Below are 132000 nucleotides of genomic sequence, written 5' to 3' on the forward strand. Positions count from 1 at the left end.
CCAGCGTTACCCTGCAAGGCACCACCCCTTGTGATTTTCCAAGCAGAAAGGCACTGCTGCGGCTCTGGCGCAGCGTTGCAGGGCTTCACGGGATTACTTATTCACTGTGTTCCTGGAACAGCTCCAGGCTGCCCGTCTCTGCCTCCAGTGTACAAATTCATCAAGTATCCACAAGGCTCACAATCCCCAGAGGCAAGAGGAGACAGTAGGAAGCTGATTCGTATTGCACGTGACACTGTCTCTGAAGGACCCGCGGGGCTCTGGAAGGACCGAACTGATATCCTCCCTTCTTCTACCTCCCTAACGTTTAATCAGGGTAATTAAGGCAGCAGACCGGTCTGGATGGATTTCATTGCTGGGGCCATTGGAGGTAAATACATAAAGTAGTGCTTGTGGATGAAAGCAGATCGCTGTGTTTCCTTCTTGTTCAGGTAACAGGCAGGTCTCAATGCTACAGCTGAGAGTCTTTCGATGGGGGCTGCTTGTTAAAAGTGCGTTGTTCTTCATTAAGTGGAAAATGTCATCCGAGCAGGCTCACAGAGCTACTGGAGAGGCAGCGCTGCAATTTGGTCGGCTGAGGTCATTGCCCTGCGATCTTCTCCAGTCTAACTGCAGCGGGACAGGGCAAAACTCTGATAGGAAGAGACAAAGTGGAATATGTTGCGTGCAGATACAAACTGGTGAGTAATGCCAGGACAGCAAAACCTCATGTGTCTGGTGCCTGGGGGTCCTGGCAGGCTGTCGGGGTCATGGATCTGGGGGGTTGAGGACGTGATTTGTGAGATGGGAAGGGTGGAAGCATGGCTTTTCGCAGTGAAGAAGGTCTGAATGAATGACCTTTGCATTATCTTAGGTTAAGATGTATTTGCAGTTGTGACGGTAATTTCAGTGCAGGCGTGCTACGTAGCAGGCTTTGATCTGGGAGAAAGTAGGTTAGCTGTATATAAAAAAAGTAAGAGGAGAAAAGTGTGATTTCATTCTAGACATTTTTAGAGCATGTACTGCTCAAACCCAGCTTTGTTTTAAACAACAAGATGTAGCCTCTGGTCTCATTTCTTTTCTGAAATCTTGTCAGATTTAGTGGAGTATCAAATACCAAGACAAGATCCTTGGGGTCGCAGCTGCCAGAAAGGCCAGGTAAACCTGCCGGATGGCTGAGACACCCAGCCCAAGCCTGCATGTCAGATCTCACTTTGAGATCTGCTGAAATTTGGCAGTTTCCCTCACCAGGAGCAGCCTGTGGTCCCAGTGCAGATGTGCATTTCCTGGGAAGGACCACGACGAGTTTTACCCTGCAGCCCCTTATTGCTCATCACCCAAAATGTGCAAGTGAGGCAAGGTTGGTGTCTCAGCAGCATCAGCCCTGGAGGTGCCTGTTGCTTGGGCTATTGGCCTTCCCCTGGGTGCTGGGGGACCCTGCTTGGGAAGGACCCTTCATGGGAGAGGGGGACATAACCAACCCTTCCATGACAGCTTGCTGAGGCTGGTAAAAGGACATCCATCCCAGAAGGATTCACCAAACCTCCTCTGAGACATCCTATTAATGACTGGGCTCATCTCAGCAAGGCAGCGACGGTTGCATTTGCTGCTTGGACTCCTTTGCTTTTGCTGGCACAGTTGTAGCCGAGCCACTTGAGGATAAACTTCTTTTGCAAGGGAATGTGGATAGTTGAAAACACAGTTTCAAAGTGGCCATTCACCTTGGCCTTCTGCCCCTGCTCCTGCAGGAGGCCATGATTTGTGTGAAGCCTCCCTGTCCAGGCACCAGCATCATGTGCCGCCTGGCCATGCAGCAAGCATCTCTCGTGGGTGCCCTGGAAATGGGCTCAGCCTGGGAGGATGCAGGCTGGGGAGCTCCAGCTGGGATCAGAAATGTCTTTGCTTGTTTTAATGTACTTCACTGACCCCAGGGTGTCAGAGAACAAAATTTTCCATTCTGTCATCTGTGTCCAGCTTGGGGCTTTTCTAAGAGGTATAATGCACTTTTCACTGGCAGACGGGAGTGTTTTCTGGCATGCTGTGCCCTGCTGGAAGCCTGCACATAGACATGTGTGAGGTAACTGGGCAGGGCTTCAGGGCCATGGTCCCTACCCCAACATGGGACAGCTTCCAGGGGTGGGATAGCTTTCCTGTGAGAACTGGGATTTTTTTGGTGCTGAGCTTATTTCATGGCTTGTGTTTGTTAGAGCTGAAGCAGTTTTCACATTCCCAAGGAGGCTACAAACCCAGCTGAAGTGCATCAAACAACTCAAGAGGCAACACAGATAGTAACAGTTTCTGTTTAGTAAATTACATTCTTGTGACCTTGATCTGTTTTCAGAGTGTTTTGGAGAAAGCATGGCTTAAGCACCTCTGAAAAACAGCAGAGATGCTGCCCTTTTGAATTCCATGTAATGATCCAGCCTGGCTCAGGCACCTGCCCAAATATTGTGCATCTCCTCTGAGGTATTGCTTCTGTGGCCATAGGACAAGCTCAGCATCTTCAGCCCAGGAAACAGTGACCTGCTGTGACTCCAGATGGAAAAAAAGTGAGAGAAACATGCTTAGTGACTGTGGAGACTTTCAATAACCACCAAATTGGGCTGACTGTTGTGGAAAGCAGCTCATCTGTAAGGATGTCCTTCCTGGCCAATAGAGCTGAGCAGGAGGTTGGACTAGAGACCTCCTGAGGTCCCTTCCAACTTGAATTTTCCTATGATCCCATGTGTGTTTTCCAGCCCTGCTACGTCAGCAGCCTGGGCCACGGCAGGGGATGGGTATTGATGATTAGGGCTATTGATGACTAGGGGATGGCTTGACTCTTATGCCAGGTGTAAAGATTTGGGAAGAGGAAGCTGAGGTTCACCCAGCGGTGGTAGAGCAGCAGGATCTGCAGCATGCCCGGGCTTCTCCACATCTTGCTGCAAGGTTACACACCAGTCACATGCAGTCCAAGGGCAGATACAATAGTCCACCTACGGAGGGAACATGCTGTCTCCTTGTCCTTACAGCTAAAGCAGCTTCTGCTGGCCACTGCCAGCATTGCGTTACTGGAAGGAGTTCAGCTTGTTTAGGGTATGGGGCACTTCTTATGTTCCCAACTCTTCACAAAACAAAGGTCTTTGGGAGTTGCTGTCTACCCACCCAGCGTATGGACCATGATCTCTGCTTCTCCCTGGGTCTCTCAGCCAAGGGTTTGCCAACAGCTCAGAGCTTTTGCAGCCTGGTGGGCTCCATATTGCTGCCACTTGCTCTCTGCCGATTGCCGTTGTGGTGGCCACCCTGCCAGGATCCTGTCTTATTTGAATTGCCTGGTCAAAGTGGCCTGACTTGTGAAGAGACTGTGAGTAATCCAGTTTTGTCCTGCACTCTGTGTGTGTGTAGGGGATGCTGCAACCTCTGCACAATACCTGAGAACATCTCAGATAAAGCAGGCATAAAAAATGGCTTACTAAACCCAACAAAGATCATTCAACTGTTTTTGCTATTTATTTTTGTCACAGCTGGTGCAGTGTTACTCAGCGGGAGTCCCACAGGAACCCTCTCCCATATGCATGCTATACATTGCTGGCCTTGTTCGATTCTGCTGTGCAAACTGGGCATGTGTAGGTCATGCTGTCTTTGTCCCAGGCTATTTATATTGCGTGACGTTGTTGTGCAGAGCCCTTCTTCCTCAGCCTTTGATGGACTTGGCTGAGCTCCTCAGCTCTGACAACTTAACTGCTCGGAGTGCTTTGGCTTTTAAGGAGCATGGTTCATGGCAGGCTGTGGTTGTTTGGAGGTTTGGGGAGCTCACGTCTCCACTTTTGTGGGAGCAGTGAAAAATTTACCTTTATGGTCTCCTCCCAAGTGGAGATGTTTGATCCTTGCTGGAACCAAGTTGAGTGGGCACTCTTAGGACTGAGAAGCAACGGGAAGTAGGCTGTTTTGGGGCAAACCTGCTTTATTTTGTTTATGTTGCTGCTGTCTCTGCACCTTAATGTGTGAACAGGGCAATTTCTCCAGAAGGGAGGACACTTCTTGTCAAACACTGACCCAAATCAGCCTTGGTACCTGATGTGCATGAGCCAAGGCTTCTACCTTCCTGAGCCAGTGGAGCAAGCCAGGGCTCAGCCTGTGCAAGGCACATGGTGCCCCTGCGTCGCTAGCGTCTGGTCAGCCCATGGCCGCTGCCTCTATGGTTCAGGAAGTCTGAAATCGATGCGATGCCAAATCCTCCCAGCTGGAACAGGGTGCTTGGGCCAGGGGACTGCACCTCTGAGGTCAGCACTGTCATGCTGACATTGACTTATGTGCTGCTCTTCCCTGGCTGGCGGGGTTCGTGTTTGCAGTCTGCCTCTGGCCGATGGCCGGGAATGTGGGACAGTGCAGGTGGCCCCGGGTGACTTTGTGCATTGTCACTCTCTGCTCGGACCACCGGCATTGCTCCTTTGAGCCATATTACTCTGCTTGTGTTCCCGCTCGCCGTCTCTCTTCCAGCCTGATCTCATTTTGGTTTTGAAATACAGAAGGTGGCTTCTTGGCCCATTTTTCATCTTCATTGCTATTTATCTGGTGGCAGATTTGATAGAGATTTTTGAAGAACAAACCTCATTTTTCTGCAGGCAAGATGCTGTTGGTTGTTTTCTTCTGAGTAATGCACTTCGGGATTGTCTCCTGGTGACTCACATCAGCAGCTGCTGCTTTTTTCCAAAATGTAGTACAGCTTTCCAGAGCTTCCAAGCAGCCATGTAATCACAGGTGAATATGCCTAGTGAAATGCCCACAGCAACTAATACATTTTTAAGTATCTTGTTTTTTATTTTTTTTAAAGAAGGACTCAATGAGAGACAGTTTCCAACCTGTGAGCCACCAGACGTGCACTGTATCTATGACTGCCTGGCTCCCTGAAGGGCTCATCCAGCACTTTTATGAACTTGACCTCTGTCTAAATCTCACATGGACACAGCTCTGTCACCCCCCAGCCTGATTTCCTCTCAGATGACTTGGCACTTGGTGTACTGGGAGGAAGTTAGCTGGTCAGCCCCTTTATCATCTGTTGTATCTGCCAACAGATGCATTTAGATCAGAGCGCAGGAATGCAGTGAGGTAAGGGCAGGGGTGGTAGGTGATCTATTTGTTGCTGCGACCAAGAGAAGTCCATGTTGGAGCTCTTTTGCTCTCCTTATCTGTCATTAAGGCAGTAAATTTGTCTCATAGGATTAATGCGTTTCCAACTCCAGTGGCTATTTTAAGGTCTCGAAATGAGCCTGGGTGTCAACAGACGATTGACAAACTCCCCAGCACGCTGGACATGCTGTCACTGCCGCAGGCAGGGAGTCGCAGTCAGCTGGCGTGCGGGGCGTGCTGCTGAGCGCGCTGGCTTTGCGCCCGCCCGGCGCTAATCCCTCGGTGCCCCTTAAATCTGCCGAGCCCTGAGCGGCGCAGGGCGGGTGGTCTCACCGCAGAGCAGTGCCGCCGGTTGTGCTGCGCCCCGGCGTCACACCGGCCTGCCAGGGCTCCAAGCAACCTTTGCTTTTGCTCCTTGCTCTGCTTTTGCAGCAGTGTTCGGTGGATGTAGGAGATCTACTTCAGAGGCTTAGTCCAGCGTGGTGCCGTGGACCTTAATGCCCAATGAATTCTGCACCCGGGGCTTTAGATGTGCTTTGTAAGGTGCAGCTGGGACATGTCCAGTCCCTGATGTGCAGGGGGCAGCAGCAGTACCTCTCCTGCTTTCAAGAAGGAATACAGATTGCTGAGAACCTGTAATGCCTGAGGACCACCCCTCTTTTATAGACATCCTCGTGACCGCTGCTTTTATTCCTTAATATTTCCAAGTCAAGCATGGAGAACCAAAATTGCTCCAGAGACCCCTGGTGTGAGTGGGGATGCTTTGCACCTCACATGAGGGCACTTGATCATAGTCCAAAGATGCTTTACTGCCTAAGCTGAGTGAGAGAACAGAGACAGTCCAATATTGTACAAGTCATCCCTTTAACCTTCCTGCAGCAGTGCTTTCTGTGTTTCCCCCAGTCCCAGCTTGCACCGTGGTGTTATTCCTCCCGATAAGTTTCCTGCTTGGATTCCTCCTCTGAGCGTGCCTTGGTCACGCAGAGGAATCTGTGCATTCTACTCTGTCATTCTTGGCTCAGATGTCATCTCTGGAGCTTGAGAGAGGTCTGGTGCCAAGCGTGGCAGGGCTCTGAAGCTGCATTTTTCTGCCATTCCCCTAACGCTTTCCCGCGATGGGGGAAAACAGCCTGTCACGATGTGCACTGTTAACCATCTCCAATACATTCTCTGTTTCAGGTGGTCTAAGCACAGCAGTGGGTTATCCGCTGGACACAGTGAAGGTACCTGTTGGAGCTTTATTTCTTGACTACAGACTGAAAACAAACAGGCCCTTTTGCTTTCCCCCTCCTTTTTAGAAATCTAGTCCCATGACAATGCTTTCGTCTTTGTTACATCAACATACTTCACTTTATTTGGCTGTGTTGCTTTTCTCTTTTTTAAAAAAAAAGTAAATTTTTTGGTGATGCTATTTTAGGGCTAATTATCTGGTTTGCTGCTATGGCATTTGCTGACTTATTTTTTTTTTTTTATCTGATATCTGCATTTCAAAGTTGCCCCTGTATTCCTAGGTGAGAATTCAGACTGAGGGGCATTACAATGGGATTTGGCACTGCATTCAGGAAACATACAGGACAGAAAAAGTAGGTACCTCTCATCAGAATTGCTGATACCAAGTATGGATGACTTGTTTCAGAGAAGCAGAACTGCCTCTGTCAGTTTGGGGAGGACAGGCAGCAGTTACGTGCAACCATTTGTTGGGAGAAGGGTCAGGATGAGATTTAGCTTTGCTGATGAGCTGTAAGATGGGAGTAAGTTTTCGCTCAGCAATGCATGGCCAGTGTTTTTGGGTAGCTGCTTTCCCATGCCACTCCCTCTTAAAAATGTTCTTTTTTTCCCCTCTGTTTTCAACTAGGTTTGGGGGTTTTACAAGGGTGTGTCTGCATCAGTCCTCTCAGTATCAGCGATTTCTTCTGTTTCATTTGGCATGTACAAAAACTTCCTTTGTAACATCTGCAAGCTGCGATACGGGGCTGCAGACGCAAAGCCGTCCAAGCTGGATGTTTCTCTTGCTGGAGGTGCTGCCGGTGCTGCAAGGGTAGGTAAACAGCCGAAAGGGAAAGCACAACAATAGAGCTTGTTCACAAACACAGGAAGCTGGAAAAGCTGGGAACGTTTTCTGTCTGGGAGGGCACAGGGGAGCCTGCAACAGGCCCGGTGGGTTTGTTTTCCCAGGGGGTCACGCTCTGCCCGCGCTGCCCCCTCGCTGGCAGCTCCATGGTGGCTGAGTCCTGCGGCAGCTCGTGCCAGATTTGGTTTAGAGCGTCAAAACACTTCAGAACACGCTATTAGGAATGACATGGACCTCGGCAGCAAATGCAGGAAAAGGAAGAAAACCAACCTGGGCAGCAAACTTTGCAAGTGGCTCTCATGGTATGCTCATGTAAGAAAGGCATAACTCAGTGTGTTAAAGCACAGGCCGGTGTTTGGACAGTGGCTGCATAAGCCTGGCACGGTATTGCTGCAGAAATGGGCAGTACACAGTGTTGCCTTGTCAGGACTCAAAACTCAGCGGGGCATCACTGAGAAGTGATGCTGCCTGGCAAACGTGCATGATCCCAGGAGAGGGAGGCGAGGCTGAATCCAGGAGCAGTTTCCCATAAACAGATGGATTTCTGTGAGCGTCTACAGGCACTGTGAACATGGCGGAGCTCACCCCGGCGCCCTGACGGCGTGCTGGGCAGAAATGCGTGCCCGGTCACAGGCAATCCTCTTACAGAGCAGTCCAGATGGTTGGGTTTCTAGGTGTTTTTTCTAGCAGGCAACGACTCTACTTAACACAGGCTAATTTTTTTTAAAGTCTTTATGGCCTTGGTTCCAAATACAGATACATACAAGAGCCCTGATGTATGCTACCCTGTAGCTGAGGACATCCCCTTTTCATGCCCATCTGGTTTAACAAGTTGTTACAGGTATTTAATATCCTCTGTTGATTTCTGCCTCACCTTCCACTCTGCACGGTGCAGCTCGCACGCATGTCCTCCTGCTGCTGGGTGGGATTCAGCACAGACAGAGGGCAGGAGGCTGGAACTTGCTGGCTTCAGGTAATCTTATGGCCTGAAAAGGTGGGAGACAAGGAATTTGCAGAAGGGGGATCAAAACACTGTTTAAATATGAAGGGTTAAAATACCATCCTCTGATGTTACAGGTTGTGCTGATGACCCCTAGTGAAGTGGCTAAGGTTCGCATGCAGACTCAGAGGAACCCACATCCTTCCGTTGCATCTCCCCAGCCTGTTTCCAAGCCAAAGTACCAAGGGTCTCTGCACTGTCTGAAGGTGATCGCCAAGGAGGAAGGTTTTGGGGGTCTCTACAAGGGCTGCTCTGCATTACTCTGCAGGGATTGCTCTTCTTCTGCAATTTATTTCCTTACCTATTCTGCTCTGTGTGACTGGCTTACACCAGCTGGGAAAAATAAACCAGGTAAGTATCGGAAAGTATCTGGCATTACCTGCAAAAATGGCTTATTTAGTACCACGCTGAGGGAAATCAGGCTCTCAGCAAACATCACCCAGTACCTATAAAACCTCACCCAGATCCAGGCCTCGTGTGGGGTTGCCGTGCATTTGCTTCCTGGCGCCACGGGGCCATTTGTGCCCTCCTGGCGCGGGTGCCAGCAGCCTGCGTGCGAGGGCTTCGTCGGCGCGACCTTGTCCCTCAGCAGCTACTCCTCTCCCTGCGGGAGGGGTGTTTATGGCACGCTCTGGTGCCTAGTATGTGGGTATGAAATCCTCTTAATGTGGAAATAGGATATGTAACTAGAAATGAAACATGGACAAACCTCCCAGAAGCCATCATGGAGCACAGATTAGGGTCAGTCCAGAGCTTGAAAATAAAGTCCAGGTGCAGAATGTGAAGACACTTAAGTTTCCTGGTTGTGATTTGGCTCCCAAAAACAACTATTCACTTTGAAAAAAGATCAAATAGGTGACATTCAGCAAAGAGCATCTTCCTGAGAATTACAAAGATAAGGAGACCCAGCTGAAGAGGGTGTGAGTGCTTTCAGGCTGCATCACATGTAGTTTGTGCGATGTTAAAATAGATGCTGTCTCTGCACGAGCCAGTATCATGTATTCAAAAATCGAGCATGCTGTGAAATCGAGAGGCCACACGGTTTGTGTGAGGTCGCTGGACACGCGCAACTGCAAGAGATGGACAAAATAACTGCTGAAAACCAGGAAAGTTAACAAAGTTAGTTGACAAATCTGAGATGCTTGTAGCTGTATGAGTGCAAGGCTCGAGTTAACTGCTCCTCCCTTCACTCTCTCTTGCAGGTTTCTTCGTTGTGCTGCTTTCTGGTGGTTTTGCTGGAGTCCTGGCCTGGGGATTAGCTACTCCCATGGATGTCATCAAATCACGGATGCAAACAGATGAATCGGACCAGCACAAGTACAAAGGCCTTGTCCACTGTGCTAGGGAAAGTGTGAGAAAGGAGGGTGCAAAAGTGCTTTTCAAAGGACTGGGTTTAAACTGCATTCGTGCCTTTCCTGTGAACATGGTGGTGTTTGTAACGTATGAAGCTGTACTGAGATTTACAGATCATTATACAAACAAAAAATAGCTTGTGCCATTCTGTTCAGAGGTTTGTTTTGTTTAGTTTGTTTTTTTGTAACACACATCCACAAACAACTATTGAACACCATCTCCTTTGACGGACAGCGTAAGAAGCATGGACATTTCAGCACAAAGCTGGATGACTGACGGCTTTGTTTTATTCTTATAGGACTACAAACTCATCAGGGAGTCTTGGACTTATATACAACCTCCCTTGTATCTTGTTAATGTATTTAGACTGTAGCCGCTGCTTAGGCCCTTGAAACATTTGCAAATATTTATGTTCTAAAAAGCTGGTAGTCTGATCAGAGATTTTGGTAAAGAATTCATTTTGTTTTCTACTGGCACAGAAAATGATCTTCACAACCAAGGCAAGAGCTGGGGGGAGTTTGTGTAAGATCTAAGACTATCCAGTGTGTGCTCTTTATGTGCAATGCCTGTATTGCATTCACTGAGTAACTTACATATTTGTGCTTCAGGCTGCAACTTTTCCTTCCCAGCTGTAATTTTCCCAGAGTACTCCACAACTACATTCCTTTGGCAGCAGCTGAAATATTAATCTCCTTGCTTTTTCCTGTTATTATTTAATGTGGCAGACGAGCTGTTTATAGAATCGCGCTAATGGCCTCATTGAAAGTGAAACCAGCAGTGGGTTCCCTTAAGCCACGTGATTTCTCTCTGTGCAACCCCGAGCCCTACAGCATCAGTCCTCTCCCGGAGGCTGACGGCACCGCGCCTCTCCGGAGCTTGGCACAGCTTTGGAGGCAATCTGTTCTCATCCTGGAAGGCGGGTTGGAATAGATGCAAAACCTCTTTCCTTCTCAAAGGAAAGGCTGCCATAAAATCTGTGCACTGGGGGGTTAGGCAAGTTAAAGTAGAATTGCAAAGTAAGTTGTAGAGTATAATTAAGATTTACAGCTTTTTAAAAGTGCATACCCTTCTCCCCTTAAACTATGCTGTTAGGTGCAGCCAAATGTTTTTTTGTCAAAGGTACATTTTGAAAGAATTTCTGACTTTCCTAACAATTGTTTCTTTTCCACAAAGGTATAAAGTTTCATCAACATGTCAGTTGAAAAAAATAACACCCACACTATTGCTTCAGAAGGAAAACCCCTAAACCCAGAAATACTTTAATTTGCTCATCACGCCTCAGGAGCGGCATATATGTTTTCTGTCTCCATTTTAATCCCTGGATGATGACATCTGGAGCAGACTGGATTCAGCCCCTGCCAGATTCTGCTGAAAGTGCATTTTTTGGAGGGAAAGAGGAAGACTATATTTTTAAAGGAGTGCTCATATTCAGGGTTGATGCCCTTCTGGTCCACAGCCACTTTTACCAGTTGATAGCATGGCTTTGACTACACTGACAGTAATTTTGCAGCAGACAGGACTTGTCAGCTACCCTGGGCATATAAAAAACAATCTCGTACTAGAACAACAAGTTTAAAAATTTCAGGTGCTACTAGAAAAGAATAAAGGGGACCTCTTCCACTCCAGACAAAGACCAGCAAAAAGCTCCAGAACTGTCCTCCTGAAATCTAAGCCTTCAGCTGGCTTTTTAAACATGTTCACAGCCATGCTATCAATCATCATAATTCTTCTCTCAAGAGTCTACCCAGCTCTTGCAGCAGATCCAAGAGCAGGGTTAAAAGACCAGGCAGGTGCAGAGTACGTCACTTTAAAGGGGAGTGAAACGAAAGACCCAACACTGAACCGGATTCTCTCCCAAAGAGGTGCTTACGGCTAATAGGCTCGTGCATTCAGATGACTAAAAATGTCTCCTCCTGTGGGTGTAACTGAAATACAGCTGGTTTCAAGGAACAGGAATTACAGATGAATTGTAAAAATGAGTGGGAACAACTGCAGAAGCCAGTGCGAGGGGCTGAGAACTGTAAGCCTCAGGGTATTCAGCACCATATAAAAGCAGGTTCTCATGTGACCTGAACAAAGGCTACACGAGAGGCAAGTTGTATTTCCAGGCAGCTTATTTCAGGAAGGTAACTGCTTTGCAATCCACCCTGTTCACAAGCCTTTACTGGAAAAAAATATATACACAGTGTATGGGTAACAACCTGCCTTAGAGCAAGAACTCACAGCTAATTCACACTGATACAAACTACCAACAGGTACAGGAATTGACTGTGTAAGTACGGTAAATACAGGCACATAAATATGAACCAATTTTTGTTTAATGACATGACACATTGTACATATTATGTACTTCACTACATACACACCAAACTGGGTGTTTGGCTTCTGGATTTCAGAACTTGACTGCTTTATTTTCTGATTTCTTTGTATTACCTTGACCTTCAGCTACTCTGATAATCACAGAACTATTTATTCTGATAAATTAGCTAGCTGAAGGCCAGTTAACAGAATGAAGACACCACATTTGCTGTGCTGATATTGGGTTTACGTTGCTATAGGGACTGCAGCTTGTTGTATAGATGATTTCTTTCGGTAACAAACTCGGTGGCCTTGAAAAAAAAGAAAATTTTCTTTAGAAGGCACATTCTGCTTCATGTTTTCATGTTGCTGATAATTCCTGTTTTCTCTGACAATGTTTATGAATATCCAAGGTAGGTTTCAGCACGCCCTTTCAGCAGGCCTCTTGGTGACTGTGGAAGAGCCATGTGAAGCATTCAGATTCCGTGCTTTTCAGACAACAGCAATTGTGGAGTATCATGTTTCCACTTAAGTACCAGTCTTTACACCAAACCTACTGAAGCGTCATTGTAACAGGTCACATTGACCTTCCCCTATTTCTGAGCTGGCTGCTGTACACAGGAAAATGCAACATCCAGTCTTGCTTGCGACCAGTTTATCTTTGGACAACTGACCCTTATTAGCTTGCTCTGGGAGCAATCTCAAGTCCACCTGGTAGGACTGGACAGAGGGGTTATAAGGCACCCTATTTCACTACTTGAAAGGCACTGGACATCAAAACAAGGACCAGCTCCATCAGATGACTAAATCAACACCTAAAAGGGTAGGAAGAGAGGTCAAAAATAGAGCAAGTGTAAATTAAGCCTTTTAAAAATAAGAGTAAAATCAAAGAAGTTTGATAGAAACTTTTATCTACATTTTTATTAGTGAGATGAACAAAATACGAGCAAATTGAGGAAAAATGTAATGAACATTGCCTGATAACTTTCTTAAGACATTTCACGCATGCTTTTGAAGACTGCCTTGTCTTGACTTTTAAATAACTCTGGGACATGAATTGTAATTACACCAGATTTACGAATTTGCCAAGACTCCTCTGAGAAACTGTATCATTTCAGAAGCATGTTTGTAAGAATTTGTCAAGAGTACTTGAGTAAGGTGCTTGCTCAGTAAACAAATACTAAATAACTAAATTAGTTCTTAGTTAATGAAATATATCTTGCAGGACAAATCTGCACATAATATTTTAAAGAACAAATTTGCATTATGAGTTTGTAAAAGCCCTTTAAAAGTCAATTTAAGTCTTATCTTTTATGTATAGCTTAAAGATGACAAAGAGTAGACTGCAAGAACAGGAAGGTCATCATTAAAGTCCAAAGTCACCAAGAATTAGTTTATTTACTACTGGATTTAAGAAGCTATTTTTTTTCCCTAAGAATTGCTCTACCATTTAAAAAAAAAAAAAAAGCTTTTCTACTGATTGTTAATACTTGTTAGCACTGAGATACTACATCTGTGGGTTGTCGCTGGTAAACATGAATACGTTAAAGTCAATGGCATTAGATGAGTGATGCCAGCTCATGTGAACTGTAAAGAAAAAGACAAAAGCTAAGCATTGCTATTTTCAGCACAAGTTTGAAACGCGTGCAATAGGACTAAACTTGCCTTGCATTTCAGTCTTTCCTTGATTCCTTGCACACACATGAACTAACAGGGGCAATTCATATACAGCTTGGCACACAGGCATTCCCATCTCGGACATGCAAGGTCATTGCTGGAGAGGACATGTACGCTGTTACAGAACCGCTACTGGTGGGAAGGCAGCGGCACCAGCTTCAGGCAGCACAAATAGCCCAGCACATTCTCATGTACTAACAGGCCGATCCAAGGTCTACTGAAGTCAGTGAGAAGTCTCACCCTTGAAACTTCTCCCTCAACCAAGTGTAATCAGCTGACTTCAAAGGTTTACAGTCAAATTAAGAGTGTGCTTTTTTGGTTTTTAATTTTCTTTCCTTTTTTTTTTTTTTTTAAAGAATGCTACAGTTGATGTATGTCCACTAGGCTCCACAGTACAGAACCTGTTAAAGTTTAAATCTTTCACACCTCATTCAAGTGCCTTCCTTATACTTTTAAATGATTTGCAAATACCACACATCAATACCCATCTGTGTTATCAAAGGTATTTTTATTTGATGTAGATAAGACTATGTCTGGGCTAGCAACTTCCTATTCTTTATCAATACAACACAGATCTAACAGTTTGCTTTCAGCACTGTACATAGTAAAACAAATTAGCTAATAATTTGAATTTTTGTTCCATAAATCATAGCAAAGACATTGAAGTTCTTTTTAAGAAAGGAGATATTTAATTATTACATGAGGTATTTTAAGAAAGTATATTTTCTCACTGGAATACATCTTAAAATAAGTAATCCTAGTTCAAATGACTCCGTGCAGTAAAACAGAACAGACAGCACTAGAAGTATCCCTGTGTCCAGCAGCGACTTCATTTTCACAGCATGATTTAACACTTGGTATTTTTTATAACTAGAAACTAAAATTTGCATTTCTATACTATCTTCCACCTGAGAATATGAAGAAAGTTTATAACCTTGTGATAACCTCCTCCCTCCAGAGGCAGTCAGACCTGTTAAATAGCCGCAGAAATGAAAGTACAGTGAGATTTCTGCAACTTGCCCCAGGTCAAAGAGGAAGATGATAGCAAAACCAGCCTGATATTCTTTCTCCCATGTTCAAGTCACAGATCTCCATTCTTTCTGTTTCGATCCCAGGCCTAAGTCACTGTGTAAACTACTTTGTAACATTCACTATCTTTTTGTGTGCAGCATGTTCCCAGTAGCCCAGAAGGACATGCAGTCCAGTAAACCAAGGTACACAGGACAAAAGAAAATGGAGCTACTAGTTATTAGTTTGAGATACGACCTCTTACCAACACATCTAAACCAATTTACAAGTTAGGCTTTAGCATCAAAATGGAAGTTTTATTTATATTTTCAACATAGAATACAATAAAATAGTGTTGTGCTGACAGACATGCTTTTCTGCAAGATTGGGCAATTCTGTCTTGTATATTCTGATTTTAAATAGATACAAGTCCTATTTTAAACTTTTCCTGTACTCTGACGTTCACTGTAATTAACTCATTAAAAGCAGTATTTATAAAGCATTGATTGCAGACTGTACATAACCAGGGAGTGATGACATACAACAGAATATAACTATTACTCAGTTTTGGTTTATCAAGTGGTAAGTTACATACGCATTTCTTCAAAATTCAAAAGCTAACTTCCGTGGAGTCATGAATTGCTTCACCATTTCATCTGTGACCTGCTTCCGTCTCTCTTGATGAGCTGCTATCAAGGGCTGCAATGTTTCAATAAGAACCTTCTTCAGCTCCCCTGTGAGCAATTCCCCGCTTGTGTATGCCTGTCAAGAAAGTGTTGATTGCTAAATATGGTGCTATATGGAAAAAGACTCAGTGACAAGTATTTCTTTAAAAGCCTGGCCCTAGCAAATACAGATTTGGATGTCTTAAAAATAAGCACATGCCTTAGAAGATCATGTGGTATCACTCTGAAAATGTAACTTGCAAAATTGCTTGTTGCCTTTCAAAAGATTAAAGCAGCTGGGCAATTTCATATGTGACAAGTTATATGGGCTGAATAAGCTACATTCACAAGAATTTAACTGGGAAATCCTGCAATTATTTGCAGGGAACTGCATATTTTTCTCCCCAGAATCCCAGTTCAAATAAACAGTCACCTTACGCTGTTTTTTTGCAATAAAAGGTATAAATTCTCGTATTTTTCTCTCATTGCATTTGGGTAAGAGATTAGATGTGATTAAAGAATCCTTTTTATAGCAAAACCACTCAGAATCTATGTTCACACTAGTAGTCATATTCACAGTTGGTAATCTGTTCAACTGCTCTGATACTGAAAATGCTTTAGCTAGAAGCACAGGCTAACAGCTGACTGGTTCAGCCCTGGTTAGAAACCATAGGTGGGGCCATTAGACTATGATTTGAAATGGCAATAAACATGATAATCTCACCTCCCCTTGTCATTAAGTCATTCATAATACCAAGTTAAGGTGCAACTGTTGCTGATGCTCACTCAGCAACAGCAAAATAAGTTAACAAGAATGAACTGGATTGTTGTAATTTCAGTGGTGGTTTTTTTGGGGGTAGTTTTTTTCTTTTGTTTGTTATAAAAACACTGATATTGTTTTCTCTGAGTATCCACTTCTGAAAGCCTCTCCCTCTGGCACCATAATTGAAACAGTTCCACTAATGTCACTATAAGCAGTGACTTCATGTTCTCTAATCTGGTTCTGAGGCAGCATTGCAGCAAGCTGCTGGCTTGAGCTCTGTAGCAGAGTTATGCTGATATTGTTGCAGTGGTTGGAGACTAATGGAAAACTGCTCAATATCTCAAATGTGCTCCAGATTTCCATAAGAAATTTACAACAGTTTGCATGGGGATTAGTAGCTATCCAACCCAGCTCTTGTGGGGGAAAGAGTAGGGGGTTGGAGAAGAAACTGTAGCTCTCGACCTTCTTCCAGCTGTTCCCAGTAGGACAAAGCTGATAAACCGATGTGACATGGGTACTATCAACTACAGATACTGCCTTCCAGAGAACGCACACTGCCTAGTATTGATGATGATCATATAGCTGAAGGAAGTGAAATGTCTTGCTACTACCCCCGGGGACAGAAGTCTGCCAGATAGATTTAAGGAAAACACAACTTATATGAAGCAGTTTTTGCTTGCGATCAGTGAATCAATTCCTCATGGCTACTGCATTTCTTGTGATAAGAAAAAACAAAAAACCAGCAAGCTTTAGACATGAGCTTTTGTAATTTTGCAGAGTATTTAGGTACCTTGCACATCAGGAACAGGCAGAGTGTATTACACAATTAAAACAACATTAATCCTAAGGTGGCCTCATTTGAAAAGTAGGGGAGATATTGTCCTACACAGTGTCAGAGATCCTTATGAAAATACTAGGGATTTTTTTTTTTTTCCCCACAGAAGAGTTAGATTGACCTGTGAGAAAGACAAACATTGCAAACAAACAAACACAGAGGTCTTAATATTGAAACTTGTAAGGGATGGAGAGCGCAAGAATAACAACACAATTACCTTGCTGGAGAAGGTTAATAGGAGGACTTAGTTACAGCTTTGTCCTCACAATAAGGAATGAATAATATTAAATCTTCATCTTGGCTACTTACCTGCTTCAGTTGTTCAAGCCTGTCATCATCTTCTAGGAAGAAAGTCAGGTACATAAAAGATACGTCAACATCACAGTTACCTCCATACTTCCTGTGCTCTTCAATAGTATCTCTGCCTCCTGAGAAGGCATGCTTGTTGATCTGAAACAACATAATGATTTTATGATGTAATTTCTACTAAATTCTGGATTACTATATTGTAAACAGAGGTGTATCACGATCCTCCAAATTCTATACTAAGGGCTAGCTGAAGGGTGAGTGGGGCAAGTCAATGTAGAGCCTCAGGACTGAAGCAGGAAGGCAAAAGGAGGTCATTAGAAGCCAGCAGGGAAAAATGGCTATAAACATACTCCCCAAACTGCATAACCAGACCAAAAATGAAGCAAAAATAAAAAATAATCCACCCAAGATTCAGTCAAAAAGGTTTTAAGTCCCTTCTGCTGAAGCAGTTGCCCTGCTGGATAGAATTTGTGCTTATGGGAAATGTACTTCATGTAAGAAAAAAATAAGATATTCACTTCATCAAGAAATTAATTTTGAAAGAGGTGAAGAAAGCATGGAGAATTTTTGAAGAAATCCTAGAGAGAACCTAGTCTCCTCCTTTTCTCAGGGAAAAGGCAAACAACAGAAAGCAAAGTTAAAGATTACAAACCCTTGGCTAGAATGGCTAAAATTAGACAAATGCCTAGTTGTTCAGTCTAAAAATGGAATACTTGCTGACTCTCCTCCCCTCTTCTTAAGCATAGCTTCCTATGGGGAGATGAACTCCACTGCTGAATAGATCTATCTGCTAATCCCATTCCCAGTAAATTCAGAAACCACCGGCCCATTTGAAAAATTTATACATGTGTAGAATTCTCAGAGGATGCTAATCTTCCTACAAATTTAAAGAAAATAAATTACCAGGAAGAAGAAAAAAGTATTTCTCAACCATAAGCTGAGCTTTCATTTGGCTCTTGTATCTTTTCAGATATCATCATCAACCAGCCAAGAGACACGCATGCATATGAAGTAGATTTTTTTTTTTTTAGTTCTGGTACCTAGGAACTGTTATATATTTACAATTTCTGAACGTTATCATCTGTATGACTGTCTAGTGCTTTTTTGAATCTTTCTAACCACCATGTTACAGACGATGTCTTGTGGCAACAAATTACATACAAAAATGATGCACTATTGAACGTCTTAAGAAAATAAACTGCCATCTGTCACATTACATCTATTCTTACATTGTAGGACAGCCTGAACAGCTGTCTCAGTATCTGCAAAACTACGTTTTTACCTATTGTTTTGCACTTCTCCTAACCTGTCTCCTTACTAGATTTTGAAAGTCTTTGTATGAAATTTTTTCTATGTCCCTCGTCTCTACAGTTTGTCTTCTTACTAAGGTGAGAGGGATTAAACACAATATGCCAGGTGAAAGCACATTACTGTTTTATACAAAATGTTTCCTATATTAATCTCAAGTTCATTTTTTACATATTCTGGCACCTACTCGTTGACTGAGGGTTTCAATGATTTATCATTTGTCATATCAGTGATGCATTGATCTTTTCCCTGAATTAATACAGACTTAGAATCTAAATAACAGTTTCTAGGAAAACAAGCAAATAATTGAGCTGTAATCGGGTGTTGATAGGTGAAATAAGAATAGTTTATTATAATGTTGTCGTTCATCTCCTTAGATTTCCCAGAACCTTCTCAGCCTTTCCCAATTATCTAGTAATTTTCCATCTTCTATTACCTGTAAGTTTTGAACCTCATTACTTAGCAATGCACTAGTGATCTGAAAAATGCTGTAAGGAGTAATTTTTTTGTGCAGCAGTGGCACTCTCTTTTTAACATTCATCCATCACCAAAGTCACCTTTCCACCTCTAATTTTTTATTTATTGGCCATAACAATATTTGGTCTTTCACTCAAGTTCTATTTCCATAAAGACTTCTTTCTGATGGGCTTCAGAAGCTGAAATAAATCTGTTTGTCCTCCATTACTCAATACTTCACATAATGTTCAGAATTTTTTCTTTATACCTTTTATATTCTAAGTAGCTAGAATTATTTTGTTATTTTTCCAACTAGTTTAAGGATAGCAGAAATAGGACTTATTAACTGGACATAAGGCATCTTGGATCTTTTTGCAGATTACTAACTACTTGCCAGGAAAAAATGGAAGAGTATTACCAACATTACAACCAACCATGTATCCTCTATTCTGAAATTATAGGCTTTTTTAAAAAAGCAACTGTGTAACTGTGCATATAAACTGGAATTATTATAATTCAAACACATGAAGAATTCCACTTCTTCAAAACAGTACTGTTTAACCAGTTTCTACGTAAGTGTCCTGGTTTCGGCTGGGACAGAGTTAATTTTCTTCTTAGTAGCTGGTACAGTGCTGTGTTTTGGATTTAGTGTGAGAATAATGTAGATAACACACTGATGTTTTAGTCGTTGCTAAGTAGCGCTTATCTTAAGTTAAGGATTTTTTCAGTTTCCCATGCTCTGCCAGCAAGCAGGTGTGCAAGAAGCTGGGAGGGAGCACAGCCGGGGCAGCTGACCTGAACTAGCCAAAGGGGTATTCCATACCATGGAACGTCATGCCCAGTATATAAACAGGGGGGAGTTGGCCGGGAGAGGCAGATTGCTGCTCTGGCATCGGTCAGTGGGTGGTGAGCAATTGCATTGTGCATCACTGGTTTTTTTTTGTTTTTTCACCCTCTTCTTTTTTTTGTTATATTACCTTTTCATTATTATTATTATTATTTTTCATTATTATTATTATTGCTAGTATTATATTTTACTTTAGTTATTAAACCATTCTTATCTCAACCCACGAGTTTTACCTTCTTTCCCGATTCTCCTCCCCATCCCACTGGGGGCGGGGAGTGAGGGAGCGGCTGCGTGGTGCTTAGCTGCTGACTGGGGTTAAACCACGACAGTAAGATAATGAATCATTATGAGATTACTGCAGAAGAATCTGACCTATACATGGGTTTGTTAACCATTAGAGAATTAATCCAATCCCACCCAGCAGAAACAACATAGACATCTTTTTTCTTGTTTTGACAGATAGTTATTTCATATCTGGTTATCATGCCTATAAATCCTTTTCCAAAGACTAATTTTTATTCATTTTTTTAAATACCACAACACAGGTAAACTTTTGCCAAACTAAATCATCTGACACTGGATAAGAGGGATTTTCATCTGAGCTAGAAGGGGCACTAGGAATATACTCAGATAGGAGAAAATACCCCTTCCAAAACTTAGGTGAAATTCAACATAATATTTATTTGTGAATTGGAGGGAGGAGTGCATGGCAGCAGCAGATCCCCAAGCAGCAGGAAAAGTCTGACCTGTATTGTAACTGCCACTGTGTGACACTTGGTGCTTCCAGCATGGAGAGACAGTCAAGAGAAAGCGCTGTTTATTTGATTTACATCATGGACTGTCAGATTTCAAAACTCTGGCAACATAATATTTATTTTTAGAGCGTGAGCCTCCACAGCTCTTATTCTTACACCACTGCTCTGCAGGTATCAGATAAACAAACACGATGTTTTGTATATTATTCTAGCTAGCGTTTGTACTGTTAGACTTGTTGGCAAGGCAAAAGATTATATTTGATAGTCTAGCTAAATTTGCATAACTTGGTTAATTCCTGAAGATGCTTTGCAATGAAACGTCTGGGAGAAAGGATGCAGATATGTTCAAAGAAAACATTAAAAAATTGCCATTGTAACCGTGAGGGCCACCACTCCTCTTTGTTATAAAGCTTTGTGCTCTCCAGTTTTGCAGGTTCTTACCTTTGTCTTGATTTGTTTGGGTGTATCAGTGAGGAAGATGGAGGAGTTTGGGTCACTAGCACTCATTTTTGTCTGTGCTCCTTGCAGAGCTGGGAAGAAGACTGAGTGCAGTAAGGCTGGTTTAGGATGTCCAATTCTAGGTGCTACATCTCGGGTCATTCTAAAATAAGGATCCTAGAACAAACATCAATAAAAGCACAGAATAAAGTTGAAAAATGTGATATAAAAGCTGATTTGTGCTGATTCATTCATCCCTTAACAGGTGGTCTCAAAAAAAAAAAAAAAACCCCAAACCCCAAAACCCACAAAACATTCCAGAACCTACTTCCAATCCAGTTCATCCAGAAGAACAAACAAACAAAATTCCTTTTTTTCATTTCCATAGTTTTGCTGTACACTCCAATTGCCTCAATTAATAGGCCTATTTACAAAGGTTTACATGAATTCAAATAATTGTGAAAACTGTGCTTAGTACACCTGGAGATGGATGCAGACTACGATGCAAGCTTCCTCCCAAAGTGTTTAACCACCAGCACAGAATCTGAATTAAAACGGTGATCAAGCTGGTAGTGCTGTGCTGACGTTCTGACTTAAACCAACTGCAATAATATTACTACATAATATTGTGGCTGATGAATGTAATTACATCATGTTCCAGTGACTGTCTGCGTGACTGAAATAGCTAGAGATTCAGACAGTGCAGGATTTGATTCCTAGAAACAATACTTATTTAAACTAACGATGCTACCACTGTCATTTGTAGCTGATGTTCTCCCATCCTCTCTGTATAGATCTGAATTGTTAAGGTTCTGCAGCCTTTCTGGCAAACTACTTCAATGCTTCTTTATTCTTACTGATAGAAGTTTTTTCCCTATGGTTCAACATAAATCTCTTGTGCTGCAAGTTAACCTCATTACATCTTGTCCTAGTTACCACGGAGATAGACAAAAGTTTCTTCCTACCCCCATGTGAGTATACTTTTGCATAGATTTTACTGTCTTTGCTTTCATAGATGTCAGCTCACTGTGAACTGGGTTGAGATCAAGACAGATCCCAGACTGGCAAGAATGAGTAATGCATGAATACGTGATTGTTGGGTTAAGCCTTCATCTTTGTCAGGACACAGCACAACATCCTTTTATCTCTTGCAGCTTCTGCCTCAGAAAGGTGCTTGCAGGAATGTTTTACAGATATTTCGATATACCACCATGAAGCTTGAATGGTACATTACAAAAATAAATCCATGAAAACCATAGGTTCTCTTACCTGATCAATAGCACATGGGATAAGACACTGAATGTTCTCCTTGCCATTGAAGATCTGTGGAAATGATGAACTGAAGGATGGAGCAGCTTGAATGGCAGGAAAGCTGATCTTTCCTAGAAAACAACGTTTGGAAAAGCTGAGAAGCCAATATAAGCAATGATAAATAGAGAGAACTTTTTGAAATATGTAAAATGCACAAGTGAATCATTCAGATACTCAGTTGAAGACCAGCATCTATCTTTAACAAGCAGCGTTGCCTTATCTGAGGAAACTTTTTCATCTTTACCTTCTATGATATCAACAAACCTTCAACTAACATAGCAACTAATGAAAAAAGGCAGGCTGTGATCACAAAAGTTCCAGAAAAGGTTCATCAGCGCATACTCTCTTCATCATTGAACTATCTACCCTTCTCAGAAATACAATTGATTATATCATCACTCTGAGCTGCTCATTTTTTTCCTCTTTGTGAGAGAATGACTATAGAGCTACTTATCAGGCAAATTCCCCTCTAAGATCTTAGAATCATTGCTATACGCATGCTGTACTCGTGAAACATCTCAGATGTGCCTCGTTTTCTTTTTTATACAGTGCTTAATCACAGAGTGACCAACCTGCTTCCCTGATCAAAATCCTCTCGGAACAGAAAGCAAACAGCAGATTTTTCCAAACATGTAATGAAGTCATTATCTCAACATCAACTTTTATTATAACACTGTTAAGACAGAAGTAGGAATCTGTTCCTTGGCTACAGTGAAGGCTGAAAAGCTGTCACTGGCCCAATTACTGGTCCAAGAATGATGTTAGTGCTCAGGAATGCCAAGGTTTTAATGCCATCTTTGACACAGAATCTTTTTTTGGCCAATGTGATAGAAACCTGCAATCACAGTGAAGTAAATGGAAGACAGTTACCCAGCACCTTGATAATTAGGCTTTTGAGCGCTCCTTAACTTTTTTCATATATGTATATATGTGTGTGTATTAATATAACTTTTTCTGAAGAGAAAAAGCTTCTATATAAATTTGGCACAGAAATTTCTAGGAGGCATAATTGACTATAGCTGCAATCTCTATTTTAAAAAAAAAAAAAAAAAAGGAATAGTTCTCTATCCTGGGCACTTCAACGTTGGTGTTTTGTACTTTGCTGTTACTAAGGCCAAAAAGGTAGCTATTATGCTAGAAATTTCACTGTAAAGTGTTTTCTATACTGAAGGAACCACAATAACAACCTTTTAGAATCAGCATAGAAACATGGATCTTCTTGCTTTTTCTGTCCGTTTCATGAGTGGCAGATACTAATCTCTTTAAATTATTACTTAAATAGTGCCATAGAGAGTGAAAGCAAGCATCACTTCTAGTAATTCATATTGTTTCCTACCAATGCAATCACTGTCTGTAAAGCCAAAGATTCCTTTCACTTGGTTAAATGTAACATGCTTCTGAACTTTGATGATGTTTTTGTAGAATCCAGTACTTGTCCTGTGAGAAAGAAAGTGGAAAAATAAAACGAGAAGTAAGAGCAGAAAAGCGTAGGTAAAAACTTTCACTCCAAAAGCTGAGAATGTCAAAAAACCTGCACGATTAAATCTCACCGTTTTGGACTTTTTGTGGCCCATTGAGATGATAATTAGAGAATTATTTACAAACAATAATTTTATGCCTTGAAAGTTTATTCTTCTCTCCCCCCCAACATTTACTGCAAACATTTTTTGTCACAGTTAACTGTCTAAACCCAGAAATATTTTGATTTGGAAATGGTGCCAAAATGCCTCACGGAGCCTGAAGTTTACTTATCCTTATGCTTCTCTGTGAACTCAGGCAACCTGAATGGATCATGCCTTCTGTGTTCCTTGGTATCCCCAGTCTGTATCCCATACAGGACACTGTGGTTCACCAAAGGAATAGTAGCTCAAATCCTCCAAATTCTCATTTTCTACAGGCTAAGTTCCCTGGTTGGACTTTCTCTGTCACCAAATACAGCAGCAGCATTTCCAAATCAAAAATAGCTCAGCAACTTCTTCCTTTTTTATTTCTGCTGAGGAGCTAAAGGAAAAGAAACAGCATTTCTGACCTGCCCTTGCTCAGCCACACAGGGCAGATCTGTGTTAATGCAACTTTTCTAAGGCAGGAAAGTCAGGGGAGTGAAAGGAGGAAAAACTGCTTTGTAGGCTCCACGTTCTGGGGGCTGTACTTTATACAGTTCATCTCCAAAATATATATTCTCTCATCCAAGTCTTTAAGGAAGCTCATCACCCCACATGGAAGAACAAAGCCCAGAACTTCAGTTCTGAACTCTGCCATAAAAATTCTTCCTTCTGAGAAGTCAGTTCCAATAGCAGTTTCTTTTTCTTAAATCTTCTTTAAACTTTACTCAAAGTTCAAATAATAATCTTTCATGCTGTATTATTAAATTAATTGACCACAACAAGTTGCTGAAATGCCTTTCATTAACGCAGATAAAGTGTAAACACATCTCAAAGATTTTGATACCATCTTAAACAAATCAATCTGGAGGTTTCTTGGTGTTTCTTGGTTTAGGTATTTTTACCATTTATCTGGTTTAATATATTTTTCATAATTTAAATTTAAACATTGCACACACAAGTATTTATTCATTTATTATACAGGATAATGACAATAGTATATATATAAAATGTCAGACAGCAGAAAAATTCTATTTTAAGTGTTATAAAACTTGTCTTGAAGCTTTCAAATTTAGATACATGTATTAAAACATTGCTGGCTGTCAAAGTTGGAGAGAAAATACAGACACTTTTTTTTCATTACAATGCCCTAAAGAAATTTATACTTACCCCATATAGTTTAAATCAGAAAATATAAAGGTTTTATTGATGTCAAAACCACATGCAATGATGTCTTTTGCATTTTCTCTAGCATACTCATGTGCCTTCTCAGTTGTCAGGTCCTTCCAAAGGTATTTCTCATCATCAGTTAACTGTATAACTAAGGGAACATCAAATACTTCTTGCAGCCACCTAATAAAAGCAGAAAGATTTTATCTCTAAGTAAGTTAAAATGAAGACATAAGTCATGCAGCTAAAATTTTTTTATACATTTAACAAAAGTATATAAAGAGGTCTGCTTCTCTTCTCTTTGTATGCATATGCAGTTATGTTTATGTGAGCAGAATAAACATTTTATACAGATTATAATGACAACTTACCTGGAAAAAAGACTCACACTCATTGTTTCCTGTACATATGACAGGGGTCACCATTTGCAATGGAAACAGAATTCAAAGAGACTTTTAGCTTGAGTCCAATGCCTCTGTGTCCTGCTGCTGCAGGCACTGCATTATAGAGTAATCTTACTGAGTCTCATCACAAACTTGGAGTGCCACAGGGCTAAGGGTGCAAGGAAGAGGGCTTTACGGTGATGCAGGGATTATGATCATTTTAGTGAAAAGGTAAGATCGCATTGTTTAAGTTCATTAATATTCACCTCACATAAACAGAACTCCTTGCAATGTATCATTTTGGCAGTTCCATAAACCACGTTCAATATTTCCTTAGGAAAAAAATGTTTTGATTAATACAAATGGTAGAAATAACTTACTTTGTGAATATAAATGGGATAAGATGACCAACATGCATTGCCTGAGAGGATGGCCCTCTGCCTGTATAAAGGTAAAAGGACTTCTTATTTTCATAAGCATCAAGGATTTGGTCCATATCTCTAAAGAAAAAAAACAGAGAAAACATGATGCAACTCTTTAGGAAGAGACATCCACAGCAAAAAGCTTCTATGCAAAATTTGAGTGCTTTTAAAGCCAAACTTATTTATAAATAAAATATAGTATGGCAAGTGTCCTAGAAATAAAAAGGTTTTGTTTGTTCATTTTTTAAAGAAAAGTATTGTCTCCTTCAGTCTCCATGAAAAAACCCTCAAAGAAAAATTAAATTAAAAATTAAATTAAAATAAAAAATTGTGCAACTTAGAAATTATTATCCAATTAAGTAATTTTAAAAGGCCTAGTAAAACAGAGCTGGGAATCATTTCCCAAATAGGTTCAACCAACCAGCTTGGAATGGTCTCTGGTGGAGGTTATGCCCTGAATCATTCTCAGGCACTTATTTGAAATGTGCTAGCTGCCATAGCCCAAAAGCTCATGCATGCTAACAATTAAACAGTGTAGATGACTGGCAGGCTGGTGCTTAAGATTATTCCCTGAGCCTTTTTTATGTAACAATACAGATGCATAGGTCCACAGGCCACGTGGACCCTTGTTGAAATCAGCAGTGACACCATATGAGCCCTGGAGTTCTCTGCTAGGCCAATGCCTTTGGCTGCTAACGTAGAGTCAAAATGAATCCTGTACAAAGCAAAGATTCTGTGCACATTTCTTCAATTTGGGATTAGTGAAGACATATCAGAAACTCCTGCAACCAAGGGTCTCAGATGTTGCCAGGGGAAATCTGCAGTAGTTGCTAGTTTCAAATGACACAGTTGGTTTAGCTTGGTATAAAAGAACATGGTCTTGTGCTAGTCATAAGTTTTTCCCAATAATGCTCACAAAAAGTCTACATAATGGGACCTTTTTGAATTCTAAAACAAGAAAAACTCACCTGTGAGAAAAAAAGATTCCTCTACGTAGAAAGCAGTGAGGTTTTTGCCCAATGGCTCTTTCTATTCGATTGATCAGATCTGTGTCAATTTTACTGCTGCCAAACCGAACTATAATCACAAAATGTTAAAAAAAAAACAAACAAAAAATAAGCATAGCATAGCTACAACCAGATCTTGGATTACCAAGAACATACCAATGCAGCCTAGATTAAAAAGGACATCTCCTTCTTCAAGTCTCAGGTAAAATGGCTAGATTTTCCTGATTCTTGCCTGAAGTTCCAGCAGTCATCTCCAGTACTAACTCTATGCTTGGAGGCCCAGTCTATTCACAACATGTAGTATTGCTCCATCCATGACTGATTATAATTGCAGTCTCCTTATAACAGAAGTATTGATATTCAGAACAAAAAACATTCCAAAGAAACATACTTAGGTCAATAACTTGGCCTCTGTAACCCATAGGATAAAAATGGCTGTAAGGCTCCGAATGTTCCTCTCTTGATGTCTAAATTTTCTGCCCTCCGATCACACGGTTTTTCACTTTCCAGCCCCAAATACTCCTCTGCAAACTTAATTCTTCTTTTATAGGGATATGATTACAGACACTGCTCCCCTCAAGAGGCTTGAAAAGGTAATGCATAATACTCTTCATGGCAATCAAGTAAGACTTATTACTTGGTGGTTTGGGAAATCAGCTGATTAATAAAACAACATTTTCAGATGTAGTAATTTCATTCAAAAAAAGTTTTGATACAGTGAAATAGCAGTATTTTTTCCTATTCCCAATAAAACTGAACTGGGGAAGTCTTTTATTTCTTCAGTAAAGCTTCCTATACTCCCGTCCCAATTCTTGGACCCTAATAAGCAGGTCCATGCTCCATGATTTGGATTTGATCAAAAAAATCTAGACAAGAATCTACTCTTTGCTACTATTCTGCTCTATTCAACATTAGAACAACTTGCACTGTTAATTATTGGAAATGCCAAAGTATTCAAGAGAACAAAACAGAGACTCTGGATGTAAAGATACATTTTATATGTACAAAATATCTAGATCCATCTATTCCAACTATCTTATTAAAGAGAGACTACACTGGCAAATTCCATGGTTATAAGACACATGTCCACATGGGAGAAGCACTTTGGGTCTTCCTAGCTGTAATAAGAAATAATCATTCCACAGGAACATATCGCTGACACCTGACAAATTTCAAATATCTTGACAGTTTCCTAAGGAAACCAGAAGCAAAGAAATTAATTTTAAACCATTCATTATGCAGCTAGTAAACTATGACTTACGTGACTACTATACTTCTGCCCTGTGTAAAACACAGCAATCACTTTGAATGCCCCACAGAGAATCAGGTTTACTTTGAATTCCCTCCTTATGCATGTTCCTGCTTCTAATTTTTCAATTTCTTTTTTATGTCAAAAGCAAGTAACATTAAAAGCCTTCCTGCAGGAATATTGTAATTAATTGAAATGTCCTTCCAAAGACTACAACTTTCTACCTGAGTAGGTAGGCTTCTAATGTTACATACTTGCACATGGTAACGATCCTTAGCTGGACAGCATAACAGTTTACACCACTAGACAACAGAGAGACTGATTCCAGCTGGAGGCAGAGCTCTCTACCTGTGCTGGTTAGCCAATGTACTGCCTTGGGTATGCAACTCATTTTACAAAGAAAATTAATATTCCTTGTTGCCCCTGCAGGTTAAGCACACTGGTATAATTTGAAAAGCCAAGTATTCAGACACTCTGGGCTTATTATACTAGACTAGACTAATTTCTTCCTCAGAAAAGGGAAAGGAAAGAGGCCTTCCATCCCTTTACAGCACAGGTTCTTGAAGAACAGCACGGAGGCTATTTTTAGTCCATCAAGGCTTTGCATACATCTCAAAAAAGACTATTTAAAGCCATGGCCATCCTAATCATTGAGACTGCAGTGCTCCCAAGCGATTTATGAGGGACACGACAGAAGAGTCAGACCGACATGTACCCTGAAGCACCAGGATGCTGAGAAGCCCTGAGTACAGGGAGTTCCTCTCCTACACTCTGGCTGAAAACAGGGATGTGTGTTTAAGTTTGTTATGTGAATTGTTTTTTCATTTTTTTATATGAACTATTCACTGAACAGCCTTTCATAAACAAAAATCAGGAATCCTCACTGAAAGAAAGACTCAATCTTGAGAGGAAGGAAGAGTGGTAATATATCCAATTTGAGCACCAACTTGGAGATAAGCATTTCTGCTGTTCCAGACCCTCTATAGCCATTTCATTTTCTTCTAGAATTACTGGTTATGCACAACATTACTACAAGGTTTTGTATATAGTCATTAAACTTGAAGTTAGTACGAATTAATGACTAAATGGGAGGGAAAACTAGGCATATTATCACAGAATGGTTTGGGTTGGAAGGGACCTTTAAAGGTCATCTAGTCCAACCCGCCCTGCAATGAGCAGGGACATCTTCAACTAGATCAGGTTGCTCAGAGCCCCGTCCAACCTGACCTTGAATGTTGCCAGGGATGGGGCATCTACCACCTCTCTGGGCAACCTGTTCCAGTGTTTCACCACCCTCATTGTAAAAAATGTCTTCCTTATATCTAGTCTAAATCTACCCTCTTCTAGTTTAAAACCATTACCCCTTGTCCTATCGCAACAGGCCCTGCTAAAAAATCTGTCCCCATCTTTCTTATAAGCCCCTTTTAAGCACTGAAAGGCTGCTATAAGGTCTCCCTGGAGCCTTCTCTTCTCCAGGCTGACCAACCCCAGCTCTCTCAGCCTTTCCTCATCGGAGAGGTGTTCCATCCCTCTGATCATTTTTGTGGCCCTCCTCTGGACACGCTCCAACAGGTCCATGTCTTTCCTGTACTGAGGACTCCAGAGCTGGACGCAGTACTCCAGGTGGGGTCTCACAAGAGCAGAGTACAGGGGGAGAATCACCTCCCTCAGCCTGCTGGCCACGCTTCTTTTGATGCAGCCCAGGATATGGTTGCCTTTCTGGGCTGCGAGCACACATTGCTGGCTCATGTCCAGCTTTTCATCCACCAGTACCCCCAAGTCCTTCTCGGCAGGGCTGCTCTCAGTGCCTTCATCCCCCAGCCTGTATTGATACCAGGGGTTACCCTGACCCAGGTGCAGGACCTTGCACTTGCCCTTGCTGAACCTCATGAGGTTCACATGGGCCCACTTCTTGAGCTTGTCCAGGTCCCTCTGAATGGCATCCCGTCCCTCAGGCATGTCAACCACACCACTCAGCTTGGTGTCTGCACCATTATCCAATGGGAAACAAGTTCCTGCTTACAATTGTTCATTCACTCCAGGTGAATCAAGCAGGATATCATACAAGGGAAGCACTAGGCCCATCCACTGACCCATTAAAATAAATATCACCAAAACAGAGAAATGCTGGTACACGATTCAGCAACCAGTGCTTTAATCCGTATGTTTTCTGAGCGTTATTGCATCTGCTTGTCCTAAGCAAACCTTAATTACTGAATGAATTTCTTCCTAGCAAATAAAATGCATTACAAAATGGCAAAGTAATTATAATCTAGATGAATGCTAAAAAGAGACCAAATGAACATGAAACTGTTTGATTTAACAGAACAATAGTAACTGGTAAGAGGCTAATCTTACAGAAACAGAAAACATGAGAATGCCCCAGATTAACTGGGGCTAGTCACCCTAGAAATATTTGTATATTGTCACAGAAAGTGATTAAAAGCTCTCTGAGATATAGAACACTCCACTGGAAATGCCTAAATATCTTTATTAAACATTCACAGACTGCACAACTCCCTTTTCTTTGCCCATCTTCATCTTTCCTGTTAAAAAATTGGATAATTTTTCCCTACCTATTTCCTCTTATTCCTCTTATGAGGATGTTCAAAACATTTTAGGCTCTCTATCCACAAAGAATCTGCCTTCCTAAACAGCTTCTGACAAGGATACAGTCTCCACTCATTAACAAGCTTTTAAAAAATTCCTAGCGTGCTTTTGATCTCTAGTGTTCTAGCTTTTACCAAAAGACAGCTTTCAACTTGCTGTACGTAAGAACTCCTGAGAGCTGCCACTTTCAAAAGTATATTTGCATTTGCTGAAAATTTATTGTGTACTTTTCCTCTTTGCCATTGCCGTGTTATATTTGCATACAGAAAACTAATAACCTACTATTCGTTACACAGTAACTTTACTGACCAGGCCAGTCTCAATAATCTTTGAACAGTCATGGCAGCTGGGAGAGGTTCCTGGGGGCTGGAAGAAAGCAAATACCACTCCTACCTTGAAGAAGGGCAAGAAGAAGGAACTGTGGAACTACAGGCCGGCCAGCCTCACCTCAATCTCTGGGGATGTGATGGAGCAAATAATCCTGGAAACCATTCCCAAACATTACTAAAGACATGAAGGTGACTGGGAATAGTCTCGATGGATTTATGAATGGGAAATCTTGCCAGACCAACTTAATAGCCTTCTATGATGATATGACTAGCCTAGTAGATGAGGCAAGAACAGTGGATATTGTTTATCTCAACTTCACTAAGGCTTTTGACACCATGTCCCATGTTATTCTCATAGATAACTGATGAAGTCTGGACTAGATAAGTGGACAGTAAGGTGAACTGAAAACTGGCTGAACTGCCAAGCTCAAAGGGTTGTGACCAGCAGCACAGAGTCCAGCTGGAGCCTAACATTATTTGTGTACCCCAGGCGGTTGATACTGGCGCCATACTGTTTAACTTCTTCATTAATGATGTGGATGATGGGACAGATTACACCCCTCAGCAAGTTCACAGATGAAACAATACTGGGAGGGGTAGCTGATACAACAGACGGTTTTGTTGCCATTCAGAGGGACCTCAGCAGGCTGGAGAAATGGGCTGACAAGAATCTCATGAAGTTCAACAAAAGGGAATGCAAAGTCCTAAATCTGGGGAGGAATAACTCCATACACTGGTACAGACAGGGGGCAAACTGGCTGGAAAGCAGCCTGGCAGAGAAGGACCTTGGGGTCCTAGGGTCCTGGTAGACAAGGAATTGAACATAAGCCAGCAATGCGCTTCTGTAGCATTGGAAGTTCAAAGACCTTATGGGCTGCATTGGGAACAGCACTGCCAGAATGTCAAGGGAGGTGATCCTTCCCCTCTACTCAGAACTGATGAGACACATCTGGAGTATTGGGTCCAGTTCTGGGCTCCAGCATAAGAAGGGCATGGACATACTAAAGTGAATTCAACAAAGGGCCATGAAGATGAAGGGCTTAGAGCATCTGACATACGAGGAGAGGTTGAGAGAGCTGGGATTGCTGAGCTTGGGGAAGAGCAGGCTCAGGAGGGATCTTACCAGTGTGTATAAATATCCAATTAGGGGAGGTGTGGGGGAAATAAAGAAGACAGCACCAGACTTTTCTCAGTGATGCCCAGTGAAAGGACAAGAGGCAATGGGCACAACTTGAAATAAAGGAAATCCCATTTAAACATACGGAAAACCTTCATATTGTGCACATGGTCAAATATTGGAACAGGTTGCCCAGGAAGGTCATGGGATCTCCATCCTTCGAGATAATAAAAATCCTACTGGCCAAGGTCCTGAGCAACCTGCTCTAGTTGACTCCGCTTTGAGGAGGGGAGTTGACTAGATGATCTGCAAAAATCCCTGCCAACTTCAACCATTTTGTATCATTTGCAATATTCAGCTCACTGAATTATCAGCATGGTTAGCATACAAAGCTCTTTCTCACTCATCCCTCTGCTCTTTGCTCATGCTCAAACAAACAAACAAAAATTCTAGGGATGTTAGGGATGTTCATGTCTAGTACTTAGCTAACAGAACCTTTCTTCCCAGAATATCTTCAGGCTGTTTTGTTGTGTAACCATACACTTAAGTGCATGTCTAGAACAACCATTTGAGAAGAATATCCCTTTCAATTACATAGTGCTTTTAGCACTTTCATTTCTTCCATGTTTGAATAAACACAAGCACACTGGCAACTTTCCCTGGTACCATGAGTAAATAAACAGATTATAGGTGGCACAAAAACTTCCTTTATGGTAAGAGCTATCAGATGTCAAGTTCTTGGACAATACTTTTTATTATTATTTCTAAAAGGAGGAGGAAAAGGAGGAAGTTCATCAATAACAAGCAGTAGCTGCTTCACTTCCTGAAGTGGCTAGGCTAGCATTCTTCTCTGAAAAATTTCCAACGCATCACTTAGAACAAGCAAAATGACTCATCCACCAAATTCCCCAATCTGCTAGTAGTGTAAATAAGTAAAAACCCTTTAGCTAACCCACCACTCTAGGGTATATCAAAAGGTCATACATACACACACGTACACAAACAGTTAGTGGAAAAAAGGGTATTGCTGTCAGGCTTTAACATGGCTTTAGAGAATTGATTTACAGTGAAGTCATGCTAGTCATTCTCATAAAGACCTTGAGATTGTGCCAACACAAGTATTCTACTCTTCCCACTTTTCTACAAGACTTAGAAACGCCCCCAAGATAACAAAAAACCTTCTCCATACCTCCTACACAAGTAACAAGCTGAGAGATCTTGTCCACTTCCAGATTCTAACAATTATCTTTTTTCCTTCTCCTGCACCAACGTATGTTTTTCTTTGCACGCTTCTCCAAGTTTTTCTTTCTCCTATTACTTTCTGCAGACTAACCCAATATGCACATACATTTGACATGATCTTACAATAACATCACACAGACTTAAAAGAATGCTGACACTAGCAACTGAGCTCCCAAAAGCAAATATATGGTTACTGCCACATACAGGTGTATGCTCTATTGTGAGAAACAAGCTACTGAGCAGAAACCAGCAAGGTACAACTGAGGTACTAAATATGAATTGAAGATTGACAATAACGAAAAAAAAGCAAATATAGTAAAAGTTAATGAATAGTTCTCTCACCTGTTTCTATACTAGACTCAAACAAGCTATTAAAATAGTGGACTGTAAAACAAATAAGGAAATTAACTAAACCAGTTTCTTAAATTACAAAACTTTGCAGGTTTTGTAACACCGCTGTCTAAAATATTTTCCATTACATTGTGTGTTTTTTGAATGAGCTGTATCTTCTTCATCCCAGCCAGCACTTGGCTGCTTGGTAGTGTGTCTTCTGAAGAAGTCATTACACTTACAGATTTCTGCATTAATTTTGGGTCATCCCTGCCCTCCTTAATTTGGAAGTCAAGGCAGATGTGGAGAGATGGTAGGAAGAATCCTACAGCCTGGCCAGAATGCTCTAGGCTCTAGTTGTTCTGCATCACAGCCACTAAAGATGTAGATACTCAGTCACAGTGTCTTCATTAATATAACTTCTAATAACAGTCCTTATGCCAAAAAACAAACTGCAAGTAAAACTTTTATTTTAAACTGAAAAGTTCTTTGCAAAGTATTTAAGTCTTCCAAGGCAAACCCCTGCCTGGGACATTCTCAACTCCTACAGCAAATTCTTTAGACACGCGAATGCTAAGATTAGACATAAATTAAATGCTACCTATGACGGTTTTGAGCAGGATTTGTTATGATCCCTTGCTGTTTTTGTGGCCATTAGGATCACTTTACATAAATTCCTTAGTAGCAGTGAAGAAAGAGTTATACCTATGAGTTTATCATAATCCACGCCTTTAGCATTTGATGTCTGCACAGTCCAGGGATCCACAAAATCCTCGTCCTCTTCTTTAGTTGTACCATTGTTTATTGATACAAGATCTCTTGGAGGCAAGCCTGCCTGATAATCTTGTCCTGTTGTTGTTTTATATGACAGTTTTAATGATAACAGCATCCTTACTGCTGCATCAATTTCATCCTGAATAAAGGAAAAAAAACCTGTTTGACTTATCATACTTAAGACAGACAATTAGATTAATGTCCTAACCTTTCAAAATCCCGCATCCATGCTTTGACTTGAATTGCATTATTCATAAACTCTAAGCCTTTATTGACATGTTTGCAGCATCACTGCTAAAGGTAAAAGAAAAGCAAATAGCAAGTAACTGTTTCCTAATCTGCAGAATTTAGAGCATCACCATTGCCAAGATACTTAAAGCATCTCTGTCTCACTTTTCAATTTCTGCCCGAGGGGAAAAAAAAAAATGCTTGCCTGCTTTTCAGAGGCATGACAAGCTTAACATTTTAAGCACAAATTTCTAAGATATATAAATATAATATGAATTATTATCTAATTTACTTTACAATGCTTTTAGTGGCTCATCTTAAAATAATTTATTCATTACAATTCATTGACAGACTTGAATACAAACTAGAACAGAAAGTTCTTTACCACTTTCATGGTTATGACCTTTTTCATACAAAGCTATTGTAAAATTTCATGTAAGCAATAAATAGATTAACACTATTCGACTCCCAGTTTTCAAGGCTTACTCCCACAGGCAATACACTAAGAGAGCCCATATTAAAACTGAGCTCTCTGCCAACATAGTGATGACGGAATAGGGAACTTGAAATTAATGGCAAATTACTAAATTACTTAAGAGAGATTAAGCAGGGACTGTCAGTACAGTTACAGGAAGACATATTTGCTAATGTGTACAATAATGCATGGAGAAAAAGATTTTAATTAAGCATCTAAAACCAAGGAAGAATGCAAGTGATATAAATTTTACTTGAAAACCAAATACCTTGGATCCTGTCACATAGCATGGCAACTGGCTGAAGCAGACTTCTAAGTCTATGACTCTCTGTTCTTACTTCAGGAGTAAAAACTTTGCTCTTGCTAGTGACTACCTTGCTCCGGGTATGTCCACAGTTCACAGAATGGACATAAATATTTTTTAACAAGATTTTTTTCTTACTGCAATACAAAATAGATCTCAGAACAATCATATTCTTCAGCACTTAAAGACAGACCTAACTTGAAAAAGGATGCATTCAAAGCATGAAATGGAAATACCTTTGGTGCTTTTCCTGCTTTCAGTGCTCTGACTTTCTCTCCTTGTTCAGTTACTCTTTCAAACAGCTGAAGCGGACTCAGAGATTTCAAATCACAGTTCAGACTATCAGCCATTTTGCCAGACTGCAAACTATCTCTTTATTTGCAATTCAACTAAATTTAACGTCTTCCAATTCTTCAGCTTGTAGATTCAAAACAGCAGCAACAACAGAGAGAACTGTAGGGCAAAAAACAGTGTGTTTTATTCTTTCATGTATATCTTAAAGATGAACAGAATAAGAATATAAAAACTATACTGACCCCATACCTAATTCTATTCATATCAGATTGATAAATGTGGAGACATTAACACAATGAGCTTCAGTTTCATACAGAAATGGACTGAGACTGACAAGAGTACCAAATAAATTTAGAGATCACTCTTAATGTTGTTTGTCTACGTATTTAACACTAGAACACCTTTTCAAAGTCAAACTCCTGACAAAAGTAAAAGTAATTAAATATACATACGATTCAGAGCATCTCAGAACAGTTGGTAGAGGTTATCTAATTCCTGATTACTTAATGTTTTTGCACTACTTGATACCCTGTCAGATTCTGAATGATAATGAGATTTTTATAACTATCATATGGAATTTTGTCTTCATATACGTAATATAGTACTTCAGCCCAAAGAAAGATATACAAGAGAAAAGCTTAGTCATCTTCTTTACTGCTTTCCTCCAGAGGTTATAAAACATACTAATGATTAGTGAGAAATGCTGCTTTCTAAAGAAAATCAAACCTTAGGTAAGCAATAGGCTGTAAATTTAAGGAACTATTTGTTTCTCAGCAGTATGTAGGAAAAATAACCCTAGGAGATGGCTTAAGAAGATGAGATGGCCGAGAACAGTAACACAGCAGTCCTCCTATGTCCAACATATACCTTGATCACTGGAGCTTCCTAGCACAGTGATCCTATGCTTCCACAAACGGGCTTCTCTCCCAGGCTAACATCTATTACGCTGTACATATTAACAATAACATAATCTGAAACTTAGCAGTCTACTAATTAACAGCAACCAAGACTCTGGAAAACTACAACTGCATAGTTTACAGTACACTAACACAGAAAGTACAGAAAGTTAAAAAATGCTGTTAAAATGTTAAGTAAGCATACAGTTTCTGTTATCAAATGCATTAAAATAATTTTCACTCTACATCAGAAATATCTTGATCTTTGTCCCATCAGTTATAATCTAAAATGTTACAAATAAGCTCTGCTGTACTTAATTTTAATGAATACATTGAACACCTCTCAGTAATTTCCAAAACAGGAAACTCCTGTAACATGGATTGCATTGAATTAACTCATACTTTACTACATATGCCTCCCATAAAGGTGGCACAACAATTCATGGTATCCCACCAATTTCTTTCCCTAATTTTTTCTAAAATTACCTAATAAATTGTCTTCAGATAATCTCTGATCAAAAGATAGAGTTTTATTTATGTCTAAGAAATCCAGTGAATCTGTTATCAACCTGCCATGAGTGAAACCTCATTTTAACTGCAAAGGCAGAATTCCTTATTTTAAGATATCCTTATTTTCAGAAATTATTCATGCTCAGCAGCTCTCTGTACAAAATGATGAGGTCTTTAGAAGTACATATGCTCCGAATCACTTTTTTTGCAAAAATTCAAGCATCATGCTGTTTAAATATTCACAACTGAGGATAAACAAGCATTAACTTGATATGGGAAGAGAGTTTTAAAACGGTTATGGTTCTGGTTATAGTGAGCTTGCCATATTTACATAGAAGAAAATAAGTGTTAAAAATGGGTAAGGAGGACACCATCTGTCAGAAAAACAACATTGTAAGTGAAACTGCAACTATCTCAAATGAATCCATTTGGGAGGAACATACCACAATAACAAGGTACACAGAGAAGCATACAGAAAATTATACAACAATTTCATAAAACCTGAGACTGTTAAAATGAGATAACAGTGCAGATCCTAATGACAAAAGTGAACTGAGGGAAAAGTAAATTTTCCATGAAAACTATCATTGCCACTTGGCCAGGGTTGTGAAGTGCTGCCTCACAATCTGATGTTGTCAATTTATGCAATCACCCAAGCTATTGTATAGCTTTTTAACTTGAGGAAAGTGATGTCATCTTAATTCATAAACTGAATGCACTGTATTCAGATGTGATAGTGACAAATGCAATGCAAGTTGAAAGAGTAAATTAATTTCATACTGAGTTGCAAATGTTGGTGTGTTGGAAACACAACATTCACCCTAAGCATTCTCTGTCATGCCGTGCCCATGTCCATGAAGGAAGAACTCTGTGCCCATGTAAAGTCCTACTGACTTGCAAAGGATTATGTCTCTCTGGAGAGACTCCCTAGCATATTATTGATCCATTGCTATGCGTGAAGCATGAACAGATAGAGTTTACAAGACACATATGTAACTGAAGTGAATCATAAAAGCTGTTAATAAAAATACATGTTCATTTGGCTCCCTTTTTCCAGAATTAAAAAAGAAGAAACAAAAACATATAATAGTTGCATTAGCTGTTCAGCAGTATTTCAAAGCCTTCCTTCTACAAAATAATCAGCCTAATCACAACCTTGGTTATATTTACATAGTATATCTTTAAACTGCCACTGTACAAAGCCTTCACCTGCCTAGAAAACTTAAGAAGGTTGATTTGGTAACCTGCTGGTTACCAAAACATATCTATCATTAAGGCTTTCTTTGTCAGACAGCTGCAATATTCCCAGATTTCAGCTTCAGTTGAATACCGTGAGAAAGCTGAGAAGTGTATACATCCACTTGCTAATTTAATTTGCTTAGTCTATTAACACTGATACCATACTTAGATTACATAATTGACTAAAATAAGACTGACTAATGTATTATCAGTAATACTTAAGTTTTTAACCTAATCTTGATCCCTTCAAGCTTGAGTATTTGCAGTTTGACAGTGTTATTTTAAAGACGTAATTTGAAGCATATTCGCATTGAAACAATTCTCTGATGTATTCCTACAACTTACTTACATTCTTTTATTTGGATACTAGTGTTTTCCTCTTTTTCATGGGCACGAGATATTTAACTGGAAAAGAAAGTATATAGACTAAATTCATATTAGAAAATGTTTATGAAGATTAACACACACCCTTTCTGTAGGAATATGCCAGTTATATTTACTGGCTTCGAATTTTACAAAATAGAAAAAGGTAAACAAGAATTATTCTTCAGTGTAAAACAAATTGTGACTTGGTGTTTTAACTTAATTCCTGAATGTACATTCTTACTGATAGATTGCCTCCATTCAGAAAGGCTGAAATGTCACAGCTGAGACTGAGCACATATACTGGAGAGCAGTAAACAGAAAGACTCTTTAAAAAGTTTGGAATATTATGGATTTAAGCTGAGCAAAGGATCCCAAATGAAGGTGCATTTTCATTAAGAAGCAGCAAAAGTAATCTAGTCACTGCAACAAGAGATGAGCATATTACAATTAGAGAATGAAAAAGATATTGACTGCTACCTAAAACTTATCTCCATTTACCCCACTACTGTCCTTATTTGCTGGTGGAATTCAAGCCAGGAATTCAGTAATATGGAACACAGGTCTTTATCTTTTGAAATTCATAAATGCAATTGTGAACCATTTAAAAGAAACGTCTGGATATTCTGCATTTTATCAGGACATTTTTTCTTGCTTTCTTATTGATATTATGAAAACTAACAGTCCCAGACACATTAGATACCATATGCAAACAGATTTGTAGGAAAAAAATGATACATGGGAACTTGAGAATGAAGACTTCCAAAGACAACAGTAATACAAGAGTCCCGAAAAAGTTTTCATGAGTGAATGAAAGAATGTGAATTTAAGTGTGACAGCACTTATGTTCCTAAAACTGTTTTGCCTCCTGGAAATAAAACAAAAAATGAAAAGTGAAATTAAAGCAGGTAGTGTGCACACATATGTCGTGTGAAACATGCCTAGAGAAGTACTCCAACACAGACTACATTTTATAGTAGACCTACCTTCCCAGTCATGATAATCATCAATTTATGTATGAAAATACAATAAAAGTGTGCAAGACTATTCCCTGAGATGATAATATTACCACTCAACCACTCTCATCTGAAGAAAGTCCAATATGACTCTTTACTATGCTACAGCTGTTAAGAGCTAAGCTCTTGTACAGGAACGGTTATGCATAAAATTAACCACCAAGCTAAGGTTTCTAACCTTGGAGCCCTGCAACACTTACCTACCGCACGCCTGCCCATGCACGGCAAAGGCACTCGCCAGCTCTGCCGTCCCCGGGCTGGGCCGCATTTTCCAGCGACCAGGCCGGCCGGCCCCCGGCCCCCAGCCTCCCCCCCCCCCCCCAGCCCCCCCCCTCCCGAGAAAAGGTTTTTTTCTCCTGACTCGTTGGCGATGTAGCCACAGGAGCTGCGGCCCCGCAGGCAGTGGAGGAAAAAGCCCTCAAGCGCATCGACATCTCGCAAAGGGATGGAGGAAATGTGCCCAGCAGAGACCCCCCCCCCCCCAGCGCCCCGCACCGGCCACGGGGGCGGCAATAACCGCCCAACGAGCCCGTCTCCCGCCCGCCGGGGTCTCTCACCGAGGCCGCATCCCCGGCGCGGCCCTCACCCGCTCGCCGAAGCCCAGCCCGACCCGGCTCGGCTCAGCTCTCCTCACCACTCCTCTGTCACTGCCATTGCATCACCTCCCAACCGGCACGGCACTCACGACTCCCGGCTGGGAAACGAATACTTCCGGAACCATTGAGTCTCACTGTCCTCCCTCCCCCCTACAGTCACCAGCCCAACGAAGCGCCCTCCACATTGCCCGCAGCGGTGGGAGAAGGGCTTCTACGCGCCCAGCGAGCCACGGCCTGACCTCTGCCCTTCCCAACACGCGATCCCTGCGGGAGGGCGGTGACATGCGGAACGGCTTGAGCGGGGAGCCTTGTTTCCACTCGGCGCGCTTTTAACAGAGGAGCCGCCGCGGGCCGGCTAGTGAGTTCCGGGCTGCGCTGCTGGCGGCGGCTGTGCGGCGCAGGTACCCGCGGGGCGGTGCCGGCGCCGGCTCTGTGGGAGGAAAGCGGTAACGGCGGCGGTGCCGGGGTGGAGGTGGCCCCACGAGTGGCCTCGGTGCCCGGGGGGTGGGGGGAGACTGCGGGTGTATGGGAAGCGGCAACGGCTCCCGTGCTGGGGGAGAGGGGAAGGAAATGGCCTCGGTGCCGGCGTCCTCCGGAGACCGCCGTCCCGCTCCCTCGGGTGGGGCTGCTCCGGTGGGGACTGGGGAGGGTCGCTCTGCCGGTGGGTTGGGTGTCGTTCTTCCCCCCTCGGGGCTGTGGGGCATTAGGAGCGAAGAAGCGCCCCCGGAAAGGCGGCTGCGCCTCTCGGCTGACCGTACCTGGGCCGCGGGGCTGGCCGGCTGGAGGAGTACGTGAAATCCCGCCGTGAGTGGCCAGCAGTGCTGCTGCTCTCAGCTTTTATGTCATACTTTTGTTGACCTTTACGGTCACTTAGTGGGCGTGTGGCGTTGTGCGTGCCAAACTTAACGCTCTTTGGTTTAATGCGTTCGGATAAATCAGTCGTGTGAAAAGGAAAGAAAAACAAAACTGTAAAATACCCTGTTAGCTCAGTACATTGTAAATCATATCGTTAATAAATTCACAATCTAGTTACAGTATGTTTCCAATGAAGTACATTGTGGTTTTTTCCCCGCATTTTTCTTTGGTTAGGGCAGCATAACTTTGGGGTGCTGTTTCTTTAAAAACAGAAGTTGAATGGGAAATCTTAAGATGACAGAGATGCTTTGCTTTTACATGCTTATGGGTGATGTGTGTGATGGGATGGATTTATGCTGACCAAATGTAATGGGACAGTTTCTTTCCAGTATCTCATGGGAGACTTTTTTTAACCTGGTGTGTGCAAGGCCCTATCTTGCACTTACCTCTGAATCTCAGCTTCAATTTTTTTGTGTTAAAACAAAGTAAAGTAACTTTGAAAGTCTAACCCAATCCACTTGTGTATCTTCGTTTATAGCTTTCAGCCAGAGGTCAGCTTCTTACTGTATTTGTTCTTTGAACATGATGCATTTTGGCTGAGGCCTGTTGTCAGCACTGCAATACAAACAGTAACCACTTGCTGCAATTATTGAAGTGCAGTCCTTCGAAGTTACTGGTTATTTGATAAGAGGTTTCAATTTACTGCTAAAAATTTCAGTTTACTGTTTTTGAATTGAATTGTTGGTTAAGTTTTCCTGAAACACTACTTAATTCTTTTCCTTGAAAAGAATTGTTGTTTAAGTGAAATGCTGTTTTAATAAATGAAGCTGTATTATTAAAAAAAGAATTTTTCCGTGCTCTTAGTTGCTGTCACAAACTTCAGATACAGACAAAATGTCCTCTAGAGGGAGACCTTGATGCTTTTATGTGCTAAAATGTTGGTCACCTTGTTCCAGTTAAACGTCTTGATCGCTTATCTTGGAAAGGATTTGTGACGATGAATGTGTATGTCTTAATAGGAACCTGTCTTCTGGATCTGTGCTTGGAAATTTCATTACAGAATACAGACCATAGCCTGTAAGGTAATACTTCTGTAGGTTAAATGAAACATGCTTGTTTTAATTCAAATAGATCTAATTCTGAAGTTAAATGAGTAATCTTTGCAAGTTCCAGAGTACTACTCCTGCAGTAGTATTTGTAGGACCTACATTTGTGGCATCAATTCTGCAAATGCTTATGTAGATACTGACTTTCATACAGCATTCTCATTTTAATCAAGATGCTTTTGAGGGCAGTTTCTTCGCTGACCTAAACCAAGAATTTCGGCAGCTGATCTGAAAGTGTTGTGGATTAAATCACTTCAGCATAATGAGTGCTAACAGCTGGGCAAGGAAACAAAGCAGAAATAAAATGTCCCATTTAATCAATCTTAGCAATTGAAGGATAGCAGTACTTTTTGAATATAAACAGCAGAGGTTGAAAGATTATTTTTGCAGACACATTAATTGTTTGAATGTAGTTAACCCTATACTCCACATGCTCCATCCAAATTATTGGAAGAAGCTTGATAGGATTGTTATGGTGGTGAGTTATTCAGCGTGTTACATATGCAGTCTCAGCATGAGAGTTCTTTCTCACAAACACTTTGAAAAAGTTTATTCCACAGTAAACAAGGCATCTATGCTCTTATTTTTCTGTAAGTAAATGCAAATAGTGAATTCAGCGTAGCTTCTGGCATAAATCTGTTCTGTAAAACTAAAGGCTGTGTGGAACTTGCTCGGTGGATATAGTTGGAAAATTTCCTTATACTGCAAGGCTGCTGAATGGGTAAAAAATATATTTACTTTTTTAGTTGCCGGTTGAACCCCTTCATACTTGTTTCAAGTCACCTGTACTGTTAAGAAATAGATACTGTTAGACTGACTCCAAAATAGTTGTAGTAGTAGTATTCTTATAAATGTACATACTAAAACACTGCATAATTAATTACCCTCTTTTGTGTATGTGTGGGGAAGTGCTACTGCAAGTAAGGTTAAAGTGATTTGCAGTACTTACGTTGCAAGTTTGTTTTCCTTTTCATACTCATTTTCATTTTTTTTGATATGCAAATACATCTCTGCAATGCATTAAAAATGTATGCAAAGTGCTTGGAGGCAAATGGTGTTGTGTAATTGAATGTACAGATGTGTTATAATAGAGGGATAAATTCCATTAATAAACAGGAATACAAGTTATGGGGTTTTTGTTAGGAAAAGCATATTTATATCCTTAAGTTACTCAAATTGTAGACTCTGTAATAAATTGTGCTCTGAATAATCAATTCTTTATTGTAGATCATAATTTTGGAGGATTCCAGCACTGAGATTTCTGGAGTCTGCTGTGTCTAGCCATAATGAGTTCATCACTGGTTGCTTATGATGATTCAGACTCTGAGACAGAAACTGAAAAGACTGAAGTCCCCAATACTTCTAGCAGAGAAACAAGCCATCCAAGTTCTTCTGTGAATCGTGTTCAGTACTATGCACCTGGTAGTTTGGGTACAAAATCTACATATGAAGTGCAGCCTACTGAGAACCCTGACAGTTCTGGCACAAGCACTGTTTGTGAAGATCCCCCTGAGCATTATGCACAGAATAACAACACTGATTTGACATCTCCTTATTGTAGGAGAGCATACACTGGCCGTGCTGCATTATGTATGTCCTACAAAAACTATGAACAGACATCAAGCTCTTCAACAAACTCTGGAAATGGCATTTCCCAGAAGAGAATACATAAAGACAATACTACTGCCATAAAAGGAATTAGACCATATATCCCTAAAAGATTGCGTCAAGAAAATTCCAGTATGCCTGAAAAAAAAGAATCTGATCAGAGACATAGCTCAGATTGTGATGTTAAGCTAGGCATATCAGGAGAGCAGACTTCGAGAAAGATCTCTGAATTAATTAAGCCGTATTTGGGATCCAAATATAAATTAACTGAAGTCCCTAAAAGCTTAATATTTTACATGACTAAACACAGCGGCCCTGTTAATGAAATCCAGTGGTGTCCTGTACGAGAACAAAGTCACATGCTTCTCTCGGCTTCTATGGATAAAACAATCAAGGTAATGTAAAACAAGATGCTTTGCAGACCAATCATCAGACTTAAAAATACTGTATTAAATAGTGATCTTATGGGACTAACATCCTTGCTTGTGTGTATTTAACAGTTCCAATGTATTCAGAATTTGAGGAGATGCTTTGTGGTACAAGACCCTGTTATGATCTTGCAGCCTAATCCTTCACGATACCTATAGTCAGTTCCCTTATTTTGGAATGAGGATTTTTTTTGTGTTAGACATGTCAGTGTTTTAGATCTTAACTTAAGAAGTTAGATTTCTACTAGGTAATTTCTTGTAATCTGTATTAATGTTAGGTTTTCATGATTTCCTACTTTTTAATGTCACAATGGCCATAAGCACTATGGTCTGGATACAGATTCTGCCTTAAGTCATTAAACAACTGACTGCCAACACTGGAATAATATTTTGAGGAACTTTATCTTTCTGACAGGCCCAAGTGACTACTGATGGAGGAGGTATGTCAGGTCAGATGGATTTTTGATCTGAACTAGTGTGGCAGGTCTTGTGTCCCTGAAAGATGTCCTGTCATGATCTAAGGAGTCTTCCCACTTTAAGTTTGTTTCAAGGGTTAATTGCTCAATACTTAAAGTGTATTTTCCTTCTAGCTTTAGTGAATTTGGCTTCAGTTCTTTGTTTGTTAATTTAATCAGTCCAATGAATCATACTTTTATTTTACCAATGGTTAATAAAAATATTTTATGTGTATGCTTTCCCAGATATAGGGCTAATGCCACCTCTGGGTTCAAATAATAGTCTTCCGAAGCGGGTTTACACAGGAGCATAGTTTTGATAAGAGCGCACAGGAAGTGTCCGTTTTGGTGGAAAGCATGCTTTATTGTATCTAACATGTATTTAACATAGCAGGTACAATTATTTTAAAACGGGGTTCTAAAATTCAGGGCTTTAAGTAAATCCTACTAAGTAAAGAGGCAAGAACAACACCCTTTGTGTCGGCATACTTCTAAAACCGAAGGAGAGGAGGGAACTTTAAAAATGAATTTGAATTCTGATTTCATGTAGGAAAAAATATTCTTAAATTCTCTTACTAAAATTGAGAGGTTTTGGTTTTGTGGTTTTTTTTTTTTTTTTTTTTTTACTCTTTTGCTGTTTAATTTGTAGTGGAGAATTGAGTTTCATTTGGTTTGGCTTTTGTATGATTTTTCTTACCTTAGAATTTTTTTTTTTCTTTCCTTTCCTCTTTCCCCAGTTTTGCCATGGGGCCCTGTGAAATGTGTGTTGACTTTGCATCTTTGAAGCAGTGATGTTCTTGAATCTTGGACAGAGTTTTTGCTTTTTTCTCCTTAATCTCTATTAAAGCACCAGTGGTCACAGAAGAGAAAATCCCAGATCTATAGCATGAATAAAACTTACTCCTCTCAGTTGCTTATCTCTTATTCTCTTAAGTTATAACAGCTTCACTGGTTCTGTAGTCAGCATAACCTATCACACCATCAAAGTCGGAATACTTTGAACTGTGGGTAGTTCCTCCTTCGTCTTCTGTCCCAAGCTTTTTTTACATCTTTGTCTTAAAGATTAAATGGAGGAAAAAAGTACCCTTGTTTTTCTTAGCAAGTGTTCTTTAATATATTGAATAAGTTAAATCTCGGCTGCTACTTGAAGACTACAGACTTAGAAGGAAAAGACTAAGATATGCAAAAAGTGCTGATGGATGTTTTTGGTAGGCAGCAATTTAAATTTGGATTGTGCAAAACTATATGCACCTCTGACTTCAATATGTCTGAATTTGACTTTTTGTCTTAAACTGTCACACCATATGCTTACTGTTTGTTTACTATCCCAGAGCCTCATTTTACTGATGAGTGAAATTATGGATGTGTTAAATTTGGTAAAACAGTCTAAAATCAAAGTTGTTATTGCAATGTAAAATTATTAAAAAATGGAAATAATAGCCTGTCTGTTTTGTCTTCTAAGCAGAAAGAAAGTTTACTTTATTTTTCTAAGGTCGTGTTACCACCCCTGATTGGAAGCGGTCTTTAACAGTAAAGCTGGTTTTTGAAGAAATCTAATTGCTTTAGGTGCCCAAACCATGGAAATTCAATATAAATAGAGTATGTTAATGTTGGCAACACTTCAGAGCATGCGAGTCTAAAACATTAATAAAGTAATAATGTAACTGTTACAAAGTATATTAAAACACACTTCCGTATTTTGGAAGGTAGCCTGTAGAGAAATACCTATGACTGCTTCTTACTGTTATTTCTTAATGAAATCGAAGACTGTAATGGTATGAGCAGTAGCATCTTTAAAGTTTACACCTTTACACGAGTGCCTTCCAGGCCAGTAGAGGGCACAGTGAGATTAAGTATTGACTTGATGTTATGAAATAAATTTCACTAATTTTCTGGGGTCACGAACCCATAAACCTCTAATGACTATGACAGCAGTAGTTCATCTTCTGGGGATCTTCTTTTTGGCTGTCTACCATTGCCTGAAGTTCTCCATTTTCTGATATAAGCATAAGACAACTGATTGAAAACGCAAATGCAGATGTACTATTTTTTCTTCCAATCCTGTACCTTCCCACAGCTTACCTTTTTTGTTGTTTTCTTCCAAAAACACCTGCTTGGAATTGCTCGTTTAAATCCAGGCAGTGGAAGCGTGTCCTCTTTCCCTTTAATGGCAATATGCAGACACTCAGGATGTTTGCACTGTTTACTTTCAACATCTGATTCAGATAAAACTCAAAGCACAGTCAGAAGCCTAAAATCCCTGTATGATCAGAGAGAGTAGGCAATCCAGAGCCTCAAAACCCTCTACTTTCAGTTAGTCATGTGAATAACTGTGACTGAATATTTTTATGTGTAAATATCTTGGATTCAGTCCTTACATTCAGCCTATGCATTAAAACATTTATCTTTTGAAGAGTCCAATATTAGTGGAGATTTCTCAGAACCGAGAGTTCTGTCTAAGCAGATCTGACTGACTGTGGTAGTTTAAGTTGGGCTTAAATCAAAAGATCTGTGGTTGTATGTATGCAATTTTTGTAGTATTTAGCCAAACAGTTTTGCATCTTTTATCTGTTCTTATGTGCTTAAATATTTTCCTCTTAAATTTTTCATCACAAACTAAGAATTTCCCTTTCTGGAAAAGGATTTTCTTTTTTTTTTTTTTTTGGCATGGAGTAGGAAGAAATACTTGGTTTAGTTATCTTAATTTAGTTATCTTAATTTTTTTATTCCCGTCTAAATTACAATGACTAAATCGCCCATATCACACAGGGATATATCTAAAATGTATATATAGAACTGATTATATAGTTTCTTACTTTTTAAGTGTGCGTATGTATCCTGTTTAAATCAGGGGAAAAGTACAGTCTTCCATTTATGTTCTCCCAGATTAACCAACGTGCACTTTACCGTCTTCTTTATGAATCAGTGTAAATCATGCTAAAATGTTTGCAATAAATGAGTTGATGTTTTCAGTTTGTGTTGACTGAAGAATAGCCTAGTGTCAGGAAAGATCATCTGAAGCAGTTTGTATAAATATCTTGCATATTTAGGAAGGAATGCACTGTTTTAGAGGATTTTATATTTTTCATTAAAAGTATTTGCTCTTAATTTTTTGTGTATGGCTGCATTTAAAAAAAACCGAACAGTTATCAAGTGGTACAGTTGAAAAAAATCAGTTATCAGCTCAGGGCTGTAATTCTCTAGAGTAATGCTTCTACCAGCAGATGGGGCTCCTCAGCATCTTAGAAAGGGATGGTAACTAAACCGTGCCTCTAAAAGCTTCTAAAGGTTTTAATGTTTGCCTCCATGTTGTGCGTTGAAAGACCAAGATTAAAAGTTTATGCATGTCTTGCAAAACGTATAAGAAAACTTCATAGAGACCTGAAAGTAAGATAGAACTTCGTATGGGAAGTGATATGTATTGCAGATTAATTACCCACAGTTCTTCAAATCTGGAGCATTAATAGAAGAATATTTCATGCTAAATTTTAAATCTGTAAGGAATGGGGGAAAAAAACCAGCTTAGATTTAGGCTTTGGCAAGTCTTTTACCCTCTGTTTTCTTAGAATTTTGAGCTTCCCCTTTGGAAGAGGAAGCTGATAGTACTTGCAGCCTAGGTAGCTGGAGAAAGGGGCAGGAAACCTGATTCAAGTTAGGGACGGTACTGTTGGGAGCTCTTACTGTGGCAGTGCTCTTCTTCATTATTACATTCTAACTGTATTATCAGTGGCTTATGTTTCTGGTTTAAGTATGTATTTTAAGGACTGTGAAACATGATTGTCTGAACTGATTAAATTTGTTTTCTTTGGATAACACTTCTTCTCTACCTTCTGTTTGAATAGCTGCTGTAAATGACATTTAGGCTACTACTGCCATTTTTGGTTTTGCCTACTTAAACATTGAAATAGTGTTTGTGACTTTAATATCTCGCCTAGTATTTTTTGCATAAATTTTGAGACTCAGCACCATTATTAAAGGTGCCTAGTTTCCATAGTGTGGATATTCAACACTTTCTGAACATCAGACCTTGTTTAGGTAGTTCTGGTTTAGCACCCCAAATATAGAATCCAAAATCACAGGTTACCATTGAATACAGCTGTTTGCCTTAGGTAGCAGAGTAGATAAAAAGTTGTCTATTGAAAGACATGTTTACCAATTGCAGAAGCCACTATACTGCATTCACATTGTTAGTCTGTTTTGTTTGAAAGACCTTGTAATTACATAGAGCCACAGAGATGTAAACATTTTCACTAGTTACTGATGCTGGACTTAGCTTTTTAACAATTTTTCATAACTTCAAGCCTCCCATACCGTTATTCTGTATTTCCTATTTTGTCTTAAAATTGATGCCAGGTAGCGTCTTTATATAATCATCTGTCAACTTTTAATTCTATGTTTGTGGTTTTTCTATTTAGAGCATCACAGCAGATATTCTATTTGTTGCAAAGTATTTCTTCATTTTCAGCACTTTCACCCTCCATTGATGAACAAGATCAAGGAAGGAAAGTACTGTGATTCTTTGGTATGCAAAATGTGTATTAATTGCACTTTGATGGGATGACGTGTATTGTAACACATTGTTGGAAGTTTTTCTTACGCATTTTGTTCCCTACTTGCCTAGTTGACTGTATCTCCATTTAGTCACAGCTGAATCTATACAAGGAAAGTAAAAGTTTTGAAAATTAGTTTAATAATGTCAGCCTGTTGAACAGAGGTGTTGCCTACTTCTCATGATTAAGAACACAAGAACAGCCATACTAGTTCAGGCCAAGGCTCTGTCTAGCTCAGTGGTCATTCTCTAGTAGGGTCCATAAGTAGATGCCTAGAGACAAAGAACAAGTCAAAGGTTTATAGTGCCTTTAAGTCCTCTTCTGATCTCTGCTTGTTTTCAAGTCGGGATTTCTGAGCTCCAAAGTAGTTCATCTTTGTAACTTGCTACCTCAAGAGATCTCTTCCAGATACTTCTCCAGTCTTACGAGACTCTCTTGCGATCATTAGATCTAGAGCGGTATACTACTCATACTGGTCAAATGTAATGTACGGATTTTGCTTCCTGGAGTGTATCAAGTACTACAAGAAATACCATTTCTATTCATATTTTCAAAACCTTTTATTCTTTTGTGGTTGTGTGTTCGTTAGGAGAAAGATAGCATAGTAGTGTATTCCATGAATTTGTTATTCTTGATCCTGTTGTATTGGACTGAAAGCGATGGAACATGATAGCCTCCACTCATCCATATAATGTGTGTAGCACTGATGGGAGCAATACAGATTTCCTAGATACTGCCGTTACCCTGCCTCAGAGTAACAAACTCTAATGTTTCTGTTTTCAACCATACTGCACACAATTCACTTGAAATAGGCAGTGTTTCTTGTTCTGTCACATGCATGTCTGTTTATGAAGGAATGAATTTAAGCTGCCAGCATATTTCCTATAAACTCACGCGTAGCTGTCAGATGGCTATAGCCCTGTCACTGCTAGGCTAGATTAAAACTGTTCACTAAGCTGTATTAGGTATCGTGCTGCTAGTACCCCAAGTATTGCAATTCTTAGATTCATTTTTAACATCTAATTGTGGCAATGCTCCTTTAACTGTAGCTGATGCCTAAGATGAGAATTCGGGGAGTCATCCTATTTAATACATATATTCCACTTTAACTGAAAAGTTTTAAAAAAGATCTCTCTGATGTTGGTAGACTTTTAATACTGTATTTTAAAAATAACAAGTAGTTCTCCCCATTATCTTGGAAGTAGCAAGGAAACGCTCATATTCTGGAGATTGTGTGCTGCTTACCTAGATCTGTGAAAAAAGCATTGTCGTTTTCTTGTTGAAGAGGCTACTAAATAGGCTATTCTGAAATACTGAAGCTGACTTTTCTTTATGATGCCTTGTTCTGACCTTCTTCCCTTGTCTATTTAGAACTATGTATATTTTTTTCCAAGGACTTTAAGCTTGCTGATTATTAAGATGGAAGTACACTTATTATTTGATAGATATATGCATAGTAATACCAGTTTCCTGAGTGCTGAAAGGGCTTCTTTGTGTACCTTGATCTTTTTCTAACAAAATTATTTCATACACTTCAGTGAGAAGTATTCTCCATAATGCATATTTTGTAAGAAAAGGAACATCATGCAGGAAGGAATGTGCTTGACCATCAATGAAAGCTTCTGACTGTGCTTATGCCTAGATGATAATACAGGTCAGGATGTAATAGCTAGCTCTCGCACAACTGTTCTGCAAAAGCCATTAACACAAGTCAGCAAAGAACAGTTAATGAAGGTGGTGGATTTTGGTCTCTTCATCCCAAAGGTATGTGTGGGTTGTTCCACTTTTGGTATCTTAATACCTAGATACGTTTAGAGATCACTGTTACATAGAGATGTATTTTTTTTTAATTATTTTCTTGTTTCCAGCAATGCTGTTGTCAAGGAAACAGAAATCCTTGTAATGCCTTTGTTCACTTTCTCAAAATCCACAGCTGGAGATGACTTGTATAGTTTTTATTATGTTCTTAGTAGTTGACACACTCTTGTTCCTCAAAGGATTTTTTCAAAGGAGTATGTTTCTTTGAGTATAAATAGCACCATCATGATCTCTACGCTGTTTGATAAGCCATTGTTTTCTTTCATTCTTCACTAACAAGAACTGAATTCAGTGCTGCTTTGGATTAGAATTTATCTTAACACTTGTGTGAAAACTGACATTTAAAAAAAGGGGGGGCAAAAATGCAGTGAACCTCTCGGCTTCTGGGTTAGGTTTTCAGTTCTGTAAGGGCATTAGTTTTTCTTTACACTTGGAAATGTGTCCTGAATTCGGATCTCCTTAAAGAATACTAGAGTAATACCCAAAGTGGTCTTGCAAAGCATTTTTGACTGCTTTATGGCCATGTTAGAGGATGTGGCTATGGGGGAGAAGAGCGGGAGAAGATGGATATTTCATGGCACAGCTAATGTGCCTGTGTTTCCTCCCCAAATTGGGAATTATTTAAAGGAAAATTCAGAAAATAAAGTTCTTCCAAGAACAGTAGAGTTAATGGAGCCTGTCTGTATCTTGAGGCTCCAGATCCTCTTCAGTTTCTCTCTCCTTCAGGGCTTCTGCGGTGTCTTTCCCTTTTATTCAACTGCTTAGCTTGATTAAGTCTTGAGGGAAAAATACTGAGACCTCTGTGAAATTTGGTTGACATTGACCAATAGATGCAAAGTGGCCATAGGTGAGATGCACGGGGGACATGGCTGTTGGGACAGTGTTATTTCACAAACCTTTCTTTCTGCGGAAATCCAAAAGGATGGAGAGTGACTTTTGGATATCCTTAACAATGATGTGGAAGAAAGGATTCTGTTTTCTCATGTTACCTAAAAAGAGTTTTGGTTACTTGTGTCATTACTTACAGAAATATCAAGAATATTAAGTGCTTATCTGACTTTTTTCTTAGAAACCCGTCTATCCTGAATGGCTGAGTTCTGCACTTCCTTTCTACTGAGAACTCTTCCAGCTGTTTACTAAGTGTCTCTGAAGTAGCCTGGAGCAGAGAAATAAGCAACCTTGTCCTCCTGCAAGCCTAGCCAGCCTACTAGGGAAGAAAAAGTCAGGGCTAGAGATGTCAATGAAGTAGTGTCTCTGTGCTGGTTTTGGCTGGGGTGGAGTCAATTTTCTTCATAGTAGCTAGTATGGGGCTGTGTTTTGGATTTGTGCTGGAAACAGTGTTGATAATACAGGGATGTTTTTGTTATTGCTGAGCAGTGCTTACACAACTTCAAGGCCTTTTCTGCTTCTCACACCACCCCACCAGCAAGTAGACTGGGGGTGCACAAGAAGTTAGGAGGGGACACAGCCAGGACAGCTGACCCCAACTGACCAAAGGGATACTCCATACTATATGACATCATGCTCAGCATATAAAGCTGGGGGAAGAAGAAGGAATGGGGGGACGTTCGGAGTGATGGTGTTTTGTCTTCCCAAGTAACCATTACGGGTGATGGAGCCCTGCTTTCCTGGCGATGGCTGAACACCTGCCTGCCGATGGGAAGTGGTGAATGAATTCCTTGTTTTGCTTTGCTTGCGTGCATGGCTTTTGCTTTACCTATTAAATTGTCTTTATCTCAACCCATGAGTTTTCTCACTTTTACCTTTCCGATTCTCTCCCCCATCCCACCGGGGGGGAGTGAGCAAGTGGCTGTGTGGTGCTTAGTTGCTAGCTGGGGTTAAACCACAACAGTCTTTAGTGAAGCTTAACTGATAATGTCATAAATTAAGCCTTCCAACTATGCGTAGGATCTGTGTGGGCAGCTGCTGTGCAGTCTAATGTCAGAATGTCACCTGAGATGGGAGAAATGTATGGCGGTGTTATCCCCCTTCTGGATGCTTCAGTAAGATTGCTGGTGAAAAAGTCAAGATTTTGGTGCTTGGAAAAAATCAAGCTAGAGTAGTTTTAAGTTCTTAAATGACTGTAATACGTTATGGGAGTATCTCAATTTTTCTTAACAGTTGAGAAATTCTGAATATTTTTGCTGTTTAAAAATATAAATAACACCAGTCTAACTTTGCTTCTTTTCTAGAAGTCTAGCTTTATAGATGCATCTCACATACTGCTATATATTTAAAAAAAAAAAATCTGCTAACAAAGCTACAAGGCATCTTATGACTTCGATTCCTTACCTCTCTTGGTCTGTCGATGTTGTCAAGGAAACAAATTTTTGAAAAGCTTTGCTCTACTTTTTCAGGTTCTATAGAGAGACTACTTGTGTAGGATTTATCCGGCATCAAGAGTAGAAACAATTTGCCTGAAGTTTCTATTCTTTTCAGTATGTTCGTGTCCTTGCTTTTTTTAAGCAGATTTTATTTTTAGCATGTGTGAAATAGCTGCATTTTTAAGGTCATAATATCAGTGAATGTGCCAAAGATTGTTGACACTTAATTTTTAGAAGAAGCCTGATAGAAAGAACTTTAATGACATTTTGCTATATATTTATGCTATAAAGACAACAGTTAGTTATGGATTCCCTTGAAATTAAAGGGGAAAGAAATATTAAAAAAACCCTTGTTCTTTAGAGAAGTTGCTTCACTGCTATGGAACTAATGACTTACCATCCTTTATCATACATATCATGTTTCATTGCAGTAATCATCCCTCTTCAAAGAAAAAGCATTCTGTGGCTAGTCTGGAACTGCATTTGATTTGTCTTCCAGTACGTACGTGCTGGCTGACCATCTGGTTAGGATATTATGACTGAGCTTTACCTTCAATGTGCTTGTGGAGGCTTTTTTATTTATTTATTTTTAAATTTAAATAAAACTGCTGATTTTCTTCTAGGACACATCTAAAAATTTAGTTATAGAAACTTCAGCCTTTCTTAAATGTTTCAGTTGGTTAATGGACTAAAGATATTAGGCATGACAGATAGTAAAGACTGCATGTGCTTGTATGTTGTGCATGTGCCAACTCGCTTTCTGAAGTCAGATTTTGGAATTTGTCCTGTTCTCTAGTCTTCTTGTCTTTTTCCAGATTATACTTTCCTCATTAAAAGAATTTTTCTCATTCTGAACATTGTGATTAGTGGCTGGAAATGTATATTGTTATATCCTGAGGAAGGGACACAGCTGGTTCTCTATGGAAAGGATGGCTGTTAGGGTTGTAGGTGGTTAGGGATGACACAGTCATTATAAACATGTTAAAGCTTGGCAAATATGTTAAAGCTAGCACTATGCTAACAATGCAAAAGAAATTAAAACTAATTAGACAGTTCAATCTTACTCTGCTTGCTAGTATTGAAATAGTACTAGTTATGAATGTCCTCATTGCCAGCAGAACACACAGCTGCTTGACATAATTGATAACCTAGTTCTGCTCATGGTTAAGACTGGGTTATGTCACTGACATCAGTGGGTTTAGGATTGCATCTATATTTTCCATAGCCTAGGATTTTTCATCTTTTGGGGTTTTTTTTTGCAGTTATTAACATTCTCAATAGCCTTGGGAATAATAATTTATTTTTTAGTTGAAAGAATGAAGAATTGTAAAGAAAATGTTACTTGCCCAGGCAAGCATTAAGGCAAGCCTTAATGAATGCAAGATTCATTAAGGCTCAGATTTTCAGATAGCTGTTCTAAATCACTAACTGTATACTGCTCCTCATAGTTAGATATTACTTCAAATCAGTGTGGGCAATAAGGCTGCAATAACTACTTCTTAAAATAAGAAAGCCACCTGGTTAATGTTGGGAATGGGACAGAATTTACCCATAAATTTGGATTAGGTTATTTCTTACAGACAGAAATTTGTCCTTAAGTACAACTGTTTACCATTATTTTTAGACCTATGGTGGCAATGTGTTACCCTTTGCTGTTGCACAAATACTGCCAATCGCGCACCTGCTTACAGTGTATCCGGCTGTGTGGTGCTGTAGAACAGCCGCCACTCATCTGATGGTTGGGTTGGCAGAGCTTGTCCATGGCTCTTGTCCGTGGCTGTTGTCCCTGCTGTGTCAAGTTCTCCCAGGGGATAATGTGCAAGAATGAGACAGCTTAAATTGCTCCTTTTAATTTGTTGTGTTTGTACTTATTTGTTTTATTGACTGTATTAATAGAAGAGATGGTTATCTCTTATATAACCATCTCTATATAAGAGATTTTATATATGTACATATATCAATATAAAACTGTAAAGTACATGAGTGGCCTTAGCCGATTCACAATTTTATATTAAAAAAGTATGATAATATTGAAGTACAGTACAAATAGATATGTTTTGAATTTTGATAGCCACTGTTTAACTGAAGCTTAAGGGAAAAAACCCAAACATCTTAAAAGAGTTGGTCAGTGTTGGTTTTCTCCCTCCTGTTTTCAGAAATGTCGTAAGTCAACAGCAAATAGATACACAGTGTTTCAGAAGCTGGGGAGTACAGTTGCTAAGACTGCACTTATGTTCTGAATAGAACAGTGTTTCCTACTCTAGTAGTGGATGTTCAAGATATGTGGGATGCAAGTATCTGTGGGATACGTTTTTGTGAATGTATCTATCCAGTCCTTAGTTACCTGTAGGAATTGAGGGCACTTCAGACAATTTGCCTCTGAAGTGCTGTAAGTCTGAAATTGAGGTGTTTAACACTTATGAGGAATCCCCACTTTTAATAGAGCATAAATGTATGTGACTTGGGGAAGTGATTGATGCTAATGAGTATGATACATAGAGGTGAAGGGAGAATCAGATTATTTAATAAATGGCTATAGTAATTTAGCTAATTATCTCCTGGAGAGTTGTAATACGTTTGAAGTTCTTCTCCTTTGCCTGCTGGTAAGATACTGATTGCTTAAGTGGTTTTTGGGCACGAATACTAACTACTAGTAACCACTACTGTGATTGTGCTTTTAGGTGTTCTGAACACGTTTATATCATTCTTAACAAACGACTACACTGTGAAGTTGATGAGAAACTGCCAAATTGATGCCATGTTATTCTTCTCCCGTATAGGTTCAGCAGTAGAAAATTTAGTGTTTTTAAAATAATTCTTAATAGCTACCTGACGTTATATATTAGTTTCTCTTGAATTACTTGAATGTGTGCATCAAAATGCTCTGCTTTAATCATGTCATCCCAAATATGCCTAATACTGTGTATGAAGTAGATAATTTATCTGAAGTAAATTTTTGTGTATTCTTTTTCTCAAGCCAAAATTTTAGTCTATGTGGTATACAACTGGGGTGGGGATTTAAGTATCTTTGCCATCTTGGCTTCACCTTCTGCTAAAATAATTCCGATTTTTCATATTGTACAACAAACCATACCTTAAATCACTAACTGATTTATAAGTATATTGTAACTTCTTTTAATTTCTTCATTTTCCAGGAACTTACCATATGAGGTACATCCACAGGGTTAGCCATATTACAATGATTAGTCACAAAACACTTAAAGGTTAACTGCAAAATAGGTGGGAATTCTTCTCTTTCTTTTGGTGTGTGTGTGTGTGGGAAGTTACTTCTCTTGCACTGTCTGCCCAGCATGAATGTACAATTGCTATTTTGTAGGTACAAAAAAACTAGTCACGCTCATAACTTGTAGCTGGCTGAAAATGTGATCTGTATGAGCATCTTCCTTAGAGTCAATGGTTTATGCAGAATTTGCGATTTGCTTTAGGCGTGATTATCCCAGAATCTTTCTGCACAATAAAAACACACTACATTAAAAGATGGCAACTGATGGCAGAAACACTTTGCTGTTGAGAAGGATAGAGTCACTGATAACCAATGATTTTAAGTATCCTGTACTGTATATATATGCTTATTTACAAATTGCCTTTTTTGTGAGCTTTGCTTGTAATGTAAAGGTTGGCTGTCTTCAGAGTGAAAAATAATTTTTTTTAATAGGTGGTTCTCTTTTTTTCTTTTTTTTTTTTTTTTCCTTTTTTTTTTCTTTTTTTCCTTCCCTTGGCAGCTTGCCTTATTATTCAGCATTTGGTAAGCATACCTGTTTTGCAAATAGTGGGAATTAGCTAAAAAAAACTTGATTGGTACAGATGACTAAAATATCAGATGAAGTCTCTGATCGTATGAATCTTACTGCTTGGTCTGCTTTGCCTCAACTGTTCTTGTAACTCTTATTTGATATTTTGGCTGAGAATTTCTGATGTTTCATTTGGACTGCCTAATACATAGGGTATTAAATTCTAGGCTCCTTTAGTATGAATTTCTGCAGTAATTCAGAGAATACTTAATTTGGATTTTAAAATGGTTTGAGAAAATAGCATGCATAATCTACATGTTGGGCTATGATATATATGGTCTAATACCGTCATACTAACTCTGTAGAGCAGATTAATTCAGTTGAAAAACGTTTTAAAATGTTGCTTTCCTCTTAATTTGCTGTAAATTCAGTGATGAGCATCAGAAACATACACATTTATTCCCCCGAAACATCAAAAGGCATTATCTTGTCATACTTCCACAGAAATAGGAGAACAATACTAACAGCATAGTTTTGCTTCTTATTTATTCCTTCTCTTCCCTGGTTGTATTGTTCTAAAAAGCAGTACCCCTTGGAGAGTGCCCAGCTGCTCTGGGGGGGTTAAAATCTGCAGGAGCTTTGAGGACATGAACCATAGCAGTTGGCCTTCAATTAATGCCTGTTTGGCAACCTGGCTTGCTTTAGGGCTAACCTTTTACATTCGGTAGTTTTCGTGTGATGTAACCTCCCACTGCCCATTTTATTCTGCTGACCACTTTATATGGGAACAGAACTAGTTCTCGTGAAACTTTCCAGAAGTGACTATTACCGAATTTTGACTTTAAGAAAGTGTTTCAACAGTATTTTTTGATGTGCTTACACACAATAAAGAGAGGGACAAGAAAGATCTATACTAAGTTTTACGCCTCCACTGTGTTTCTTTTTTTGGATAAGCCTGAGTAGGATGTTTTTTTCTGAAATGTGCCTTGAGCACTTGTTGGAGAACTACAGTTGTGATTTTATTGACTAGTTTGGTTGAAGATCACTTTTATCTGAACTTGTGTCTTTAGTAGGAGTCCAGCAACGTGGACTTAATTCTTGCCGTTGTTCATCTCCATAGACTTTATAAACATTTTTTTTTCTTGCTTTCTCAGTCTGTTTACAGTTTAAGAAAACAGATATTGGGGAAGGTGGATAACATGTAGATCTCTTGAGGAAGTTCTTCCCAAACCTGGAACTGGGAGTCTGAGATGTATGTGCTGTTTGGGGTCAGGTACTGTCCTTCCACTGATGAGAAAAGGACCAACACTTTCTTGGAGGGATGACATCCTCCCAAGCAAAGACCAGCTAGCTGCTGTTATAAGCAGGGTACAGACTCAGGGGTTAATGACCTGCAGCATGGAGTGTCTCATACCCTTCTCTGTTCTCCGGGCAGTCGGCATTGCCAGTGCTTGCGATGCACCTTTGAAGCAGAACACTGAATGTGTACTTACGCAGCTAGGCAGCAGCAGGAACTGTCCTTTAGACAAGGTCAGGAGTTTCTTGGCACTATGCACTTTCAGAACATTTGATTTTTCTTTTTTAGAAAGATTTCACCTTATTTTTCTCTCCAAACATAGTTCTTCACAAAACTGCCATCAGGAGAGACTTTTCAGGTATAGAATAAAACTGCTAGTCAAACCGGATTGAGAGATACAGACCAGTAGGACATCCTTATAGCATATAATTATTCACACTGTTATTTTGATTGATTAAAAATTCTCTATGTCAAATAATTGGAAAGCAATAGAGTAAACTATTGTATTTTAGAATGCTGCTTAAATGTTTCTTCTCCATCTTGGAGCACATTATTCATTAATCTCTTTTCTAGTGGAAAGAAGCTTTCTTTACTCTTAAAAGAATAAAGGATAAAATACCAAGGCATGACTGTTTTGACACCCTGTTCTTGGGGTCAGTTTTTTCCTATTTTCAGGGTTTATTTCTCCAAGAAGTCTTGATCAAGACCAAGATCAGTGTTGATGATCAAAGTCTCCTTCCTTCTCTGAAGACAGTAATGGTTATAACTTTTTTTCCCCAACGAATCATGTCAATGCGTTTTCTGATTTTTCACATTTTTACATTATACATTGTACTTCATCCCTGTAATTTGGTTGAATTTTTCATTTTGTAATGAACTTGACTTACCTGTAAGCAAGATGGAAAAAAGTATACAACCTAATGTGGATAGTATCCTTAGTATGCACAGTAGTGGTACCCCTGGCTTGATGAATACTTTCAAACAAGTATCCCTCGTGTCAGTCTTGTGATCTTGAGTTCAATTGAGGAAGCTCAGTCATTTTTGTTTCTGTTTCCATCTGATGCTGTGAGGAATTTATTTTTAACTGTTTCTTCTGAGAAAACAATCAGAATTAGTGGGGTTTTTTCCCTCAGCTTTTGCCTGAAGGAGAGTTTCTTAACAAAAGCCCTGTACTTGCATTTGAACACATATCCCTATATTAGCAGGTAAGCAAAGGTATCCAATTTTCCTGAGCAACAAAATACTTGATTACAGGTCTAATGATAGTTTAAGAGGTGTTTTCAGATGTGCTGAAATCAAGGACCTGAAGCAGATGAACTTAATTATCTTTGTGAATATTCACAATCACATTATGTGCTTTAAATGTCACATTTGGAAATAGGGCCTCATTGCTAGTTAATTAACAATAATTACTCAAGGTAGTACTTATGCTTCTGGAATTTCTTACCCACTGTGAAAAATGTACTTTGCTTGTAAAGGTTTAGCAGTATAAAACCCAGATTTTACTTAACTCATTCTTAAAGCGTTACTGTTGCTTAGGCCCTCTGTACTTTTTACCTCTAGTATTACTGCATGGAGAATCAGTTTTTCCATTCCATTTGCTCTGCTATATCTGGGCAGTGCTTTTAACATCTGAGCCATGCTGTATATAATATTTTTTTCTTTTTAAAAAAAGCAAGCAGCTGATTTTTTTTTTTTTTAAGCAGAATAAGAAGAGAGAAGTGGTAGCAAATTAGACTGGCAGTCTAGATCCATCATGAGGTGTTACAAAGGTGTGTTGACTTCTTCAGCTAAAGAAATATGGCTTATGATAATACCAGAAGGGTTTTTTCAGTCATAGCACCTGTGCTCAGTGTATTTTTCTCTCTGTAAGGATGGTTTTTCTTGGCAAAGAACATTGTACAACCCAAGATAGCTTACACTGCGACAAAAAAAACCCTCATAGATCCTAGAAAATCCTCCCTATGTTCTAGTTTCCAGCTTCCCTCTTCCATCTTTCTTCTCTGCCTTTCATGTAGAAACTTAATTGAAATGTCAAGATTCCCTTCAAGTTTTTTCCCTTAAAGAATAAATCTTTCTTCAACAATGATAGTCTCCTTATTTGCAGCAGCACACTTTACATGTGCTTGTGTGTGTATATATATTAAAATATATATTTATACAGAGAGAGCTTTTAAATATAAAGAGCTTTAAATTAACAGAAAACCTTTATTGTCAATTACTTGTACTTACAAACTGGATATTCTCTTTGCCTGCACACTTCATTCACCTGTGTGAATGAGGTGTCCATTGACATCCTGCTAATAATGTATAACTTATATTTCATATTCATCTTTTTCTGTAAAGTACATTAAACACTTTACAATAAAATTTTTAATCTGTGCCAGTACTTACAACAAACATACTAAACAGATGTTTGAATTCTCAGGCGTCATTTAAAGCTAATTCAGAGAACAGCGAGGAAAGCTACTAAATTTTAGAAACAGTCATGAAGATTAATTAAACTAATTATCTGTGCTTTGTGCAGTGGGAGTGGAGATAACTGCAGGTACATGAAGGCATAACCAAGGAAGTGATGGATATTGTTTGGAGTGGTAAAAGTATTTTAGTGATGGCAATACAGATGGAGAAGAAGCTGAGTGATAGGAAGCTGAAATAATAACATGAATCCGATTGTGGAAGGGTCTTCAACAGGTTATGTGAAAATAGTGTTGGAAGTGGTAAGCACTTCATTGAGGAAACTTCCCAATAATAACTTTTCAGTTGTAGAATGACTTGGAGAAAACAAGCTTTTCACAACTAACAGGTTTTGATTTTAAGTATTTGGAGAACATCATAGACCCATTCTAACTGAATGGTAATGTTCTGAATGTCAAAAAGCTTTCACCCATATGTCTGCTATGTCAAAGCGTTGAAACAACACTTATTGCTTAATTTTATTTTCAGCCATTATACATGAAGGACTCTTCTCTTTTCTTTGTAAGGACTGATGAGAAATCTGCTTTTGGGTATCTCAGTACAGAGCCTGGTTTATCAAAATACTTGATATGCAGCTGCTAACATGATGATTGTTTATTTTAGAAATTGTTAATTTTTGTTCTTAATAGGAATTAAACACTCCTGAAAAATATGGTCAAAACTGGTCACTAATCTCCTTAAATTTTTGCTAATATGCAGAAGCCTGTAATGCTACTAGAATTTTCAAGTAACCCAAACCCAAAGTATTTACATTAACTTTTAATTTTTAAATTATTCATTCTGTAGTTCTACAGTGATAGTGAAGTAAATGCAATGAAACACTTCTAGTAGTGAAGTGACGCTTTGTCTAGGTCTGTCATACTGCAGTGAGAAATGCTGAACTACATTCTACCTGATGTGTGGTTGTATTGCTTAAATGTTTATGTTGCGGTAGTGCCAAAGAGTCGAGCGCTCTGGGACCTATGGTGGAAGTTACTTTGGGTTTATGTGCATGTTTCAGTGCTTCACTGCATAGAGCAATCAAGCCAGCTTGGGCACTAGAAGCTGCAGAGCGGGGCTGGTGTGATGCCCTCCCGAGCTAGGTAGGTATTCCTCTGGGATGAGTTTAACAGTGGGATGTCTCATGGTAGCACTGCACTGATGTGATGATCGAGTAGGTTTGCACTATGTGAATGGAATCAGAGGCAGCCCCTACTGATAGAACAGAATAATTATGCATTATTTCTTGCTAAAATGAAATGTGTTCATCAGGCATTATAAAAAAAGTGTGTGGGAGGGGCAGTGGTGTGTAATTTTACAAATATCTAAATATTACATTTGCTTATATAGTTAAAAATAATTAAGTGGATCCTATGTAAATGCCAGGCAACGCTTGTAAGTGTCAGTATGTTCATATCTGCTCCTTGATAACTCTACATTGTCATTGATTCATGGTTTCATGTCAACATCCAAATAGGAGAAAGCTAGTTTTTAACCTGGTTCTAGATTTTTGGCATGGAGTATAATTATTTTCATTTCCAGCTTCAAATGTATGCTTTTATACCAGCTGTAAAATGAAAGTTAGTAATACTATCTCCTTAATATGACAAAACCACAGTAATTATGCAAGCTTTTTACTTAATTTCTGAACTATTACTATAGAGTAATATAGTAGATACTTTTTAACTTGTACAATTCTGAGTATTATAGACGCTTTCATGCACACTTCTCACTTGAGCTGTACTACTAGTTTAAATTAAAAAAATGAGTTACATCTGGCAAATAGCTTTGAAACATTTGAACTTCAGTAGTAATAATCCCTCTTTAAGGCACAGCTTATTGTGTCTTAAATTGCTATCATTTTTTCTCACCATGTGATAGCCAGGTAAGGTAAATACACAATTTTTAGATGCTTATGAGCTTTAAGAAAAAAAAAAAATCATGTGTTTTTTAAGAATTAATATTGAGGCTGTGTTTAATGTTGTTGAATCTATTATTAAAGTAAACAGCCCCCTGATGTATTAATAAAGAAAAGGCTATTTACCAAAGTCTTTTGGAGGATGTGAAAGAAATAGCCAGCCATTCTTTCAGGGTTAGAATTTGAATCTTAGAATTTGATGCAAGCTGTTCTGCTTTGTATTGGTGAAAAATATAATCAAAGATCTGTTGTTCAACTTCAGGTTGGCTATATCACTGTACTACGTTATAGGAATGTAAGCGAACATAGAAAACCCTCTCTGCTGACTAGATGTACATTAGGTTTGCAAATTACCTACCAATGCCCTTTGGGATAAAGGCCTTCATGAAATCATTGTCAATAACTTACTGTTGGGTTGACTTAGGTAATAGGTTGTTCTTCAAGATTTCACAGGAGAGAGATTAAATGTTATAAAATACAAAGTACAGAAACTCCGTAGGGCAATCTAAATGATGTTATAGGAACTGAACTATATTACAAAGATGAATATTAAACATATTTGTAATCTTCTGTTATTTGTCATATGAATGCCAGGCCCCTTTCTGTCTAATGGATTGCATAGATATGCAAAGGAGAAATAACAAAAGCTAATCAGTTTTGTTTTATGTAAAGCTGTTAATATGTAGATACTTGAGTTCCCTCAAAAAAAAAAAATCTGAGTATTCTAGTGATGCATGTTGATGTTGTGTAAATTGCTTGGAGAAGAGGAGCTGCTGTAATCACTTCACTTGAAAAGTGAATATACTTAAAAAGAAAATAGGATGACACAGCCGATGGTGTACATCTGCGCTAAAATTACTGTGAATTAGTGAAGCCTCAGTTAACCTGAGGCAGTTGGAGTAATGCTGGTGGGGGCTTTACCAACTGGGGAAACAAACCAAAACTGTACCCCTCTCTTTAGTGTGGAAACACGTGGATGTGAAGAGCAGGAATCAGTGCAATGGCCCCAGCATGCTGGAGATAAATGTGGAAGTGAAATACTTTTGTCTGTAGCGTGAGGGAAGCTGGAAGGGAAGGTGAGACCTTGTGTCGGTCACAGTAAGCTTCTCAGCATGCTTACCAGCCCTGCAGCTGTGCAGTGCCCCATGAGTAGGTCAAGGAATAGTTAAGGTGACGGCTGCACTGAGTGAAGAAAAATGAGTTGTAGTGTGTGTTTGGAGGGAAACTGCAAAAAAAATTTTAAAAATGGGCAAGTTGTTTTACACCTGGCTTGTTTCCTAGATAGCCACTGCACAGCGGGATTGTCTCTACTACATTTAAATGTCAGGAATATGCTGAGGGAATACCTTTTGTGTGCTCTGCAGCACACATTAAAGAAAACCTAGGCTCTGTGGAAGACAGCCATCCCCATCTGTGGTGGAAACTTTCTTTGAGTCAGCAGATCTTATAGGAGGCACTGAATATCCTGGGAGCCAAATGTGAACCTTTGAGAAATCCCAAGGACTTTGGGGCATCTACCTCTTACGCTTCCAAATACTAGTGACTGATTTTGTCACTTTTTAAATGTGCCTTGTATTCCACTGTGATACTAAAAATAAATGCATATTCGAAACTTGTAGCCCTTAGCCCTGTTTAAAAAATTAACTTCTCTGCCACACGCACTGTATATGAGTAAACTTTGTGCCCCTTAAACTCAAAGCTTGGTGCCATATCTTAACTAGATGTTCACTGGGAATGCTACAAAATAATGAACTGAAGTCAAACAGTACATGATTGTGTTATGAAACCCATTTTAAAAAAAAAACAAAACCACGCCTCAAACAAGGAATTGTAGATTGGTTTTATTTTCAAGTGAGTATGGGAGTACTCCAGCATTTAAAAATGCTCTGAAGTTTCATTTTAAAAACATGTCTTTAAAAAGACTACCTCAAATTTAAAAGCCTTTTGTTTAAATAGTGATCGAAGATGTTAAGAATTAAAGCAGATATCGATCCTTAAAGTATTATGACACTTAAAAAAATAGAATGCTGCTTTATCTTGCCCTTTAATGTGGTATTGAACATCAGGCATGTGCAACATTATGGGATACTCTTTCATTTGTGGAATCTAGATCTGTCTGCCATTTTATAATGCTGTTGTCACTATTCAAACTCATAATTGATTTTAAGTGCATAAGTGGTTCTAGTTATTCCAGGTATTGTTTAAACGGTGTGTATATATAGATGTTTAGTACTTTGACTCTGAAACATGTATTTTGGCTTGGCTGGGGAAAAATTTTTTACTTGTAAATGGTGTGGAATAATTTATTCCTCAAGGAAGATGCACTGGTTCCAAGTCTCACCCCCCTCCCACCTTCAGCCTGTAATTATCAGACTTGAAAAATCAACTGCTGTTGAAGTTAATCAATTTTCATTTATTTTGGGTAAGAGGTTCAAAGCTGAAGTACCTTTATGACAAATGATAGGCCAAAGCTTGAACAGTAGCGATCATACTTCAATAATGTAATGATAGTCTAAAAATATAATTTAATAGTTAGTAGTAATGTCTTAGGTCTGTGATTACTGGATCCTTGGGAACACAGATTACTTCTAAGGGATCCATAAAAAGTGATTAAGAAAAGTGCATTACTTGACAGTTGGTTTAAGGTAGCTGCATAGTCTGTGTCCCCACTGGGGGTTTCTTTCAGTTCTGGAAGCTGAAACAGATTGAAGCCCACTTTAGTATTGCTTTTTGTGGAGTTGCTGTTGATTATCACCCCTTAATAGCTTGTTCTCTAACAGTACCCTTTTAAAACTGTATTTAGTAACAAAATGTCTGGTTATTTTTCCCCTGAACCCCTCTTTCGAGCAGTGCCTGTGTCCAATTCTGCCCTGCTCAACCGTAGGAAGATGTGTCTGGTCCGCATTCAGCAGCAAGTCACTCGTGTTGTGATGTGGCTGTGCTGGTGTGTGGAGAGAGGATGCTGCTCTGTAAGCATTGCGTGTGCTGCAGTGTCACAACACACTGAGGCCCAGACAGCTCTCTGACACGTCTCCCGTCTTCGAAACTATTAATCAGTCACTTCACTGTGGCAGAGCCACATTGGAATAACTGCCAGATTAGCCTTGTAAGTGCATCTGAAATAACCCAAACTTTCTGCAGGGATGAGTTATTCTGATTTTGAGGGAAATGATCTTTCTGGTGGAAAGTGAAGCAAAGGTTATAGAATCTCTAGATTGAAAAGAGAAGCTATGTTCAGTGCCTAAAGATGAAGAATCACTGTGTTTAATGAATGTAAAAGTAATTTTGCAATATTTTTTAGGATCCAAATGTTTATCAGGTGGTCATAAATATATTGTCTAATTGTTCTTAATGGCATACTTATGCAGTATATGTATGAAACCACTAATTGCTTAATCAGAAATTAATAGCGGTGTTAATATTCCCTCAGTTGGGAGGGTAAGTTGTAGTAGATGCTATAACAATGAGAGATTAAAATCCAAATTTTCAAACTCAATCTAAAGCTTAAAGTTTATTAACGCCTCCCCCCCCCCCCAACTTCCATTGGCATTAATGACTCTTGTAAGTGCCAACACATCTGGAAATTGGACCACTTGGATCTTAGTTCTTACATAAGCAAGCAGAAGGTTAACAAACTCTAAAATTGCAAATAAAAAAGCCAAAATGAGGATGATGTAGTTACTGTGAATTAGAATACCTCTTTTTGGTGAGAATTGCATTCCTCTCTTTAAAATGATGGTATGACTTGCAATGAAGTAGCTTTACTGTTGAAGTTAAACATTATAATGGTCTTTTAATGGCACCTTAATGGCCTCTCTGAGGACTTGCACTGAAATAATTTTACCTTCTCATAATTGCACTTCATAATGCACTGTAGCAGCACAATTTAAGGTCTCCTTAATTTTTTCATTGGTTTGTTCAATGTAGCAAACCCTCTAAGTTACCATTCTGTCAAAAAAAGGAAGTATTAGATTTTTTTTTTATTGTTGTATTAGGTATATCTTCCACACCTAAATATTTTGTCTGTCTCAGCAATAATAAGGTAGTAACTGATTTTCGTAAAATTTTATCTGCATTGTGTAATAACAATAATGTGTATATTGAATTGATTTGCCATCCAAGAGGAGAATTTGTCATGATACGCTCTTTATTGCATGTGTATGTGTGACTCAGAAGCTAGGTGTCATGAAGAAGTAGATTATTACATATCCAGTGCTTATGTTATTCTGTGCAAATAGCCTGAAAGAAAGTGCCTGTTCAGCTTTGTTATTTTTGTGAGGCCCAGGTGTTGAATGGAAATAGTTCACTGTAAATCTGGCATGACTTCAGCTCAACAGGCACAGCTACAGATATGCCATAATAAAAAGAAAATTTTACAATGAGTTACTGTGTCATGAAACCACTCAAATATAACTGCTATTGAATAACTTTGAAACTTTTAACTGTGTTTTCATGTAAATGACCTGGCAGGCCAAGATTTCACCCTGAGCTTGTTCATACTTTGACAGTTTTATTTCAGTTCTCATCACAGAGATGTTAATTTTAGGTACGCATCCTTTATAAACAAACTAATTCTAATCTGTAGCTTCAGTTTATAAAGGGAGCAGGGCCTATTTCTGAATAATTATGTAATACTCTAGCATTTATTTACTTTAATCAAGCGTTTAAATATCTTATTAGTATTCTGATATTTTATGTGGCAACATCCATGCATGCGTTACATGTCAATGTTTAGCAACACTTCATCTGGACACAAAATGCGTGTGTACGTGCTGTGCAAACAACTGAAAGTGAAGGCCTCCCTCTGAGAAGGTTGTGAAACACTGGAGGATTGAGCTTGTTTGTCCAGAAACTGCATATAATTAACAGGGGAAGAATATTGAAAACTACCAAATGGAAATAATGTCTTGTCCCAGCTATCCATCTTGTCTGTCTTTCTGTAATTCCAGACATGAATAACATCCAAGAAATAGGAATTCACTAGTGTCCATGTTTTCTTTACTTTTTCCATTTCCGAATCAAGGGGATGGAAAAAAGGTTATTTGCAGGTGAGATTAGTGTGTCCTGAGAAAAATATAGCATGTGGGGTAAAACTTTAGCTTTTGATACAATGGCAATATATAATTTACAAATTCTCTAATAGAAATGTCTATGAAATGTTTATATCAGTCTTGTTCAGTCTCTTACCATTACCCTTTTTTTTTTTTTTTTAATAATTTACATCTTTCTTAAGAGTTCTGTTTGCCAGTTTTGACTTGAAAGGCTCCCATGGAGGCTACATTAATTATTTATATTGGCAAAAACCCAGCCAATTTGTATACTTTAAAATTATTTATGTTTTCAGTTTTGATTGGCTGATGAGATTTTCCTTGTGCTACAAGTTAGCTTTTGAAGTGTGGAATCATTAGGTGTATTTCCAAGAGTAGATGGCCAACAAACAAGCATAGGTTAAGTGTAGTAGCTCTTGTTATTAAAGCTTTACCAAGACCATTCTCTTATTGTATATAATCAGATGGATAGCTCTTGCCATAGTGGTGTGGGGTTTTTGTTTTCTTTTTACAGAATTCTATTTTACTTCTCTTGTCTCTCCCTTGGCTAGCTGAAAATGTCAATGTTTTATCTTGGTCTACTAGTGTTTTCTTAAAATCATTTTATAGGATGCTGGCAGCTCAAAGTACACTTTTGATTGGGTTTTTATTTTCCTGTTAATGGCAAAACCACCCGAATGAAGCTTCACAATTGACAATTATGGAGTCTTCCTTGGGGAAAGGGCTGCTGAGTTTCTGTGGGAGGGAAGATTAAAATAAAGCACACCAAATAATTGGAAATGTATTTCATAGGCATGCTTAGTATGTTAGTGCCACCTCCTGAAACTATAGGTAGTGCTTGTACTTAACTCGGCCTTTGCTGGATTCACCAGGATTGAAGCTTGTTGACATGTTTGCAAATCACTTTTCATACCACTGACTAGTTTCTAGTAGTACTGCTAACATGGTTAGCAGTATGCTACTAGTACTATAACTTAAAATGCTTCTGCCTGGATAAAGCCCCCTACAAAATAAGAGCTATCTTAAGATCTAAGGTACTGTTCTATTCTTTTTTTTTTTTTTAAAAAAAGATGATTTGCCACCTCATTGGTTTGATAAATGTACTTGAAACATTTTAATATTAAAATTTTTGGTGGGAAAAAAAATAATGAAGTGAGACCTTATGCTGGCTGTCTCAGCTAATTGAATTTATTATATTTTGCGACTTTCCATTCTCCTTGTTTCTACAGTAGTGACGGTAGTCTAGTAATAAACTGTCCAAATACAAACTCTTATTCAGATATTAAAGCAATAATAAAGTTGGCTCTTTTTTATCAGCCACTAGTCCTTATGCTTTGGATTAGTAAGATAATAATGTTTTGAATTACATCTGCTGCAAAAAGAAAGCTAGTGGAAATCTGTAAGTGCTTGCTAAAATGACAGCGTTGATATATACTTCTTACACTATGTCTAGATTAGGAATATGGATGTCATTTAAAATATGTTCCCTAGCACACTTCTAAACATTCCTGGAGCAAGTGTTCAACACAACTGAAAATGTGTTAGCTTTAGCTTTACAGAATCATGCTGAAAAACTCTTTTTTTGGGACACTTGGTTTACAAATTAAGCTGGTATGCCCAAAATGTCATCAATCATAATCTATATAACAATCTGAACATCTACTTACATCCTTCATAACTGTATGAAAATAAGTTTATTAATACTTACAGGTTATAAACTAAGCTAGACCTTAGCTCATAGTTTTTACTGGACCTTAGCTCTTAGTTTTTGCACAGTTGTGGTTTAACCCCAGCCAGCAACTCAGCACCACGCAGCCACCCCCACCCCACCCCCCCCCCAGTGGGATGGGGAGGAGGATTGGGAAAAAAAAGTAAAACTCGTGGGTTGAGATAAGAGCGGTTTAATAACTAAAGTAAAATAAAATATAATACTAATAAAAATAATAACAATTGTAATGAAAAGGAATATAACAAAAAAAAGATATAAAACCCAAGAAAAGACAAATGATGCACAATGCAATTGCTCACCACTTGCTGATTGATGCCTGGGCAGCGATCTGCCCCTCCTGGCCAACTCCCCCCAGTTTATATACTGAGCATGATGTTCTATGGTATGGAATACCCCTTTGGCTAGTTCGGGTCAGCTGCCCCGGCTGTGCTCCCTCCCAGCTTCTTGCACACCTGCTTGCTGGCAGAGCATGGGAAACTGAAAAGTCCTTACCTTAGGATAAGCGCTACTTAGCAACAACTAAAACATCAGTGTGTTATCTACATCATTCTCACACTAAATCCAGAACACAGCACTGTACCAGCTACTAAGAAGAAAATTAACTCTATCCCAGCCGAAACCAGGACAACAGTTTAACTACTTATTTAGACAAAAGAGTGCAAAGACTCTTTTTTAATTCTCCTTTTAACAAATGTTACCTTCTACTAAAACTATAATATTTAGCTCACTATTTTAAGAAGACATGAATTGAAACAACAATGAAACATTCTAAATCTTCCTGTAGTTACTCTGGGAATTTGTACGTATTACATTACATGCCCATTCAAGATCAGATTTTTTTAAATCACGCAGTAGCTGGAGAGGCTTAGGCACACCTACCAATTCTAATGCTTGACTATTTATTGCTTTTCAGCTATTTGTTGCTTTTTTCCTGGCTTTCTCTTGCCTTAATTCTGTGAACAAAAGAATGTACCTGTGCACGTGAGTGACTTCTTATCCTTACTGCTGTTGGTTAGAGATACCCAAGGGGCACTTTCAACTCTTGCAATCCTGCACAAAGCTGCACCTCATCCAAGTGGGGAATCTGAAGAAGCAGCAGCAGCAAATACTTTTTTGTAATTTTTCTGTGGGACTACTACTGCCCTCTGGCCCATTGACTTTCAAAGAACCTTTTAAACTACAGTTCTGAGCCTGCTTTGCAAACTAGAAAAGACATGATTTTCTGTAGATAGTGTGGGGCTTCCTTCTTTACTGTATTTATTAGAAATGACAGTATTTAGATATTGATGAGATCAGAAAAGCAGTATGGTTCACGGAGTAGCATTCTCTTGAATCTATGCATGTTATCAGATATGACATGTTCAGACTTCAGAGACCAATTCAGTTCTGCAGTTAAAAAAAAAAAAGGGAAAAAAAAAAAAATCAGTTTTTTTCTCCTTGAGACACACCAGGGAGCAATGTTACTCTACAAAGGGAAAGGAGAGGGTCATGTGTCTTCAGCTTCACAAGTCTGTGGAGCAACCTGAGCATGCTTTGGAAGGGAGCAGCATATGTTCTAGTCAAAGCATAGTAATTCTTCATGCTTCCCGTAACTCAGTGCTATCCCACATCATCCTTGAACAGGGCTGTTTCTTAAATGCCATCTTTGGATTTAGATTAATTGAGAAGTTGGAAACAATTTCTTGTTGTTGTTCATGTAGTAGGAGCCATTGACAGAGGAAGTTAGTTATTACAGAAGAATGGCACAACTTGGTTAAATTGGGGGGAGGAGTTCTGTTATTTTAGTATGGATGTTATGTTGAAATTAACTTGAATTGATCCGTTAGAAAGTTTTTAATTTTGTTATGCATGCTCCAGAAATTAATTTCTTGTTTAGTATTCTTGATTGGCTCTGCTGTAGTTCCTTTATGCATGCAAATTCAAAATGCGTACACCTTAATTCCTGATACTTGCTTCCAACCTCTAATTTATCACAATTGAATCATTGTTCTTGGGTTCACTGCAATTAGTGACTGTCTGTTTGAATAGATGCACCTTTCTCTTTCTAAAAGTAAGGCTGCTATATTTTCTTTTCTGCAATCTAATTTGCTTGAAGGCAAGCACGTTATAGATAATCATAGAATGACAATGGAAGAGATGTGCTCAATTCCTAATTTATCAGTCTTCATGTGCTTGATGAGTTCTCACATTACTTTGGTTACTCTGCTTATGTTGCTGTGACTTTTTTTCCTAGGAATGAATGCCTAGCTTGGATGGTCAGTAAGATAAAAGCCTTTGTTTTGTGTCCTATGAGCTGGTGGATAGCATAGCAGACCCGTGAACATTCTTCTGTGGCTGCTATTTACTGGAGTATCAAGTGCTTACCCTCTCCTGCTTTCTTTTGTGACTTACTAAAAGTTATTATCTTCAACCCAAAGTACTTTATTTTCAGGGGCTATTTTCCTGAAAGCTTTCAGTCAGAAAATAGTATCTGGAAACATATCATCTATAATAACTCTCATCTGGTATACTGTTTAGTTGCTTACCTGATTTGTGAACTTTTGATCTTGAGGGTGAGGAGGTCTGGTTATGTTACCTAAAATGCTGGTTACAGTATTTTCACAACATTCCTAAGCTATACAGGAAAGCAAGCAACTTGTAAAGCCTTTATTTCCAAATATTACGAAGAATGTGAAAGAGCAATTGAATTACAACATGCCTCGAAGAAAGTAAAAAGAAAATTGCTTTTGTAAAGAAATCTCTCATATAATTTTGTCAGTTGGCTGTTTGTACTTGCCATTTTGGCCCCATATATTAATTCTAGCAGATAACTATGTAATCACCATACTTTCTATAAAATGAGAGGAACTGAAATGAAAGCAGTTGATGGAAAAGAAATGGAAAGGCAATCTTATAAATAGTGAAGTACAGAAGAGTAAGAACTAGTAGTGAAATATGAATCAGCTTGACACATTAAAGCCAATTTTAATAATATTGGAAAAAATGCAATTAAAGTGTTCATGATACCTTAATGCCAGAAAGGCATTGAAGAAAATCTTTGAAAATAACTAGCTAATTTCAAAGCTTTGAGTCTTGGCTGTTTATTTCTTTCAAATATTGGAGAATTCATTTGTTTATAATTGTAGATTTAGGGGAGGTAATACAGTAATATGTGCCTTTTTCCTAATAACAGTTGCCTATTTCATTGTCTTTGGGATTCTTTATAAGGGGAAAGGATGGACTGCTTACTGCTTATAATGTAAAACATTGCTTGAATGTGTGGCAATGAGCAGTATTTTCAGAGTAGCAGGCTGAAATGTGTGCTTTTAACTTTTTAGCTCAGCAATTAAAATCACATTTGACACCACAAGATAAAGAGCAACCTCAGGTTTAATGAGAATTTAGTATTTCATCTAGAAATAATGCTGAGTTTCTGTAAGAGCTGAGTTCTGAAGTCAAGCAACAACACTTAAAACAGTTGATCTCTTGGTAAAAGTAATTGAATATAAATCTGTCTTCCTTTGACAGATGCATGATAGCATGTAGTCCTATAATACTTGATACACGTTTAAATGCCTGTGAAGGAAGATACATATCTCAGCCTATGTATTTTTTAATGAACTGTTCCCCCTACCCGACTAATTTATTATGTGCTAAATATGTAAGCCTTTATTCCATGTAAATCTATGAGTTTATTTTATAAACCTTTATGTGTGTGACAGGGTTTTGGTAGTGGGGGAGGGACTACAGGGGTGGCTCCTGTGAGAAGCTGCTAGAAGCTTCCCTGGCTCCAAGTCGGTCCCGCCTCTGGCCAAGGCCGAGCCAAGCAGCGATGGTGGTAGTGCCTCTGTGATAGCATATTTAAGAAGGGGAAAGACTGCTGAGGTAAGAAGAGGAAGAAGAGCTACAGCGAAGAGAGGACTGGGATGTGAGAGAAACAACCATGCAGACATCGAGGTCAGTGAAGGAGAGGGAGGAGGTGCGCCGGAGCAGAGATTCCCCTGCAGCCCGTGGTGGGACAGCAGGCTGTCCTTCTGCAGCCCATGAAGGGTTAATGGCAGAGCAGAGATTCCCCCGCAGCCCATGGAGGACCCCACGCCGGAGCAGGTGGCTGGGCCCAGAGAAGGCCGTGACTCCATGGGAAAGCCCACGCTGGAGCAGTCCGTGGAGGACTGCAGCCTGTGGAAAGGACTCATGTTGGAGAAGCTCGTGGAGGGCTGACCCCCGTGGGAGGGACCCCACGCTGGAGCAGGGGAAGAGTGTGAGGAGTCCTCCCCCTGAGGAGGAAGGAGCGGCAGAAACAGCGTGTGATGAACTGACCGCAACCCCCATTCCCATCCTCCTGTGCTGCTGGGGGGGAGGAGGTAGAGGAATCGGGAGCCAAGCTGAGCCTGGGAAGAAGGGAGGGGTGGGGGGAAGGTGTGTTTTTAAGTTATGGTTCTATTTCTCATTATCCTACTCTGATTTGATTGGTAACAAATTAAATTGATTTCTTGTTTTCCCCAAGTCGAGTCTGTTTTGCCTGTGGCCATAATTGGTGCGTGATCCCTCCCGGTCCTTGCCTCTACTCACGAGCCTTTCATTATATTTTCTCCTCCCCATCCTACCGGGTGGGAGGAGTGAGCGAGCGGCCACGTGGTGCTTTGTTGCCGACTGGGCCTAAACCACGACAGTTTATTACCAGGTATGCTTAAAGTTCAGCAGCCTTTGGTATTTAAAATACAACTTTCTAAATATTTCTAAGACACTTAATTTCTTAAAAACACTTACTTTGAAATTAAAGCTGTAGTTGTTACAACCATGACTTTTTAAATTATGGTGTTGCGGCCTTTGCCTTCAGCCTTAGACTAGTTTTGGATACAAATCCTTTTTCTGAGCTCATACGTAGATGCCACTCAGAAGAATGAGTTTGGGATCCTCTTCTGGTAAAGAGTCTGTAATTCATGTTCCTTTTTGGCAGAGAAGCCACGATCAACAACTTCACTCACTTGAAATAGGAAGTTTTTAATGGCCCTAATTCCTAGGGGCCTCTCTTGTCCCCTGTTTTGTACTAGGCTCTGAAAAAATTTTATTTTGAGACTGAAGTCCGGTGGCTATATTGTAACGTACTTCTATATTCCTTGCAGAATTGCCACGCTCTAAACCAGTTGATTAGTGTCTGTTTGTTTATTATTTACCTTGGTAATTCAGAGAACATGTTTCTGGGTTCAGGCATCATGTTGGATGCTCTTTGGGGATGTGGGTCACTTCATCAACTCTGCTGGTTACGCCCATGCAGTCTTTCAGGCTTATTGTTCCATCCTGGTTTGAGGCAGCTTATCCAGCATATGGAAAAAATGAAGAAAGAAAAACTAGAAAAAAATAATTTCCACACAAGTTATTCTTGAAGCACTTGACTATCTCAGTTGAAAGAAAAACGCTGAAATGCCTTTCATCCTGAGAATCTGTTATTCTGACATCTGAGTGGCAGAGAGAGGCAAACTCACATGCAAAGGACTCATCCCCTTGCAACCTCTCTCCTTTTTTTAATGACAGTGGCTGCCTGTATGGAGTAAGCACCAGCTACTGAGTAGACATTCATCTCAAGCTTTGGATAGAGTATGTTGAAACTCTCTCTCTAGCCACATTTTTCCCTTACTATGATTAAGCAGTAGAAATACACAGGAATGGGGAACTACTTAACAGACTCTCTAAGAAAATGCAGACTTGGTGGCTTTGCGATGATCCTCTGATGGGATTTGAAACATCTTTCCTTGGTAATGGAACATAGTAGATTCTCCATATGAGGGTGTAACATGGTTAACATCTCTGTCACTTCTAGGCACAGAATGGTGTTTGTAACTTTGGGCAGACACATTCTGTTACAGCTAAGCATTCACAGCTCCCACCTTTTCGTAATTTATTATTTGTACAGAAGGTGCATAGCTTGTCCTTTTAATTGCCTTGTTTTCAGTTCTGCACACCCATTTTTGTTCCTTGATATGCAATGGCTCACCTTTATATGACTTTCTGTGGGCATGGCTGCATCTCTTAAGTGATTGCTGAAGAGCTAACTGTAAATATCAAATACCACTTCTTGCAAATAGCAAGTAGAGCTTCCCTTTTCCTCTGGAAGATGAATATTGAAACTTAAAACTCTGAAATTGTTCTGCTGGTATGCAGATGCACTGCACCGTATCCTCCTTGCAGAAGGGCACACACTACTGTATCAAAGTTAGACTGAGCTAAATTCACCAAATGTGAGACCTGAAGGAAAATCCCAGGCAGATCATGTGGAACCATACCTAGGATTGAATGCGCCCGGATGAAGCTTGCAGAGCATTGCCACTGCACAGCAGGACAGGTTCTGCGATCTTCTTCTGCTGCCTTGTTTGACTTCTCTTTCCATTAAGCTGTGAAGCCACAGCAGAAGTGGCACCTCTCAGCATTATTTAAAAGCACATTTTTGGGCTCCAGTGAATTTGCATTGGACCGTATCTTGATGGAGGTCTGTCCTCTCTCTTCTGTCTGAACTGATGGCTTGTATTGGGCATTAGCTGTGGGGTTTGGTAGCAGGGGCTGCAGGGGTGGCCTGTGTGGGAGGAGGTTGTGAGCTGCCCTGTGCTGCTACAGCTGGTTCCAGCTCACTCTGAAACGGATGAAAACAGCTCGCTGTGGGCCAAAACTTCAGAGGAGCATGTGGTGCCTCTGTTCATGCATATTGAAGAAAGGGGGCAGCCACATGGACACATGTGAGGAAACACGAGGATGCGTGTGAGGACACACAGAAGGCGATGGGAGGAGATAGGGGAAGAGGTGTGCGTTTGGAGAAAGGGAGCAGAGGAGCAGTAAGAAGCAAAGAGCAGGGAATGAAAAGAGTAAGGTGCAAGGAGAGGCAACAAGAAACCTCTAGGCCCTGACTGCAGCCTCCTGCGATGGCTGTTGTCTCACTGAAGGCATGTGGAAGGGACTGAGCGTAATGCCTGGTGAAAAGAGGTGAAGTTGGGGTAGGAGTAGGGGAGGAGAAGTGCTGGACTGAAGTGGGGTCTGGGGAGGGAAGGTGCTCCCCTAAGTGCTCATTTAACTCTTGGTCTTTTTTCCTCAATACCTGAATCTGTAATCAAAAGTCTATGTTAATTGGCAATAAACCAAGTGAATTTTGTCACTTAAGACTGCCTTGGCCATGTGACTAATTCCAGAAGGCATTGCAACACTGCCGTTACCTGAGCAAAAAGAGCTGATGGAAAGCGTAACAGTGGAGAGAAATGTGGTATCTCTTGTGCACGGTCAGTGGTCTCATCCACGAGAGTCGATCATTTGTTCTGTTTCAATAGAGGGAAATATGCAGCTTTAGGGGTGCCCTTTTTCCATTTATACAGCTTTTTTTTAATCAAGTGGGAACTCAGAAGTGCTGTTGAACTTGCTTTACTTCATCCTTCTTGTGAAAATTGAGTTTTCATACTTAATCACTAAAACATGACAGAAAAATATCTGAAGCATGTACCACCTGTTTTTCCTTTCATCTTGATTCATTCATTAGCTTTCTCATATTAAAAGCCCTCCAAGACACAATTAACCCTTTTTTTAATACTGTGACGCTTGAAATGGTCATTAAAACTCATTAAAGCAGAGCAACTTACTTTCAAAAGCAGTTTAATAGTAAAATTTTCCTGATTTCTTGTGGATAGGGTAGAATACTTAGGATATGGCCATCACGGTTCCAGTCTTAACTGACTATTCAAGTAATTAATGGTAATTGGTTGTTTTGCATTGCAAAACTGCACTCCGTGCTAGAAGATACTTTGATGAAATAATTTTCTATAATGGAATGTTGTCTTCCGAGTATGGACTATATAATAATGATATTGTCAGCGAGTCCTTTTTGTCCAGTAAGAAGAAAATATAATTGAAGATAAAAATACATTATCAGAAGTGTTGCTTTTTTCTCCCCCTTTACATTCTCCTGTATTGTGAATTGTGCTGTTGCCACAAGAAAGCAAATGTCTACTTATGTTTTCTGATTTACCAAGTTGTTTTTGTTTTTAACATCCTTTAAAATGTGCAAACATGCAGTCAATTTTATTTTGGTGCTAACTTCAGTGCTCTTGTGTCGACACACACAAAGGTTGAATTTGATCTCATTTTAAAAAAAGTAATTTTTTTGTGTTCTGTTAATTGCCTAGTCTGTTCCCAGCATTATATAAACAATCTTAGAATTGAGAAATTGGTTAGAATAGACAAAATTCAGAATAATCTTCTAAGCTCACAGGCAGTGTTGTTTTCATCCTGCAAAAACTTGCAGGATGAAAATGACTAATTGCAAAGAGAAGTACCATGAAGTAAAATGGTGACTTTAAAGCAATAAACTGCCTTGGGTTTACTGAAACTGCAATAAAACTATCATGAAGCACTGTCAAAGTGTTGATTTATTTGTGCTACTAATATTAGAAGTAATAAAATGTAGGATTTACTGGTATGGTTATAGCATTTGTTATCCATTTTATTAGACAACTCAACAGGTATTGTATTGTACAATCATAAGATATTTTATAATCTAGCTTTTACTGAAGTAGAATATTCATAGGGAAAATAGTTTTGATATTTAGCCTTCTCTCACAGAAGTGAGCATACTGGTTCTTTATATGGATCATTTGTTGCTAAACTTCTGATTTTATCCTAAACCTATGACAAAAAGAGCACCATGAAAAGGATGTACTTTCGATTATTGTGAACCATATTTGGTAACTGAAATTTTAATTCAGACTACTTCTATTTTCTAAAATATATTATTTGGAAACAGTTGCCTTTCTCTTTAAAAATTATTTTAAAGATATGAGCAGGACTATGTTCTGAAAATATTAGTTGTTATATACTTTAAAAAAATTGAATAACTAGTAGAATAGGATTTTCAGAAGTGCTCAGCATGAACCTAATTCTGTCCAGAAGAAACTGAAAAATGAGAGGACTTAGATCAGTCCTTAGAAATCTCCATGTAGCTGCATGATGATATTCTTATCTGCCTTCTCAGTGAAGTTAAGGTAAAATTCTACTTAAAATTACAAACTGAGTGAGAAATATGATAATAGCCTAGCTATAGGCAGACGTGAAAGCTGTAATCTTCTAGGATTCCTCTTACTCGTTAGAAAGCAAGATACGAGAGACAAAAATTTGGAAGAAAAATGATTTAAAGGGAAAATGTATTTGGATAATCCCTGAACGGAGGTAGGAAAACATTAAGAATGGGAAAGTGTAACATGAATTGCCATTGAGAGCAATGTAGACATTTCAAGAAGTAATACAAGTCATAAAAATGTATTGCTGATTTGTGCCTTGTTAATAAAATGCCCTAATTCTAATCAAATGTACAATTATTTCAAACAGACTTTTACAGCTTAGCAGATATGACTTCGGAATGCAAAGCTTTCTCAGCCACAATGATTTGCTGTAGCTACTTATCAGTACATTGAAAAAAATATTGTGATTCTTTATAAAGTTGTCCTTATCCTTCTTTTTAAGGTATGGGATGCTGTAGATACAGGCTGCTGTTTAAAAACATACTCGTGTCACTCCTGTGCTGTTCGAGCTGCCCGGTGGTCATCTTGTGGAAGAAGGATCCTCAGTGGGGGCTTTGATTCCATGCTGCATTTAACAGATGTAGAAACAGGTAAAGGTCACGTAAGGGTGCATTATAGCCCTATCTTTACTGAGTACAGATAACTTTGGATGTCGTTAGCCTTATTCTTTCTTCTAAAAATATAGATAAAATCTATAGATCAAAGTTAGAATTCCTGAAACGTGTCCCCACTAAAAAAAAAATCTCAGCAATTAAGAGTAGTTGGAGATATTTAAGAAAACTGAAATATCTTTAACTGCTTGATCACATGTCAGATACTGCACAGATGAATGGAATGAAACGTGTATTTTTTATGCTCTCTCATGATCATTCATTAAAGTGTTTGAAGAGCCTCTTAAGGCTGACTTCAGTAACATTTATACATATGGTTAAACATAGGCTTGTACCTCATTCTCAATTGGATTGGTTTTAAGTTTGTGCTTAAAGTTAATTAAGTGATTTTTTTTTTTTTTTTTTTTTTTTTTTTGTCTGAATAGGACCTTAATTAGGAGTATAGAAACTTAAATTCTGGTATGAAACCTTGAGACTGAACCTGTGTTATTTTGATGCAGTTGTGAATTTGATTTGGGATTTGATTGTTGTGACCTTAACAACTAATTTCCTGGATGCTGTCTCTCATGTCTCCTTCACAAACTAAAGTGCTTCTGTCAGCTGTAGTTCTTCTCTCCTTTATGTATGTTTTCAGCATTCATACGGCACCATTCATTGGGGCTATACATAGTAGGACACCTCTGTGTGTGTATAAATGAAGGATTAGGCCTAAAATAGTACCTTGTCAACTGAAGAGATACAATTTTGTTTTTTCCACTTAATTTATTTTTAAATGTTTAACTCCTGCAGAGGTGAAATTTTTTTTGTAAGACTACAAAAGAAATCCTTACAAAAATTACAAGCAGTTCTTGTCTAGGAGGGTTTTCTCTTACGTAAAAGAAAGAAGTACATTGTATGTGACTATCTGGAGAGCAGAAGTCCTATTCAGATGAACTGGGAAAGTGGCCAAGGAAATTTGTGAATATTGTTCACATGAAAAGAAGATTCTTTTCCATGCTCTAAGAATTTATTTTTCTCAACATTTGTCATACCAGAAGTATTTAAATTCAATGATGGCTGGAAGGGAGCTGTTGTAGTTTGGGAATGTAAAACATGTGACACAGTTATGGAATATTGATGTTTCGAGAATATTCAGGTTTTGTAATGGGCAAAAGAGCTTTATATATCTGATGTAGTAGTAGTACATGAGGTTAATATACCAATTCATTAATTTGTCAGACTTCTTGTCTTTTTTTAATTTTCAGTCTCATTGCAGCAACCTTCTCATTTCTAGTCTCATATATAACTGAATTTTACTAATCCAGGTGGATTTAATTTTGACTGTAGTGCTTACAAATTCTAAACAGAATGGCTACCTTCTTAATGGGACTTATAGCAGTAGAATAGATTTTATGTGCCTGAGTCATTTGAAGGGACTACCATGGGGAAAATCTCATTTTATAAAATCATAGAACAAATTCCAAAGATATGTAATTTTAATCATATACTTTAATTTTTAACGTCTCTTTGACTTAACTATCCAGTAATGGGATAGTAGTCTGGATTAAGTTGATTGTAGTGGTTCATTTGAAAGGAAGTATTTCTAGTGTTTTAGGCAATGACAACAATAACAAATTATGTTTACCAAGTTTCAAAACAGATAAGCTTATAAATGGTTCTTTCCTTATTGACTTGTGAGTTATGTAGTATTTCTAACTACTTAAATAAACTGTATGTCTAAAGGCAAAATGAATGCGTGTAATCCTTGAAAATACCAGATATTCATTATTGCCTTATTTCAAGGACACAGGATTCCTTGTAGCTCCTGTGAACTGCAGTTGTAATGTTGATGTTTGGACCTGACTTTCAGTGATACACACCTCATTTGGAAAAGTATGATATGAGTGATTGGAATTTTATTCTAATTTCCTACGCATGCAGGCCGGTTTCTGATTTCTTTCCCTCTTCTAAAGTTACTCTTTTTTTTCCTGCATTTCAGTCAATTCTTTTCAGAGAAACAGGGCAAGCAGTTTGCCTCTGGAATCCAAATCAATTTGATATAAAAAGCCTCATTTCCATTTGAAAAACACTAAGGCAGCTATAAGATTTTGATTTACATTAGTTCACTGAATCATTCATTCCTCCTCACTCTTCATCAGTGCCGAGATGATTTCTTCTTTGATTAACTTCAGATAGATGTTAGAACTGTTCGTTCACAGAGGACTTCTAGATACTTTTTTGGACTTCGGTCTTAATTATTTTCCATTGCTAGACTGAACTAACTACCAGTGTGTTTAAATGCAGTAAATGCATGCTGGTGGGATTTTATAAATAATAATGCTGTCTTTAAGGCTCTATGCTCTTGTCTCTTGTGTGTGTTGTTCTGGTTCAACATATTTCTAGTCATGTTTGCTAAAGTCTAATCTTTCTTGTCTTTGTTTTCAGTATAGATTTTATATATTACATCTGTGTTATAAAAATTGCTACATGTCCTTCACCAAAAGAAACCTAACAGTCTGAAGAGAATTACTTTTAAAAGTTTAGGAAAGGTTGCAAATACAGCTTAGTACATGTGTGGTAGTGAGTGGCTCAGTTGGGTTTTTTTGTCATTTTGTGTTGTTTTTCTGTTAGGAACCTAAGTTTCTGCCCTATTAAATCAAAAACATAGTCTAGCTAATTGTTTGTTCTGGGCCTGATGACAGCTAGTTACGAGATTCTTCAAAGGAATGTGCCAGCATTGTTGTAACAAACAGTGCTAGAACAAATTCTCCAGGAAATTTTGTTTCTAAGCTTGGACTTAAGTTTGGGTATCCCTTGTCCTAGGATATTGCATTTTCTGGAGTGATTTCCTTTTTTTTTGATCTCTGTGATCTGAACAACATCGGAATAGAAGGAAACACTGAAATCTCATTAATTGCAAAGCAGAATTGTTGTTGTTGTTGGCATAGAAATCCTGATGCCAGGGTAGAAGACACATCCATGAAATCTTATCCTGCAGTTTTACACCATCAAACCTCTTCCCCTTGTCAAGTGTATTTAATGAAAGTTCTTATATATAAAGAAGATATAAGATGCTGCAAGCAGGAAAAATGCGCTGATAGGAACCTCATGAAGTTCAACAAGGACAAATGCGAAGTCCTGCATCTGGAATGGAGTAATCCTGTGCAACAGAACAGGCTGGTGCTAAACTGGCTAGAAAACAACTTTGCAGAAAAATACCTGGGAGTCATGGTGCTGAATATGAATCAGCAGTGTTCTCTTGCAGCAAAGAAGGTCAACTTCATCCTGGGCCAGATTAGCAAGTGTTTACCTAGTACATAGAGAAGATGATGCCAGGCTCTTCTCAGAGATACGCAGTGAAAGGATGAGAGGCAAAGGACAAATGGAGGAACACAGGAAACTTTTTGACTCAACTTAAGGGTCATCAAACACTAAAACAGGCTGTCCAGAGAGGCTGTGGAGTCTCTATAATTGGAGATACTCAGAACTTCAGTGGGCAGACCCCTAAGTAACCTGCTGCAGCTGGATCTACTTTGAGTAGGGGTTTGGACTAGATGACCCTTGGAGGTCCAACCTACAGGATTTGTTGATGCTATGATGAAAAACAGGGAAAGAGAAGAATTCAAATTATTGAGGTACAAGGAGTTCACTTGTCCTGGTTTGGTGAAAATAGATGCTGTTTTACAAGTCTTTTTCTAAATTCATTTTTTATAGATTGTCATTTATTATCTTAAATGGTCATCCATTGTCCTAACACCAGGATGTAAAGCTAAGACTCTCCACAAATACGGTTTTCTTGAAAACTGTTGTACGTATTCAGAGTATGGGTCTGATCCAAAATATGCATAAAATGTTTAAGGAACTCAAGGTTATTCATGCATCATTCACGTGAGTGGTTCTGTGGCTACAGTTTGCATGAGGCAAGTTCTGTACTGCAATATGGGGTTTCATAAATATTAGTAGATCCAAAAACTGCAGTTGAGCTGCCTGTAAAGATTACTGTCCTGGTTTTGGCTAGGATAGAGTTAATTTTCTTCCTAGTAGCTGGTATAATGTTGTGTTTTGGATTTAGTAGGAAAATAATGTTGATAACACACTGATGTTTTTAGTTGTTGCTAAGTAGTGTTTATACTAAGTCAAGGATTTTACAGCTTGTCATGCTCAGTCAGCAAGAAGGCTGGAGGGGCACAAGAAGTTGGGAGGGGACACAGGCAGGGCAGCTGACCCAAACTGGCCAAAGGCATATTCCATACCACATGACATCATGCCCAGTATATAAACTGGGGGGAGTTGGCTGGGAGGGGCAGATCGCTGCTCAGGAACTAACTGGGCATCAGTTGGTGAGTTGTGAGCAGTTGCATTGTGCATCACTTGTTCTGTATATTCTAATTCTTTTAGTATTATTGTTGTCATATTATTATTATTATTGTCATTATCATTATTTTTCCTTCCTTTCTGTCCTATTAAACTGTCTGTATCTCAGCCCATGAGGGTTTGTTTTTTTTTTCCAATTCTCTCCCCCATTCCACTGGGTGGGGGCAGTGAGCGAGCGGCTGCGTGGTGCTTAGTTGCCAGCTGGGGTTAAACCATGACAATTACTGCTTAATATTTTTTTTAATTGTCCTATTTTATATACATTATTTCTTTATAAAAATAAAGCTTTTTGAAAAGTTTCACAAATGTGATAATAATGCAGCACTCTGAACCAGTGAGACTCCCTAGTTTTGTTCATCTCTACTAACACCACACTTGCAGTCATTTTCTACTAGTGATAGTTCAGACGCTTTGTTATTTACAGAGTAGTAAGTAGTGCTATATTCAGAGAGTACTGAAAAAAAAATTGCTTTTAAAACAATTCTAGGTCAAGTACATTTGACATTTAACTTCTGCTACGTCCAGATGTAATGGAGATGCTCTACCAACTTTAGAAGGGTAATTTGTATTTTTAAAATTTATTTATAACTATTTTATTGCTGGAATATATGTTTTATTCATCAGTGGATTTTTCATTAGTCACAAATGAATTGGTACAATAGCATAGGCAGAACATTGGCTGGGTTGATACTATTTGCATATTGCAGATACTTTTCATTTCTTTAATATTATGACAGAGGGAATGTGACAAGGAATTTTGGCACATAGCCTATGTTGCCAAATGCTGCAGTTGTATTTTAGTTCATGGACTGAGCTTGATTTCAAATATAACTTCCTCAGAGTTATAATGGGGAATTTAAATTCCCCATTATTTTGAAAGTTTTCACATTACCATGGGCAGGATACTGAAATTAAGCTGTTGGTTTTGAAGGAAAGTTCAGATTATATATAATGTGGTCACTTAAATCTGGTTTGTTTTTTTTTAAACTTGTTTTATTTTACATTATTTTGAGAGTTTCTTAATGGAACATTTTGTACCTCCAAGAGGATGGTCCAAATTTGTTTCTGTATATTTTCTTTTATATTCCAATTTGGTAGTCCTATAGATATAACATTATTATTGTTTAATGTAATTGTATTTGTTCACAAAGGAGCTTTAGTGCTCATACATAAACATCGCCTCAGGAGAGCTGTGACTTTCTTCTCCTGTTCCTCCCCTTCTCTCCCAGTACTATGTAGATAGTATGTTGTTTTAATATGCATGAAAATTTTATATGACACCTCAGAAAAAAGCCCAGTTGATTGATTTTTCTTTTTTAATTTTTTTTCTTTTGAATGCGTACAGGCATCTTTGATGTGAGGTCAAATGTTCCCCCCAAAATTCAGCAGTTTTAAGTAATATGTTGAACATAGTTTAGCGGTCACTCTCCAGCTAGAAGGTAACAGCATTTTACTTTTTATACTCACTAATGTAAAGTCTTTGGAATAAGAAGAGAGAAAAACGTTTATTTTGGAGACTTTTTCAAGGGTAAAAGATAAAATTATTTACTATTTCAAGCACCTTTGCATGCCAGAAACCTGTGACTATGTAGGAGAAAAAATAGGAAACACATATAGTCAGTATAACTTTAGTTCTTGGAAAAATAATAAAGCAATTTGTAAGCACACCAAGATACAATGGATAAGTAACAGCCAACATTGATTTGTTAAGAACAAATTATGTCTGATCAATCTAATGTTCTTCTCACTGTTGTCCATGAGAGAGATTGTGACTGTAATGAGATTTTTTTTAATATATTGTCTTGTGTCTTTTTGTAAACACAGTAGGGAAACCCGTTCTGCTTAGCAAGATTACTCTCATGTCCTTGTAAGTCTTAGGCTTCACTTTACAGATTAGTGTAAGGAAGTGAATGTTTTTGGATTATGCAGGTAGGGGTATGAACCTGAGGACCCCCAAACACAGTTACAGAAGCATCCTGTGCTCAATAACTGTGCTGATGTTCTGTGAAAAATTCACAATGTTAAATAGCCTTTCAAATATCAGATTTCACAGTTGAGCAGTTTCACAGTAGGCTGCAGCATAAAGGAACAGAAACATATGTTCAAGATCTTTTTAAAGATTTTTTTTCATACTGTGTATGTTACTGGTAAGCCTTTAATGAATGAAGAATTGAATTAAAGCACTTCAAGAATATAAAACACACTGCAAAGATGTAGTAGATATTGTTACTGAAAGTGTGAAAATTAAAGATTGAGAGAAACATTTGCTTTCTGCTTTGGAATAACAACCTCTCATACGGGAAAATGATATGTGGTATGGATTTTTCCTCAATTAGCCAAATAGGTTTTCAGAAGATGTAATTTTCTACAGTCTATGAGTTGGTTGAATCTTTGTTATGCTGCCTTTAGGAGCTAAAATGCAATAAATATATACACAATGAAGGTATATACAAGCTTGCTGAATTACACCTGTTGTATTCTATTAGGGATAAGGGAGTCTTTTGCTCAAACGACATCTTTTGCAATATATAAAATAAGGCCCCAAAAAGTTGAATGTTTGATGTTAATAAACTGAATAATTGTAGAGAAAAATATACATAACTGTAAATACTGACTTCCAGAAAGGTGGAGCAGGGTCTCCAGCAAACACTGAAGCTGGATTTCCCAAGCCATGGGGCTAGGTTCCATCATAGCATGGTTACAGCCTGGAAAGCAGCAAATTCTGCTCATAGTAGTAAAACACCCTAAATAAAGTTTGTACAGAAAAGGGCTAAGAGTTGAATTCATTGTTTTAAAATACTGAATTGCATGACCTATTTTGCCCCATTTCATCTTCTGCAGTGATCTGTTGATCTCTCAGATATTTTTTTCTAAATTTCTGAGGTTCTGAAAGATTTACAGTGATAGAGGTTTCATAACTGTATAGAGAATGTGCCTCAGCACTTCAGCCCTGCAGTCCTGATACCTAAAAGGGAAGGGTTTAAGGGACGTATTCATATAAATGTTAGGAAAGTTCATTTTGCTGGGTTCAGGCATGTTTGTATGACAAGCAGTCTGACTTAGATTCTGTGTATTGTACATAAATTTCAGTTCTAGCAATAGGAGAGTTTCCTTTCTGTAATGTTATGATCATCCCCTTTTGAGTATGTTATCTGCTGCTTTGCTCTTCTACATTCCAGCCTTTTTCTCATTTTCTGTGACACGTCAGTAGAATGAAATTCATGTATACATCTAATAATGCCAAACTCTTCAGAACACTGTTTACTGAATTTCCAAAAGGAGACGTTTGATTGAATTTCGCTTTGAGGGGTGAGAGAATGAGAAAGGTAGTTGTATTTCAAAGTATTAATTGGAGAGCCTGAGCTTTTAAGATTAATGTATTGTGATTGCTCCTCAGACCACTCAAAAAGCTAGCATGGTTAATCTGCATCAAACAGTAAGGTAACAGCTTAAAATAGGAAGAAGGAGGAGGTTAAATAGTATAGAGGTGAATAAGATGCTCAGGTTGTTTCCATGAATTTTATTAATTGTTACACTGTAATATAGAACTCATAGCACTGAGATCATTACAGTGTAATTCTATTAGTGACTGTCACTGAGAGCTTTTGCATAAATAACAGCCTTAGAAGACAAGAAAAGGGCAAAACGAGTGCCCACTTCTCTTTAAAACAGAGGGAGATGGAGTAGGGAATTAGGGAATTTTAGTTTCTGGAGAAAATATCGAGCAAATGATTGAATTACTTGGAAGTAGTTGGGGATGAGATTGAAAGATGGATTAATTAATAACAAATTATGTTAAATCAGTCTTCTTTCTGTGGAAAAGATAACAGATCTTGTAGTTAGTAGATTAAGTGCATCTTGAATTTAATGCACATCTTATTTGGTTGTGTCTTACCTGACTTTCTCGTGTCTTAGGCTAGAGAGCACAATGGCAAGAAAAATGCATGCATTATAGAAAAAGCAGTTTTCAGAAGTCCTGTGGAGGTAAAAACATATTTTAGTAAAGCCAGTTAAACAATTAATGTTTGTTGGAAGGTTAGATGATGAGTTCCACTGGATCACTCATGTATAAGTCTAATGCCATTTGGACAACACACTTTATGGAGAATAGTGACCATTTGATGCATCCTTTATAAAGCTGTTTGACAGGATTAGTACAGGTAGGCTGCAGTTTTGCTAATTTCTGGCTGCAGTACCATTGCAAACTTGTTGATTGTACTCCCAGAGTGTTTATTAAACTAGATACTAGTAGGAACCAAATTCCTTTGGGAGCAAAGTGCTATTAAACTGACTAGGGAGCTCCATGGGGAAATTCAGTATTTTCTCAACTGCTGTGGATGAGAGTAAAATGCATGTGTATGTGGCTTTTCTAAAGCCTGCAAATGATGCCTGGTAGTGGCGTACATGACAGCAATATCTTGTTGCTCCTATAACTGATGATTTTAATACTTTCTTCCTTCCCTGTGGAGTCTTTTTTTTTCCTTCTGTAGCTGTTGGGGTACTGAAAGCTCCCATGGTGAGAGATGGTCACTGTTGCACATGACTTGTAGAGAGAACCTCTGCTGCCCTTATGACTTTTTTCTCTTTTTGGGGAAGGAACTTAATGACTAAATTAAGTCTTTTACTCAGTAGTGACAGAGAGGCCCTTTAAATCTTGCATGGGCAATCGGTGGAGAATCTTTTTAAAAAGAACAAAAACCCCCTACAAAAAGCAGTGTTCACATAGAACAACACTCACCCCTCCCTTACGCTCCCTGCAATCTGTTTTCCCTGCCCCTGCTAGCTTGAAGAGCACCTGTGATAAAGTAAAATCTCTCTCTTCTTCTTTAAAATGAATAAATAAATAATTTGACAGGTCTTAGCCTCTTGACTGTGTAAATTGAGTTCAGCAGATGGGGAAAATGGAACTGATGATGAAATCAAATAAATTGGCTCCAAATCATGAAATAAGCATAAAAAAAATCTATATGAATGATTTTTCAGTATTGTTCACCTAACAGTAAGTATTTACATCTGTCACTAATGTTTTTAGCTCAAAGTATTTTCAGCTGTTTAAGAAAGCCTGTCTTAAGACAACTCTCACTTGCTGCAAATGTAGATTAATGAATATTTTAAGAAGCTTTTGTCATGGTATTTTAAGTTGGTTTTTTTTACTTTTGCAGTACCTTCTTCACTGTGGCTTAAAGCAGTAGCTTTATTTAATGTAGATCTTTATATGTGATACGTAGAATATAAAGCACAGTTGAAATTGTGAAACTGTTCCAAAAATGATATTTCAGTCAATGTACATTAATATCATGAATTTGTTAGGATGAAAGGAAGCAGCAGACTGTGGAAAAGTCCTATAAATTAAGCTAGCTGTATTCTGTTGCCTTCGAAAGTGTCGACAATCCAATTGATACTAACCACAGGATCCTGTGGAGATAAGCGTACACAATTAAATGTTGGGAACAGTGTATCCATGGGAACAGCTATTGCCTTCATATGATAGTATGCAAATTATTTCCTACTTTCAAGATGAAGTTTCACTCCTACATTCACAGAAAGATAAGTAAACAACTCAAGAGTTGTAGTATAGTTTGGGACGTGGTATTTCTGTACAGACAATATTTCGTTCTGGTTATTTTTATCCCACCGAAAGAAAGACTACGGCTTCTCTGTAGGGAAACATTCAACCATTAGATTTGTATTTAGTCCTGCATGTCAACTGAACTGGGACCTCGGTGGAGGTCCTCTCCTTAGTGTGGGAAACCACTTGTTCTCTCCTTTCAGTAGGAAGCAGTCAGTAGTGCAGAGGCCCATGAGCAGGAGCCATTTCATGTGGATAGAAACTAGTGAGTTCAGTCTTGTATTTTCAGTAGATCAGAGTGGCCCCAAATACTTGAAATGTGTTAATATAAACATATTCACCTTTGGCAAGCTTGATATTTTGAAACTAGGTTGAAATGAATAGCATATTTCATTTTCTGCTCAAATTTTAATCTCTCCTCACTTTATTTTAGGGAAGCAGATATTTAGCAGCAAAAATGAATTTAGGATCAGTGCGCTGAAGTTCCACCCTGCAGAGTCAAATATTTTCATTTGTGGAGGGTTCAGCCCAGAAGTTAAAGCTTGGGATATAAGGACTTCTAAGGTAATGGAAATCTTTTTTCTCTTTCTCTTTTAGAATGTTTCCTAGGTTGGATGTGCTGTGCATTACTAAGCTGCTAGATGTACTGGTCTTTCGATGAAATGTTATTCTGAAACATTTTGCATTTGTCATTGATTGTGTTGCCATTTGTTGATATGAACCTCTGTAATGTTTTTGAAGCACAAAGAGGAACATTGTACACAAAAAATATTATTTTTTTGGTTTATGTAGATATGCGTAACATGTAGTTGAATTCAATAAAGCCAATAGCTCACTTCAGGATTGTGAAAAGCAGTTGGGTACTAGGAAGCAGTACAGCTAACTTGCTCTTCAAGCTGTTATGTGTGGGTCAGGATGTGAGTGCCTGTACCTTTTGTGTAGAAGCCTGGAGTAATTTTTACGTTCATGAAGGGCCACAGAGAGGCATGTGTAGCCTCTGCCTTTACTTCATTGTGAGCCATGAAGAACAGTGTGCTCCCAGCTGCCATTCAGAGCTCAAGTAAGACCAGAGCTGTACTCCGCCAGTGGAAGCGTAAGGCAACCTGACATCCTCATGCACAGAACAGCTCAAAGAGCAGCAGTGACTGTAAAGTGAGTAGTTCTTTGTTTTCCTTTGAATTTCTATGTGGGTAGATCCTACTCATCATAGTTAGCCATCTGTTTGCTCTTGAGGGTGACAGAAAGGATCTGAAAAAGATAAGATTGCTTATCCAAACTTTGACTCTGATGTACTAAGAATAGTAAGTGAGAGATGTAGGCAGATGCACTTCAGGTATGAAAGCTCTAACAGGAGAGCTCTGAAATAGTTATGGAAGTTGCTGTATTGAGGAAACACAGTATTCTTGTGCAATTAACAATCTAGGTCCTGTGCTGCGGTTGTTCCTTTGCATTTGTCACTGATGTTTGAGAAAAGAATTTGTGTAGGATCTATACCATAGGCTTCCCTCACATGAATAAGTTCTTAAAAGAAAAACATTAGTAAGTACGTATCGAGACTGCCAAGTCTGAGGCTACTCTGAAAATAAATTTACTGTGAGTTTCAGAGTTACAGTGTCAGCGTGAAAACCTTTGTAAAAAGTGTGATGGGATTTATTCCATCCATCATGCTTGTATGACAGATAGTTTTCCTTGATAAGGATATGAAGAGATACTCAAAGCACAGTTCCATGAAGGAATATTATTCTAGTTTTAGATTGCAAAAATTGTAAATAATTATGATAAAGAATAGCTATGTAACTTTTTTAAAAGTTATGAGATTTTCCATAGTAACTCTTCCCTCCCTCCCCTGGCCTTGCACTGGTATACAGTATTCTGGTGTTGTCAATCAGTGATTTTGGTATACTGTCTTTAGCATAGGCAACTTATAGAACATGAAAATATGTATCACACAAATGGGAAACAGTACCAGTTCAAAGGGTGTTCGTTCCAGATGATCAGAGGTCACCCTGTAAATTTACTGTAGAACAACAACATTTTTTTTCTGGGAGGGGACTGGAGAAGAACGACTAATAGAAGTCTTCTCTCCTGAACAGCAGGGTCAGTGGTTTCATAGCATGCAAATGAAGTAGGGAATACAATTGTTCTTTCTTGAGATTCTCATAACAGTAGACCTTAATTGTGGGGAGGAGATGCAGTCTGTAATTGAATACTTAGCTGTCCTTTTTAACATAGAGAAGCCATTGTATGTCATGGTAGGCTGAACTTCCTTTAAAAAGTACTTCAGGAACTAAACGGGTATCATCTTTTTAAGGCTTAGAGATTGTTGACTGTACTGTCAAATTTGAGATATTTGATCCTAGTCAAGGAGAAGATGGCAGATGTAGGTGACAAAACATTCTTTCTGAGATTTTCTGACTTGGTGCAATAAGCTTTCCTGTAAATGATATTGTAGTTATACACGAAGTCAAATGATAGTCTAGCTGTGTACAAAGCCAGAGACATTCTTTCACCCCCTGTAGTTTCTTTATGATGGATTTTACACCTGTGTATATCTTTGAGTGACTATCTCCGAGAATCCTGTAAAGATGATTTTTCTCTAGATTTGAAATCAACTGTGTTGAGCATGTTCATGCCAAAAATGGCAATACCTCTAGCTTGCATCTGTCTAAGGTGCCCAGTCTCTACAGATGGAAAATGATAACTGATTCTGTTCTATAGTAACAAACGACCAAAATGGCGTGTTGCAAAGATGTACCTGTCTGGACGGTAGCTCATGTTGGATACGGTTATGGAGGAATATGGTTAGAAATCTTTCATAGATGGTAGCAGACAATCTCAAATATTGATAATGGGGAAGGCACTTCAGTTTCAAGGAAACAGAAGATTCATTTACAATGGATATTTACAGTTCAAGGGTTATGCTTGAATAAGATTTTTTTTTTTCCCAGCAATTCTGATACCAGAGATTGTGGTGACAAGACCTGAGGACTATGCAAAATTGGCATTGACTCAAGTGGAGTTAAGGGGCTAAATAACAGATGTTAATGCTTGTGCTAGAGAAGTTAGTTCTGAGTCATCTCCTGAGTCTGATGCTCTCCTATTGTCAGTATTTCTGCCAATCCCTGGTATTTTGGTTTTATCTTTGAACAATGTTATGGTGTCACCAAGACAAATAAATGGCTTGAAAAATGCTGTTCTTGGTCTATTTTCCCTCTTGTGAAATGTCAGAGTTTCAATAGTGCTTCCCCCTGGTACCAGATGAGGTATCAAGCAGTATTTTACTCCAAGCAATGAAGACAATAAATGTGTTCATCTCTTAAAGCAGCTCCTTCCTTTTAGGTTTTAAATTCTGGTGGTGCCTCAGCTCAACCACAGCTGAACTGTCAATTGATATGTCTGGCAAACCTGATTGTAGTACAGGCCTGCATAAACATAGATTCACAAAACGGTTCCTTGAGGACAGGAGCAGGTATGGGACAGCACGTGCTTCTTAACCTCGACAGAGGCTGCAAAGCAGCACGTGCATCCCAGGCTGATTGCCAAATACTGCGAACCACCTTAGGTTGCTGTTCCACAGAAGATGCCTCCTACAGAAATATATGCATCTCCTTGCTACAAGACTGGTTTTTGCTGATTGACAAGGGGTGATTTGACTGTCTTGGAAAGTCTTCTCAGTGAAACTGTTCCTGAAAAGCGGCAGTAGAGAGGAAACACGTGTCCTTCACCAGTGAACAGTGTTGCTGGAACAGGGAGAAGGCAAGTAGAGAGGTGTAGGGAGTAGTTTACATGACGCATTATTGCAGTGAGGAGCAGACAAATGTGTTGAGATGGAGGTTGCAGTGGAAGATGAAAAGATAAGGTGCAATGTGGAGTTTGTGAGGTATTGGCCTTTGTAAAAGGCATTGTAAGAAGGCAAAGGAGCAAACCCATACTGATAAACTGTGGACCTTAATAGCCCACTCATTCATATCTTCTGTAATTCTGACTACCAGTAGCCTAGCTTGAGATGATGTTCTGATATAGTAGCTTTTGTGTAAACTACGTCTGGCAAAACTGCAGAGGAAAACTGCAGTTTTCAGTACTTTACCACTGCACAGTTATAAGAAACAATAGTTATGCTTGGGATCACCTTTGTGTAGGTTGCAGGGGATGACATATAAGCTGTGTGTGTGTCTGCATGCAGAGCCAGTAGTGAATGCTTTAGGTGACAAGATCTGTGATTCATTTCCAGAGGACAAACAGACACCGTAAAAACTATTTATATCTATGTAGAAGAGAAACATGAATACTTAGCATTTTATTAATTTGACTATACATTCAGTCTAAAAGAGCCCTCATGTTTTCTACTAATTAGGGAGTATATTACCTTTATGAGATTCAAACTGTATTTTATTGTATCTTTATGCTTTACTGCCCAACTGTGGTTTTTTGCCTCCTTGCTTACTGATCTGGGTATGGTGTCTTTTTCAAATGGGTACAGTGGGGTATTTGTCTTTCCATGGGCCGTTCCCTGTCCACTTTTAATACTGTTGCCGAAGTAGACAGTACTCATGACTGTTACATTATAAATTTTTTCTTTTTGACTAAGACTATTGCTGTTGCATGCAATATGTCACAACATTGCATGCTGTGACATCCTTTGATCCCGTCTTATCACATGATTTCTCAAAAGGCAGTGCGTTCCGTGGCCAGGATGCTGTATACAGCAAAAATGAGACTAGCAGAATAATGCGTTTTTATCTCAATGACTAACCATACACTCATTTTTGCAGTGCTGAAGCTCCAGCCTTGGAACCTGCCTTAAAGAGCTGTTGATCACTGAGGAATGCACACAGTGGTTGTCTCTGTACCTGCAGCACACTCCAGTGCTTAGAAAGATTGTGTGTAACTATTTCTGTAAGCCGATGGTAATGAAGAGATAAGGGAAACATCCCACCGTATTACAAGGAAATAATTCACTTTCTGAGAGAATAAGTGAATGAATGTGTATTCTGACAGATAAAATAGGAAAGGTTTTAGGCTTGGGAAGACAAAAACCCCAGCCTGTTTCTTTTGTACAGATCCTGTACTGGGTTCTCTCTGGAAGTTTTTAGCAGCTGTTACCTGCTTTGTTCATTAGGAAACAATTATATTCATGTAGAACTTCACCAGTTAGAAAACTAGCCAATTAAGTAACACATGAGGAATATTAATTTTAATAATGAGCAGTGTCTAATCACCTTAGAAAGTCGAAGGCTTGGGTTTAGCCTCGTAACAGATATTGATCCTTTGTTTGTTTGTTTGTATGTTTGCTTATTTGAAAACCATAGTTTTGTATGTACTGTGATTGTCTAAAGCAGCAGTGTGGTTTACTCTCTTACTCGGAAACATTTCCAAAAGGGGGAGAGAGCTTCTATTATCCTTTGATTCCCCCCCCCCTCTGAGGTAGCAGTAGCTCAGTGATGGGTGTAGACTGTTAGACACCTACATTTGTATTGGTTTTAAAATTTGAAGAACTATGTGTGTATACTGAGTGAATGTGGAAGGTCATAGCTGAGTGGAGAAAAGGGGGAAAATATCAAACTCTGATTTGATTGCTTATGGCTTCTTCTTGCAGAATGGCAAGTATCACCTATGCATCCTTACTGCAAAGTAACGTAGTTACATTTCAAACTCTCAGCTGTAGAACAGTATGTTGGCTAGGTATGAATCATCAGTATCATCGGTATCTCATGTCTGCTTCTCCCTGGTTTGGGGGATTTCAATGGATTCGTCAGGTATTCCTGCTTTCAGCTTATATTGTTATCTTTATTCACAAGATAAAACCAGCATGCTTTATATCTTTTCCATCTTACACAGTCATGGCCATATTCAAGATTGGATAAAGTGTCCTGGCCAATATTTTGAAATTTATCCTGTTCTGACAAGTGCCATTTGCTCTTAACTGAAATAGATGTCTGAGGCCTCTTACCACTTCGTTTCAGTTTTGATGCAAACAACCTTAATATCTTTCAAGTGCTTTCATCCTAATGCATTACAAGATTTTCCTGTTTTGCCTGTTCTCTCAAGTGTTTTAACCTGTCATTCAGCTTGGAACGATGTGTGCGTGAACTAATGATTCTTTTTGTTCCCATCATCATACTCCTGATAGCCTTTTCAGGCTTTGCAGGATATTTTGTCGATAGAGTAAGCACCGTAAATCAAGAGCTTGAATCTTGTTACTCGTTACACATTGAAAACTCAATTTCAGCATTCGCTGGTAATTCAATTTCAGAGGTCATTCTTTAGGATGTACTGCTGTGTTTTAACAGGCTATCCGCTTGCACATCTTAAATTTAACTATGTGAGGCAAAATAATAATTGTATATCAGGAAATGAGGAAATTTTTGGTGGAAATTCAGAGAAAAGCATTAAGCATCACAGAGCTAGAATGACTAATAACAAAAATATTGTCCAATTACACATACGTGCAGTGGTTGAAATGGGCTGCTTTATGCCAGTGTGCCACATTGGTGCTTTCTGCTGATGGCAAATGACATAGAATAGCTGATAGTGGTATTTTTCCAAATTAGTACTTCTGAAATCTCACTTTGATTTTGATGGGCAACTAATTTTTAACAGGAGCATAAATTTATGAGCATAAATTACTAATATTTATTCATGTATTGAATGTGGTATAAAAATTGGATCTCTAAGTCCCAGAGAAAATGTATGAAGATAGGTTTGAGGCAGCCTTTCAGCTACTAAAACATTAAGAAATGTACAGTAGGCTATTAATCAGAAAGACAGATATAAAAAAAAAAGAGGAATGTTGAAAGACATTTATTGCTATCCCTGTTCTGTTGAGCAAATAGGCAAAATAATTTCAAATGTAGCATTGGGTATTGAGCAAGATAAAGAATGAAAGAACAATAAGAGAGTTAAAATCTTCAAGATAAAGCTAAGCAATATACTTCAGAGAAATGAATGGATGGAACAGCTTGTTAACTGCTCAGTGAAATGTAGGGTATACCAGCATCTCAAAATTACAGAGACAAGTAATCATAGCCTAAAAAAAAAAGAATAAAAGAGGCAGTTGAATAGCATGTAGAGATTTATTGTAGTGGTATTTCTTTTGGTTTGTGTTAAACCCAGTTTTGTCTCTCTGGAGAAGAGATTATTCTGGAGATCTTATATTGCTGTATAACAGATTGATTAAATCTATGAAACATTTGGAGAATGTTTATAGAGACTTTATGAAAAGACCAGAAAACTTGGAAGTGAGCTGCTAGGTTTAAAAAAAAACCCCAAACATCTCTGCAGTGTTGACCAAGGAGTGAGCATCGTATTGAACAACCCCCATGGGAACTTTGGACCTCGGAGCTGAACCTAGAAAAACCCTGTAAAATGCCCTGTAAAAAGAATTGTGCAATAACGCTGAAACCTTAAAGTAGTTATGTATTTTAGAAGTATTTCCTTCCTCTGAGCTGTGGAAGAATTTCTTAAGATGTTCAGCACAAGCCAGTTGAATTACACAGTCACTCTCTGTTTTGGCTGATCTACACTGGCTTTTCAGACAGGAGACAATATATATTCCAACCACTTATTCTACCTGAAATTTTAATATTTCTTGAAATACCAAAGAGAACAAAGGGTTGAGACTTGTATCCTTTAGCTCAGCAATAAGGACTTTATTGTGTTTACAAAAGAAAATATGACTACAGATAATTTTTTTTCTTTTTAATTTATGTTTCTAAGCTTACACAGATGTAATATCAGAACAAGACTACCACTGTAACTGTCTTGTACTGATAATACTTTTAAAGGAGCTGAAGTTCCTTATATCACAAGTGAATTGTCAAACTGAATTGAAAAGATTTATTTACACGTGTCAGCAAGGTTTGCATGGTGTAAAGCAGGGATGCTATTAGCTCTGCTGAAAGGACATACAGCACTCAAGAACTTGCATCTGAATGTATTCACTTAAATTTTCTAAATGTATCCATATAATTATTTTTGAGTTTTGCATATTTTACCTTTTATTTACATTCTGCTCTGATTGATGAAACTCTTAACATTTTGTAAGCATTCAGGAACTCGTTCTTTATCATGTGCATAGGAAATGCAAGGAACTCTAAAGCTAGGGAGATCACTAACATTTTTTTGGACTCTGTTAAAAATAGAGGAATAATTTATTCAGCTGTTGGATGTACTCTGTTTTTGATCTCGTCTGTTGATGTTCATGTGTTCTGTCTCATAAATCACTGAGGCCCGTTGGAGCTTTGGCAAGAGCTATTTGCTATAGCTGTCAGAACAGCAAGTCCTGACGAAGCACCATGCAGTAATCTGGAGAGGGAATAAGTGGAAGGCAACAGGGCTGTGGTGTTGACCTTTAAGCAATATTTGAAGCTCTTAGACTTCCATAAATGCAAATCCAATGCTTATGTTAAACAAGGAGGGAAAGAGAGGAAGGGCATCAGGCAGTGGAGACCCAGTAGTATGACCTGACACAGCCACAGAACAGACTTTGAAGGAAAGATTAGTTACAGATATAGGAATAAATGAAATTATAAAAAAAAAAAATATTATAGGAGTTAAGTGAAGGTTGATTGTGTGAAGCTTACTTGATGTCACTCTACGATTTTGGACTTTGACAGAGCAATTAGAGAAGCTGGAGAAGGCAGGGACTAACCAAAGTATTGTAAAATGAGAAAACTAGCTAAAGGGGCCATCTCAAGAAAGGAAACTGTCTGGGAGGAATTTAGTGAAGTGCTTCAGGCACAGCTCCAAATGGAGACAACATTTATTATTTTATTTTTGAAAAATGTTTGTTACAGGAAGTATCGTGCTAGCACAATCAATAAAAAAAAAAAGAGTAGAATATCATGCAGGAAAAATAGAAATTACTTATTAGAAATGGGAAGAGTACAAATGAATACAAAGGTCCAACCTTTTGGGATTAATAACACAATTTAGTCAGGACATAAGGAAGATTTCAAAAAAGATGAATACAAAGTCAATCTGTTGGAGTGATAGGCAAATTTAAGGAAAACAGATTTGAAGATTTACACAAAATTCCCATTTTTGAAATGGAGGTTTTATAAGCTATAGAACAAATTAACTAGAAAAATGGTGGAAGCAGTTATTCTGAGCTTTTAAAATCAGTCTAGAAATGCACTGCAGAAGTTTTTTTTCCCCATCTTGGTTTATTACTGTGGATTGAACATTGTTTAGCTACAAAATTGCAACTATCTTCTATAGCTTTATGCTTAAAAAGAAAAAATGAAAGAGGTGTTCTTTATGTTGTTGAGCTATTTCTCCATACTTGAGTTCATAAAGAAATAAGCCTAAGTCATTAAAGCACAGTTAAAAAAATTAATAAATTTAGAGTGCAAGTGCAGTGCATTTGTTTCCTTGGAAACATTCTATTGCAATTTCTTTCAGATGAGATGCAGTCATTTTAAGTAGCATGTATTTAGGAGACCTAATGAATTTGTCTCTGGATAGCATATAAATATGAAAAAAGGGTGTAGAAATTGGTGGAGCTCCTTGCACTTCTGGTTTCTATAGAAACAGCCAATACATTATCATGTACTGGTGGTATTAGGAAGAACAATGTAATTAAAATAAGGTGATTTATTCAGCGCTTTATAAAACTAAAGTTATTCTTCTCACAGTCAGAGAAATCCTTACTGAATCTATGGACAAAGAGTTCAAAGAAATATGGTGGGGGTACATTTGTACTTGTGTAATGGCATTTGTTTTTAAATGTTAACATTCAGGGGTCCTTTCTGAGTGTGAAGGCACATTTTATGTGGCTGTATCACATACATGAGTAGTCCTGCTGTGTTTATTTGGAAACCTCATATGGTGGTATTGCAGATGAGAATCGTAGACCTGTCTGTGCATACAGTCTCTCCTGGAGCAACTGCTCCTGGAGAGACTGAAATGGGCCAGGAACAAAACATGCCGCCTTCTGGAGCATGAGTATTCGAGTGAGAAGCTGTCAGGGAATAGCTGTTTCGGTTTCAGCCCATTTCTAGACAAATTTTACACCCCCAGCAGCAACCAGTATGGTTTTAAAAAACAAGAATGTGAAAGCACAGCAAACTTCTTTATCACAATTCCCAGCAATGGTTACCCAGGCTTTCCTAACTTACAGTTTGGGGACTTCCTGCACCACAGATAGTGTCTTTGTCTTTCATGGCTCAATTGGAGTTTTCACGCTGTGGAATTGGTTGTTCTTGATTTTTTTATGTCTGCAACATCCTGTAGCAAGGAATTCAACTTAAATATGTATTGTGTGAAGAAGCATCTTGTTCTGTGTGTTTTGAAGCTGCCTTCTGCTAGTTTGGAGTCTAAATTCTTATAAGGGAAGAAACTGTTCACTTTCTCCATGCCGCCCAGACTTTATTTCCGATTCTTTCAAATTCCCCTTGGTCGTCTCATTTCTGTACTGAAAAGTCCTTGATTATTGCTCCTCATAGAAAAGCCATTCTGTATCTCAGATGTTCCTTGTCTGTTTCCTATATACAGATTTCACTTCTTATCCTATTTGAGATGGGGAGATAATTTTAAATAAAAAATCTGGTGGGAAAATATATATATTTTTTCTAATAATTGGTTGACATTTTCCATCACAAGATTCTTGTGCCTTCTCAAGCAATCCGAAAGTGACTTTAAAAACAACAGTGTACGTTGTTCATACCTAAAGTCTTGTAGATCAATAGCAGATTAAGCTCAACCACTTCTTCATTTTAATCAGTCTCCCTTTCCTTTTAATTATTCTCAAGACCCCTTGATAATCTTGAGCTGTGTCTGAAAACAGAGCAGTTACAGGAAAAAACTCAAATAGAAAAGCAAAATAATTTTTTTCAATTACATAAAGAGAAATACAGCAGTCATGTTAAAAGACTTTAAAAGAACATAAGACTGCAGCATGCTTGATCTTCTTGTCTATGATATTGTCATGTGTTTTGATTAAAATTGCCATTATAGTTTTCAGATGGAGATGAGAGACATGAATTGGATTTGTCTTGTGGTTGTGGTTGTGTTGTGAACATGTAGCTAAAAAGCAAATAGTAGTCATCTGCCTCAACACCATACTCTCTAGAATAGATCAACACAAATGGTTTGCACTGCAGCAGATAAAAGAGCTTCTTTTTTGTGCAAAATAAGCTTTCTTTTAAGTTAAAACGCACTTTTTATTTCTAGTAATGGTGTAGTACTGTTTCATAGAGGAAACTTAAATCTGTCCCCCATTGCATTAATTACCCAACATGCCAGTAGGAAGAGGCAGTTTCATGCCAAAGCACTCAATCTAAAAAGGTAGGACAAGAAGCAGAAGGAAAAATACAGCCATTCTTACAGGTTGGAAGCCATGGCACTGACTGATTAAGGGTTTTTTCCATGACCATCCAGATTATCTGTAGTCCTATTAGATTTGTTTAGAGACCTCATCTCCTGATGCTCAGGGCAATGACTATAAAAGCACATTTCTTTCTCATCACTTGCATAAAGCTTGAGGGGATTTTAGGAAAGTGCAGTGCACGTAGGTTACAGGTGACCAGCACAGAACTGGGGTGAGCAGCAGCTTCTGAATTGCTTGTGTGGCGGCTTTGAGCTTTCTTGACAAACAAAATACCAGGCATTGCATGTGCTTTATGCAGAGAAGTATTATAGAACACCCATCTGAAATTTATACCTTGAATTCAGCTTCACAGCATGCTTTCCAAATCACCAGAACCATAAGAATCTGTTTGAAACTGATTTAATTGGCTTAAATTACCTTTCTTGTCAAATGCCTGCAGCCATGAACTCTTGCCTTAGTGAAGAACCATTATTATTATGTTGGATTGTGTTGACACAAGAAACTGTTAGGCCTTCCTTTGAAATGATTTCTTTTATGTCCAGAACATGCTTAGATTGAAGAAGTGGACTGTGGTTTTCCAGTACTTATGGGTGATAAATCTGGAAAGACAAAAAGAGCAAAAGCTGTTATTAACAAACTATAGCCAGCAGGGTAGGGAAACTGGTGCTTTCCCCAAGCAAGTTCCTCAGGCATGTCATGAATTAATTGTCTAAGGTAGAAAAAAGCAGGTTTAATTATGAGTACTTTTCTGAGCAGGGATGTTGCAATTAGTTATTTTTGAAAGCTATCTTTATGGGGGAATTAAAATACTATGTATATCAAGTTTCCAGCTGCTATTCAAAGTGTTAATTTATTGTTCTCTGAGTCAGTTCTTACTGTGTGGTTTGAAGATTAAACAGCATAGTTTTTCTGAGGTATGTATCAAACATATAGCAAAAGATGGTCTTTTGTACTGATTTTTGTAAAGACAGTTTCCTGTTGCAGAGCTAAGATACACAGGTAATTTGGTTAGATATCTTATTAAATAACAGACAAGCAAATATGTTTAATGATTAGCAGTGAAAATGTTTAAATTGATAGTGGCAGTTTATGTAAGAGCCCAACAGGATTTCAGCAAAAATTAAAAGTATGTGCACATTACTAACTTCACAATCTCTTGTTTTTCCTTACTGAAAGATGTCTGTTGCTTCAAGAACTGTTAAAAACAAGTTCCAAACCTAAACCCTAACCCCTTAACAGTGATGGACACAGTGTATATATGGATACGTACCTACATACATTTCACAAGGTTTTTTTTTAGAAGACAAAGACCCAAACAGTATGTCTGAGTTTTTCATCTTTAAAATAAGAAAATATTAAAGAGTCACTACCATGAATCACTGTTTGGGACTTTATTATAATTTATTGCTCTATATCGTTCTTCTTCATTTCTCAGCAACAGTTGGCCTTTGTTTCTGCCTCCCTGTCCCTGTTTCTACAAGTTTGTGCTGCTCCACGCTCTGATCTTGCTGACTCTCTGGTTGGGACTTGTCACTTCTTTGAAGGTGCCTGCTGCTAAGTAGCTGCCTCCTTCAGTCTGTCAGGGTGGTAGAGCCTTTTGTGTCCCCTCCTCTCAATTTAACTTTATTTTAGTTCTCCTGCAGTTCCTACAGCTGTCAGGTTTCTGTATGGTTTTCCATTTCTCATTCCAGGCAGCTATTATATTTTGTGGTTTTTTTTTTTGTTTGGGTTTTTTTTTTATTTTTGCTCCAACAAAATAGCTTAATTTTCTACTTTACTAATGAACTATGGATTTCCTTTTATAACTCTGTGAAGAAATAGCTAAGCCTGGTGATTTCTGCATAGAGAAAGTGGAGATTATAAATATGCAAATATCACTTTTGGCTTTACAAAGTTTAATTGCTTTGTATATTATGCAGATTCCTAGGCTGAAAAATCTGACGAAAGCAAGTAACACATTTGTATATTCACTATCTTAAAATGCAGGCAGATTGCTGAAAAGTGTGCCAGTGTTTTTGAGTCTGCAGGTTTACATCTTGTTGATGTTATTACAGGGTGTGTAGGGTGCTTGCATGACTGAGGTTCTTCACTGAATGCAAACATCGCGTTTCTAAACTGTACATTTCGCAGAGCCTGTGAAAAGCAATTGGAGCAGCTGCTGCCGCTGTCCTTCTACATGCCGAGATCACAGGAAGCAGAGCTGGAAGGGACCTCAGGAGATCATCTAGTATATCGCCACCCTAAAGCGGGATCAGCTAGTTCTGAACATTTCCAAACAGTCATAGATTTTTGAGCTTGAGGCAAGAAATCAAGAAGTTCTCATGTTGTGTTTGATATTTGAAATTATTTTTCTTTTATTGGTTAAAGTGTAAAACAGAGGTATAATCCAGGATATCTCACTGTGACACCTGAAAATTATTTTTTTAAAAATGTATGTGCTTACAGTACCTGTAAAAGGTCTGGGCCCTGAAGTCAGTAGTCATGTGCTATGTTAGGGGTATAAGGTAGGCACTGAAATGCCTCACAAAGTTGGGAACCGTTTCAGTATAATACTTCAAGCACTCACTCTGCTCTGTTGGTTTTTCTAGCGGTGTTAGAAGGACTAACCTCTGAACACCCTGCTGGAAGTGCAGGCTGCTATGTTTTAGCTATCTTGGAGAGAGAGAGATTTAGATATTAATAACTAGGAGTCTTCCAGTGTCCTAGTTTTAAGGATCACCATATTCTGAGAGATGGATTGCTTTGATCAGGCCACTTGCCTTGAAGTTTCTCTTCAGTGGAGGCAAATCAGAGAAAAAGAAAGCAAAAGTATTGATTTGCAAAATTCAAAGTAGGCAACATAGATGCAAAATTTCATGAAGAAAGGTGGAAAGAAAAGAAATTCAAATTCTTCATATATTCCTTAGAATAGTTGAAAATCTCTCTTACTTTTTAAGATCCAACTCACAGGCTGTTAAAATATTCAGAATCCTGTGGCTGAGGACCCATTTCTGCATGGATCCAACCCACTTTGGTATAAGTCCTGAAAGAGGATCTAGATTTGGGAACTCTGGTGTTTTTGATTTGGGAAGAAGATTTGGGAACTTTGGTATTTCCTTTTACATCACAAACTTCTTTAGAGGTTGTTCATATGCATTAATTATGTGATGGGAACTAGTGGATGAGCCACATTATTTACTCTTGAGCCCAGACGTGCTTTGAAGTATTGATGACTCTTTCTTTCCCTGCTGCCCTCCATTTTCAGCAGAGTGACAGAAAAAGGCTCTGCTTCAGCAGAAGCAGCAGACTGCCTCGTGCCAGGACAGTTGTTAGGCAGATGAGGTGGGAGGTGTGGGACTGAATCCCCATAGACCAAGGCAGGATCCTGGCTGAGTCCTTAAAGCACTGAACTGTTTGACAGCAGCGCTCCTGTCACCTCCATCCCTCCCTCTCTGGCAGCACTTTAAAAGAGCAAACTCTGCTTGGGTTTCTTTTTTCAGGAGAGGGTGTCAGACTGAGTCCTTAATGGGATTGAGGTATCTTCTGCAGAGTGAATGGTCTACCCTTCTGCTGAGCGTGTCCATGTTGGCCTCATAGGCAGTTTCTGACTGAGCAAGCTTTGCTCCCTTGCCGTATGGTCCTGGCACTGGGGTCTCACCACTTGCAAGTTAAGCAATGACACACAGCAGCATGGGACTGAGAGAGCCTTGAATCATCAAGTTTACTCATCCTCAGTCATAAACAGTGATTTATAATTAGGTCCAGAATGATCAACAAGAGTATTCACTTCCTGCTGTGTCCTTTTCATACCTGTAAGTCCCAAATCCCCGCTAACCTAATTACTTTCCTTTCCCTGGCTCTATAACTAGCTGAAGATTTTGAGAACAAAAAGACCAAAAACTTACACTTCTGAAGTTTCCTGGAAGGAGGAAGGAGAGATCCTCAGACTGGTCCTCAGAGTGCTCTGAGTTCAATCATAGAATCATAGAACCCCAGGCTGGAAGGGACCTCAAGGATCATCTGGTCGAACAGTATTCCAGATGTGGCCTGACAAGTGCTGAGTAGAGTGGGATAATGACTTCTTTATCTCTGCTGGTGATGCCCTTGTTGATGCAATCCTGTTGCCAGCATCCTGTTGGCTTGCTTTGCCACAACAGCACACTGTTCACTCATATTGAGCTTGTTGTCCACCAGGACGCCCAGGTCCCTTTCCACAGAGCTGCTCCCCAGCCGGGTAGATCCCAGCCTGTGCTACACTCCTGGATTATGTTTTCCCAGGTGGAAGACCTTATGTTTGTCCTTGTTGAACTTCAAAAGGTTCTTGTTAGCCCACTCTTCCAGCCTATCCAGGTCTTCCTGCAGGATGGTTCTCCCTTTCGAAGTGTCCACTTCCCCACTCAGTTTGGTATCATCGGCAAACTTCATCAGGGTACACTTGATCCCATCATCCAGATCACTTATGAAGGTATTAAACAGTGTTGGGCCCAATATCGATCCCTGGGGGACCCCACTTGTGACAGGTTGCCAGTTTGAAAAGGAGCTGTTTACCACCGCCCTCTAGGTGCGGCCTGTCAGCCAGTTCCCCACCCACCGCACAGACCACTTGTCTAGACTGTAACGCATCAGTTTCTCTAGGAGGAGGCTGTGGAAAACCATATCAAAAGCCTTGGAGAAATCCAGGTAGACAATGTCCACTGCTCGCCCCACGTCAACTGAGCAGGTTACTTTGTCGTAGAAGGCGATCAAGTTTGTCAAGCACAATTTGCCCTCGGTGAATCCATGCCGGCTTTTCCCAATCACATGTTTCATTTGACTTGTGATAGCACCCAGCAGGATTTGTTCCATAACTTTCCCAGGGACTGAAGTAAGACTGATGGGCCTGTAATTTCCTGGATCCTCCTTTAAGCCCTTCTTGTAGATAGGGATGACATTAGCCTTCTTCCAGTCTTCTGGGATGTCCCCTGATCTCCATGACTTCTCAAAGATTATGGAGAGCGGCCTCGCAACGACATCCGCCAACTCTCTTAACACCCTCGGGTGGATATTGTCAGGGACCATTGATTTGTAGGGGTCAAGCTCCTGTAATAGTTCACATACCAACTCTTTCTTCACTGACGGTGGGTCTGTCTTGGCATCAACCTGGATTTTTGTTCCCAAGGCCTGGGGCCCAACAGTGCTGGTAAAGACAGAGGTGAAGAAAGTGTTGAGAACCTCTGCCTTTTCAGCGTTGTTGGTGAATAATTCACCTCTCCTGTTTAACAGTGGGCCAATGTTTTCCTTCTGTTTCTGCTTGTTTTTTAAGTACCGGAAGAACCCTTTCTTGCAGTTTTTGACATCTCTGGCCAATTTCAATTCAAGCTGAGCTTTTGCTTTTCTAACGGCATCTCTGCACGCCCTGGTAATGCCCTTGTAGTTCTCAACAGGTATTTGTCTGCTTTTCTATCTCTGGTACGCATCTCTTTTTAGTTTTGAGCAGACTCAGAAGCTTGCAGTTAAGCCAAGGGGGTCTCTTGCTCCGCCTACCTTCCTTACCTTTAAAGGGGATGAACTGTTTTTGTGCTTCCAGGAGAGTGATCTTGAAAAACTCCCAGCACTTGTTAACACCTTTATCCTCCATGGAATCTTCCCATGGAATCCCTCCCAACTGAGCTCTGAGCGAGCTGAAGTTTGCTCTTCTAAAATCTAAAACCTTTGTCTTAGTACTAACCTTCAGAGTGCTCAGCAGGATCCCAAACTCCACAATATTGTGATCACTGCAGCCAAGGCTATCACTAACTGAGATATTACAAAGCAAGTTTTCTTGGTTTGTGAGTAGCAAGTCCGGCAGTGCCTCATTCCTGGTTGGCACATCTAACATTTGTATGAGGAAGCAGTCCTCTACACATTCCAGGAACTTGATGGATGACGTGAGCTGGTGTATTGTTCTTCCAACAGATGTCTGGGTAGTTGAAGTCACCCATAAGAACCAGGTTCTGTTGACCCGAAGCTTACTTAAGTGACCCAAATATTGCTTCGTTTGTGTCCTGGTTTCAGCTGGGACAGAGTTAACTCTCTTCTTAGTGGCTGGTACACTGCTGTGTTTTGGATTTAGTGTGAGAATAATGTAGATAACACACTGATGTTTTAGTGGTTGCTAAGTAGCGCTTATCTTAAGCCAAGGATTTTTCAGTTTCCCATGCTCTGCCAGCAAGCAGGTGTGCAAGAAGCTGGGAGGGAGCACAGCCAGGAGAGCTGACCTGAACTAGCCAAAGGGGTATTCCATACCATGGAACGTCATGCCCAGTATATAAACAGGGGGGAGCTGGCCGGGAGGGGCGGATCGCTGCTTGGGCATCGGTCAGTGGGTGGTGAGCAATTGCATTGTGCTTCACTTGTCTTTTCTTGGATTTTCTTTCTCTCTTTTTGTTGTTGTATTCCTTTTCATTACAATTATTATAATAATAATATTTCATTATTATTATTGTTAGTATTATATTTTACTTTAGTTATTAAACAGTTCTTATCTCAACCCACAAGTTCTACCTTCTTTCCCGATTCTCCTCCCCATCCCACTGGGAGCGGGGAGGGGGGGAAGTGAGGGAGCAGCTGCGTGGTGCTTAACTGCTGGCTGGGGTTAAACCATGACAGTTTGCCTTATTGTCTTGGTTTGAAGGTCGGTAGCAGATACCTACTGTAAGATCCCCCTTGGAGATGACCCCTCTGATATTGACCCAGAGGCATTCGATAGGGCTTCCACAATCGCCGTAGTTGACTTCTGTACATTCAAGGTTCTCCTTAACATAGAGCACGACTCCTCCTCCTCCTCCTCTTCCCTACCTGTCTTTACAAAACAGCCCATAGCCATCCATTGCGATCCTCCAGTCATGGAGGAGTGAGTTGTCCCACTATGTTTCAGTTATTCCTATGATATCATAACTTTCTGACTGGGCGCAGAGCTCCAGTTCCTCCTGTTTGTTCCCCAGGCTGCATGCATTGGTATACATACACTTGAGGTGGCTGGTCTTCTGGTTCTCATCTTGGGAGGCAGCTAAGGAACATTTGTTGCTGCTGTGGTTGGCCTGGCTTATTCCCCAGTTGGTTGCAATGGCGTAGCATTGCCACTTTGGACCTCGCCACCTGAGTCCTTCAGTTTAAAGCCCGCCTCACCAAGTTGGCCAGCCTGTTGCCAAAGTTGCCAAAGATTCCCTTGCCTCTTCTAGGGAATCTAGAAAAGTTCATAAAATAGAAGGGAGTTTGTGTAGACCCACCTCCCAACATTATGTTGTCTAAAGCTCTTTTGAGATCTAACTCTAATTCCTTGGGAACTTATAATGGAATCTTATGTGTATTTTATATATATAAAAAAATATAATGTATAAATTGTACAAACTGATGCTTTCTTTTATCTCATTTAATTTTCCTGTGTGTGGACTCTTTACATACATCAACAAGCTATATAATACACTAGTACTTCAACATTTAAAAATGAGTTACTTTTTAACGTTTTAAAATAATATATAATTTGTTGGAGATAGTTATTAATACAAAGAGAGAAAACACAGGTTATCATGTTCTTCTAATCTGTCAAAAAATAACAAACCTTTTTATCCACTAGGTGTTACGAGTGTACAAAGCTGCAGTACAACAGACATTGGATATACTCTTTCTCCCTGAAGGAAGAGAATTTCTTACAAGCACAGATGCAGTAAGCCGGGACTCAGCTGATCGTACCATTATTGCATGGGACTTCCAAAGTGCTGCGAAAATCTCCAATCAGATTTTTCATGTAAGATTAACAACTAGTATTGTTTGGGTCATGATTTAGTATTTCATGCTTGTCAGTGTTGCAAAAAAAGGCTTTTGATTTTCTATAAGATCATTGTGTGATGTATAAAATGCTCTTAATGTAAGTTGAAGGCTTTTTTTATTTTTATATTTTAAAAACACTTATTCTTAAAAAGTGACCTTGAAGACTGATAGGTCTCCTTGTGTTAAAAATATTTACATTTCAGTGCTCATTCACTGACATCTAAGCTAATTTAGGCAAGCCCACTGCAGTGTCATTCTAGCTTGCCAATGGTGCACGGCAGTAGTTGCTATAGTGCCACATTTCCCCACACTTTTTCATACATTTTTCATCAGCTGCAATGAGGGCTATTGACAAATTGAGTTTAATATTCGCATAGCAATAGCAACCTGATACATGCATATAGATACCTAGTACGGCATAATCACAGAGGCAAAATTTACTTTTATCAGTGCAGGTGCAGTATTTCTCTCAGTAATCTATCCAGGCAAGATATTTAATGGACTAAATTGTCTAGAAAGGCTGACAGCTTCAAAGGAGATTATCAAGGAAGTTAATAGATAATTCCAACTCCCTGGGTCTTTTTTGAAAACCCAAGTCTAATGTCCTATGTAATGTAATATGATTGGATCGTATATAGATGCTTTTTGGCTGAAATGAACAGTTCTCTACTGACAAGGACATGTAGTTGATGATCTAATGGGATTGTTTCATGTTTAATTTCCACAGTTATGTCTTTGTCCAATATTGGATCTATCAACATCTTGGATACGCAATAGGAAAAAAAAAAGCAGCTGTGAATATATAAAGTACAGACCAGTCAGGTTCAATATCAAGGTGTAAAAACCAAATAACTTTTTTCTCCTTATCCCCCGCCAAACAAAGAAACACCACCCCCGCCCCAGCCTACCCTCTCACGACTACAGCATCTCTGAAATGGACTATTTTCCCACTTTTCTGCACTGTGAATAAACAAAACTTGGGGGTGATTTTGGAAAATCGGCTTCACTTTTCTGAATTTCACCTTTGAACCCTTCAAGGTGGGACAGAACCCCTGAGGTCTCCAAACAGATTAGATCCCAACAGGACTTGATCTATTGCTTGTCTGCATTAACAAATGAATAGTTAAGAGCTCTGAAATAACCCATTACTATAGTATACCCAGCATAACAGCACAGTGCTCCTGCAGATTGCATTGCGCTTTCTGATCCCCTACTGTTAGACCCAGTTTCTCCCCAGAAGCATGGAGTGCTCTGCCACGGAGCACACTCCTAACCAGGCACACTGCCTAACCCGGTTTTGGTTTCTGTGCCCAATACCTTACAATACTCAGAACTTCCTTCCCAGTTCATCACTTCCAAACCACACAACAAAACCAGTCTGATGTTCTTCCCACTCTACCACATAGCCATGGTGTCCAGTGGTCACTGTCAGCCTGGTGTCCTTCACATGTAGATGCATCCTACAGCCAAAGCTCTCATGATTTGTATTCCTGGCATCAAAATTCAGCACTGTGTTTAGGTTAGGCTGAAACTAGAAGAGGTTTGGACCTGGTGGAAACCTTGCGAGAGTAGTTGGTTTCTGATGCGGTCACCGTGCAGGGTTTTGAAAGTAATCTTAATTCCGTCTTAAATAGGAACACTAGAGTAAAGCCAGGTGTTATTAATTTTTGCAGATATTTATGAATTTACAGCCAGCAGCAGTCTACATGGCAAATCACTGTCATAAGGAACATCTGACTTAATAGGCTAATAACGATCCCCTTTTGTTTTTCTTTTTTCTTTCTTTATAAGAGTGGGGTGGGGAAAGGTGTCTGTTTAAATGGGGTGATTTCTATTCCTGTCAGTGTGGCCAGAACTGAGAGGATGGAGGATTTGAGAACTGTACGAAGTAGCATGGAAGGCACAGTATGGCTATGGAGGAGGGAATATGGGAGAAGAGGATTCACTATCACATTCAAACTTCAGTCTTCCTTGGGCAGGAAAAGGATGATTGAGTACCATCAGGTTGGATGGTACACCTTTCTGCAGTTGTTCTGCAGTATAATTACGGTTCAGAGGGAAATGGGATTTTGGTCAGTATCTAGGAAATAGGGGTAGAGATTGGATTTAATATTTGTCTTGGTGTAAGACTTTCAGTGGATTGTAATGAGTTAAGTATCTTTATATAATGTATACTATGGAGATGACTTAGGTATACCTTGCCTTTTATAGTCTTTCAAATATGTCAAAAGATAACCTGAATAATTTGAACAAATCTTTTGTTTCATACAACAAAACTTTCCTTAAAATTATTTTCAGGAGCGTTACACTTGCCCAAGTCTGACTCTGCACCCAAAAGAGTCTATGTTTGTTGCTCAGACGAACGGGAACTACATGGCTTTGTTTTCTGCCCAGCGACCTTACCGAATCAACAAAAAGAAAAGATACGAAGGACATAAGGTATCCTTCTTCACCGGGAACTTAGTATCCAAGTCTAGAAGGAAGACAGATAGCAAAGTACCTATGCTTTTTAATATGTCTGCTAATAGTGTTTGATTATAAATCAGTGATAGATATTAATTGGCTTCATTTGCTTTCCCATGTGCCAGTCTATTTTGAATCATATGCGCTCTGAAGAAAATAGTTATTAGAAGACTTTATGAATACTTCATAGCTTGATTAAATAAGTTTGTGTTACAGCTGTGCCTTAATAAACACCTGGAGAAGTCCTTAGTGTATATTTATTTAAAGATACGAAGGGGTTTTTTTACTATATTCATTTTCAGTATATCACAATGAACTTTTGTAATCAGCATCAGGAGTTATAATGTTATTGATTTTCACAGGTGGAAGGATTTGCAGTGGGCTGTGAATTTTCTCCAGATGGAACTCTTTTGGTGACAGGAAGTTCAGATGGCAAAGTGTTTTTCTACAACTATCATACTGCTAGGATTATTCGCACTTTGTCTGCACATAAAGAAGCTTGTGTGAGTGCAATATTTCACCCAGTCTTGCCATCGCTCCTTGCAACATGTGATTGGGCTGGAGAAATCAAGATCTGGCAATAACAAGCAGAGTTACTTTTCAGGATGTCTCCTGTTATTCTGTCAAAGGCGTAGGAAATAAACCACGGTATGCAATGTGAAATTTTGTTGTGATGTGTTGTAAGCAGGAGAGACTGTTATCTTGTCTTCTATGACCTCTAAGTGTATGCTTTCATAATGCAGTTAAGATGGTCATGTGGTTGGCTGCTGGGCAAAGAAGTGGTCTTACTCTCTCCCTTGGCCCTGGTGACAAATTTCTGCCCCTTTTGTGTCAATCTTCTGGTGCTCATCTAGCCCCACCTTGGTTTGAGTAGCTAAACTTAAGAAAATTATTGCTCTTTTTATGTAGCTTTTCAATGCAGCTTTCTTAAACCAGGTTTTATCATAGAATCATAGAATCATTTAGGTTGGAAAAGACCTTTAAGATCATCAAGTCCAACCGTAAACCTAACACTGCCAAGTCCACCGCTAAACCATGTCCTGAAGTGCCACATCTACACGTCTCTTAAATACCTCCAGGGATGGTGACTCAACCGCTTCCCTGGGCAGCCTGTTCCAATGCTTGACAACCCTTTCAGTGAAGACATTTTTCATGATGTCCAATCTAAACCTCCCCTGGCACAACTTGAGGCCATTTCCTCTTGTCCTCACCAAAAGTTGGTGAGGACATACTGTTTAACAGAGGATGACGTTCAGATCAATTAATGCCTATTTGATCGTCCTGGGATTTTTTTTTCACTAGTTTAAACTAGTTTTCACTAGTTTATCTCCCTGACCTGGTCACTGAAGGGTTAGACAAACAATAGTGTAGTTCAAGGCAAAACAGCTTCTATGCACAAGAAGGGGGAAGATGGCAGGGCAGGTGGGACTGCTTCTTTTGGAAATGGGTAGCTGTTACCGGCTCAACTTATTGTAACATGCCTTCTGAGAGTTCCAGGAAAAGGTGTGCCAGATAACTTGAAGCTAATTTTGAAGTCGATAAATTTGTGTTCTTGAAATCCCAATGTTTAAACTTGAGTTTTAAACTTACATTTATGACTGTACATAAACAAAGCAAAACTATATGTAAATATTTTTAATGAAAAAAATAAACATTTTTTTTTTAATACATGATGTCCATATTTCACTGTTTTACTCCTGTTATTCTTGACAAGTTAGTACTCAGGACTATCATGGAATTGATACTTGGGGGGAGGGGGAAATTAATGCGCTACCCTAATTTATTGCAAACACACGTGCATTTCTCCGTACTTCTTGATGTCACTTAGACACAGAAAATTGTCATCATGCTATTCAGTGCAGGGGATGTTCTTTGACATTCAGACAGGAGCTGGGCTATTCTGCAGTGAATAGAAAATTCATTAGGCCATAACTGTTTGTTTACTTATGTATAGATTGCTTGTAAATGTATTTTAAATTTGCATTCCCTGCACTTGTATTGCTTGGTTGTAGAAATTATTATCCATTTTATATGTGTGTATGTGTATACATATATGTATCACTGAAAAAAATACATCTATGCATCACATAAACCATATGTATTCCCAGCCTTGACTCCATATAAATATGTGCTACCTTGCAGTGAGTGCTATAAGCTTGGCTTGTGTTTGGTCTGATTAGTGTATAAAGGTATTTTAACATACACGGGATAATTGTGTTGAGTAAATTGTCTCTGTCATGGAATCCAGCAGTCATGTATAATAGCAACTTTTCCTCTGTAGCATCTTTTTATTCTGTTGATTTTTTCTTCTTGGTACAAATACAAATGTGTTTATCCATTTTTCACATACTCAGTTAAAACAGCTTTTTCAGAGAAAAATTTTCCGAACACTCTTGCAAATGGCAGATTTTAATTAAGTAATGAGCAAAATGTACTCCATTGGTTTGGAAACTGTATAATCTTAAAGAATATTAAAATTAGAATTGCATTTGTGTCAGATTTCCAAGATGGCTGGAGTTTTAATTACTTATGAGATCCAGCCAAAGGTTTTATAATGCAATGAAATTATGTTCACAGTATTATCTTGTTAAAATCTCTTTCTAATATGAAACTGATTAAGACACAGACTGAAATTTAATCATTGGAAATATTTTAGAATAGTGGCGTCAATTAAGTTTTCATTATGATTCAAAGACAAGTTCTTCCTTGTAATCTTATGTCATGAACTGTAATAAAAAAATATCCACATTGCTCCATCATTCTGTAATTACCAAATACTGTTTGGGCTGCAAACAAGGTTTATTATGGTCAGATGAAGCTTTTAGAATGTAATGAATTGTTGGTTAATTAATTTTATTCATAAAATGGTAATCTAGAAATTTTTGAATCTTGCTTTAGGAGTAGTTCTTCTAGCTTTATATAGAGCTCTCTAGGGCATCATATATTAGAGCCAAGGCAGAGATCTTCAGCATTTTTAAATGGTCTAGGCTGTGTAGATAAACAAGCCAGATTAATTTTAATCTATTTTGTACTGTACCAAAAAGTAATAATGCCAATCTCTACCACTTTATTATTTGCTACTGGAGCATTATTCATTTGGGATGTCAGAGGATGCAAGCTATTCAACTGTCTTTATGTCAAAAACCTGCTAATTAGCAGACAGTTACTAGAATCGTTGTGTTCACTCAGCTGAAATACTGTTGGTGAGTCACTCTATATTTCAACTACAGGCCTAATCACGAAAATAAGGTATGGCATTACAATGGGATGACTCTTTCCGTAGGGGACAGGCAAATGTAAAGCTACAAGACTAGGGCAGAACAGAACAAAACAGGAAGATCACAAAATCATGGGATCTCAAATTTCCCATTATCCTGATATATGGGTTTGGACTGCATTCAACTGAAAATATTTGCTCTGCTTTCGTCAGCTAACCTTGATCTTGTTCTCTTAATCCCAGCTCCTCCTAGCCACTGCTCGCATCCTCACCATTTAATTTTCAGTTTTTCTGTCCTTGTTTCAGCACCTTGTCTTCTGCATTTAAATGTATAGTAGTCTATATGCTTACACTACATTCATCTTCTCGTCAATAAATTTCATTTTGCTGTGCTCTGACTTGTGGCTTTCAGGTTTTCATTCTAGCTGTCATTAAAAAGGTAGCCAGAAATCCCAGAGCACTTTGCACTCCATTCTTGCCTTTCAGTTTTCCAGTTTTAATGAGGCTTGTTACTTTTGGAGAGTCTCCCCTCTTTCTTAGCCTCTCTTCTGCCTGCTTCTCTCTCTACCTTTGATGACTGCTTTACTGTCTTGCAGATCCTTTCTATTATAGCCGCTCTTACAAGGTGTACCTACATCAATGCTTTAGTTTGTCAGGAGTGCACTTTTTTGGAAAAAATAATAGTAACAAAAAAAAAAGTCTCCCAGTTATTGCCACTTACAATGCTTTGGTTCACAGAGTGCACAAACTGCACTTCTTTCAATTGAACCTAAATGACAAGATGTGCTCCAAGACCATATTTAACATGTCCCAGCTGGTGGGACTAGACTGGAGATAGTTCAGAGTATCCCCTACCCCCCGCCAAGTGCATGTAGGTTAGATGCTGCATTTTCGAAAGTGAGACAAACTCTGCAAATTTACTCGCTGGGCCTTACTGCTTGCTCACGTAAATGTAGCCTCAGGAGTTTCAAAGAGCCTTTGGCACTTTCCCCTTTCTTTGATAAATCTCTCGCCTATCTCTTCATGACTCACCACTCTGCACAGAGTGGTCATACGTCTGATGTTTTCACACTTCAAAGAGTGGAAATGTAGGAAATGAAATTAATTTATGAAGGGAAAAGAAAGCGATTTTAGAGGCACTTGATCTCTAGTGGTAGTAAGACAAGCTGGGCCCTGCCCAGAGCTTGATGAATTCTGCCACGTGTGCAGAATGACACCGAGTTGGGACAGAGCAGCCTAGTCTATAATGGGAATGATGGGTCTCTAGATGGGAGTAGGGCTCCCTTCGCTGGCTTTAGGTGGAGGTTTAAAGGAATTAAGCTTATTCACCTCCCTTTCCCAGTCCCTGGATATCCTTCTACACAAGCTTATTTAGAAGCCTACCAGAAAGTACCTAGGTACTGCACAGAAATGATAAAGCTTCATCCAAATGTAATTCACACTACATTATCACCATTTTGGATAAGGGCCTCTTAAAATCCATCTAAAAAGTCTTGCAGGAACCCTTTGGAGAAGGTTGAAGTTCACCAAGGTTGAAAATGCCTGAAATTACAGTCCAGACAGCTTCAGCTGGATCCATTTGTCTCCAGTTTACATCAGCAGGGCCACAAAACTCAGTTATCATTCCTAGTGCAGAGTAAGATTTATACTAACAAGTTGTTTGAAGTGTGTCCTTAGAAGAGCAATTTATGTAACAACTTGTGCATAAGTGTACCATCCCTGGTACACACCTCATTACCTTGAGAAAGCAATTTTCTTGTGTTCAGATTGTTACCACTCTCTTATAAGCAAGTAGCAAAGAACTGCCTCAGAATATCATTTAGATATATCTTCACCCATGAACTATGTTATTTTTCATGTTTTACTGCATAACCACCTCCTTTGTTACCTTTCCACTAAGTGATATAAGTAAATTCCAGAGCCCTTCCACCTCACGGTGCATAGGAAATGGTTTAAGTTGAATATTAGGTAAAGAATGTCATACCTTAAAAGCAAATGAGTTATTTTGATTCCTTCCATTTCCTTGCTTTGTTTATCCTTGCTAAGGCAAGCTCTTCTTGTTTCCAAAGAGAATTTCTTATAAGTAAAGATAAAAGATCTATTAGTCCCAGCCAGTCTGGGTGGTTAATTTGCATATCTTTGTGTCCTGGTTTCAGCTGGGACAGAGTTAACTCTCTTCTTAGTAGCTGGTACAGTGCTGTCTTTTGGATTTAGTGTGAGAATAATGTTGATAACACGCTGATGTTTTAGTTGTTGCTAAGTAGCGCTTATCTTAAGCCAAGGACTTTTCAGTTTCCCATGCTCTGCCAGCAAGCAGGTGTGCAAGAAGCTGGGAGGGAGCACAGCCGGGCAGCTGACCTGAACTAGCCAAAGGGATATTCCATACCATGGAACGTCATGCTCAGTATATAAACTGGGGGGAGTTGGTCGGGAGGGGCGGATCGCTGCTTGGGCATCGGTCAGTGGGTGGTGAGCAACTGCATTGTGCATCGCTGTTTTTTTTCCTTCTCCCCCACCCCTTTTTTTGTTATATTCCTTTTCATTACTATTATTATTATATTTCATTATTACTATTGTTAGTATTATATTTTACTTCAGTTATTAAACTGTTCTTATCTCAGCCCACGAGTTTTACTTTTTTTTTCCTTTCCTCCTCCTCACCCCACTGGGAGGGGGAGGGGGAAGCGGCTGCGTGGTGCTTAACTGCTGGCTGGGGTTAAACCATGACACTTTGCTATTTGTTTTAATACATACAATTACTTGAAATGCAGAAACCATTTCAAATCATGTACTGCTTTTATTACAAAAAAGAAAATGCTTATTATGCCATTAATATGAAACATGCAATCTGTGAACTGTAGACATGACAGACCAATTTTTCTTTGTTGCAACCTCAAACAGATAATATTTTGACCAGATATGTGTCCTCTGAATCTGGGCAAAAACAATGAAGTGAAATCTTAATCATATCCAAAACCTCATCTACAGGTCTTTACTTTTCTCAAACATCAAACATGAGAGATTTTTTAAAAAATATTTTTCTAGGAGATTGTAATACTGGTGAGGGAAAAAGGCATGAGGTTCCTTCTACAAGTAGGAAGTAACAGCTCTGTTCCGTTCACTGGTAGTAATCTCAAACTCTCTTCAGTTTGGGTTCCTTCCTAATTTTTAACGCCTCAGAAACTAAATGGCTGTTGGGGAGTACTCAGGTGAATCACACCCTAATGTAAAAAGATATCTGAGTCATTGCATAGTCTCCATAGGATGTGTGGTATGCACAGATCTGAATATATACAGAAATTCCTTTTTTTTTTTTTTTAATCAAGCACCATTTGTATATCACATCATAAAACAATGACTAATACCAAGCCCCCAAAATCCTACAGTCCAAGACTCAATTCTACAATACTTTTATGTAGCACTTGCATTGAGCATGTGCATGACTTTCTTCAGAGACGCACACCTGGAGCAGGAGGGAAGGGTGGCAGCACGCAGTAAGAAGCACAATCTGTGAAAGCTTTGTAGAATTGGAGGAGATTAGAAGGAAAAGGGAGAATGTGCTTGGAGGGTGAGCGGCAATGTCAGGTGGAAAATAGCATAAGAGAAGATAAGAAGAGAAAGGCGAGATGAGCAGAGAAGAATGGATGTGGCTAACCACAGAACATGAGAAGGAGATGTGAAGAGCTTAGCACTATTCACAGAAGTGTACACAGCGTGGCTGTATCAGGGAAAGGAACGGGCCTGGCCGTGAAAGTAAGGGCAAATATAAGACATGAATAAAAGAAGCGGGAGGATCTAGTTCTGGGAAGACGTTTAGATTTCACAAGCAGTGTCTGCTAGTGAAGGACCTATTGTGGCCTTGGCCAAGAGGGTGGCTGTTTGGGAAGCTTGAGCAGGCTGGGGCTGTGCAAGCTGAAGTCAGTGGAGCTGGGAAAATGCGTGCCAGCTGAGCACTGCCTCCCGGCAGCAGGCTGGCTGGAGTGCGGAGCGACCTGAGCAGAGCCTCCATTCTTGTCAAAGTCGCAAGCTACTACAGCTAGGGGTAACTCCATGCTCCTTTTCAGATGGACAAACCTTGCTGTGCTCGTCCTGTGAGCTTGCTAGAGCTGTGGGGCTGCAGTAGACTGGTGACAGCCTCTAGCTAATAAATCTGCCTCTCAGCTGGTGTTGCTTCCTCAGGCTGCATTGCCATGCTAGCCAGAGCCGAGAGCTTTTCTTTGGTCCATACTGCACCTATCTATAAAAGACAACATAAAGTTGCCATAAGTTTGTGGCTGCGCTTGCAGGACAACCCTGCAGCACTTTAGTTTTCAATTAGTAGACTCTGGCACTGCTATAGCAGTCTGGTCACGGCTGCTTCAACGTCAGGTGAATTGCAAAATTCACCTGAGAAGCTGTGTACTTCCTTGGCTAATTGGCATTTTGAGAGCTTTACAGAGAAGGCAGTGGAAACACTGTATATTATTAAAATAAAGACAGTGCTTTTGGGATTCCTGCGTCTGATATAATTTACATTTGGACCTCTGGTCTCTACTTTAGAAATGCAATTTTTAATAATCTTTTTATTAATGATGTATAGAATGTTTTCCTTGTTTTTCAACATACTGGCTGAACTACCACATCAATTATGCACCGTTAGGGATTTTTGCTGTTTGGTGCATTTTGAATGCCCTTCAGAGAGAGGGAGGTTTGCAAGTGCGAAGTCTGACAAGGTTTCTCTGAGGGAATCAGCAATTTTTCCTCTTACTTTTACAATTGCTTATATTAAGTTGAATGCTCTCTTTGGTGCAAATGTACTAAGTGCCACTGGAATAACAGAAAATGTGTCCTTTTTTACAAAATAAAAAGGTTACCAGGACCTGGGCAAAACACAATCCTTGGCTTAAATGCTTGCATTTTGGCCAATACTTATGGGTCTTTAATACAAAAATCCTGTGTTCAAATTTGGATGTGCTCATACAAATACTCGACATGCAAAGTGGCCTTTGGAATTGGTGTTCCACCAAATGAAAACTCCTGCTTTCCTGTTGCAATATGACTGTTTGGTGGGTCTGGTCCTTGGCACTGGAGAGATTGCTCTTCTGTTCACGTTATGTTGCTGCAGGAACAAATAACAGGTAGCCCTGAGATGACTTCCTTTCCTCCCCCTTTTCTCTACCCTCCTATTTTCCATATATTTTAAAGGATGCTGAAACATTCCGTTGGGGACTGCAGCCCTAAAAAAAAAAGAGGATATTGACCTTTTCAGTGTGTTTTAAACTGCCTTTTACTTAGGTGTCTGTCAAGGGAGACCTTTGAGAGAAATCATATTCTTCACAATCTGCACTGAGATCTGATGGTAGCATTTTTATTTGAGTTAGGAAGCCTATCTGTACTTAACTTTCCAGTTAAGTTAACGAACTCCTCTAGTTTAATAAATTCCCATTAGTTTTACGTTAATTATTCTTGAACCTGAGATCTTCTTGGAAGGTGGCAACTGTATGAGGGAATACGAAATAGTTTCGTAAGAGAACTTGTCAGAGGAAAATTTTGGCAGTAATTTGAGTAAATTATGGCAAAAATATCAATGGACTCTTCAGATATTTTCTAGAGGGATGTTATTTTTCTTCATAACATAAGGGCTCATCATTTGCTCCTGAAATTAATAGCTCTGTTTTTATTTTTAGCATTCATAATTAGACATTAATTTGCTCTCTGAATGCTTACATTTCAAATTCTGCAATCATTCCCTTTTGAGCAAGTACTACTCTAAACCTCTGTGAGAAAAATTCATGACGATTAAGTACATTTGAAGTGTTACTACATTATCTGGGTGATTTATTTTTACGTTCACGTGGGGCACAGTCCCATCCATGCTGAAGTCGCTGTCAGACATAGATGACTCAACAGGAATTCCAATAAAGGCTTTCACACAACGTCACTACGCAGGTCTAACCCTCACAAGCTCCTACACAAACCTCTTCTTTCTGCTTTTAAATACAACTTCTGCCACAGATCTCAAGTATTGTTTTAAATTGCCCCATGATTTCTTGTTATTTTTTCCTTCTGCTTCTATTATTTCTCTGCGTGTCGGTCCTTAACAGCTCCTAAGGACAAAGAGTACTGCATCGTTAAATGCCTGTGATGCACCCTTCCCATCATGGGCACAACCACAAAGAAACCTGATGTTGGAAGACTTTCAGCCATCAGTTTTATCTGGACCTTAGAGAACGTGCTAAAGTGTGGTGGTAGTAGCTGTGGCTGGGAAGTTATTAAGTACATATCAACACAATAGTGGCATGGTTGATCTCTCCATTTTGAATGCCATCTTTCATCAACCAAATAATATGATGATTTGTGAAAAAGGCATACATGAAACAAATTCTTTTCTGTTCATCTAGGCGTGGTGCCTAGTTTTCCAGAAACTAACCTTCAGAACAGCCTGTCATCCAGGCAGCTGTTTAGGAACATTTTCTAGTGTTATGGCATGTGCAACCAGTGAGATGATAAAGCTTGGTTTCTCTTTAATACCTCTTTGACCTATTGATGTGTCTAGGACATAGATGATAGGCTTGAACCTCTCCTGCTTTCTCCCTGTAACACACTGTAAAGGTAAAAAACATATGTTCTTTTTATTAGATTGGTTATAGAACAGGAGGTCCTGAAGTCTTGCTTGCAGAGGACCACTTCGTAGGAGAAGACATCAGGGTGAGAAATGCATAATGAACTTGCCACTTCTTTCTGTAACTTCCTAGGAGAGCCCTAACTGTGGGATTTCATTTCAGGTCCCTTGTGCTGAAAGGCTGTGTGCCAGAGTGGTGTCCTCTTAACAGCAGAGACCTGGCTCTTTCTGAGCAACGTGTCGTCCCTGGAGCAGACAACTCTTGCACAGCTCCTCGTCATTGTGCAGGGTCCTGCCGAGGGAAGGGGGAACCAGAGGAGGCTGGAAGGTGCAGTGGACGTGATTTTTGCTCCAGAAAGGCTGACACCTTTGAGTGCTCAGCACTCCCCGGCATCTTCAGGCAGCTGAAATACCCTTGTGGCTGCTACAGGGGAGACAGCCTCCACTGGGCTGGTCGAAGGTGTTTATAATTGAAAGTCTCTTTGCTGTATTTGTATAGGATTTCTCAAGCTGTACTTTGGAAATTGCTCTTATAAGGTTTTGGAGGATTAGGTAGCAGATGTTTTCAAAGGATGTGCAGGCTCTGGACTAAACATTTGGCACATATTCATGTGCAATTGCAGAGGGAAGTCTTGCTGGCATTGGTAATCCCCGCTAGTCATGTAGTCTACAGGGTCCCAAAGTGTAGGTATGCAGTGAGGTATTTACTTACAACACCTTTAACCAAGAGCTTGATCTTTGGCCCATCTAAGCCTTTGACAAAACTGTACCTTTGCAGAAATGCTGGGAAAAAGAAGAAACCTAGTATTTGGGGAAGGAAAGCAAAATGCAATGCACTTTTGTATTGTAGTACCGTTTTCAGGAAGTGTTTTGAACACTTTAGTGCAATAAATAAAAGAAGGAGAGCTAATAGGTTGCCTTGCACCTTTTTTATGAAGAGGGAAATAATCAGTAGATCCCATACTCCAGGAGGCTGAACACATCAGATGTCAGCCTGACATAATGAAATCTCTGCTGTGAACTGCACAAGAACCACTCTGTAACTGGCAACTGCCTCAGGTAGGAGTGCTGTCTGCAAGGGGAGTGTTTCAGGGGAACAAGTCCCTCATCTTTCAAACAATTACACTGCTTAACCGACATATTTGTTCCTCACTGTGATGTTATTGTACAGTTTTCCATACTGATTATTTTCTGTCTTTAAATTAGGCTTTTATTTGTGTGTTTAGCGGCCTGCATTTAATGTCTCTTCTGTGGCTGGGGTAAGAAACACACATCTAGCTTTTATAATGCAGCCAATTTGCTTCTCAGGTTTCAGATCAAATGCTCTTGCTGTAGGGCTGAAACTCATCTAAATTATTAATAGAAAGTTTTTAACGGTAAGGAAATTGTAATAATTTAAGTATTGGGAATAATACGTGTAAGTTTGCAAGCTTTATGGTAGAAAATATCTTCCTCCTAATCAGGATATGGGTACACATGCAAAGATAAATGAGTGGCCCAGCAAAAATCTCTGCTATTTTTCTAGGCAAACAATACAATACAGCAGTCACATGGAAATTCGTTTGTTAAATAGAATTCAGAGCAGGTTGCTGTAGCTGCTGGGGGGGTTATGCTGACGGGGATCAAGATGGGTAGTTCATCTGCAGTTTGTATTCTAAATCCCTGAATAATTCTAATGTAATTCAGATGTGTAAGGCAATTAAATGTGATGTTCCACAGCCAGATAGCACAGTCTGTGTATCATCGGTAGGTTTAAAATGAGCCCTAAAACCTTTGTAAGATTTGGTGTGTGGGATGTCCCTAGGATGGCTAGAGGCATGAATTGAATATACTGTAAATAAACTATGGCATGAAAACTTTCACTAGTGCCCAGAGAGGAGAGAAAATGCTGATGAATGTAAAAATGATAACATTTGAATGCAGTGGGTAACGCCTGCCTGACATGCATAGGGCTGGAGCAGAGAAAAATTGATTAATTCAGCCAGCACAGTGAGGGAGAAGCCTGACTCTGACACCACCATTAATTAGGAAAATTTTTGAGAGGTAAGTCAAGTTATGCTATATGTTTTTTTCATCTTTGTTCTACATTTCTGAGGAGCTGCTGCCCTGGTGCCTGCTCTGCAGGTGTGGGGCTATGACACGAGGACATGATGATTTTCTCAGGTCTGCCCTGTGAGCCTGGGGGAAAACTCAGAACTGATCCTCTCCTGATTTCCAGGCTCTATTGCCTGGACAACAGGCAGCAGGCTCAGCAATAATAATGGTAAACCTAACCGTAGCCTGGATCCCGAGGATCTGGGAGGTCCCCAGGTTTGGTTGCTGTTTTCTCCCTTGTTCTCTGATGTGTCTCACTTCATTCTGTTGTCTGTTGTTTGTTGCTGTACAATCCTAGCCTAGGATTGTATATCCCAAGACATGAAAAGTAAACAAGCCTCTTTCTCTCTTGTGCTCTTGCCTTATGGTTGTTTTTTTTTTTCCTCCCCAGTGTTCACAGCTGTGCAGTCCCTTGCATTACGTGTGCCACAAATGTCAAAACCTGCCCGGACAGCCCGTGATACCTTTATCACTGGTGTAATGAGGAAACGTTACTGTGTGGAGTACAACTAATGCTACAGCATCTGTATAGGAAACGAGAGCCTTAGAGGAATCATCCTAGATTTGTACTGGTGTAAACATGATCCAAATCTGACTAACTGTCGCCAGCCTCTGAAAGAGCTACTGAAAAAGAGACTTTGCTTGTTGCCATCTGTCAGCAATATTACATTCACGAGGCTTCTTCTAGACTCCTGCTAGTTAGCCACCTGCTGAAGAGAGTGAGCGTGCTCTGCAATGAAGTGAGTGCCTCTGGAAAGTCTCTCTCAGATGGTAGGTACTTCCTTGTTGCCTCGTTAATAGCTGTACCAGTCCAATGAACTCTCTGAGCAGTCCTGCCTCTTTGAAGCCTTCCCTTTTTTGTTCCGGGAAGAGATATTTCTTTCAACAGTTGTGTGAAGCATTATCCACTCAGCGGGAGAATATGAAAAGATTCAAAGCAATCCATAAGTCTCAATGTCTAGCTAGCGTGGATGGCACTAATGGAAGATGGTGCAGATGTGTCAAGGTAGTTTGTGGCAAGAGTGGTGCCTTTTTTGAATAGATCTTTTGCGTGGATTGATAAAGAGCTTTGGCTTGCAAGCAAGTATAAATATAAACTGAAGAGTGTTAAGAAATGTGATACATGTGATGTCAGTGCCTGTAGAAACATGAGGTGGAGCCCAGCTGCTCGGTAGTAATTTCTGAATACTGTATGCTGGGACATTTGCTCTGTTTCAGTTTAAGAGGGCTTTGTAAGGAGAAAGGACTGGCAAGAGAAAAGGAGGGCCCGCAGTAATGGACTTTCTGCAAATACTGGAGGGCAGTCAAAGGTGAATGCCAGATCCCCTGGCTCTGAGGAGCTCTGGCTTTCGTCTTCAGCTAAGCCTAGAGGACTGGAAGGACTACGGTTGGGATCATGGGGGCTGGAGCAGTTTCCACAAAGACTCTCTAGAGGCAGGGGGAGTTTCTTGGGGGCACTGGAGTGAAGCATAGGCAGCCACATGCATGTCAAAAGAAATCATTCTAGCTGAGGTGGGTCTGCGAGAGAGGTGAACACGCATGTAGCTGATTAACTGCCGTTTTCAGACTTAAACAATATACTTGGCCTCAGAAAGCTGAAATTCCACCGTATTTGCTTTTGATCTTAGAGAAATGAAGGGGACTATTTGAACTTCATGCAACGTGTGAGGTATGCGTAGCTGTGCGGTGAGGTATTGTAGCCCAGGGACTGGTCTATGAATAGGAAATTTTAGATTTCACATCCAAAGGGAAAAAAAAGCTAAGGATAAGAAAACATGGTATTTGGTAAAGCTAGGCAGGTAATGCAATATGCATGGCCTATGCAATTACAATCAAGAGACTATCATGTCAAGTACTGTATAATCAAGTAATAAGAGACAATCCATCCTTCATAAGCTTACAGGATAAAAAGATAGAACAATTATCCTAACTTTTCATAAGGATAAAATACAAATGTTGGACAAATTAACTATTTGGCGGGTCTTGGGAATTGTGTGTGTATTTTCATGAGTTGCAAGTTAGGTTGTTTGAATGGGAGAAACACTTTCTCTCTAAACAAAGCAGAAATTTAAAGCTCAAAATAAAATAGTCTTAGAAGTGAGAGACAAGTGGAGTTATGAGGAGCTCAAGCAAGAAATCAAGTTTAATTGGTGCCGTCTAAAGTGCCAAAAAGTGCATTTCATCTTCATCATCAATAGAGAATGAAAGAAAAGTAAAAGGCAGTCTAAACCAATTTTAAATAAAACACTTGTTTGGGGTCTTTGCGAAGTGTGACTTCACTGGATTTGTTGTGTTTCCACACCTTGGCTTTCTGGGCTCTGAGATCTCAGTAACGAGCTGTTTACTGACATTCTTTTCATTTAGACCATTTCTCCTTGAGTAACAAATGTTCTTATGTTAAACTGATTTAGTCTCGGGATTGTTTTTCCCTGCTGACACAACTCAGGTCATTGTAGGCAGGAGTGACAGCTCTAGCAAAAAAACCCATATCACTGTAGCTTGCAAAACATGATTTTTTTCTCTTTAAAAAGAGGCGGGGGGAAAAGCCAAAATGAGAATGAAAGAAAATAGTCTGTGTTGCTAAAAGCCTTTCCCTGGGACTTTTTCATAATGTACCCTAAAGATCAGGGGAACACAGTAAATGTTGTGACTGGAATGTTTTACTCCATTTTGTGCTGACACAGCCATCATCCTTGCTCTGCCTCCATTCCCTTATCTGTCCTGCACCTTGTAAGGGAAGTTCAATCTGGTCCAAAACAGCAAGATGCAAGTTCTCAGCTCAGTTACATATTTCCTCTGGGCAGCTCCATTGTGTGTATTCTCTGGGCAAAATATGAAAAAAATCTGTTTTATTGTAGATGAGCACTGACATCTTAGAAATGATTTGGCATTTTAATAGTTTAGATGTACAGATTCATTTCTGAATTTTCTTTCTTCCAGTTTCAGGTCTTGCCTTCCTCACCTTCAGGCTATTGTGGACTCTGAAAGCATAGGTAAGTAGGGATGAATCAGAAAACGATGATTCAGTTCCTGTGCTAAGACTGGGCTTGAGAACTCGAGCTTTCATTCTTTATCTGTTTCTCAAGTTATAACATAAACACAAGGCCAAGATCCTTAAAATCTGCTAAAACTAAAATAGCTAACTCCTCACTATCTCGCTGGGATTAGGCATCTCATCTTAGTGTAACTCTCTGGGCTTTGGGGATAAGAGCATTTCCCTCGCTTGTGGAGGATAAAGACTGTGAGGTGCTGAAGGTCCATTGAAATAAACTGTCAAATTACGGTCAAGTGAATCATAAACCCTGATTTATCTCCCTGCTAAAAATAATCCCATCAGAGTCAACACTCATAATTTCTCAATTAGAAGTGCTGCTACTGTTGTCTCCACCTCCTCAGGTCGGTGGTACAGTAGCTTCCTTGACGTGAGAGGTTGCATGCTGTCTGGACACTCAGTCTAGGGCTTCCTCCTCATACCACCCTACACAACTGGTGTCCAGACTAAGAGGCTTTCTACTGTAGGAAAAAAGCTAAATGAGGACTTGACTGGGAGCCTGCTGAAATTCATAACCCTTATGTGCTGAGAATAGTTTTTATTCCTTGCGATCTGTTTTACGATGTCACATGTGAAGAACTGGAATGGGAAAGGATGCTGACTGACATTGACATTACAAATTTAATTAATCTGGGACTTGCTGCTGTTTCTCTTCTTCTAAATCATAGAGCTGTCATTGCTCAGCTAGGTATAGTAAATATTGCTGTGGCTTTGCAGCTCATGTGTGTCTGCTCTGATTCATAAATGACAAAGAAAAAAATCTAGATGGGTGGATAAATTTAAATATGAATTCATTAGAGCTGACTTCAAAAATAAGAATTTGTCTGAAAAATCATAGTTAGAGTATTAATGTATATATGTCAGTGATGGGTGTGCTGCTGAGAAGGCATTTAACTCCCATCAGGGATCTTTTCTGATGGTTGCATCTTGTATCAATCACAGTTTTCGCCCTTGCCATAAAGACATTTTCCCTACTGTGGGATGTAGTAACTGTCTGCAGGGATGATCCTTGCCTCAGCAAAGGAGGAGTGGGGGTGGGAGGGACCTTGTCACTTCCCACAGGCGTAGGATGTGGGGCCGTCGGCAGCCTTGAGGAGCTCCCATCTGGCAGAAAGTAGAGTGCACTTCTCTGCAGCACGGGTGCTGCAGAAGCCTGGAGAAGAGAAAGCTCAGGGGGCTCTGAACAGCAGCCTTCCAAAACCTGCCAGGAGGTTATCAGGAAGACAGAGCCAGACTCTTCACAGTGGTGCCTTAGACGCCAAGCTGGTGTCTAAGCAGATCTTGTGGGGTAAAAAGCTGTCTGGGGACCACCGATGGATGGTCACCAACTGAGCCTTTTGCCCACCTCTGTTGCAGATGGACACTTTGCTCCTGGATCTCTCTGGGACTCTGACCTCTATAGCTAGCTGCAATTTGTCACACTTTTCGAGGATTTAGGAAACTTTGACCTAGTGTTACATGGCAATAAAGATGACATCAGCATCCTGTTTCCCTTGTGATTCCTAGAAAGGGGGGAATTCTTATCTGCTCTGTCCTCCTAATCAGAGGTTTGTCGGTATTTGGCTTTGTGGGTATTTGGAGATGTTTTATAAGACAAGTTACTTTAGAAAGTAAGACTTTACAAGGTAAAATCTTAATAAATCTGTTTGCACTTTGAAACCGAAATTGAAGACCTGTTTGTTAAAATCGCTTTACTATGGGGAAACGTCATTTTAACTCTTTTGAGGCAATTAAGAGGTTATGGGCTTTTGTAGTTAAAGCTCAACATCAGTGTAGCTTGGCATGAAAATGGTCAGTAGCTAATCATTAGAGGCAGAATATATATACACTTAACTACTGTTGTAAAGGATTAGAGTATGTTGCTCATACCTAGGCAAATTCTCAAGGCACATAGTAGATCTACAGATAATGGTACATCCTCTCCAGCCACATCATGTAGGATTTCGTTCAGCAGAGCACTTAAGTACACACTCCTGAGGTCAAGTTTCGCCTCAAGCACTTATTACTTCGTTTAGAAAACACATAATGGTGAAATTAAGATAGACTGAGAAGTGATAATTGTGGCTTTGTAAGGGAGACAGCCCTTGGATCCGAGAGTTATAAAAGATCCTGCACTGAAAGTGGAGAAGAATTGCAATAGAAGCTTTCTCAAGCAAGGGGAGGAAAAAAGACATCTTTTTCTGCAGAATAAAAGTGTAAAACCTACAAGTGAAAAGGGCAAGACTGAATGTCAGTGGAAGTGCATTCACTGCACAAGCAGCAAAACCTTTCATTGCGTGAGAATTCAAGTTATTCTTTTTAGCTTCAGCTAAACAAAAACTCTCAATGACTAAAATAGCTTTGCTAATACAGTTAAAAGAAAATGCCAAAGAGAAAACAATGTGAGAGAGGAGCTGGAATGAATGACAGGCTGTTAAAGAATGACTGAATTGCTAAAGTTGTTTTATAACAATGAGGTTTTTAAAAAAGGAGGAAAGATTGGGAAAACAATGAAAATCTTCTGATAATGTTGATATAAGACCACGTAGACAGGAACATGCCAAGATTTAATGCATACAGATCAGCACGCCTGGCTGATGGTCATTAGAAGCTGCTGCTTACACTGAGGACTGTTGTTAGACCCAACACACTTTTGAAAAGTTGCCTTAGCCCTTTTCTAAAAAGTGACATAGATCTCTAAGGCTGGAAATGGAACGGCTCTATGGGGGTTACCAGGCTTAGAAAACCTGGTACTAAGGAGCCTCAGATCTATTGATTTTGGGAGAGACATTAGAGCCTAACAAACCTGCAACTGAAACTCTGTGCAGGACTTGAAAACAGCATAGATGAAAACAAATCCTCAAACTTATCAGTGATGGAAGAAGAATACAAATCAACCCTCCAGGGCTCCAATTCTACAACCCTACAAGCTCCAATTCTAGAAACATGGCCTGGCATTCTTTGCATCAAAATGCAAACCTTTAAATTTGGCTATATGAAAATACATTTCGTTTGAGTAAGGCTTTTCTTATGGATGTCTCTGACCAACTATCTGCATTTATTGAGGATTTCAGTGCTGGGAGCATCACACATGCAGTTGCTCTAATCTGCGTAGTCCCTTCCTTTCCTTGTACTGCTTTTTTGTACAGTGGGTTTGAACAACTCAGTGTTCATATTAAAATATTCTGGTGTTCAGCAGTAGAAAGGTGAGGAAGGTGTTCCTTGAAAAGAATTAGAAACAGCTAGAGTCCTGAAGGGAGTGTCTTCCAAGGAAAAACTGAGAGGACTACATCTGCACAATTTAAGCAATATTTAAGGAGAGATATAATAGTCTGTAAGGATTACAAGGTTGCAAACATGAATGGGGGTAAGAATTTTATAGGAAAGTCCAAAAGACATCAATTAGTATTTTAAAATTAAACAAGGGGAAACTAATCTACGTAGCTGTATAATCATGCTCTATGATAGACGTTGGAGTGGAAATTCTTTTTAATTAAAAGTGCTGGAAGGGGAAAGGATTAGTTTGATAGATTTTCTAGTTTGGGAGAAGAAGTTAGAAACAGTTCAATTGAAAACTACCTATTTTGTGGCTTGCCATGATTTAAAATTAGAAATTTTAGCTATTTCTAGACTTCTAGAAAGTTTAAAAGAAAGTGATATGTTATTCAAAAATATTGAGATTTTGTGCTTTTTTTAGCCTTAATTCGGGGTGAGAAAACTATTTTCACATCTCAAAAAATGCATTTGCTTTTCATGATTTCATAATACTTATGCACTGTTGTTCCTAGTGAATTGTATCCTATTTCCCTGGTATCTTTTTTGTATTCTTATCTGTTTTAATATGTGATTTGATATGCCTCACTCTGATTTCTTTCAGCCCCCTTTGTTTTCCCCTGATCAGTGTTCTGTGTCATGTACATTTTGCTTTCAGTTTTCATTCATTAAAATGACATTTCTCATCTTCTGCTTCACTGCACTGCTGAGGACTTGCCACTTCTTCTCCTCACTCTTTCTGTTCTTACTCATGGCAAATGAAATAATTAATCAAAGCAAAAATCCTGCTATAGGTACCTACAAACCCTGCATACAGAATTTGACTACTTCAAACATCACTTGGAAAAGTGAGGTTTTGAGGCAACATGGAGACACCTTGGCATTTTTATAATGCCTAAGAGAAAATTGGGCATTTATGTCCTTGGGAAAAGGTATTTCGAGGCAAATTCTCAGCCCCTGGACTGGAGGGGTCTGCGGCACTTTTCTTTGGCTGAAGATCTGTTGTTTTGCATTTCTGGAGTCACTTGTCATTAAATGAACATAAGACTAGAGTCAAGTTCATCAAACTACACCTGCTTGAATGAAAAACAGAAGTAAGTTGTTCTGAGGACAACGTTTTAGATGCTGCTCTCTGTCAGAAATGTCCTACAGAAGGTAAGCGCTCTGAGGAAGGCCGTGGCAGACAGGTCTACCACACCTTTCACCTGGGTCAAAGCGTATCTTCTCCTTCTGAACAAGATATTATTGATTTGCTCTCCACCCTCTACTATTTTGTCTGTTTTTAACCAGATTCAATCTCCTAAAACCTCAGTGACTATCAAAACTGTACTTGGGCCAAGCAGGTTGTCTGGTGGCACAACAGAGTCCTCCTAAAGTCACAGTGCACCACAGTGAGTCTGGAGAGACCAAGTGAAGAAAAGTGGGTAGCTGGTTTTAAATATCTCCAATGACATACTCCAAAAATCTTCTCCATGACAGGATTTTTTGGATGATTTTCTCCCAGTGCGAAAACTGAAGGTAAGCAAAAAATTAAGACACCACCACAAAGAAAATTTAAATCTATTGTGAAAACACCTAGTATCTTTCTAGCCTTATGCCTCAGGTCTCTCTCTGTGGTTGTCTCAAGAAATCTAAACTGAATGCACCCCCCCCCCAAAAAGGAGGAAATCCTTTATTATAATCTTTCAAAGTTCTTTTTGTCTGGAAAAATTAAACCAAACCATAGTTAAGCCCATAAATCTGAGAAAATTTAAGTGAATTATTTAAACTTTTTTTCTCATGTTCATAGGAAATTTGCAAACTTACTGTCAGTTTTTCTGATTAAGAAGAAGTTAAAATCAACACATTAAAGCTGAAGAACTTTTCTAGCCATTTTGATTGATTCAGTTGAAATTCATTACAGGGTTACATATTGTTCTGTAACAGAATTCATTGCAGAAAAATGTTGCAAGGTTATAGGCTATTTTACAAGGAAAACCCAGTACTAATTGGCTAAAAAGACTGGTTTCAATCTACATATTAGTGCACATAAACTGGGAAAAAGAGTCAAGTGAAGCATAAATTCAGACCTTGAAACTGCAGTAGTATGAAAGAATATAATAGAACAGGATATTAAATAATCAGTTATATAATATATGGAAGAAACTTAATTTTGTGTAATTGCCAAAATAGCAGTTTAGTGTCAAATAATGAACAATATTACAAAAGGATTAGTCTGATACTGTGTTCCAGTTCATAAATGTCATGATTTATTGTTCCATAGCTTACATATTTTCTTAGGTGAAATAACAGTTAATTTTCACCTCTTGCGTACAAATCCTTGTATTCATTCCAGAGAAATGAATGTCTTGCCTTAGAGATGGTCTAAATTTTATATACCTGAACAAATCAACAGTGAGTTTTTTTCACATCTGTTTTCTATCTGAGTGTTTTGAAAGGGAAATAACAGCTTTTCTGGATCTCCAAGTCTATTTACTGCAGGTCAGATTCTGCCATAAGAAGCCCTTGGCCTTTGGAAACTTTATTCTGTGCGTTTTTTATGGACTTTGTGGAATTATTTGCGGCATGACCTGTCACTCACACTCACTGTGAGCAAGTATGGGAGCATAAAAGCACAAAGTGTGTTATAGCTTTTGTACTGAAATAAGCCTCACTTTAGAGTTATGTTGTGCCTTACCTGTGTGATGTTATTAGCTACCGTTGTTCTCCACAGTGCTGCTACAGATCTCAGAGGAACTGTAGGGACTTGATGCCAGATCTTCCAAACAGCACAGCAAGTACTTGCACGCGTCAATAATGGTCAAATTTTTATATTATCCATGAAGAATACGGAGAGCAGTGGGAACTGTTGATTGCAAATGCATTGAATCTGTGGCCTCATGATTTAAGATACTTATGTAGGAAATGAGCAGTTCTATAGTCCTGGTTCATGGTTACTTGCCAGGTGACTGCTTTCAGAGAATCAGCAGAAAATATGT

At 39.1% G+C, this 132000-nt stretch overlaps 3 protein-coding genes across 7 annotated transcripts; 2 read left to right on the forward strand and 1 right to left on the reverse strand.

The window, feature by feature from the left end:
- The first annotated feature begins 334 nt into the window (after positions 1–334).
- SLC25A47 (solute carrier family 25 member 47) lies at positions 335–9981 on the forward strand. 2 transcript variants are annotated; one of them, XM_050897975.1, is made up of 7 exons: positions 407–431; positions 512–680; positions 6268–6311; positions 6600–6671; positions 6944–7126; positions 8237–8510; positions 9362–9981. In XM_050897975.1, exons 2-7 carry the CDS (start codon positions 518–520, stop codon positions 9646–9648), a joined length of 1023 nt encoding a protein of 340 aa, XP_050753932.1. In that variant the 5' UTR covers positions 407–431; positions 512–517; the 3' UTR covers positions 9649–9981. The 2 variants fall into 2 exon arrangements, with proteins under 2 accessions (XP_050753933.1, XP_050753932.1); XM_050897976.1 differs by lacking the exons at positions 407–431; positions 512–680 and adding an exon at positions 335–370.
- Positions 9982–13868: 3887 nt separating this feature from the next.
- On the reverse strand, positions 13869–40386 carry WARS1 (tryptophanyl-tRNA synthetase 1). Of its 4 annotated transcripts, XM_050897569.1 has the most exons (12): positions 40299–40335; positions 38712–38767; positions 35660–35876; positions 34348–34555; positions 26727–26835; positions 25717–25836; positions 24954–25136; positions 23519–23619; positions 22141–22253; positions 20875–21048; positions 17068–17208; positions 13869–15257 (listed from the first exon to the last, which is right to left on the reverse strand). In XM_050897569.1, the coding sequence occupies exons 3-12, from the start codon at positions 35771–35773 to the stop codon at positions 15099–15101; spliced, it is 1422 nt and encodes a 473-aa protein (XP_050753526.1). In that variant the 5' UTR covers positions 35774–35876; positions 38712–38767; positions 40299–40335; the 3' UTR covers positions 13869–15098. The 4 variants fall into 4 exon arrangements, with proteins under 4 accessions (XP_050753526.1, XP_050753527.1, XP_050753525.1 ...); XM_050897570.1 differs by lacking the exon at positions 38712–38767 and having other exon boundaries at positions 40328–40386; XM_050897568.1 differs by lacking the exon at positions 38712–38767 and having other exon boundaries at positions 40299–40353.
- A 701-nt stretch (positions 40387–41087) lies between these two features.
- On the forward strand, positions 41088–111475 carry WDR25 (WD repeat domain 25). The gene is made up of 8 exons (XM_050897545.1): positions 41088–41141; positions 42212–42274; positions 43526–44301; positions 79157–79304; positions 89681–89811; positions 108150–108320; positions 110642–110782; positions 111169–111475. The coding sequence occupies exons 3-8, from the start codon at positions 43585–43587 to the stop codon at positions 111388–111390; spliced, it is 1530 nt and encodes a 509-aa protein (XP_050753502.1). The 5' UTR covers positions 41088–41141; positions 42212–42274; positions 43526–43584; the 3' UTR covers positions 111391–111475.
- The last annotated feature ends 20525 nt before the right edge of the window (positions 111476–132000 follow it).

Source organism: Gymnogyps californianus, chromosome 5, assembly GCF_018139145.2.
Source record: "Gymnogyps californianus isolate 813 chromosome 5, ASM1813914v2, whole genome shotgun sequence".
NCBI classification, from domain to species: domain Eukaryota; kingdom Metazoa; phylum Chordata; class Aves; order Accipitriformes; family Cathartidae; genus Gymnogyps; species Gymnogyps californianus.

Excerpts from the sequence above, each read along its gene's own strand:
- SLC25A47 (XM_050897975.1), top strand. The coding sequence starts at position 518 with ATGTCATCCGAGCAGGCTCACAGAGCTACTGGAGAGGCAGCGCTGCAA. Across the intron at positions 6,672-6,943 it reads AAACATACAGGACAGAAAAA|GTTTGGGGGTTTTACAAGGG; the intron begins GTAGGTACCTCT and ends GTTTTCAACTAG. Across the intron at positions 7,127-8,236 it reads GTGCTGCCGGTGCTGCAAGG|GTTGTGCTGATGACCCCTAG; the intron begins GTAGGTAAACAG and ends CTGATGTTACAG.
- WDR25 (XM_050897545.1), top strand. The coding sequence starts at position 43,585 with ATGAGTTCATCACTGGTTGCTTATGATGATTCAGACTCTGAGACAGAA. Across the intron at positions 44,302-79,156 it reads CTATGGATAAAACAATCAAG|GTATGGGATGCTGTAGATAC; the intron begins GTAATGTAAAAC and ends CTTCTTTTTAAG. Across the intron at positions 110,783-111,168 it reads AAAGATACGAAGGACATAAG|GTGGAAGGATTTGCAGTGGG; the intron begins GTATCCTTCTTC and ends TGATTTTCACAG.
- WARS1 (XM_050897570.1), bottom strand. The coding sequence starts at position 35,773 with ATGGCTGATAGTCTGAACTGTGATTTGAAATCTCTGAGTCCGCTTCAG. Across the intron at positions 22,254-23,518 it reads TACAGACAGTGATTGCATTG|GAAAGATCAGCTTTCCTGCC; the intron begins GTAGGAAACAAT and ends GTTGTTTTCTAG. Across the intron at positions 17,209-20,874 it reads CCAAACAAATCAAGACAAAG|ATCAACAAGCATGCCTTCTC; the intron begins GTAAGAACCTGC and ends ATGTTGTTTCAG.